Genomic DNA, 130,956 nt, shown 5'->3' on the forward strand with positions numbered 1-130,956 from the left:
AAAAAACAGCTACTTAAAACACCTCGTTTATCTATCTAGATGACAGAAATAGCAATGTGGAAAATAATTTCTTTTCCTGTAAAATGGAATCCTTGAGGGACAAGATTTCCCTCCAGCACAGACTCTTCATTTTAGTAATGCGCAGCCATCACAGGGGGACAGGAATACTTCAGAGTACAGTGTAAAACAGACCACCAATCTCATGCTGACCTAGTCTCTTCTTGTCCACTAAAGCATTAAAACATCCCCTCCTACTCTCTCTCTTTTTTTTTTTCCACAAAGAACATAGCTGAGCTGAGAGGACAATCCAGCCTTGTCAAAATGAAGAATTCTTAAATAATTTCTAGTCTCTCTGGAAAATCAGTAGAGGCATTGAAATAAAAATATTCCAAGAGAATTTAAACATACTTTCACCTTGACTTTTTTTTCTGTTTTTGCTTGATTATCTGTTGGTTCATTCTTTAGAGTTGTGAAGACATCTAACACTCATACACAGGTATCCAATGGAAATTAATGTCTATCCTTTGGTTTCAATATTTGGTCAAATGTTTAAGACTATTACATTTCATTTGAAACAGACATCGAGAGCATTTAGACTCCTGCTGCTCAGATCAAAAAATTGGTCCACTCCACAACACATTGGAAGTGGAGGCCTGCTGACTGCACTCCTCGAAAGGACACAGAAAAACATTTTAGTGAGATAAAAAAAGCTGTGCTTTATTCGAATGAATTTCCTTTTGCTAGTTATCTTATATCAGCAAACCTGGAGAGCTTTCCTGTGTCTTTGTGGCTCGAGTTTGGTCTACTCAGAGTTGGTTTCATCTCCCAAGTGGTATTTGCTCCATCTCTGCACCAGGATGAAGGAAGTCCACTAGCTTCCCTTAAAGCCTGTCCCAGAAATCCCTTAAAGCAGCCTAGTCTTAATCTCTGCATTTGTGGCACAGTTAATTCTCAACTGCTTATGCAATAATGAGTATAATATTTACTTTTATTATGCAAACAGTTATTTTGCTTTTTCTCTACCAGCATTACATTGGTGGCATCCAGATGGCAAGAGAGACCATTTCCTGGCACTTGCAGTAGAACTGAAGCGCCATCACTGTGGTCAGTCTGACCATCCTATCCCCATTCCTCAACAGCCCTCATCAGGATGAAAGTGTTGATGATAGAGCAACATGACAAAACAAAGAAAATCTTGGAGGGACTCAACAATCAAAAGTATAAGTGAGAAAAATACCCAGGACCTAGGTGCTGACTGACTCTGAATGTCCAAATTTAGATGTCAGTTTAAATGCCTGTACTCCTTCAAGAAAGTGCACCAGGAAGCATTTTTAAGCCAAACACATTCTTCACCTTTTGTTCTGACCGCCCTACGTTGCTGGACAGGGCGCAGGGCTGACCAAGACCCCAACTACCCCTATGGCATAGCCCTTCCCAGAGGGACTTGGGGGACGTTTTCTTGTTATTGGCTGGTAGACTCATCAAACTCCAGCTAGGTATCAAAGCAGACAGAAGCACACCTAAGGCTGTGCCAAGAGATGGCAGGATTCTAACCTTCTTCTCTTCTTTCTCATCCACTCTTCTCCAAAATCTTCTGGTGTCCACAACTGTGCATCTTGTGGTCAAGCTCAAGTTCAGACTCATGTTAAAATAGAATTACCTCTGAAAATCTGACTCTGTATACCTAGAAGTTGAGTATTCAAAATTGTGGCTTCTGGAAATGCTGATTATACTCTTCATCAGATTTAATATGTACTGGAGAATTTATGAAATAAAATGGTAAAAAGTTAACACTCTGAAAAGGACTAAAAAAAAAAAGGCTTCCTGGACCCAGTCTATAGATCATTTGTTTCATCACGTGCAAGTGGCACAATGAATCTTCTTTAATACAAATGGTGGAAGAAATGATTATCTGTTTCTAATTTGCAGGGGAGGTTCTTTTGTAATTTGCAAATACTGCATTGCTTGTGCTACTTGTGTCACAAGACTCCAGGCCTATTTGTAATAATCTCTTCAACGGACAACTGTGTTTGTTAAAATTTGTCTCTGCCTGCTCATAAAAGAGTAGAAGAGCTTGCCTATACTTCAAGAAAAAAGCACGTTGATCCTATGTATAATGGCCAGGCTAAAAAATCCAGGAAGTATTGCAAGTAAACTCAGTACCAGAGGGTTGAGATTATTAATTTTTACAATCTTTATTGTACTAAAGTCTTTTCAATATCCAAATATCAAAAGCAAGTTCATCCTCATTTGTGAGAAATGAGTGGCTTTGCACTTGCTGAACACAGGGTCTGGTTACCTCTCACATTTGCTTTCTTTGTCTCAGTCCCCAGTTAGCAGTGGATAATGTATATTTGCACTTAAATTAGTAACTCAGCTTGCTGTTCTGAGGAAAAGAAAAGGTCAAAAACTGCAATTCTGTCTCTTAATGGAAAAGGATTTTTACGTAACCTCAGTGCTGGCAATCTGAATACTAAACGTCATACATGAATTTGGCTCAGTGGGGGCAATTCCAGTTGCACAGAGATCAAGAGGGACCATGTTCCAGTGAACCTCAGTGTTTCCAAATCACATGGAAGATGGCTTGTGTCAAGTGAGGCTGATGCCTTCAGTACCCACACTGCAGCAGGGGAGCTCGTGGCACCCATTGCAGAGCTGCATGGAATTCCAGCCCTGTGTAGTGACTTCAGTGTGGCTGTGTCTTCAACTTTTTTCTTTCTTTATTCCTCAGCTCTGTCCCTGAGGAGAATGGAACCAGATCTCCAACTTCTAGAGCAGAGAGGAATAAATGGCACAAAACTGATTTGCACCATGAAACATGCTGTGATGAAAGCCTGGTCCATCAGATCCGAAGCGGCCCCTTGCCACTTGATCTAGACAAAATCACAAGTACTTCAAATGCAGAGGTTCATACTTAGCTCTCAGCCACCTGAGTTTAAGTAAGATCATTACACTAATCAATTATTTTTCTCTTTTAATTCCACTCTGTCTGCACGAAGTAGACAATAAAATAGGGGCAGAAAGAGCTGCAAGATGAGATAAGATAGAGGTTTGAACGTTTTTCGAACTAACCCAATTGCTTTATGTCATTTGAGAAGATAACATGCTTTTTCTTCTCGTTACTAATAAAACCAAGGCCTCAGAAATACCCAGAATGGGAAGGTGTGCTCAGTCCCTGTCCTTTTGCAATTGCCTGGGAAAAGCAGGGCCACCTAGATCTGTTAGTGGGGAGCCAGAGCAGCTATACTCATAAACAGACATATCTGTTTCCCGTGTCTAGCCACAGTGTAACATACTGACTGTCCTTTCTGACCACAAAGAAGCAATATAACCTCTAGCAACCAGATCAGAAAGGGTCTATCTAGCAGATTAAAGTTTGCCCATTCAGAGTTGCAAATCACTTTTTCATGCTTGCAAGGGGTTGTTGCTTGGGGACATTTCCTCCTGGTATGCTGCTGAGTGCTCTGAGAGTCCAGCCCCAGATGACAAACGACCCAGGTGGGTGCAGAAGGAAACATCCATGTTGTTTCTTTGCACTGTTCCACCCTACACTATGTCATAATACACAGACTGAGCACAGCTCCCTTACACTGGCAAATCAACAGCACCTCAGAATTAAGCTAATATTTTCAAGCTGTGGAAGTAATTAATCTTCCCTCATTTCAGATACTGTCACTGAAACCACTGCATGTCCAGCACCCACTGCCCTTCACTGTGTTGGCAGCGGTGGTGTTTAGTGGCACAACACATTGGACATACACATTCATGAACAAGACCTGATCATACCTGCTTGGGTCTACATTGCCATAAAAAAGCTCACACAGGCTAGATGGCAATGAGACAGCAGACAAAATATTTGCATAAAGCACAAGCAAAATCTCTGACTTATTTCCAGGTGAAGAGGATAAAGTCAAGAAACTAGACATGTGTAACATAAGCATGCATATGCATGTGCCTACCCACCTGCACACCCACATGCCTGTTATCTCACTCTTCTGACTGTTGCAACATCCCAGCCAAGTAGTGCCTTCTCCCAGGCTTTCTCTTTCGATCTCTTATTTACTCTGCAACTTCAACATTTTTTGTGCTTCTTTCTAAGTAAAGACAGCAGAGTAAAATCCCCTGTTTCCTGGGAGGGGAATTTATTCCTTGCCAAACCATCAATCCCAGGGAGTAGCAAGAACATTCCCTTTCACAGGCTTTCATATGCCAGAGTATTCTGGGTTCATCACTGGATTTAATCTGCAAGAAATGCAATAGGCTGGAATCCTCCTGCTGTGACAGAGCAGGTGAGAGTTTAATCTTTTACAATAATGGCTTGCATGGAATGAAGTCCTTTGTTACCAGCTAAAATTTTCTTGTTCACAGCTGGTCCAGAAGAATTTTAGCATCCCGAATTTGATACCTTGAGGAGGAGAGGTCCCAGCCAACTGGAAGCTGGTGAAATGTTGTCCTGACTTTCAAGAAGGACAAGAAGGAGGACCCCAGAAACTACAGGCCTATTAGTCTCACTTCAGTGCCTGGTAAGGTTGCAGAGGAGATTATTTTGTAAAGTACTGAAAAACACCTGAAATACAACACAATCATTGGCCACAACCAGCACAGCCTCATCAGAGGAAAGTCCTGCTTATCAAACCTGATTTCCTTCTATGACAAGGTAACTTTCCTGGTTGATCGGGGAAGCCAGTTGATGTAATCTTTCTGGACTCCAGTAAAGATTTTGATATGTCTCTCACAGGATCCTTCTGGATAAAATGTCCAGCTCACAGCTGGATAAACGTGGTGGATGAGCAATTGGCTCATGAGTTGAGCACAGAGGGTAATAGTGAATGAGGTGACATCAGACTGGTGACCTGTCACTTGTGGGGTTCCACAGGGCTCCATCTTGGGCCCTGTGCTCTTCAACATCTTCATAAATGACTTGGACACAGGACTGGAAGGGATACCAAGCAAGTTTGCAGATGATGCAAAACTGGGAGAAGCTGTTGACTTCCCCAAAGGCAGGGAGGCCCTGCAGAGGGACCTCAATAAATTAGAGGACTAGGCAATCACCAACCATACGAAGCTGAACAAGGGCAAGTGCTGGATTCTGCATGTGGGATGGGGCAACCCTGGATGTACGTAGGGACTGAGGAATGAGATGCTGGAAAGTAGTGCTGAAAGGGACCTGGGGGTCCTGCTCGATGTCAGCAGTGGCCAACCGTGTCCTGAGGGCATCAGGCAAATCATCACCAGCCAGTCGAGGGAGGGGATTTTCCTGCTCTGCTCTGCACTGGGGCGGCCTCACCTTGAATATTGTGTGCAGTTTTGGGCACCACATCACAGGAAAGATATTAAGCTGTTAGAGGGCATCCAAAGGAGAGCAACGAAGATGGTGAAGGGCCTTGAGGAGAAGCCATATGAGAAGTTGCTGAGGTCACTTGGTCTGTTCAGCCTGGAGATGAGGGGACTGAGGGGAGACCTCATTGCAGTCTACAACATCCTTGTGAGGGGAAGAGAATAGATAGACAGTGATCTCTTCTCTGTGGTAACCTGTGACAGGACCCAAGGGAATGGCCTGAAGTTGTGTCAAGGGAGGTTTAGTTTGGATATTAGGAAAAGGCTCTTCACCCAGAGGTTGGTTGGGCACTGAAGGAGGCTCCCCAGGGAAGTGGTTACAGGACCAAGCTAATGATCAGACCATCTTGGGTATTGCCAGTCAAATTCCCTACAGTTGCCAATATTCCATTTGGAGATTTTTTATTTGAAAGAATGTTCTACTTTGCTACAATCTCTCATGAAGTGGGATTTCACAGTGTTTTTTCTGTTCACCAGACTGGCTTATCTCAACTGGTCTGATTATCAGACAGTGCAGTTGACAATAATAACGAGATAGCAGTTAACCCAATACCTTGAGGCAGTCACAAGTGACAGGCTTCTCCTGGACAGGGAAGGCTTTAGGCAAGTTGTCCTTGTTCCGTTAAGATCTGCAGCTCCTTTTTTGAAGCCTGAATGGTCTGTCAAGAGGGCGGGATTCATAAAACATATTAAGTCATGAAAGGGGCAAAGATTCCTTTTCAAGTGAAAAAAACAACCCCTGATACTAACAGTGACATTTTTTCCTCCCTCTTATTTTACTTTTTTTTTCCAGCGGAGTATATAGTGCACTGCGTGGATGAAATGGAGCAAAATTTCACAGAAAGGATAAGCAGAGGGATCTTTAACTCCCAGAATGGGCTGCTCCTTTGGAGGTGCAACGTCAAATTCATGCTGCAGTTGTTGTTCAACTTGTAAAGATTATAATTAATGCCTTGGTAAGATACTTTCAGGAATATTATGGAGAGTGATTAATTCGCAGTCTTCTTTAACTATCATTCCCGTACACACCCTCCCAAAAATTGATCATCTACACTTCTTCCTTTTATTTTTACTTTTTAAGATTGCTATCACTATATTATTTTGACTCCAGCTTTTGACCAGAGAAAGAGCACAGCCATCATCCCATGTTCAGACGGATCTACCAGTTATGCAGGAATGTATCAGTGTGAGCAGAGCAGAGAAGACTAGAGTCAGGATGTGCTGTGCCATTAAAGTAGCTATCTACGCAGGACAAAAGCAAGCTTCACAGGCTTGCATTTCTTTCTTGTGCTCTCATTAGAACATGTGGTAGCAATAATGCTCACAACATGAGGAGCATTGTGGTTGCTTGCTACTTAAAAATAAGGAGGGTGTGGGGGTGTATGTACTTCTTTCCTTAGGGAAAGTCAAAGGCAAGCACACAAGTGACAGGCATAGTCTAAAGTGGATAACTCAGACCAATTCACAATGGCTTTTTACTTAGAAAACTACCTCAAAAGCTTTACATATGTGACCAAAACCTTTAGTGTGCCACCGCTCTGACACTGCTTGATAGTTTCAAAGGAGTAAAAGAAGGCTTTGGTGGCCTATCCAGGAGAGATCTGTACCTTGATTGGAAGAGCTGAGCACTACAGTAGTAGAGAAGGTTCTGGAACAAAGGACTTAAGCATATGATGGTACCACAAAAAGGTAGATTTCCAGGTATTTGGTAGGATGTAAATAGAGCCATAGAATCACAGAATTGTTTTGGTTGAAAAAGACCTTTGAGATCATCAAGTCAAACCATTAACTCAGCACTGTCAAGTCCACTACTTGACCAAGACTATAAGTGCCACATCTACACATCTTTTAAAAAGCTCCAGGGATATGACTCAGACACTTCCCTGAGCAACCTGGTTTTCCAATTAGACCCTCTTCTGGCCTAACTTGAGGCCATTTCCTCTTGTCCCATCACTTGTTACCTAGAAGAAGAGACAGACCCTCCACCTGGCTACAACCTCCTTTCAGATAGTTGTAGAGGTTAATAAGGTCTTCCCTGAGCCTCCTTTTCTCCAGATTAAACTCCCACAGCTCCTTCAGCCACTCCTCATCAGATTTGTGCTCCAGACCCTTCTCTGGACACGCCTCAGCACCTCAATGTCTTTTATGTGGTGAGAGGCCCAAAACTGAATGCAGGACACAAGGTGTGGCCTCATCAGTGCCAACTACAGAGGGACAGTCACTGCCCTGGTCCTGCCAGCCACACTATTGCTGATACAAGCCAGGATTCCACTGCCTTCTTGGTCGACTGGGATTCTTTGGGAAAACACCTAGAGAAAATACTTTCTCTAATTTTTAATGGGTGAATGACATTTGGGTTGCAGCTAATGCTTGTGTGTATCTTGAATACTTTCCAGAAGAATGCAGATTTGAATGTCCCCACAGAGTCTCACTAACCCTTCCTGTTGTAGGAGCCAAGCAGACCCCTTACTGGCTACCTGAAGGAGACCTAGGCCATGTCTACACAGCTTTGTTTGCCCTACAAATCGCTGCCTTGCTCTCCGCGGCTTGGAGGACACCTACAGCTGCCTCTTCACAAAACTCTTCTGTGCCAACGAGGTGATGTTTAGCAGAGGGCACATGCAACCTCATAATCTTTAGTGGGGCTGGAAGCTTGCCGGGCCACACTACATCCATGTGCATAGCAGGCCCATCAGGCTTTGGAGTAAAATCATCAGCACAAATATTACATTCCTTCCCTAGGGATATGGCACTTTCTCTACATGTAACAATAGAAAATAGACTCTTCTTTCAGTCAGTATTAACTTTAAATTTAGCCTTTTGTTTTGCACATCAATAAAAAACCACAGGGCCACATATTTGATTTACTCAAATCCATTCTTTCCCACTGGTATCAATGGAAATGTGTGGGTATAAATCAGCTTTACAGGACTGGCTAATAATCTCACTATATTTAGACTAAACATTTTCTTTTCATGCTGTTAATGTTTCAGTCTCAGAAAGGACTTTGGTAACTATTACTAGAGGTTTTCATGATTTATCTAGTTATAATGTTTTAGGATGTAAAATAAAAAAGCAACTTTACAATAATCTGAACAAAATATTCATTATCCTATTGATATATCTATCTAATACAATGTGTTGTTCTGTCCTCAGTCCAGCCAGGACATCTGTTTTCTTGGCTTTACGGTACTTAGCACAATGAATCGTTTGCCTCCAGTCATCTGCTGTCCTGGCGTGTTATACTGCCTAACTCTTAGGAAAATTCTACCCAGTCTCCCCCAAATAATCCAGCCGTGCTGCATTCCTTGCTCCCACAGCAACAGCAGTGGGATCTGTCTACCTCTTTCTTTGTCAGCACAAAACCTCCAAGATCTGTAGTTTATGAAGTCTCCTCTCTTGCCTGCACAAATTGCTCCATCCCAGATGCAGGCAGCCTGTTTTGAAATGACCTCACAGGGCTCTTCTAGTCCCTATACCTACATTGGTATTAAAAAAGGAAAATAATGAATAAATAAACACAATTAATAAATTGTGTCATTCTCTGGTCCCCATAGCACAGCTCACAAATGCCCATCTCCACAAAACAGAGATGTCCAATTTGAACTCACTTTTGGGAACAGCCTAGACTACCCCCTGCAGCATGTCCAGGGACTGCGCTCACTGTAGATGGGATACACAGGCATTTAAGGGGTGGGGAGCCTTTGCCTTCCTAGGTTTTCTAGTCCATGAAGAGTAGCATCTGATGGAATGTAGCCACTGCACATCTTGGCAGTTCCTGCTGCCTGTAGACAGGGTGGCTGGCTGAGGGTGCTGTCTGCAAGGCAGACAGCCCGGACCAGGACAAGGTGGGAGAGCCTGGCTAAAACACATCTGCATGCATGGCTTGCTTTCTGTTGCATATTAACTCCCATAAAAGATGTCTCTGTTTAAATTATCCAAAGATCTTCAACTGAGTTTCAGTGCATGATGAGGTCTGGAGAATGCCTATTTGCAGGCTTCATGGAGGGACGAGGGGGAACTGTGACTTCAGGTGCTGGGAAGAGCAGTGCTACGGAGCCAAAGAAGAAAAATCCTTCCAGCATGGGGACTGCCTTGTTTCCCCATGGGGCTTCCCAGGAGTTTTCTCTATATTCGTAAAGCGCAGGCAGGTGAGGTAGAAAGCAAAGGTAACCCAGGGAAGCCTGGGCCAAGAGCAGTGGGGATGGCACAAGGGTTTGCAGTTATTCAGGTACAGTCTCTACCAGCCCAGGCTCTACCTGGAGAAAAGCCTCCCTTTCCCTTCACATCTTCCCACATGGTTTTGGGAAAAGGCCAGGAAACCCCCAGCTGAGGGACACCTACGCAGTTCTCTACTATTAATGAGGGAGGGAGGTAAGAGAACCTAGTAAAAGCTAAGTTTGGAGCCCAAAGCCAGTTACATGCAAACCTATCGCTGCAATATTGTCTTGCTAGGTCTCCCTGCCCCAAATTTTCAGCACAAGCTACCTCAGCTATAACACTACCATCCTTTGGTTGTCAAATCATCTTAGAAAAATATCAGAGCAGGAGATACACATTTCAGAGGCAATGCCCTCCCAGGAGGGGACCACTGTGTCCCCTGAGCTAGGACTTGTCAAGAGGACCCCTTCCCAAAACAGCCGTAGAGGCTCCACGAACTCCTCTCCCGCTGACCGCAGAGGCAATAATTTAGGCTTTCTGTAGCAGAGGCTTCTAGAGATCTTAACTATAAGCTCCTGGGGAGTACCCAGCTGTATGTTAGGCTATCACAGGGCAAGATGCTATTTATAATCTAAAATACTAAGTACTAGTGAGGAACAAGAGCAAATGTTACAGGACTGTTTATGCAGCCTTCTCTTATCACCTCGTCTTGGGCAAATCTGGCAAAATCAGCCTTTGGTTCTCCATCGTGTATCCAAGGACCAGAAAATAAAGAGGGAATCTCTGAAACAATAGCTCTTTGACAGGGCTGCTGCTTCTTTCTGGCTGCATTTTCTTCCTTGCATATGCCAGGAACTTAAAACTCTGGTTTATAAGACAGAAAATACCAAATACTTGATGACAAAGGAGAACAGTAAGTCTAGCAGCTCTGAGGCTTTTCTCAAGATGTTTGAAGAGTTTAATTCCTTAAGTGATAAAAATAGATATCTCAATATCTAGAGCTTATGAAAGCGTGTAGTATCACCAATCAGAAGCTGGAGTGGAAAATAAATTCAACTTTTTCACAGTCTCACTCAAAACCAGCCTGAACTTCAGGTAAAAGTTCTATTCTGCTTTAGAAAAACCAGTTCTGCCATTGCTCAAAATCAAACTGGTGCATTTTGCATAATATATGCTTTAAACAATTAAGTAGCAATAGCTTATCTACGGTCAGTTACCCAGAGACCACTCTAATTTGATCTGTTGATTATGGAATGAAAAATGTTTCTTTGAGGGGTGAGATGAGAAAGAGTAGTCTGCATCTCTCGGGACAAATTCTGCTGTTTTCAATCTGTGCAGCCAAAGGATTGGAATATCTGACTGAAGAGACATATGACAATTTTAAAACTGCCCCAGATCTCCTGATAGCTGTTGCCTATTGGGAAAGTGTCTTTGGCTCCGAGGTAGTTGCATAAATACTGTGCACTCTATGAGAATATACTCTCTTATTTATTGAATAGACGAATAAACATCATATAAAACCTGTGTAAGTAGTCAGAGAAAAAAAAAAAAAGAGATATTTTTGCCTTTGGGCAGACCAGCCCTTACACATGTACCTCTGGTTTGACATCTGGAGATTTTTTTTGTCATTTCCCAGATATCCTTGCGGAGTTAAATCATGATGGGACTTTCTGCATTCATCTCTGGCAAGGCATTCATTTGTCCCTTTTCCCATTAAAGTTCACAGAAAACACATGTAATTCTTGCTTTCAAAAGCACTAATAATTCCTTGTTTGGTCAGTTCCTTTTCCTCAAGTAAAGTGTGTTCAGTGCTCAGCCACTGCCCCGCCCAAGGCTGTGGACATCAGGGAGATAATCTAATGAACTGTTTCCCATTTAAACCAGAATTTTCAGACAGTGTCCAGTTTTTCAAACACTATATTTCTACAGTGTTTTATGTAGGAGCAAAGACTTGGAAAAACCCTTCTGTACTGAAGAATATTGTCCACCAGAGACAATGGCACTATACAAGCTCTTTCATAAGGAGAATTTTCTCTCTCTATTCCTGCTGACAGGCTATTCCAGACCAGAGTAAATTGGAAGCTTGAGATTAAGGGGTATAAGAGAAGAGAAAAAATATTGTAGTATAGTATTGCTACTGCTTAAAGCAACCCAGCCAACTTCCCCTGGTCACCAATTTAATTCTCCCAGCTCAGTGGGATATTGCAAAGTGATTAGCCCAAATGCTTAACCTCAATTCTGGGTGCTGCAGATTGCTTCTAAAAGGAAGCAAAATTGATGTTTTAGTCAAGACTTTGTCTAGTACAGTCTGATTTTCTCTTTTAGGAAACATTGACAAATGTCCTACTTCCCCCAGAGCTGTGGGGCACTTCCTTGCTCATCTCTCTATGCCTTTTGCTAGCCAAAACTGCTCAAAAACTTCACTGTCCCTTGGCCTTTTCCTTCATCTGATAGTCCCTTGATTCTGTGGATAGTAACTTTCAGATCAATTGTCATTTAACTTGAGGAGAATTACACTCTTCTCTCATTTCATCCTTAGATATGGTATCTACCATCTTCAGTGGAGTATATAATTGCTCACATATGTAAGAAATAGTAAAGGAGTCAGCCCTTTTTCAGCATAAGTACATTAAATCTCCTAAACTCCAAGTATCCCCACCTCTCTGTGTCACCCCTCAGTTGAAATATTTTGCCGTAAGTAGTACCAGACCCTGGGATCTTTTCCCATTTTTTACCCAGATATTAAATGGCAAAAAAATTTGCCCTTTGTCCTGTGGTCAGTGATTTGTTTCCATGTATCCCTTTTTTGGGATCTTATCAAAACATTGCTGAGAAGCTGAGCAAACAGTGGTTCTTTTGATTGTCCCTCCTAGCAAACGCCATCAGCTTTCAAAGTGTTGGTTTGGTTGCGTGTATTTGGTTGCACAGATCATGATGTGAGGTAGGTTTTGGTAATTTCTCTGTAGATACACTATCTCAGTTTGCAGGGTTGCCTGCCATACCCCACTGCCTCAGTTTGCCCTCTCCTCAGAAGAAAGCCAAGCATCTATCTTCATATACCAGAACATAGCCCAAGAGGGTGCTGTCAGAAGAAAAGGGTTTAAAAATAATTTACAGTTGTTCTCAGGTCCTGTTACAAAGTAGGACAAGTTAATATGAGAATTCATGTCTTACTTTTATCCTATCATCTCTTTCATTTTAGGGTTGCCGAATGAGTAGTAATGTCTCTCCCAGTGGAAGCCTCCAGAGGAGATCTGCAAGATCTACCATCCAATGCGTTTTCCAAGTAGCTCTGGGACACATCAGCTTGTAACAGTTATCTGATCTCACGTAAAAGAGCTCTAAAAGATGTATTTCCATATTGTCTTCCGCAATTTACCATGATACAGCTCCCTTTTTTTTTTCTGCTACACTTTTTAAATGGTCATCTTGTCAAGGGGAACACAGTCCCTCTTACTCCTTAGAGACTGAAGTAATTCGTAGCTATTATTTATCCTAATAGCTCTAGCTCTCTAAAATTCGTATAATTTAACCTTCCAATTTCTTCTTCATGTCTAATGTGGCAACGTCTGCATCATTCCAAGGTAATTGTTGTGCTGGGATATGTGTTTGTTTGTACACATGAAGGAGATTTGGGGGGAAAATGGAGGTTCAAAACTTAATAAAACTTTGGGTTGCTGTTTGATCATGCAAATTTTGCCCAGACTATGCAGGGCAGCTGTGGAGACTCTGGAGCCCCTAGCGCAGAAAAGACATGGATCTGTTGGAGTGAGTCCAGAGAAGGGCCATTAAAATAATCAGACGACTGGATGAGAAATTTGGGGCTGTTTAGCCTGGAGAAGAGAAGGTTCCAGAAAAATCTCATAGCACCTTCCAGTACCTGAAGGGAGCCTATAAGGAGGCTGGAGAGGGACTTTTTAGGCAGGCATGTAGTGATAGGACAAGGTGGAATGGCTTCAAACTGAAAAAAGAGTTAGTTTAGATTAGATATTAGGAATAAATTCTTGACTGTGAGGGTGGTGAGGCACTGTAACAGGTTGCCCAGACATGATGTAGATTCCCCAACTCTGGAAGTGTTCAAAGCCAGGTTGTATGGGGCTTTTGAGCAGTCTGGTCTAGCAGAAGGTATCCCTGTCCACAAAGGGGGGCTGGAGCTAGATGATCTTTAAGGGCCCTTCCAAGCCAAACCATTCTCTGATTCTATGAGAAGAAAGCCATATACAGCCATATACAATGAAAGATGATGTCAGTATATCTCTCTGGTTTTCACTTGAAAAGTCAAGGTCCAGTTTGAGGAGGATGATGAGAAAGGCTGAGCTCTGGACAAGAGGAGGCATAAAAGGTAGGTGACTGATGTGCCTACATATTGCATGTTCTCATCCTCCCCATAGGAGAGAAAAGCAAATCAGAGAGGTACCTATTTGAGTATGTGATCCCCACATTCCCAGTATAGAGTGAGATGCTAGTGGAGTGCCAGACATAGGAGGGGGGGCTGGTGCAGAGACAGAAGCCTTGTATAAATTAGGGCAATTCAAAACCCACAAATCATCGTGACAACCAAAGGAATTAACCCTGATTATTAGTGGAGACTAGAAACCAAATGTCAAAGCCAAGGGCATACAGCCACATTCAGGGCTGGAGATTTTCCAGCTGGTTTTAAAAGCAAAGAAAATATGGTGCAATCCCAGGCCTCCAGATGGAGAATGGGGTTAATCCACTAGAAAAAGCGTACATAAGTATCCAAACTCAGGAAAAGAAGAAATCAGATTTTTCCTATCCAATCAGAATAGAGAATAAAAGTACAGAATTAAAATCTGAAGCCTCATTAGGCCTATTTCGGGTATATTGTATATGGAGCAATTTCGTTGCTGGCTTCCATCAACTTTAATATTCTAATCATTTAGTGAAATGGAGAGTCTATTAGAGTATCCTGTTACAAGGTGGCAGCTGCAGCACTAACTGCTACTGATCCTGTCCACCGGTGCTGAGGCCATATGCTACTTGAGATTTCTGTTTCTGGCAGTGTTCCTGTGCTTCTGCCTCCTCTTCCCATGGCCTCCTTGCTGCACGCAAGTTGCCGTGCAAGGCAATGTTTCTGCAGCACGAGAAACAGACTGCTGTCCACAGAAAGAGTTTGAAAATGGACATAGGGGCCTTTAGACCAACAGTAGCTGTTATTTGAGCTTGCACAACAGCTTGAGAGAGAAATCAAGATCAAATTAAAAATGTTTTATTTTTCACAAAATTCATAAGCAGGCAAGTGGGCTGATTCCTTGATAGTTCACCTGTGCATACCCTAACGTGCGCTCTCTCAGAGACATGCACAAACAGAGTTTCATGTGTGGTATAATTGAATGCCTCTGCCAGCGAGCTGGGAGTGCAAATTGCTCTGATGGCAAAACTACAGTTACATTAGGAAAAAAACCTAATAGAGAAAAGAAATAAGGCTATTGTCATAAAAGGTTGGCCTGTGCTATTACTTGAATAGAAGACCACCAAAACAAAAGCAAGTTGCTCCAGAAAATCATTTTAGTGATTTAGTATATAGTATTTTTCCAAGTTAATACTGAAATCCTACTCCAGCAGATGATTAGGAAGAGCTATGCTGTTAGAGCCTCTGTAGAAAACAGTGCTCCTTAAAAGGTCCCGTGACACCTTATGCAAGGGAAAGAGCCATCAATCAAACTGTCCAGAAGAAAATCCGTATCTTAACTGTTATATTCAGAAAATGCTTAGGGTTTTCTGCAGTGTGTCATCTTTATTTTCTTTCCTGAATTACTGGGTGCTGTTGCTGTGCTCTGTTCAGTACTTTCCCAGATTTCATAAAACAAATGGCTGCGTTCAATAGTGAAAGGAAGCACCTTAAAGCACCTTCCAAATACTCGCTAGTGACTTACCCAGATATTCCAAGTGTTACTTTCATTCCACAAGACTGTGGGCACTTGTACTAACTAGAAAAGCTACTTTTCCAAGCTTTGTCAAGTTTATGCAAAATGCTATTGAAATTCAATCTACATTCATTTTCTTACAAAGTTTTACCTCCTAACCCAGCAAAGCACTTCAAACAGGTTATGATTGCACTGATTTTAACCCACAAGTAAAATTAAGGTTGTATTTCGTTAGTTGGCTACATCAGCATTTTATTTGTCTGCGCTCTAACTAAACATGTTTCACAAAATTTTAAATTACTCTCTTTGTCTGTCTAAGTAAAGGCTGAAAACTGCATTTGTCCCATTTATTCATTAGAGACTTGCAAAAAATCCCAGCCTGAGCATGATCAGTGCATGATTTGCCTGTAGCAATGCCAGAATTTTGCTCCAGTGTTCAAGTTCCAGTGTGCCTGGGTCTTCCCTCTTAATTTGTAATACTGCCCATGTAATCACTTGCCATGCAGAGTTTGAAAAATAAAGGTTGCTGGGCACCCTCATGCAGATTCCTGTTTGTTAGATGCTGTTACCCATTGAAATAGTATACCGCCTATGAAAATAGTGTTTAAACAAACTTGTCTTTTTTGACCTGCATCATTATCTCAGGCTCTCTTTAATGTCACTTAGAGGGGTAAAACGGAACCCTGGGATATTCTGCAAGAGCTGGTGCCGGCAGCAGGAGGTTTGTACTAACTGTAAGGTTTTAAAATAGTTCCCATTGCATGATCCTGGGGGAGTGTTTTAGGAGGGAACGGTGTTTTAGCCTTCTTCCAAGGCTCTTTACCCCTTATTCAGCACAGATGCATTCACCTCTGTCTGCAGTGTCAGTGATGTTTGATTTAATTGTCTACCCTGCAAGGGTTTGAACAGGCCTTCCCATGCTTTGTCTCCTGCTGCACCAAATCTTGTCAGGATGACCCCACAAATAGAATGGCAGAAAGGTTTGCTTTGGAAAGGACGTTAAAGACCATCCAGTTCCAATGTCTGTCATGAGCAGGAAACCTTCCACTGCTCAAAGTTCCATCTAGACTCTCTGAACATTTCCAGGGATGGGGCAATATACCACCATATATTATAATATATATATGTATAGATATATATTAAAGCTCATTTATTTTCTTTTAAACCTTCACTGAAGCTTTCTTTTGAGATGCTAAAAAAAGAAACTGAGCTCTTCAGCCCCATTCTGCAGATCTTGCAGCTACACAGACTGGCTGTGCCACCTCGTCACTCCCATCAGGTCCTGCTGGTGTCTCTAGTTGTATTCTTCTGTGGGTCTGCTTTAACTGCAGCTTCTTTTGCGATTGGATAGCGTGTGGAGCATTGTAATCCTGTTCAGTGGCTGTGTTTGGGTGCTTGCATAGCATCTGTGCCTCTAATTGGGAAAGCGGGGCTGTCCTTGCTCCAAGCTGGTCAGCACTCGTGCCCTGGGAGAGTGCCCTCAGCCTACCCCTTGCAAGGAGAGGAGGCTGAGGAGGAAGGGTGCAGATCCCTCACACTTTGATGAGGAGGTCTTGCTTCCAAATTAAACCATAATCTGTATTCCTGGTGACATGCCACCTTGGTTTATGGCCAGAGTGTCACTAACATAGGGCTTCAAAAAGCCAAACCCAGGCAGTACCGGCCCCAGTTGCAAGAACATGAGTTGCTTGGATGGTTTCCAGACACCCACTGTGAGTGCAGTGGCTGAAAGGAATACCAGGCCAGTCATGCTGGCCGGCAGCAGCGTCCTGCACCTGCGCCCAGTGGACTTCCTGCAAATCCGGTACCATCAGCACCCCGTCCCCATTGCTGCTGGAGCCTGGAGGAGCCACAGGGAGGGTTGTTTCCTGCTACACTGCACTGGGGAAACAGCATTGCTTCCCACCCCTGCAGAAAATGGTCATTCTCCAGTGTGGAAAGCTGCCACATCCTCAACCTCCTTTCCATTCAGTGTGTCTCTGCAGCACAGGGGGATATGGAGTTTATGGGTAGAGCTGGCCCAAACCACAGGTGCAGTTGCCTTAGGGCAGGACACGGGGGTTGGCTGCTCTGTATCGGCATCCATGGCCCAGGACACGGTGGTATAGTGTTGATGGTGCCCCTACAGCTTTAATACAGTTTGAAAAAACTACAGGAGGGGGCTTCTTACTGCTCTAATCACCCCTCCTTTGTGCTAGAAATTGCTCAGCTGGGACTACCTAGGTGGTATGCATTCATCAGGGCTGCTTTATGTCAGACCAAGCAGAGGTTAAGCTCCTCAGAAGATCAAATAAAAGCACGGTTTATCTTCCCTTGTTGCTGTTAGCTTTCTGAATATTCTGAGTTGGATTCCCCTGCCCACTGCAACTACCCTGTTTTAAAATTTTGGAATTGCTAACACTTTTATTTTCTAAAGGAGAGGACTGCTACAAGCCTAAACCCCATCTGCAGCATAGCCTGACTTTTGCATAAAATACAGTCAAAAACTGAAAACCACTGGAATTGGTACAACAACCAGCATAGACATGGACACTTGGCTCTTGCTGACTGAAGTAATTGATCCCCTGCACAAATCAGCAGAATGATTGCCATAGAGAATTTCATTGTCAGAATACCAAATGGGACTGTGGAGAGCCAGGGGGCTGTGGGGTAGGACAAGAAGAGGCAGGGGTCTCAACCTCTTGTGCATGGCCCAGTTTCACCCATGCAAGGGTGGAAAACAGAGCTGGAAAACTGAGTGCCTGGCAGGGTACATCAGTTTTGGACACCTGATTTACATGGTGTGGCAGGACTATTCGGGCAAAAGTTTCTCCACTACTCAAAAGAGTCTTCCTCAAAATTTAACTTACCTCCTGCCTCATTACACTAATACTTAAATGCTTGTTGGGGGGTTACTGAGGCCAGGGACACATCAACCACTCCCTAATTTCTGATTCCATACTGGGACCATTTTACTGCCATTTTCACAGCTCCTTTTTTTTGCTGTTTTATTATGATTGTTATTGTTATTAATATTGTTGTTGTTAGGTGGGGTTTTTTGGTTTGGGGGGTTCTTTAAATTGGTGTGCAGTTAAAGTAAATTTAATGGAGACAGGTTGTCCAATAAGAAAGCTTTGTCCTGTATGTAGTCTGTCAGGCCACTGGTTGAATGAAGAGCTGCAGCAGTCAGGAGACACAGACCTCTTTGATGTCAAGGTGCAGGGAGCATCTGCTCAAGTGGCAAATTAGGATCAAAACAGCAAAAACAACAAAGTAAATTTCCAAACATGACATGCAGCTAATTCCCTTGTACTAATAGTTTCTTGTTAAGCCATCAAGCACAATAAATTAAATTCACATGAAATTTAACTGGGGAGCAATGGGTAATTGGGAAGACAGTGAAAAAGACTTCTTGGTGCTTTCAGAGGGCAACACTGCCCACGTTTTCCTTTTAGACAGAGATAAAGAAAGGGGGAAATTTCTTTAGGAAAATTTCTTTTTCCTAAAGAAAAAATATAACCCCCTGAAAACTGCATAAACTCAACATTGGTGCTCACATCCTGAGAGGTGGTTGGAAGGAGCTGCTTTGTGAAAGGGCTCTTCAGCTTTGGCTGGTTATCTGCTCCCCGGGCAGACTGAAAGGTGTCACATTTTGTACGAAGGCAAAGCTTGTGTTATCCCAGAACTTGAAGCACTTCCGAGTCTTATTTACTGTCAGACAGAGGTTAAACAAACTAAACCCCAAGGAAAGCCTGACAACCTGTGCAGAGGCAGCAGTAGTGGGATTTCAAAAGAAATCCCATGCCAGCCATGCCATTTCATCCCTGCTTATGCTACTAAAAACCATCCGACCTCACTCCCATGAGTTCACAGGTGCAGCTGTTTACACTAGTCACCACAGACCCGACTCTCTGACATGAAAAAGTAATTACATATGAATTTTCATTGATATTCGTGCCTTCAAAGTTAGACATCCCACGGGAATCTTTTCCTTCTCCATCCCCAAATGGTTTCTCAGTGAGTTTCAAACTACAGCCCCATCAGCAGCCATCATTGAAGGTGAATTTTGCAAGGAAGGGTGAGGTCTTTATTTTAAAGAAATTTAAAAACACTTGTATGTGAGCACCTGCCCAATCTGTCCGTGTTTGTTGGTGAAACTAGCCTAATGTTTCATACCAAAATTCCCTGACTCTCTGGCATGCTGGTTTATGTTTTACCCATTTTAATAGGTATTTATGATAGGATGTGTGCTTTGCTTAGGTGTGGAATAGCATAATATCGGTCACATGATATCGCAGTCCAAACTTCATAGACTGAGCTGGCTAATATATGACCTTTAGATATGATGCTATAAATTCAAATGCTCCTTCTGCATCAGTGACAAAAAAAGAAAAAAAAAGCATGACATAGTACAGCGGTACAAGTGCTAAAGACTGCACTCCAGAGGTAAACCATCTTTGCAATGAGAGAGGCATAAGGCTATAAAAGCAGCTTGCAATGTTTTTAGTCATATAGTCTTGTTCAATGTATGTAAAAGACCCATTTTGTTCCAAGGAGAGAGAGTCCCATTAGACTTGGACACTTCAAAGGGTTTCCACCAGGAAGCACAGCTCCCTGGAAATGTAATTTGAGCTATCAGCTCTGTGAGGGACACATTGCGGAATACAGGATCTAAGTTAAATCCATGTTTGTACATGCCACCACGGCAACCATAAGTCACATCATCACCCTCAAGGTATTGAGTACAAGTTCAGACCCTTAACGCATTCACACTGCCGTCTTGACATGAGCACCCACACTTCAACTAAAAAAAAATAGATAAAATGTTGGACCGAAAGTATGTTCTTCTCATGCTCGTAACTTAACACAGAGACTTTCCATCCAAAGATCTTTCATCAAAGAGCACTGTCATCTCCCCTAAAAAAAAAATGATGTAGTAAAATCCAAATCCATCCGAACTTTGCTAAACCTCGGGATTAGGAGTTTGATTTTTGTGGAAGTTACAAATCTCAGAAGCATGCTAGGATCTAATAGGAACAACTAGAGTTAGTCAGCTAAACACATTCTGCCAGGCCCTTAGCAAACCGTTCTGTGCCCTAATGCACGGAAAGTAGATTAGAGAATCAAAAGGGGTGTATTATAGTCTCAGAAGCTGGAGCTGGTTATAAGTTTATTAGCATAACAAAAAGGAATGTGGCAAGGCAAGACAGCTGCCAAGGGGAGTGCTGGTAATTGCAGTCTCAGGAAGAGCAAATAGAGCTCCTACAGGGTCTGGCAATGAGTGAGCACAGAGAAAGCCAGCAAGGGCTTCCAAGGGCTTTGGGGGAAGTGGAAAACTCTTATCCTTTCTGGTTTGATCCATCTTTTGCAGAAGGACAGAAGACCTCACTCATCATTGACCGGAGGCTGACAGATCCAAACGAAGGACCGTCTGTTTGGCCAGGGAGAAAAGGGTAAAGGAGCTGTCTAAATCTGTGTCTAGGAGCCACCAGTGGAGCAGCACATCCATGGATCTGTCAAAGAGCATTTTCCTATCCCAGCTGGCTCACAACAGAGTGCTCCTCCTGGCCAGCAGTTACATGCTTCCATGCCCCCTTGCAACCGGGGAGAACCTCTGAGCCAGGGGCTGAGCCAAGTGACTGCAGGATGGTGAGGGAGATGAGCTCTTGGAAGAACAGCACATTTATTCAGTTGATTAATTTTTGACAAGGAAAAAGAGCAAGCACGGGGGAAATTGTTCAGCTGGGAAGAGAGGAGAAAGCTGTGAGAACAGAACCAGAAAGGAAGGTGAAGAGCAGGAGAGCAGGGGAGAAGGCCTCTCTCGCAGCCCATACTCCTGAGGTGCTCTTTGGGCTGATCAGTAGTGATTTGCACTCCCAACAAATGTTTTCATTTATTTCAGGACAAAGAAAATGGTTTGTTCCACCGAACATATTTTTCATTCAAAATGGGAAAAGCTACTCCTGAGGGCCTGTTTTCCTTTTTTTTAATAAAGAATAAAAACCTTATACTTTCAAAAATCCTCTTTTCCCTACTCAGGATTAGTTATTTGAATAGAAGGATTTGCTGAACATGACCTGAATTTATCTAGTGTTTTATCCTACCTATAGCAGAATATTTCTGGAGAGATTATGACTGAAGGGCAGAAACAACGTCCTTGTTTAGCTTCTCTTTAGACTTGTGCAGAATATGGATACATCCATCTTGCACAACAGCACAGGTCCAGGTCCCATCCCTCCTGCCAGAGTAGCCAGTCATTGTGAGCTCTCAGTAGCTGAGGAAGACAGAAATGATTTGCAGCACCTCTGTGCAGGTCTGCACCTTATCCAGGGCCCTCACTCCTTGCGAGCACCTCCCAGAGGCACAGTATTCATGAAGGGCACCTGTGAAATTCTGCCCATGCAGAAGCTAAAATACATAGCCTTGTGCTAAATAGTATGCTTATAGATAGTGGCATATATTTGTCTGGATGTCTGTAGCAGGAATAGTGGAAAAACAAGAGAGAAGGTAACAAGCCTTCTTGATCTAACTGAAAGATGAGGGAGAAGTTTAGAGGTCAAGAACTGCTTGAAAAGTTGTGATCAAAAAGGATATCTCATGCTATTTCTTTCCAAACGAGCAGAGGGTGGCAGGATTGTGGTAAACAGCCTTTGGCTGACCATCTGGGTCATGCTGGAATAATGACATGACAGGATTCAATGTCTCATGATGTTATTTATTGGGCTAAACATGCCAAATAGTGCAGAGGCTTACACACTCAGGTCAGTGTGTTGTTATTGCTACATTTCCCACTTAAACAACTCCTTGTGCTTCTAAAGTTACCTGGTCCTGCCACATGACCTCCAAGTGAGCAAGCCAAGATTTTTAACAATATCTATTACCTCTGTTTCACAGGTCAGTGCTCTTTATAAACTGCTAGTGTTATCCTGAAAGTCTATTGTGAAAGACAGCGTAGAAAACATTGGTGCAAAACTAACAAGAAGCACATTGCTTCTGCTTAGGAGGGACTACCCACGTGATGTAGGTACAAAAAAATTTCCCTGTTTCAAAACACACATTTTATCTATGCAGGATCATAGTCACATATTTCTGTTCAGCACTTCAATGGCACTAACATAGAAAAAGGTTTGTTCGCTCACAGACCAAGAAGGACTGGGATGCTAACTTTACTGTTCCAGGAAATACTTTGCCAGTGCTAACTTGTGAACTGTTAGCAGCCAAAAACTCTTAAGATTTATTCAAGCCAAAGAACTACTATCTACCAGTTCCTGGTTATATTTCTTCTCCTATTCCTCTTTAAATTACGAGTTTCCACTGGGCCAAGTTGCTTTCATGTTTATTTTCTTTAACACAGCAAGCCTGCAGCTGGCAATAACTTTTTGGGTTGTCTGGTTGTGAACTTCACATTAGAAAACTTCAAACTGTGTTTCCCCCATCTCTTAGAGTAGAACTATTCTTATGCAGACCTCTACCAGTACATACAATGCTGCAATGATAGTAAAAACAAACAAACAAAAAACCAAAAAAAAACCACACACAAAAAAACCCAAACCCAAAACCAAAAAAAAACAAAAGGCAGAAAAAAAAAGAGCACCACTATAAATACTTTTATTGCTGGCATAGATTATTTACTGCCCATTTAGTTAATCCCTATAAAATAACACAGCTGAATGCCTTTAAGTTGCATGCATACAGATTACTAATTAAATACACAGTTAAATGGCTTGACCTGGCGCAATTCTGACCATTAAAATCATTAAAGAAATAGAGCTGTTGCAGTTGCCTCAAGGCAAAGTCTCCCAGTGAATAATTTGGGTATTGCAGTGGTTTGGGGCAGTTTGGGACAGACAGGGTAGTCCCAAGCTGGAAGGACTGGCTTGGGAACCAGCTCCTTGGGAACTGATTGTCTGACCCCATCTCTCAGCCCATGACTCCAGTTCATCTCTCTGTGCCATGGAGACAAGGGTAGCAGGACATAGGGGACACTGGGACTGGGGCAAAAGTTAAAAGAAATCAGCCAGAAGTACTAATTCATATTTTGATAAAGGTTTAGCTGAATTCAAGCCTTTTGTAATAACCCCTGTGTGCAATTGCAGTAGAAGATCAGCCAGCACTACAAATACACATCCTTCTGTTCCTGTCCCCTGTCCCTCAGTGGTCCCAGGGGGAGCTCAGGGCTAGGTTAAGGGGCTGGGGCATCACAGCTGACCACACAGAATGTCTTAGCAGCACTTCCTGGGCTGAAACTTCAGTCTAGCTTGGAGTATTTGAATAACAAGACAAGAAGGAGAATTCATCAAAGCAGGAGCTTCCTTGAAAGCATATTGGCCTGTGCTTTCATAAGAAAGCTTCCTCTGCAGTTTCCATCCTGAAGAGCCTGCCACCCACCCTCGTGTTCACTGTTGCTGTGTTCATGTGCACCAGGCTGGAGTAAGCATTTTCCTGTCCCTAAGTGCAGTTTAGCCTCAGAAATTACTATAATTCTACTTACTTAAACAGACCTAATTTTTCAATAGAAGTACTATTTCAACAGAAGCAATTAAAAAGTTCTACTGTCATGGCAAGGCACCTGCTTCTATCAAAACTTCATTTAGCTTATCATTCTGTTTGACTTTCTGGAGTAATTTTAGAACAGACGGGGTTTTTTTCTACTAAGAATGCTTCCCTTTGAGAAATAACAGTTTGTAAAACTGACCTACCATGAAATTTGTGATTTTTTTCTCAGAGGACAGCAAGGTGAAGCTCTCTCATTTTCATCCATTAATTACCAGGGGAAAGAAGTATGACATATGTAAAGATCTTCATGAAGTTATAGAAGAGATAGCAAACTATGACACGTCTGCAAAGGTGATAATGACATTTAGTAGAACCTAACCCAAGTGTCTTAACAAAACTATTGTAGATGTATTCTAATATAAAGCATGGGCACACAGGGGGAAACAAAGGCAAATGGAAGTCTTCTTTATGTTTACTGAACTCATCATTAACTGTTGTTCGTATTTCATGTGAAATTCACCCTTTTTACAAACAACCACACTAATAAATGAAGCATTGTCTCATTGGCTTCAGAGTTTCTTGCTTAGTTTCTTTTTAAATAGAAAACAGAGGTGTATATGAATTTATATTTTTCCTAAACATATTCATATTTATTCACCTGTCTACAGGGCTAAGGTGGTGATGCTGTGGGTGGATATGCTGGCCACCAACACCCATCCCATGTCTCATCTGCTGAGGAAGACACACAGTGTGAACATACCCCTGGTACTGCTCCATTGCAAGTAATAGCACTGACTCGTTCTCATGGGGATTTGGCATGTGCAACCTCTGAAATATACTTCACAAATCAGAACTTCCATAAATGTTGATACTTGGTAAACTTACCTGCTAAACCAATGCCAGGAAGCATTTTCTTCTGCTTTCCCATCACAGCATAAGCCACCTGTTTCTCTTCGATGGCAGGGTATTTACTGCAGCCACTCCAATAGCTGGGCCTAGCTTGGCCATGTAGACAAGAAACAAGAGAAGCCTTCTGAAATGCCTAGCAGTGCCACGTCAGGTGGGGACATCTGCAGCTTCTCTGCACATGGGCAGGGCAACGCCAGCTGCAGAGTCACCTGAGGCTGAAAGCATTGTCTGCTGCCAACCCCAAGCAGCATCTGGAGGGAGTTGACATCCAGTATAAAGTATGCGGTGCCTTTATACTTCTATGAGTCTGCCGCCTTCTTACAAGCATCCACTTATTCCTTTCAACAGAGAACTGCGTCCTTGATGTTCTCAGCATTACCCAGCTGAAACATCTATTCCTGTCAGCTTTTACTGCTGCTCTGAAAGCTGCAGAGTTTTTTTCCGAATGTGCTTCATCTTTTTTCGGAAGTATAAGAAGAGGTATTCCAGAGAAAATATTTACTTCTGAAACATACTGGAGACACACGAATAGCAGAAAAGCTGAGGATCAGGAGGAAAAACAAGGCTTTCACGAACCTCACTTGAGGCCACAGACTCACCTGAAGGCAATAGGTCGGAGCTGACACTAATCTTCTTCCAACTCACATTGATATTCTCCCAACAGAATGACTGATCCTCAGTTAATGAACAGGGATTAAGGGCTCCATGAGAGCCTTACACTGGGCTCAAGAAGGCCCTGGAGCAGAGCTGGGAAAGACTACAGTGTCTTCAGGTAGAATCTTTCCTCTGCAGCTTCCCAAACAAGATAAAGCCATTACTGACTGGCCAGGGAATAGGAACAGTATCTCCTTAGCTATATAGCCAACCATAGCTGCATATCATATCACAATAGCATGGCCCACTGAAGACCAGAGGCACTTGCGTGTAAAAACTTTTGATTCGCTGCTTGTTATCCAAACTTCCTTTCATGAGAATGGTTGAAAACATGTCAAAAAGCAAATCATATTCATGGGGACATTCACAAGGTGTTGATGAAGAGTGGTCAGTAAATGCTTGCAGGAGAATTTTCACAGGAAGTAGCCTTCTCTTTGTTGTCAGAATTGCAGATTAATTGAACATTTATGAATATTAGCTGATAATTAACTATTTTAAACAGAGTATACATGATTCTCATCATCTGGTCAGGAAGCTGATACAGTGCTGCAAAGATGGGATGAGAAGAAATTAATACCAAATATTACCATTATTTGAAGGTCTTTCCTGGTTATTTGCATGTATGGTCATAGGTGGTGAAACATGAAGAATCCCACAAAAATCTGACATCATTGTGGATAATTTGTAAACAGAAATTAGACTGCATTTTTTAAATAAGTTGTGTCTAGTTCTACTGTGAATAGTTGCCTGACTCTAATAATAACTGGCTAACAGAGATCAAGTAGCAAGTATCATGTTCAGTCATACATCCAGTCTAAAAATAATTCCCTTAGAGCCCTTTTGTGAGTAAACTCCAACATATTCAAAGTAATCATAATTGCCTCCTGGATAACATGAGAATTAAAAATGAGACAAAATATGCTGAATAAATTATTCACTGTGAATTGTCCCCTTGACTCTAACTTTTACAAGATGCTTTTCAGAAAAGTCCGTTTTCTAAAGAGATAATATAGAGCTACATATCAGAATATATTAAGAGTCTTTGAAGAGCTCTAAATTTTTTGCAGAGCCAAAGTTTGTTTAATGATTATTTCAAGGAATGAGGCCGAGAAAGCAGTACTGGAAAAAAAAATCACACAGTTTTGTTTCACTCCCTCTTTATTTACCTTTTAATCTCTCTCTTTTTCATTCTCACTTACCCACTGCAGGACCTCACCTCCACATTACTGGTTCCAGATTTGGCATAGTTCCAAGTCACAGTCTCTGACTGATGCTTTTTTTTATCCCTGTATGTGCAATTTTGCCCTCTCTATCAACTGCTTTGATCTTTTTGCAGAGTATTTTTATCTCCCAACATTCTTCCTAGCAGTTAAATTTTAGTTTGATCTCATGTATAGAATCATGAAGATCAAGAGGTGCCACAATTTATTACAGTACATTTAAGGTTATCATAATAAAGTTTTAATTCCATTTCAAAATTCAGAAATTAAACATGCAACCTGCTCTAGTGGAGGTGTTGGAACTAGATGGTCTTTAAGGTCCTTTACAACCCAGGCCATTCTATGATTCTGTAGCCAGGTTGAATATGGATTGGAAAATACAACACAGTAAAGAGCTGACACAGAGTTGCGCCTCCCTGACAAGTTTTCTTACAGCTGTGTATGTTTTTATGCCACTCACAAGGCTCTGTGGCCCACACAAGGGAAGCTGCAGTGAAGGGGGAACACAGTTACCTCAAGCGAGCAGTGAGGGGTATGGCATGTGCTCACTGCTGGAGTGCAAGGCATGTCACGCACCTGCTTTGTGACTGCAGCCTGCCCTGAGCTAGCACTGACATGGTCCATCTTGTGGCGTGCCACAGGATAAGGGAAGGCATGCAATACACCACAGCTGCAGCCACAACCACATCTGTGCCACCAGCCCGGGCCCCGAACCTCCTCACTTTCCAAACCCTGCCAGCTGCTGGCAAGCAGCAGGGTCAGATGGAAAGTTCAAGGGAGACGTTTTGCGATCTTTCATCAATTTGCCAATTATAACTTGAGGAAAAGGAAGATGGAAGACTTAATTTAGGCCACAGAACAATATTCTACATTATTAGTATGAGACGTGCTACTGATGATGCTGTAAGAGCTCAGTATTATATGGTGGCAAAGTAGCTACTTCAGCCTCCTTTGTCTGAACAGTGTGGTTGGTGGAAACCCCACAAAAGTCATGGTACGTATACAGGAACTGCTGCACTTCATCTTGCAATGAGGCAGTCTGGTATACACAGACCCAAGGCCCACATGTTTGGAGAAGGTGTAGAAAACTCTGTCACAAGACAAAACTATGTGAAAAGTCTGCTTGTTCATAAACATGTGGCCAGCTTCAGGAGGAAAGCAGCAGCAGAAGCACTCTTCAAATGGAACACGTAATGGCATTCCCACAGGAGTATCAGCTCATCTGCCTGCATCTTATAAAGGACAGGAAGCAGCTCATTTGTAATAAGCAATATTTATTTGTAGAGCATAATAGATAGAGAAGTTTCCTGCATTGATAGAGACCCCTATAAGTGCAAGGTACTGTGTCGGGAGAGCAGGATTGTGTGAGAAATTTCCTCTGCATTTTTTGTGGGCCTTGCCTTGACAAGGCCAGGCACAGACAGTAAAAAAAGCTGCGCAATCATCATGGCTTCAAGCTCTAAAGCTGAAACAAAGAAGGATCTGTGCCAAAATTGAGGTGGAGTCCCAAGAGTTAAACATATGTCCTCACCTTGTGTGGACACCTCCAATAATCCAATTAGAAGTGGTCAAAAGGGCATGTTTACATTGTGAACACTTTCACGTAACCAATAATAGAAGAGAAATCATGCGCTGGGGTGTAGTAAAAGTATATAAAGGGTATCTTTTTGTAGATAAAGCGGACATTTTGCAGATCACATTGGTCATTTGCAGTTTGTCCCGAGCCCCTCCGCCGACAGCGCTGCCTGATCTCATTCCCAAGTCTTCAGCAAGGCGAAGGCTGGTCCTGTCAGGGCTCAGTCTGGTGCCTGGTAGCCTCTCAGAGCTGCATCCTTGCTGAAGATGCATCCAAACCTGGTGTCAGAACTGTCATCATCTCAGCCTTTTCAAGTCCAACTTTTGCATCAAAACTCAGTAGATCCAGAACTGGAGGAGGGAAAAAAACCAAAACAAAACAGTTTTTGGTAGTGTTTTGGGTCTAGAAAAGCCACTGTGCATGAAGAGGGTTGTATGACTGATGGAGAGGTGCATACTGTGGGATTGTACATGTCTCGCCTGAGGGAGGGAAGGACTCACTCTGTAAATTACTGACCAACGGGATGGGGATCTGCTACTTCAGAAGTGGAGATCTCAACACATGGCAGGTCTTTAATACCTCTTGTTTCTTCTTTACTGCAAAACCAAGACTACTAGGGCAACCACTGGCAGAGCACAGGCTTCCCTGCACTGCAGTGAATAAAAAGCCCAACACCTTTTTCAGTATGAATCATTTAACACTTGTTTCAACCTTAATCATACTGAGACTCTTTTTCTGTATCTAGCAGGACACATCATCTAGTTAGCCAGAGCAGAAGAGCAGGATTTCATCTCCTGCTTGTGACTGTGCCATGAGAAGCTGTGGGAGGCAAGGAATGAACTTCAGTTTCTTTTACTACCACTGTGATCACTTTACCCCATTCCAGAGCCATGACTTTTCCCCCACACTGGTGACAGCAGGATCTTGCAGGTTTTCAATGCTCTTCTGTTGCTAGATCTTGCTATTCTGGTGTCTCAGCTAAATCCTCACCCAAGACAAGACTGCAGATCCTCCCTCTGAACAACACAGCTAAATTGGGAGCCATTTTTAATGCAGCGAAAGCAATAACTGCCATGATGTGGGAGGAAGCACTTATACATGTTGATTCGCCTAAAACAGACCAAAAGGACAAGCTGTTCAAGCCAATGCTGCTCTGATCTATAAAGACAGCAATTAAAGCCGAAGCTCCTTTGGTACTGACAGAATAGCAGCATATACAACCCTGCACCTTCTCACTTTGAGTTACCTGAGGGGGCACGACACAAGTGCCCATGGCCACCACTCTGCTTCACCCCTCTGGCGTCGTAGGGATAGGTACAATTTTGGAAGAATTTCTGACAGAAAAAGAGAACTCAATTTCGCTTAGGAGGACTGTAAAATGCCTCCTGAAATGGGTTAGATTTTTTTTTTCCTTCCTTCTGCATTTCAGAGAAAGTTGCAGGGAGAAGCTGTGAGCAAGCTATCTCCCTGATATGCAGAGAGATGACATATTTGCAGACATGTACAAGTCCTCCTTGGGCCAGAGTGGGTGGGCTAGGAGAGAGAGAAGATAGAAAAAGCCTTGAAGAAGGTGAGGCATTGCCTGTTTACCCTGAGGACCCCATGCATGCATCTTCCTTAAGAAATGGTCCTTGCATCTGACATAAACCTTTTTTTTAATTCTTCCACTACCTTGGCATTCGTGGGAAGAATACCCGCGTATGTTTTACCTTACAGGCACTCAGTCTGTCTGGCAGTGTGAACATGCTACTCTACCCTGGAAATCAAAATCCTGACCCCATCACATACAAAATTCAAAGGACCCTCCAAACAAAATTCAAAGGACCTGGGAGGGTGAGAAGCAAGGTCAGCAGAATACTGCCCAGTGGATGCTGCTGCCACTTGACAGGTGTGAAGTTTGCTACATGGCACCACTCCAACTTAATTTGGTGCCTTTCCTGTCTTTTCCACATCACTCTGGCTGGAGTATGCTTCCTCTGGCTCTGGCTACTGGTGCTGGCATCTCCCTGCAAACCCCACATCTCCCTCATCCTGGCCATGCCAGTGGCAGGACCAGCCATCACTTGTTAGATGATGCCACTTGTGCTTGCAACTTCTTGAAGCAAGGACAAGAGTGCTATATTTTTCGCCCTTCCTTTCCATGGTAGTATATATTTTTCGTCAAATGTAATTATTATTACTTTTAAAAGACCTCTGACTTGCCTGTGAGCCCACTGCTACTACACAAACATTGCTTTTCTTCACTGGGTTTTATAGTCATATTTTTCTGGATCACATTCTTTTTTTCTAAACTCAAAAGCAGAATCTCAGTGTTACTGCTTGAAATACAGCAAAACATAGTGTCTCGGCTGTTGGCAGCATGTGATGAGCAAGAGAAAGAGTGGAGAGAAGACAGAGGAATTTCGCTTGGAAAGCCAAGGAAATTGTCACACTGTCACTAACAGACCAAATAACCTGTATCTGTCAGCCACAGAGGGCCCCTAAAGAGGGGACTCAAGGGCATCCCATATACACCCTGTAGAACTGATGGCCTCCCTGCAACACCCCCATCTTCTGGACAGAAACAAATGTCTTGGAGATAAGGGAACCCCAAGGTCAGAATTGCAGCTAGTGGGTGATTTCCCAGTCCCAGGCATTGTGCTTACATTCCCAGGATCAGGAGGATGGAAAAAAGATGGAGTTCTTCCCCATATTTTCCCCACTGATGGGGGATCTCCTGGGCTGAGAAAGTGATGCTACATTTTGAAATCAATGGACTCTCACCCTCCTTGTCCTTCCACAGGCCGGATGTCCAGGGAGGTCATGTTGTGTCCCAGGGAAGAGCCGAGACATGTCTCATTGGTATTAAAAAATAAATAAAATAAATATGAGATTGAAATGACAAAATAACATCCTTGCAGTCTTCATCTCCTTTCTCTCTTCTCCTCCCACATATTACTCGTCTATTAGGTTTTCCAATAAATCAGTTATTTTTTGTCCCCTGCAGCTCTCATCTCCACACATAACATTCAGCATTTCTGATGATCTCATAGCAGTCTCCAGAGAAAACAATAATTGCCACAGAATTCATGAATTTTTGGTAGAGTCATTCAGCATCCAGAAAATCAAATCATTTTTCTGAAGCAACACAAGGACCACAGAGTTGCTCCTCCTTCAACTTTGTCAGAGAATGAGAGAATCGCAGAATATTCTGAGTTGGAAGCAGACCACCAAGATCACTGAGTCCTTTTCTTTAATACTGTATAGCCTATTCACTTCTTCCCATAGTTCCTTTACCTGGTGACACGGCTGTTCCCAGGATGTAGCTCCATTGTGAAAGGGAGGGGCCCACTTTCTCTCTTCATACCCATTCACAGCATCCAAACCTTCCTGGTCTTGTAATCTGCAAGCAAAGTTCTTTTTAATATTTTATTAATACAGAGCCAAGTCAGGAACCTGCTACCTTTGAACCCTACAGAAACGCTGGTATTAATCCAGGAGTTCTCATACCAGGAGGTATGACACCAGGATAAACGTGCCTGTCCCTCCTGACTGTCAGTCCTTGAGAGTAATGGATCTTCACAAAAAATAAAGAACTCACAACAAAGCTCTGTTGAAGATATCTCAGCTTCCAAAGATTTTATTTTCTGAGACAAGAGAGTGATATGTTGTTATGCTTGAAAACGCATCAATTTAGTTACCATTTTCACTAATTAGTAAAATTAATTTTATGTACCCCAAGATGTGCATTAGTCAATCAATGTCAAATAAGTCTGCCAGAGAAACTTTCAGTTCATAGACACATTAATTATACCTTTTCAAACTGCAACAATTTGAATTCAATTTTTTTTCAAAATTGAAAGTTCCTTCGAACTGAAAGTTCTGCCAGTTGTGTTCATCTGATATTCACTAGAATAACAGAAATCTTGAGTTAGATCCAAAGTGCTGGTGTCTTCTCTCTCTTCATCCACAGGCAATGAAGGATTGAATAAAGGAAGAAATAATGATTACAAGGAAATACTTGGGAAGATACACTGGGGAATAAGCCATCTCTTTAAGTATGTTAGAGTTTAAACAAGCGTACTGGATGGACCAGTTTTTTGGTTCTTTTGTAAAGAGAAGTAATTACATCTGGCTTGACCCAAAGTATATATTTTTTCCCACCAAAATTAACATTAAAAGAATTATTTCTCCCAGACAAAGCAATTACTGTGATAATGAATGTGCTGACATTTTTGTGGTTTACTTGGAGTTTTACAAGTCAACAGAAAGCGGAAATTGGTGTTTCTGTCCTGGAGGAGGAGGTTGGGGATGCTCTGTCCCTGGCTCTTCCCATCTCCGTCATACACACAACCACTACCTAGCTTCCCCAGTGTTCAAGAACATTAAGCAGAAACAAATGGAAACTGAACACCAGAAAAAGATATTCAGTTGAGATTATGGCAAGCCCTGGAGTTACAACACATTTTGCATAGCACAGGGAGTAGTTAGGCATTAGCAGAGTGATGCGATACAGTATGCACATGTTTGACATTTCATATCTCTGTAATGCTATGAAATCCTCTGCTGGAACAGTTTAATAAGCCAGAATTAATATAGTACTTTCCTATGAAAATGCAAGAGTATTTTCCTGCTGAAGTTGTCTGGAAGAAAAATGTTCTCCCGGAACAAATCACAGAGGATAGCACAAGTGGGAACTTTAGCCACAACATTGTCAAAGTATAAAAGTTAAATAACTTGAGGGGTTTTTTGCCATGTGTCAAAGATGTATGAGGCAATTCCTCGAAATAGCTTGCCTATACACTTTGTAACGCAGGTTGGAATTTCCCTTCTCCTCCACTCTCATTTTACCTCTAAATTCAAGCTCTGATGAGCACAATTTGTACAAGACCATGAAACTATAGTAACACTTTGGATAATTCTATTGTCTAGTTAAACACATATATGTTCAAAAAGATACTAAAATCAATGTGATAGATTTTCAAGTGGTCTTGTGGTTCATGTTGCCAACATCGTGTTATTGCATTTATAGTTTATTTTAGAGAAATATTTTTTACAATGGTGCAAAAGGATGAAGTCATTCTGCTCACAGCATTCACTTATTTGTTCAGTTACTACAAGGACCATTTTTAAAATCCTATATTCTGTTACTCAAACATTAGTTTCTTCAATCCACTGGGAACCAATGCCAGACAAACAACACTGCAAATGACATGTATGCCAGAAAACATCTCTGTGCATCTCTGTGACTAAAAGCTGATCTCATAGCTGACTTACAGCTTTTCACTTAATATTATTCATCTTTATAACCATTTGTATTTTATTCCTGAGTTCTAAATTTTCAGAAACTAGAACAAGTAATACAGTGTTATCCTGGATGTATTGTACAGCTGCAAACACCACCTATTAAATCTGAAGTAATTGTCCTCTGCTTTGTCTTTGCCTGAGGCCCTACTCTATTAATTCTAAGAGTAGCAGGCTTTAGGGGCTCCTTTGTCCAGACACTTTTTTATTTAATTCTTACTTAATAAATTGTTCCAGAGTCATGTGCTGTTAGCAGCCTCTGAATCAAAAAAGTGTCTGTTTCCCTGTAGATTTTGCCTGGAATATCAGTTTAATCACAAGTAGTTTTCAAGTAGTCTCAAGGTTTACCTGCTTTGCCAGACCTGCCTACATATACAAATGACTATCAGGTTTTGAAAGTTTGTGTCTTCCCTTAAATGTCACTGCCATCTGCACTTTTACTGCCCAGGTACATGACATTTTTTTTTTCTTTTCTTCCTTATAAATGTCATTGTCTCTTTTGATCAAGTTGTTCTTGCTCACCACTGGTGTGGCAGCAGAGCTGGGCACACCATCATGCTTCAGTCCTGGCCTGCTGTGGGTAAGGCCACTGAGATCCCCATAGCCCAGCCAGGAGGTACGAGCTTTTGGAACACAGCTATTGCTATCAACCCCCAAATTCTGGGCTGCCATCATGCCCAGCCCTCAAGCTATGCTGTGTACTTAAGAGATAAGGGCTAAGCAGTTCGATGTATTCCCACGGTCTTAGTCTCTCTGCTTGGACAAGTTGCAGTAAAGCCACCACTTATTGACGATATTGATTGACTGTTTCGATACTGATACCCACTTAAAACCTACTGCTGCATGAACATAAACTGTCACAAGGTACTGGGAAGAAATGTCAGTCTTCCACCAATTTGGGCTGTCTGGTAACCAGTAAAATAAATGTAGAAAATTGCGTGTCCTAACTACTCAGTGTGTGTGCTGCCTGGGTCTTCAAAACAGCACCTAAATCTGCTGAATTTGTAAAAATACACCATTTCACTTAGGCGTTTGACTGGGCAAGATGATTTGTGTGGTGATTTGCTCTAATTAATTTGAGCACTTCTTTAAAAAATCCCATGTAACTTTTAAATAGAAATTGAGAAGGTGAAAAGGGGAAAAGACAGTGAAAGCCCTGCAGCTTGCAGGCCCACCATGCCACTCTGCTGCTCTGAGGCCAGTAGTCATGTCAGAGGTCTGTTCTTCATCTTGCAGTCATCACATGTTGGATGTCCTAGAAGGTAATGAAGGAAAACAAGCACCACAAGCACCTCACTTCCTCGATTTAACAGAAGGTTTAACTGGTACATACAGATCAGAGGTGAATTTACATTGTCTTTCCAGGCTAACTGCCTGGCATAGATGGCTTCATGGATTCACTGTTATCATTGTTCAGCTCCTGAAAGAAAAAATTATTTTCAGTTATGTTGCTGGAGTCAGGTTTCTAAAAGTATTGAGTCATGAATCCATTCAGTCATGACTCCACATTCACTGGCTTGGAATTAATTGCAGTGAGAAAAGAAAGCCAAGAGTTTGTTGAGGGGTTTTTTTATATTCCCAGATGTAAGAAATCCTATTGACCATACCCTAAACTTTTGTTGCTAAAAAGAGTGTACTGGGAAACTTATCACAAATTCTAATGAGATTTCTTCCATCTCTCCATAAAATTTGGAGGGACACTGATTTTAAGCTACCTTTGATGAGGTTGCATTTTTAACAGAATATATTCCTTGACGTAAATAGTCATGTTCACAAAGGAAGACTGTTTTCACTATGGCTATTGGATCTCAGGATGCATCCTCTTAGTCAAAATAGGGGCTAGTGAGAAGTGGATGAAGCACTCAGCTAAAAGCTGATCTCTTTGAAGACACTTTACAGTGTATCTGGACCATACTGTTTCATATATTAGTCAGAATGTTACCCTCCACTCCAAATAAGCATAATCTTAACAGGTAAATAAACACTAACATTCCCACATAGGTCTGTTGTATGCAAGTGAAACCCGGATGTGTATCGGACTAAGTTATCTGAGTTTCGAAATGTTCCAGTCTAAATCTCAGTCAGATACTTTGCTATGTGTATTATATTCCTTACTGGTTTATTCACTTACAGTTCTTGTGCATTTAGATTATAATTTCAGAGGGTTTAGAAGCCATCCCTAACAAAACATCTGGTATTCCTGAAGATATTTTGTCCCGGTACCTTCAGTGTTAGCAGCCACATAGACATCACTAGTTTGCATTTGGTAGAAGCAACTGTGCAACCAAGTGAGTTGCTTAGAAATTCACAATAATACCAGGCAATAGTATTAAAACTGCTGTTGTATATAAAGTTTGTAAAAAGTTTAAAAGAAAAAGCTACTATATGAAAAAGCATTCTCATAACACTCAACTGGAACTGCAAACACAACTTACATGACACAAAGCTGTTGTCTATCAAAGCCTTCTCCCAGCAAAAAGCAAAACAAAATTACTAGCACTGTTGTCTTGAAAGAGCATTTTGTATTAGAGTTCAGAATTTATAAGAGTCTTAAATCCCCTGGTACAACAGAGTGATCTCACTTTCGTGACCTTCGCTGGCAGTGCCAGTTATCCAAGCTCACAAATCTTACAGCTTACCCATGAGAAGACCATGAATTCAGACCTCTGCTGCCTTTGTGAAAATGGATATTTCCTGGTTTGAAGACTTTATTACATGCTGCATAGAAAAAATATATGCATTTCATACTAAAATCAGCAGAAAATCTGTGCACCCTGCTGCACAAAGGAATGTATAATTTAACCCACTGTTCTCTTTGAGCTTGTCATGGTTTGAGAACCTCAAAAATCCAATTCCCTAATCTAAGCCCCCCTCCCACATCTCAACCCAGGGTGAGATGGATTTTCCAGACACCACACAAGACTCAAAATGGGGGAAAGGGAATATATATTACAATGACTGTACAAAATAAATACTACAATACATTATATACAATCTTAATTATCTCTACCATGACATAAAAGTATTTACAATGGATCAAATATCTTCTCCCCTCCAAATAGAAGTCCAGGAGGGAAGAAGGAAAGATCCTTTCCACTTTCAGAGTAGCATTCTCTTCAGAGTAGCAGTCTATCTCTCTCTCTTCCATGCAGCAGCTGTAGCTGGATCTCTGCCAGTACACACGAGGGGGTATCCAAGCCCCTCGGCTCATCATCTCCAAGCAAGGGTCTTCTCTTCCGTGGGCTGCATAGCAGGGACAAAACTCACTTCACCACGTCATATCACGGAGCGTAAGACCTCCATGAAGGTCCCTTCCTCAGGGGATTCACCTCTGAGTCAGAACATCTTGGGCAGCTTTCAGTTGAAGGCCTTTGCCTCAAGAGTTCTGTCAGAGCTTCTGTGCTCTAATCTCAGGCTGCTAGCTTAGCTTGGCAGCAGCAGCAAGGGGGGCCAAGGTCACCCCCTCCATATTCCTTTAATTGTCCCGGTCCAGCTTTCCAGGACGCCTGAGCTTTTCAGCTCCTCTCTGCACTGCTGCTGTATTTAGGACTTCCATTCAGCAGGCATCCATCCTCTCCACTTAGGAAAGGTCACAAAAGGAGTTTGGGGTTTTGTTTCAGTTCTTACCCAAACACTCTCTCTCTCTGCTGTTGGCTCTCTTTCCTTCAGGCAACTCTGTGTCTTCCTGCTCGGCTACATGCTTGTTTGCTGCTCCTTATCTCTTCTGGCTCTCTGCCACTTTCTCTGGCCAGTGTTGTTCTGCCGCTGCTTCTGCTGCTGCTCTATCTGCTCACTCACGGTGGAGAAAACTTCTTTAGCTTCCTAGCTACAGGTACTTAGCCCAGTTTTACACTGTTCCAAGTGCCTGCAGCCCCCCAGCTGGGGGCTGGGGGGGCCCAGCCCCCAGTGGGGCTGCTGCTGCTTCTCCTCGTGGGTCTACAACATGGCTACTTCTTCAACAACAACTACAACTACCTCTTCTCTTCCGATCTGCTTGTGATATGTTTATATTTTGCAAAAGTACTCATTGGGTAAAACCTCAAGGGTCACCACCCCCTGGGGTTTTACCATTTTATAACTTCAGGGGGAAAACTGTTTTACCATCACCACAGACCTGCATTAAATTCCAGTTTAGCTGTGTCCCCTTCAAGGGGACCCATGTGACCTTTGGCTGTAGCATTAGATTACCTTTCTGGCTACCTTGAAATTTTATCTTATCAGCCTTTTTCTGAACCAAGAAGAGTCTGAAGCAGTGAGGATGCTCCTTTCTCTCAAGCCTGTTTAGATCATATAGTGCTTGCTTGCACTTGCCATTTCACATTCTCTGCTTCTATTATTGCTGACTGCACTGAGTATCACTAGCCAGGAGGCTCTGTCTAGTTTAAGGAAGATGCTTTATGTTGCCATCACTAGACAAAGGAGCCTAAAGTTTTTTAAAAATCCACCTGAGCACCTCTTGAATCTCCTCTTGATCGTGTCGTACAGAATTAAACAAAACTCTGCAGAAGGAGAACTCCTTCCAATGATGCGGAAAGAATGATGCTCTTCACTGGCACATGTGTGGGGAGAAAGATGCAAATTCTCCAGCCTAATTTTTAATAACACATACAACTGAGGAGGAAAACTCCCAGCACTGTGATAGTAGATGCCAGATACACTAAACTGCACATACCTGTAAACAAACACAGCATCTCGATAACACTCTACAGAAAGGATGTGTGTATGATGGTACTTGGTAAAAGATTGGACTTGGTGGTCTTGCAGGTCTTTTCCAACCTTAATGATTCTATGAATCCATAACCTTTTCCATTCACCTGTCTTCTCCTGTGTGCTCAGGAGAAAAAATGGGGTTTGCAGGCTCTCTGAAGGCCTGGAGTCTGGAACATTAGTGAAGGAGTGAGCCTAAGGTCGGTGACAGAGTGCAGAGAGGTGCTTGCCAGCACTCCTTCTCTCTTGACTTGAGCTTGAGTCTTCAATTGTACAAACTGTGTATTTCTCTCACCCAGTCTACATGCTCCCTGTCTTTTCTAGGGTGCTGGAAGAGCTGGTGTGTTAAGAGGGAAGTCAGAGAGCTACTGAGGTACAGAGACAGAACTGTGAGTCTAAAGTGTTCCTGTGCCCATCAGTACAGTCATAGGAACATCCACGTAGGCCCAGAGCCTTAAATAACCTGTTCCCCTGGTCACTGAAAGGTTCATTCATGACCACGGGCCAGCTGGTGCATTTGCACTTCTCTGTGAGATTCACTGTGCACTAAGACACTTACATGCTGAGAAGTAGCCTCTCTGTCAGGATGATTTTTCTCTGAAGGGACTCTCTGTGCTTTGATGAGGGCTATTGTGAAAGGGACATCAAATTTGCAAAATGAAATCAAATTAAGACATGCAATGCTTTTAGTGCCATATAATTGAAAAGAAAAATATTCAGAAAAACATAACCAGATGTAGATGTTCCTGGTCAGGTTTGCAAAATCTGTGAAGCAATAACAGGCATTTAACCCAGTGCATGGATGAGATAGAGGGAGAATATTACAATGCGTTACATCTCTACCATGTGGCTGTGGTGATATTAATGCTTGCTTATACCTTTTTGGGTCCCGAGCTGCTATTACTGTGGGTTCTGAACCACATGGCTGTAGATGTCTGAATTTAACACAGAGCAGGGCTATCAAGGTCATGCGATGTTTGACAGCCTGCACAACTCACGTCAGAATTTTCTTTTTCTGTACAGTAGTTGCTAACAGGAACATAACAACCTCCTACTTTTTTTGTGAATGTTTACTCTCCGAACAGCACGAAGACATTGATGAATGATGAATAGAAGCTCCTTTCTATTGCTATGAAACTCCACCAGTGTATCTGTACTGTATGAGACAGCATTTTGTCTGGCTGATACCCAGCACTTGATGAATCTGCATATGGGATGCAACACAAATGGGAGAAGCTGGATAGGAGCTAGACATAAGCACTTCCCATGCTCTGACTTCATTAACAATGTCAAAAACATATAGAATTATTGTATGCTGATTTCTCCTCCCAGCCCCCCCCAAACTGTCAGTCAATGAAAAATGGGGGGACGGGGCAGTTTTCACCTACCTAGGGAGTCGTAAGTAGTAGAGAACCTGTGCAGTTATGATGCCAATGCAGGAATCACAAGGCCAACTACTACAACCCAATCCAGGACATAATGGCAAAGCACCTCTTCAGAAAAGATGGAAGATTTCTCTTGTTAGGAATGGGGCATCCAGAAATATTCAAATGATTGTGTGCATTCTCTTCTGGAAGGAAAACAAATGCACATACAAAGTTCTACAAGGTAAATCCAACTAGTTGCAATTGTCTGGTTTTGGATTAAATATCTGATTCATTTCATTTAGGGCTTGGGGTGTGGGCTTGTGGGGGCGTTTTGCTACCCAGAGCAATTTAGTTCAAATATTCAAATTAAAGAAATTCATTAAAAAGCACATGCTCTGAAATAAGCAAATACAGGGAAAGCAAAATTGTTATTTGTTGCCCTTTTTCCCACTAGAGAACATAACATAAACTACAGCTGGGTTTTTTTCAGTTTTAATAACATTGTGATATCAATTTGACGATAAAAGCTATAAGCTCCTGAAAAATAACAGTGTCTGAATCTCACCTGTGAGAGAAAAAAACCTGTAAAGTCTTTTTAGGAATACTCATAGTATTTGTGCAATAAAATTTGCCAAAATTTTATGAAATAAGATGACAATACGGGGTATGGGACCTTTGAAGTTCTTTGGTGACTATAATGAGTATTAACAGCAGATCAATATGTCTGAAGGCTGCTCTGAAGTTCCGTAAAATCTCTAGGAATGTAGTGTCTATAGGCCTTGGCAGTCCTGCTCACAGTGGTGCGGAACAAGGATGCAGAGCCAGAAGAGCCGGGCTGACAGAGATCCTTACACAAAACCTCTCATCTGTAGAGCTGAGGCTGAAAGGATTTCTTTCCATGTTGTTACAGGTTAGAAATCCAGGAGAATTTTTTCTTCCCCCTGCCCCCCCACTGCAGGAAAGACAGAGTTTGAGTGGAAAGGGGGAAAGGAGTCAATTAGCCTTACAAAAGAACTAGCTGGTCAGACCGCATTCCTAACGGATGGCCCATCAGAGGCTGGGGGGAGAGGGGAGGAGTTTTGGGAGGGGATGATTGGGCTCTTCTCGGAAGGGGAGAGGTCAGACGGCTGAGTTCTCTCTCTCAGATGGAAACAGGAGTCTGCGTGCAGGCATTTGGAGAGAAGGGCTGGAGGTCTGTCTTTCTGGCTTCTCGTCCTGGTCAGCCCTGACTGCTGGCCTTAACTTGCCCGGGAGCTGTCTTTTGTCTCCAGCCCGGACCTGCTGCGTTTTCATCAGAGAGTCTCTGTGCTCGCTGGGAGAAAAGGAGGAGCTTTGAAACACCGTCATCTGAGAACAACAGTGAGTCCTATGGGGGGTGGACTGCTTTTCCTTCTGCCCTTCTTCCATCGGGGGAAGGGTCTCCTTTTTCTTTTCAGCTTCTCCCGCGATCCAAGACCACCCCCCAGATCCGCTCCCCGTGTGGTGACCGCCAGAGCCCAACAGCGCCCCCTGCAGGCCAACACAGAGCACTGCAGGCCCTGCACCTCCAGCGATCCAACAGCGCCCCTGCCGGCCGTGATTAGAACTGCGCCAAAGGACAGAGAAGTATTCATTCAGACCTTTTTTTGCTGTTTTTTTTCCCTTTTGTTTGAAGGGGACTTTTTTGGGTACAGAGGTTTTTTTGTGTTCTGTTGCTGTTCTCGCCAATATACATATATTTCTTAATAAAGGGTTGTTATTTCTTCTGTTTTTTTCCACACTTCCTCGATTAAAGCCCCTTAATTTTGAATTCACAATTGCTAAGAGAGGAGTTTGGTTTGTCTCATAACTCATCCTCTTCAGCAAACTTTCCAGTCTCTTCAAACTGAAACACATGTTCAGGCCATAACTAAGCAGAGAAATGTGGTACTGTGTTACAACAGGGAGCAAAACAGGAGCAAAAATATTTTTTTTTGCTAGTAAAAATTCATTGATTTCCAGCGGTTGGGTAAAAATGAAAGGAAAATCAGGCAAACAAAGGCTCATCTCCTTTGTGTTACAGTGGTGGTTGGAAATTTGTGTTTTAAGCATTGAAACCTAAAGGGAGATCATCAAAATCCCCATTCTGGAAAAGAAAGATAAATGAAATTGCTGCATCTAATCATTTTTCCTCATCAGTCTTGTCTGTGACTGAGACGACATTTTGAGTATGACAGAAATACATTCTGCTCTTGTTGTAAGACTCTCTGCTATAACAGACTGATATAAATCTGTGCTATCATGCTTCCTTGTGCCATTAAAACTCATGACAACCTGGTTACAGCAACATAATTTGCAATTTTCTGAAGTCAATTGCAGATATTGCTGTACAGGGTTGTTTACTATTATTTTCATGTTTTCCCATATTATTGGGATCCAGTTTTTGAGAAAATGTGTTTTAGGATTTTTTTATGTTATTATATTATTCCCTTTCATTGTAGCCCTATTTTCCCTTATTTTCCCTCTACCTTTGAACCCTGCATTTCTATTGGCCAGTTGCTGCTGCATTGGAGTACCAACCCTATGTGGTCATTTCTTCCTTATATAGATATACTCCTCCCCTTGTTCTCCCCATATGGTCCTAGATTGCTCCTCCCCAGTTACTCCCCTTGTTCCAGCAAGTTCTGCTCCTGCCCTATAAAAGGTAGGAGCCGTGTTAATAAAGTGCTCCGTTTTGTACCTAACATCGAAGTGTCCAAACCCTCATTCCTATTGGGCTGTCGAGGACGCTGAGAGAGCCTGTTTCCCACACCATATTGCATACAAAATGTGATTCCGGTCTTTAGATATTTAACTTTAAAAAGTAGGTTTCCGTTTTAACCTAAATGATTGAACATTATTTAATTTTTCAAGTCCAATTCTTCCAAACAATTCCAATAGCTTAAACTATGATTTATAAAACTGTTGAGAGTGAATGGCATGAACAGCCTTACCCATGTCAGAATTTATGAAGCTCAGCCATTTGGATCTGGTTTATGCCACCTTTACGTGTGTCCCACATAAAAGCAATCTAATATGCAGCACAGCCTCTGCTCTCAGGATCAAAAAGAAGTGTCAGGGCTCCACCTCCATTCCCTTTACACTCCCTTCTGAAAATCAGGCTCTTCACAATATCTCCCACTTACGTGCGACTCGTTCGCTTACAAACCCTTAAGTCTTATTTGCTCTCTTTTACATCTTCTTTATACTTAGCCCAAATAAGATCAAAATGAAAAAAAAAAAGGAAACCTGAATAAGATCCAGGAGAAAGAAGAGGAAATAAATACATTTTTATCAATTTTGTAAACCTTTCCCTAAAATATTGTTGGACTGACAAATCTCTTATTTTAAATGCAACCTTTTAAGAATTCCAGGGTTTATTATGGATGGAAAAAAAATACGTGCTGCCAAACCCACTGTGCCTGAGGAGAGAAACAAGAGTTTAAACAAGCAGGGGGAATTCTTCTTTCATTATTCCTGCCTTTTTTCCTGGGGAGAAAATGAGGAAATATTTCTACTGCCTCTCTGTTTCCTCTTCTGTTTTTGTAACTGGCCACTTAAAAAAATGTGAGGAGCTGGGAGCAGAATTTCACATGAAAATAAGGCCTAGTTCTTCAAGGTGGACATCTTCTTGTGAAACATCTCATGCCCCAGACTTCAGCATTGGCAGGCTGCAGCACAGGTATGTGAAACAAGCTAGGGAAGAAGCACAGTCACCATGCATCATTTCTCAGCCCTCTGTGAGCCTAAGAGTATCTTTCTGAAATAAACCACTGGCCACCTGATTGAATGTTGCTGTGTTGGTTTCCATTATGAATGCTATCACAGTCCACTTTGATTGTCCCCCCCATTCTAGAGGACTCACTCATGCATTGATTTAGAGTATTTTTTTTTTTGCAATGGTTGCATGAGCAGTTTTTTCAAACATAGATGTGATAGATAAAACATGGCCACCCTTCAGAAATGCGTCTGCTATCTTATTCAGCTCACCTCAGGCATGGGTTTGGAGGCACCTGAAGCTTCATTCCATAGGGAGGTAGTGCATTCTTGTTTCAAATTCTCAGAGTACCAATCCAGTTCCTAATAGACCAAGCCTGTCTCCTGTTTCATTTTTCTCATCTGGCTATGACTTTCAATTAAGAGATTAACATAATGGTACAGGATTTCATCCAGGTGCAAGTGAGTTCCATAAACTTCCTAGTATGTGATAGTTCTGGGGAAGGGAAAAAAAGTCCCTTTTAAGCAAAACACAGAGAGGACAGAGTACAAATGAAATGCAGTGCTCGTCAGGGCACATGAAAGGCAGAATCCATGTTTTTAGAACCCATCAATTTGCAGACACACTGTGACCTCTAATCCATCATCTGCCTCTGTCAGTGCTCCGTAGCTCTGCTGTGCAAGGTAATACAATATGGAAGTGAATATCACCTTCTACTTGACCTGATCACCTTGCTCAGGATGAGATGCTTTGAAAGAGTTAGGATCTCCTAGATGCTTTCAGTACTTTGAGTCCATTTTCGGTGGCTGATCAACTCAAACACACAACAGTGCTGTAAACCTCCTTCATTTGCGGAGGAGATTAATGGAGGGCAAAATTTGAAAGTCCTGCTGCATTTCTTCATCTTTCAGCTGCAGAATAGAGGCTCTTGAGCAAAAGGGTGTCTCCAGCTGGCTGCAGCCTTGTAGGGACCAGCACCACCCAAACTTTCTTTCATTGTCAAAGTGCCCCACAAAAACACAAGGTAGGCAGTGAGAACTAGAGAAGAATTGGCACAACTATGCTAGTTTAAAATATGCTGCAAATATTTCACTAGATGTCCAAAGTGAGATTTATGCTCACCATTCATTCCAAAGTATGTATAACCATTTATCCAGCGTCATACACTAGAAACTAGCACTTTTTTTGAAGCAAACTGTTCTGCATTCAGTCAAAACATGTGCCTGCTTACAATCACATAGGATCTCATAAACAACTCATTCCAGCGTGAGTCCTGTATGTTGAAAATATGCATTAAATCTAATTCACAGTCTTTTGTGATAGAGAAGACAGAGTATTTTGGTGATTTTTCTTGCTGATTTTTCATATTAATGGGTTTGAGTCTGCAAAGGCACGTATTAATGTAGAGTACATATATATATACAACCATTTGAGGGCCTAAATGTTTTTCAAAATGTTTACTAAAGACCCAAAAGCTTAACCATTCATATTCAAATCTACATAATTTTCTTTATTATTTAAAGGTCATGTTCTAGTTCTAGTTCAATCATAATAATAATCAATCAACATAAGCTCCAGATAAGGACTGTCTGACAGATGGATATTAGAAGAAAGATCTTCTTCATGCATGTTTTAAAAATTTCACCATTAATCTTGCCATGGAATCTCAGTTAAATAATTGTGGAATATGACGTCAAAGTTATTCGGCGATCAGCAATGTGACTTATTTTCTGACAAGTACAACATTGTCATTTTTATCTGATGGTCACCACATCTTCACACAAAAATAGCTCTCTTATTTTTCTTCTCTCCCCTTTCTTCCCCCGCCACCTTGACTACAGTGCAGATTTGTATTCTTGGCACTCTCATCCATGTTTGATGAGTTTTAGGAAAGTCCAACTGTCATTTTGTCCCCAGAAGCAAAGCAAACGCTGCCTTAAACTGTTAACAACACAATTTAGCTGCCCTGTAAACAGTAATTTTAACTCCATGATATGTGGCTGCTGGTTCAATATTCAAGCAATGGAAATGACATCATTATCAGGCAACTTTAGATGATGAAAAGTGGCCTACATTAGGGAATACTGTGAACAAAAAAATCCTCAGTTATCAGTCATCACCATTGTAAGGTACTTGCCTCCATCTGCAAATTTGGACCTACAATGAGGCTGAACTTGTAAGGGAAAGAAACACACTTTCCAAAGGATATTTGTATAATTAAGCAGAAACACCTCTGCACTTCTAAGGAGGATCATTGTGCAGAGGCCAACAAAAGCCTAAAGGTTAAGACATTTCAACCATGACAGAAGTGTAAGGATCTCCAAGGAAAATGGTCTTAGAGACACTGCGGCTGTCAAAAGTAGAAATTTTGGGTGATTCTTTTTCAGAATTAAATTCACTATTTTGTATCCAAATTCTTCTGCAGGTTTTCTGTGTACTGTAAGGACACTGTAAGTTTGCAGAGATGCTGTGCTGCAGAAGCATGTTCGCTATGGTAGCTGTCATTCCAAAGGTAACACCAAAGCCCTGAGAAGTATGAGCTCTCATAGAACCAGAACTCTAAAGGAGAGTGCTCCCAAAGGCAAAGGCTGTGGCGGTGCTTGCATGAGTCATTCTGAGATTGCACAACAGGGGCCAACTCTCCAAGAGCTACCATACAGTGGGGAAGAGTGTTAAGCAAGGAACGGGATTTCAAACTGAACCTAAGAGCCAGCTAATCAGGAGATGCTGCAACTTTTTGGGGGAGAGAGGGGTGATTTCTGCAAGCTTGTAGCTCCCCATCTGTGACTAGGTGGGACAGAGGAACATTAAGGAGCAAAGGGAAGGTTGTCCTCAGAGCATGTCTCTGTCTAATAGAGGGAGCCCTGGAAAGATAGCCTGTCCTTAGGAGTTTTAATTTAGTATCTCCACATTGGTAAGGATGAACTGAGACTTTGGGAAATACTGAGTAGCTCAAGCTTCCTTGTATATTACAGAAATATTTTAATTACTGAGTGGTTTAGGGCCCAACATAGCAAAGGATCTGGGTATCTGCTCAAGCAGTAATGGGCTGTCCTTTGTCCTGTCCCTCACTGAATGGTTTCATTTTACATCCGTCTGTCCTGTTTCAGCTCTCCTTGCTCTATTATTTGCATGGGAATGGGATTAAGTCTCCAAAGCGTACCCTTCTACAAGATTTAGCCTCCTACACAGATGAGGGATATTTGAACACATTTGTCCTGTAGGTGCAAAACTTTAAGCTCTGCAGTGTCTGCAAGATGTACCTCAGGTAAAAATAAGGAAGTCTTCCTAGGTTGCTCTGGGACTGTGAAGCTGAAGAGTGAAAACTGGATAATGAAATCCCAGGTCTCCTGGGAGATCACTATTAAAGGAACTCTGCACACCATTTTTCAAGCTGGAAGGGTCCTTGAGTCCAAATACCACCTTTCAAAAAGAAGAAGGGAGAGAGACCCTTTTTCCTCTTTACAAAGCTTAAGTGAAATATTTTGTGAATATTTTCTGCCATATAAACATAAAGACACCACTGGCCTTCTTAACAACTTGTTTACGTGCCAGAATAAAAGGTTTTCACCCTTAGAAACGTGCCAGTAATATCTTCTTTAAAAAGTGAAATCATGGAAATGTCAAAGCAAGTTAGTTTCAACTGTTTTCTTACAGAAACAATATAGAAATTTCAAAATATTTCTTCCTTCTCTGTTCCTAATAGCTTGAATGGGACTACTGTATACTCACAAAGTCCAGCAAAATATCATTGCTCTGCCATCTCCATCTTCCAGAATCTTAGCACATATTCCAATTGTATATTCTTAGACTTTCTCTACACAAGGCAGGAAATTACAGGAGAACTACAGCTGTCATTTGTGTTTTGCTTTGTTTAGTCTTTTTAAGAACATTTCAAGAATGATTTTTATCCCCGTGTTTATTAAAAAAAGCTTGAAAATGTGACTCACAGAGGCTCAGAAGCCGGCAACTGATTAAAAGGAAATACAGATTTACAGCTCTGTAATTCCAAAGCCAGTGCTACACATGGTGAAATGGGACAAGAGAAAGTTGACACATGGGTTTTGCAGGCAGAGGCTCTACCTGGGGCTCCACTTCACAGTCCAGGGAAGCAGCCAAGTATGTCCTGAGATCTTTGCCTAGTGCCAGCCTCAGGGCTTGGGCTTGTAAAGCTGAGAGGTACCACAGTAGAGTCATACATTTCCAAAAAATCCCTTCGTATTTCTTTCTCCGTATTGCATTTTTCAGTACCATAAACAAGCAGAAAATTCTGGTTTTCGCTCAGAAGAGCAAACATTTATTCCTGAACGTCAAGCTTTAAAATTGATTTTCTCTGCTTATCATTACCACTGCACTTAACAGTCCTGTAACCTCCCCACTGGAGAGTGAAGACACCTCAGAGAGGAAACCTCTGAGAAGTGTGTCTGGGGAGGTGTAACTCAGGGCTGCTGAGTCTTACTTGCTTCTATCCTCTGGCTGCAGAGGGGACCTCTAGGAAAGGCCAACTTGCTTCTCTGCTTAAAATTTTGAGCTCCTAGTTGTGACACTGCTTGAGAGAAAGATTAAAAATATGGCTCCTTGCAAGCCCAGGGACACCTTTTCCAGGGACTTGGATGAGACTCAGCACTAGGGCAGAAGGAGCAACTCTTTAGGTGGGGGAGGTAGAGAAATTCTCTGATTGTTATGTTTTTTGACAAGATGAGTAAATGAGAGAAACATGGTCTGTCACATATACTAGCGTTCAGGAGCAAGGAGATACAGTGCAGTGAGGGCAAGCAAGAAGAACTGTAGGTTTAGCAAAAATAATGATACAATAGCAAACAGTCAGAAAAGGATTCATTGAGGTTGGTAGAGAGGGAGGGAAACCTCTTCAGCTGCAGGGATTTAAATGGTAGCTGCAATTATTTTATTGATCTATTACGTGCTTTGACATTACCTTTGGAAATCTATCACTAGGAAACTTTTTAATGGGTAAAGATCTTAAAAAATGTTGCTTCCTGAAGGGAAGAACTCTTTCTGGCAGTGCCTTTGGTGTGCCTGACCTTGTCCTTCTCCCAAGAAAGCTGACTCAGTCCCTGACAAACTAGAGATGAGTTTGGGCTGAGGGGTACAATCAGAACAACAACAACCCCCAGGCTGCTGCTCATTTCTCAATCTGATATTGAACAGATTTAGAAATTTCACCAAGACACATCTAGCTAATTCACCAGCTTCACTTTACGGCACCATGATGGGGGAGCTACTGGCCATGCAGAAAGGCCATTGATAGCATCTCCTAATGCCTACAGGGGGAATTGATGCTCCAGGCCACTCACTGGCCTCCACCTCTCCTTCAGAGCCCCAGGCAGCTCACATGCCCCACGCTTCTGGGACTGAGGGCAGATGTGTGTGTTAGAGCTGTCTGACTGTTAACAAGGGAAAAGGCTTCCCTGTTGCCTCCCCTTTGCATCCGGTGCAGCTCATCTGAAGTCTTTCAGCAGTCTCCCCTTTTAATTTTTCCTCCATGCTGCTGAAGTTCCTGAGGAGGTATCAAAAGAAAGGACCCACAGGCTCTAAGTGCTTTACAGATACCCAAATGCTCCACTTTTAAGGGCACTTCAAAATGGCAGGATGTATCCACGCATATCCAGAGGTTTGGGCCAAAACACTTCTAAACCCGATATTCCCCTGTCCTCTAAGAACTGATATCAGTAAGGTGTTGCCAGCCAAACTCTCCTGCATCTCATTCACCAGAAGGAGAAGAGTTTGAAATGTTTCTCAGAGTTATAATCTATATGTTATTAACAAGAATGAAAGATGGAATACATTTAGGTATGCATAGAGTTAAACCATGTTTAAATAGATTAAATAGTTTAGAGTTAAATGCTGGGCTTTAATGCGCTTCAGCAAGGAAACTATTGAAGAAGAGAGGATATTAATCTCTACTGGTATGTACATACTCATGAAGCTGATGGAAATTCCTGTGAACAGAAATATGAAAACCATTGACCACTGACCACAATGGGGTTATGACAGAATCCACTAAATAAAGATGACCCACAACTCTGTATTAAAGAGACCACAATTTCCTTCTCTGATTTATCCTCAGACCTTCTATTCCTAATAGCAATGATAATTTCTGTCCACAAAAATAACACCAACTAATAGATTTTGTGGCTGGTCTCTTCTGAAAGACAGGAAGAATGACAATATCTTGAATTTTCCTCATCCTATCAATATTCAGAGGGAGCAAGGATCCCTTCACTATTACAGCTATGCCATATGCAAATGACGGAAATTTTAAAAAAAAAGTGTAGATTTCTGCAGCGACAGGCAAAGATTCAAATCATAAAACTCTTTGCACAGTCTCTAAATTAGTCGCAGGTAACCAAAATAACCAAGAAATCATATGAAAGATTTTTCAAGTTAAAAAAGAATACCAAATTCACCTGTAGGAATCAGTCCCAGGGAAATTATTCCAGAAAAGAATTTGTTCACTATACATACAGCATTGTATGTCACATGGTCTAATTATAGGAATGAAAGCAACATAGGTATTAGATGGTCTTTTTAAGACTGTAAGGAGTGTGAACAAAGCATATAACTGCACATCAAGCCTGTTGATTAACCAGTTACTAGCTAAAGCAGATTTAGACTTTAAATTAATTTGGTTCTGAATTCTGGGGATTTTTGGGCTAAGATAAACAGCGTTTGAAGATTAATTTTCCTTGTCTAAGATGAAGGAACTCATTTCAATTTTGTTAGCGTGTCAAAAAACTCTGGCTGTTGCATGGGAGAGGATAAATTGCAAATCTCAGCAGTATTGAACTGACTGATTAAAGTGAATTCTGAGATTCCTAATAACTCTAATCCTCACAGAGAGTGGCAATATTACACATGACATTGTGACAGCACAAATTAATATTTAAATGAAAAACAGACAAACATTTACCTAGAGGAGAAACTGCACTCTCTCCAAAGGACCAAAGGAAGTCCAGCCAAGCACTTACAAAGTCAACAGTGAGGGAGCACAGGAGCACAGCTCTGCATCCACCTTTACCCAAAGAATAATAAGTAGAAAGTAAAGGTGCTGTGTTGTAGCAGCTTCCATTCATTCTGCCACACCATCCTGACTGAATTGTGTGGAAGTGCTAATATGACATTTTACTTCTCTGTCAGTAGTCCAGCTATAGCCCTGGGCAAGCATTTGGTAAAGGGAAGACTTCAAAATTCAATAGCTGTCCTGGAGCATGAATAGATTTTCTCAGCAATTTGCCTAGTGAGGTACTCAGCTGCCTAATGTCCCCTGCCATATACAGGAACACATACATCGTGGTGTTGTTGAATGTCCTGTGCCAGCACAGCTGCTGCTGCACCAGAGCTTCCTGTCCCACATTGGGCTTCTCCATCAAACATCCCCAACCTGCTTTTATCAGGAGTCATGCTTTGGCTTCATGCTGGGAGTGTGCTGGAAGAGAAGGACAAAAGCTTGCTACTAGCTTGCTACTTCCACAGCAAGAAGTCCCTAAACCCTAACTTAAACCCTAGTTTTAAGAGTAGGCTGGTGAATCTAGTCAACAAAGGATACCTTCTGGAAAGCCAAAAGCACAAAAAGTACAGCTGTACCACTGCCTGCTGAGCACCCACTCCTCACCTAAACAAAGCATTTGTTTCACTAGACTTTGGTGAAGTGCAGTAAGACCTTTCCTTTTGGCCGCATTTCTTAGGCAGCATGTTTTCACTGAAGTTGGTATAAGGCATTTTTGTTTGCAAAAACAAGCAGAAGGGACAAACTCTATTTTTGTAATGCAGGAGCCCGGAAGAGGTCTGGACCTCCTTGTGTCAAGTGCTGCAACAGCATGGAGGAAGACAACCTCTACTTCACATGCAAAATAGATGCAAGGGTGCAGAAAATGATGCAATAAATGAAGGACTGCAGATTGCCTAGAGAAGATGGCAAGTCCAAGTTTCCAGAGTCCAGAGAGGCAAAGCAGATCTAGCAGAACCTATGACTTCAGAGACCAGTGCCAAAAAAAAAGTTGCTAGCTGCTACCACTGAACAATGTCCCCTTACATCTCTCTGCTCTCAGGTCTGGTTGAGCCTGACTTGTGTGTTTCCTTTCTCGGGCCAACAAGTAATATGAGGCATCCGGAGCTTCACGGAGGAGTGAGCTGCAAGCCGCAGCCAGCATCACGGTAGGTGAAATGTCTGGCCTCAAAAGAAGTTCACTGTCCCATTCATCCCATTTTCTGAATTAACTGGGTTGTGGGACAATGACAATTACTAGTGACAACTACTGACAACTACTCTATTCGTAAAACACTCAGTGTGGATGGTCCACACCTTTACCCTAAACAAACCATGAGATACCTATGAGTGTTCAGTTCCTTCCCCTCAAAATTATTTCCTTGAAATGTCTGGTGCTTGAAAAAACTGGTGCTTCAACCAAATCCCATCAAGCATGGGATCCTCTCCTGTGAACCTACACTGGGTATTGATAAATTCAGAGTCATGTATTTATTCCCATTAAGGTTTATTTGGTTTTATATATTACTATTTTATTACTTCAACTTAAGCCTGACTTGGAGTCCAGTCTTGGAGTAAACCTCATTTTGCTAGGTGTTGGACAAAGACATGGCTATAATGTTCCTTGCTTATTGCAACTGGTGGCCCTGATTTACTGATGGAGGGCAATGTACTGGCTTATCCCCCACTTCCAGACACCATAGGCAAGTGTCTTTTGGTCATGCAGATGTAGCACACATATGTTATAAGCTTCAGGTGAAAGATAAATTAAGCTGCAGCATGGCAGAGAAGAGATTTAAGACCATATTCAAAAATAGGATTCTCGGCAATTGCTGCTGCATGCACCCCTCCCATGTCTGATGGATTCTTAGCACAGAGACTTGAGGGACAGTACACATCTCTTACATACAGACATTACTTACAACCAGGGAATTTTAAAGAAAACAAAACCCAAGGATCCAAACCCTTGGATTCTCAACATTGACCTAAGCAAATACCCTTATGCAAATAATTTTTGGAAGTAGAGGAGCCAGTCAGCCAAAGGTAGGAAAGATTCATCTCTTGTGTTTCAAGAAGCTGGTCTGCAAGCTGCAGAACCCACAAACCTGCGTTTCCCATGAACAAACATCCTGTTGCAAAGCATCGGCTGCTTCTTTTCTTTCGGATTTTAAATCCCTTTCAAAATATCATCCACTGCTTTCAATCTCTGCCAGTGCCCCATCTCCAGCTGGGCTGGTAGAAACCCACTCTGTGGCTGGATCTGAAGAAGAGACGCATGGCCAGTAGCTGTACACTCACTTCTTACAGGAAGGACAAAGAAAAGGGATAACCACGGCAGGAGGATCAAAATATGGTGGGGCAGGGGGAATGAGGGGGCCGTCCCATACTCCCCGCCTTCCCTGATGAGCCATGGGCTGGTGGGCTTACTGCAGCTGGAGCTGCGGGGAAGCCAGGTTCACTTGTAGTTCCAGCAGATCCTCACTGAGTCAGGGCTTGAAGCTTGGGCAGGTTTGCACAGAAAAGGTGGAATTCCCTGTGCTGATTGTATGCACTCCCATTCCAGAGGGCACAACACAAAAGCATATTTTGGCTTTTCCTCTTTACCTTAGATACCTGTTTGCGTACTTAAATACCTATTCACCTTGTCCCATCTTACATGAACTCAGCAACCAGGATTACACTGGCTAAGGAGGCACTGCATGGTTTAAGACCATGGCAGCCAGTACCCAGCCACACTGTGAAACTGCCCCGTGTCAGCAATCCTGGAACCATGCAGGAACTAACATAGCTGGCACTGCCAGCCACATAGGACTAATTTTGGTAAGAGCTGAAGTCTACAACATATCTACAACTACAAACTTAGTGCAATGGGTGGTACCTCTCCTAATCAGTGCAGAGAGAGTCAGGCCGTAACTAAAATGTGTTTGTGCAGTACGAACCAGCCCAGGATGACCACAATCTTTGAGTATCCAGTGGTACTGCTGGCCTATTTACCTACAAACATCCCTTACGTTTGTAGCTGCTGCTACCACTCCAGCTAAAACAGCGCCACCAGATAGACCTGACCAGCCATCTTCTTTCCCAGAAGTGTTCTCCTGTTCAGTCATGTAGTGCTTGTATCCTGATAACCTGCAGTTGGTAGTGAGTCCATTGCTTTGTGCACCTAATTAGTCTCAACAGCTACATTACATGGTACAGATTGAAGCATCTCACCTGGTGGAGAAGTGCTATGGGTTTATGAAAGTGCCAAGGGAATTTTCAATGGCATTGGTACAGTACAATGAGGAAGGTTGCCTCCTGTTATTTGGTGGAGGGTAATCTCTGTTGGGCTAGCAGATGATGGAAAATAATGTATTCTGGGTGCAGTATAGTGGTAGTGCGGTGAACTGCCTTGCCTGGGTATGTTAACTCAGGAAAAGCAACACAGCAGCATTCCTGGCAGCTCTGATTCCAGTGCTTGCTTTGAGCTACCTGCTGTCTTCCTGTGCCACTGGTGCAGCAATGTGCTGTGTGGCCCCACTCTTGTGGCAGTACTGCTTGGAGGAGACCTCAGTCTTGCCATCCTGCTTTTCTACCTGAACAGTTACTACCTTTAGCACTTCTCATTTTTGCCTCTCAAGACTGCCCATTCACTAAATCTCTCATCTCCACTTTGAGGGGTAGTAAGACCTGTGGGCCATATAATCCTGTTTTAAAAGTACAGCAAGATCTACTTAGGAAAAAGAACTGGTCTACATAGAAGTGTTCAATAGGATGAGAAATTACAAGATCCATGACCAGTGAAGCCTGTCCCTAATTGAGCAAGGAGCTGAGTTAAAAAGCATTTGAGTGAGGTATTCCAATTCTGAGGGGCAGGAGAGAGAGAGAGCTCATGAGCCCCCTGATTCTGACCCTGTCCCATAGTATCTGAACAATAGATATCTATGACATTAAATTTAGAAGGCATTACAAACGATATTGCTTTTCACACTGAATAGAGGGCCTGTAGTCTTCATGAATGCAGACATTCAATGTAAAGGACATGTGAATGGATTTTTAAAAAACATTGGCCTATTTAATCATCACTGGCTTTATCTAGTGCTAAGATAATCCAGGGCTGGATTTCATTCTGTAGAGTTGCAACTGATTACCTCTGGGGTACCTGTGGGACCTCTGTTGGAGAACTGCACCACTGGTTGAGCGTATCTAATTTTTTTTCTTCTTCTGAGTCTTTATAATATCTCCAGAGGTGTGAGGCCAGAGTAAATGGGATAACATTGGAATGGGAAAGCTAGAAGTCAGATCCAAAAGGGAATTTACACGTCAAGATCTTCCTTATTTGTATATCCAATATGACATTGAACTCAGAAGGAAGTCAGTACCTAAATGTCTGGATAGGTCAGATCCTGTTAGCTAATGTAGCAGCTGTGAAATGTGCGTACTCTACACAACTGAGACAGGAAGGAAAGTGATTCCTGTTATCTTTGCTCACAGGGAACTCAAAACACCCTCTGCTATAATTTTAAAGGCACCTTAAGAATTGCTTCCAGTTGCTCCCAGCGTAATGCTCCTGCAGCTGAAATATCTACTGTCTTTTGTTAGTTGTGCCCAAGCACAATTCTGCTGCACCATGTGGCTTATACCAATCGTGTCACTGCTGCCTGGAGAGCTGGGAAGCTGGAGGTTCGAATTTAGGCCATCTTACCCTGTGCTTGTGTTTCCTCCCTCTGGACCTCTTAACTCTCCGGATGGACTTTAGAGCAAGTCAGTTGGAAAATAACAGATGACAGAGGTATCCTCTTAGAAAGGTGGAGAGTTGCTAAAGTGCAGGAGTGGGCTGTTCCCTGCCTCTCCGCACACCTGCTGTGATGTGGATGGCGGCAAGGCTGTGACCTCAGTCATGCTTTGTATGGAGATCCTTCTTCCTTTTCAACTCCAGGGAGCCCATCTTGCTCCGGTGCACTGCCTAAACATAACTTGCTGCAACAGCAGCACTGCAACCCTCCTGCCTTCCTTCCATTCCCAGAGACCAAAGCCCCTCAGAGGTCAACCTAAGAGAGGTTTGGAAGTTCTGTGTCATTGCATGCAGAATCTCTGTAAATTCAGCAAGCTACAATGTGTCTCTCTCTCTGTGACTGTCCCAATGGCTTGCAGTTTCCTGCTGAGGCAAAATTGATTCACACGTGAATGTTCTGTGCACCCAGCGCCCCTGCAGAGGGGCTGCCTGTTGGATGACTGCCTATTTCTTATTGCAGGTCACTGAAATAGTAGCTTCTGGCTGCCAGTGGAGCTACCTGAAAACAGTGCAGACCTGGGTATACCTGGGCATAGCTGAGCATAGGCCTGGCCTCTCACTCCTTTGCTGTTTTGCAGCTTGACTCACCTGCCCCCAGCTTTGCAGAAAAAAATAAATCTCAGCTGCGACTCCAGGCGGTAGTGTTGAGGGCAGCGCTGAGCAGATCACAGCCTCCTGAGACACCACGTCCTGATCAGGCAGGATTCAGCAACAGAAGCAGCTCAGGATGCCTTTCGGCACCCCTTTAATTTCGTAAAGCAGAACCTATCCCCAATGCTCTCACAATCTACCTTCTCATTTTGCATTTCTGGTGGGTGCTTAGAGGAGTTGAATGTACCCAAGCCACAGTACACTGCAGCACAGGCAGCTGCAGGTGAAGAAGGTGTGTCAACCCTGGTGTACAACAGCTAGGAGAAACATACGTCTCTAGGTCCCTGGAACAGACTGGAGCCTCTGAGGACATGGAGACTCTCAGCAGCATGTCAGTGATCAAATAAATACTCTGGATGGCTTCAGCTGAGAGAAAGCTGTGCATCTCAGCACTGCTATGTGCTGGAGAGGATTCTGGCTGCGAGAGGTGGGTGGCTACAGCAGCCAGTTCCTCAGTGTCACAGGGGTACCCAGACCTCCCATGCAAAACCATTACTTGTGACAAGGTGCCCTGACACCCCATTGGGACACCCACCACCTGCCCATTCCCCATCAGGTCTTGTACTGCCAGTCCTGTGAAACGTGAGATTCAAAGGCTGAAATGAGTAATTTATAACCTCAGACAGAACTGGTGGCATCTCCTTTTAAAAAGTCTGCACAATATTTTCCATTGTAAGAGTCTGTTTCTAATTGCTTCTCTTCTTGTTAAGCATATCAGCCTCAAGCTTCCGTTTTATCTAAATTTGCCTTAAGTTTAAATTATTTAAACAATGTGACCGTTGCTAAAAGTGAGTGGCAAATACTTTTTAAAAAACGGATATGTATACATATAGGTATAAAATCTGAAAATTTTGTGCCATATTGGCACAATAATTATACATTTCCCATTCACCCCTAGAGCTTTTTGCTAGAGCTAGATAATTAAGCTCTCCTTCTGGCTATGTTCTTTTAATGAAATGGTGCATGTAACACAGCTTGGTATTTATTAATGATAATGAGTTTTTAAAACAATTTGACACAGCAACTCACCTTTCACTTGTGTAGTTGTGGTGCATGTCCAACATCATTTCCAATTTATGATGCCATGCATCTTGGGCCAGTCTCCTTTAGAAGGCAGTCTCCACCTGCAGTCAGACCATGCTGAATGAAAAGCAGGTCCAGTGTTGAACTAACTGGAGCAGATGCCAGCTTTCCCCTCCCTTTGAGGTGCTGTTGGTATTTTATTAATTTTTAGAACAAGGTCACAAGTTTATTTGCCTGCTGAATGTAAGTTAGGGTCCTCGCATCTCATAGGCAAGTAAACACAAGCCTTCAGTATCTGACACTCCCAATATTTCTTAACACAGGGAAGCAAAAATGTAAACCTCAAATTTACAAGAGCCAGTCCAAGTTACATATTAATACCTCAGTTGCTTGAGATGAGATGGTTTGATAAGCACAGATCAGCTCTCTGTCACAGAGACCATGGCAGTCAAAACCGTGTTGATGGCTGCCTGCTCTATTAAAGGGCTGTCATGCATGAGCTACTTCAATGGTCATTTTTTAAAGATTATGGTTTTCACTGCAAACTCCCTTAAAGCGACTCTGATGCACAGGATACATTCTTGAGAATATCACTATGACTTGATGCAAGGGGCTGCAATACAGTTCTCTTTTCCTGGGAGACAAGTTCTGGCTCAGAGATCCCTGTTTTGGCTGGGATGGGACTGAAATGACTCTGGTTCCTGATCCCACCCCAGGAACTGAATGCACAGCCCTGATTAGGACTAGTTCTGGAGAACCAGAGGTATTTTGAAGGCATGTGAGGTCCAACTCTAATGACATGACAATAGTGAGATGAAGGCACAATGAATGGGTATACCCTGCTACGTTATGGCTGCAGGGTGATGCGGCTGCACAGGTAGCCAAAGACACATCCTACCATCCATGAGCTGCTGCCATCCCATCCAATGCCAGGAACTATAGGGGCTTTCCCCTAGCTGCAGACTCAGACTCCTGGCTTTATCCTGCCTCCAAGGAACAGAGTCAGCCAGTAGCAGCAACTTCTGCCCTCATCCGCAAAAGCATGTATGAAGGGTGCAAGACCACATCTCCAGAGGCAGCTACATGCCTGGGAATCATTGTGATCTCCTTATTGCAAACCATGAAGGTCAAGGGGACAGTGAGACTCTTCAGAACATCCCACCACTTTGTGAGTGGCTGGAGTTGGGGCAGGTGTGGGACCCCAGCAGTCTTGCTCATCGATGCCCTGCTTGGAAATAGGGCCTGCAGCAGCTCCCAGCATTCTGGTCTCTGATCCCACTGGCTCATGCACCACAGGACCACTGAGCAGCAGGAGTGGAGATGGTTATTAATAAAAGAGAGGAAAACTAACTGTGATGGTTTATAAACTGCACAGGCCCAAATCTGGCTCACCCAGGGGAGTAGCTCCAAACTCTACCAAGAACTGAGGTTTTGCACCAGCTGAAGAAAAACTGAGCTTTGCACAAACACTGCTTAACTTTTACATGAGACATCAGTGAGTCTAATAATTCCCTGCATAGGGGATTTACTGTAATATATATGCTTCATGCCTCACCTGCATAAACATCCATGCTAATGTTAAAAATTACAGTGTTCATATTAACATATCACAGGCACCTCAACCAAGGTGAAACACTTAATGGTTTTCAGTAAGCAACTGGATTGCAAGAAAGGGCGGAATGAGAGAGAAGCTTCTCTAGTAACTGAGACAGACTGCATAAGTGCTATAAGCCTTACAAAGTCATTCTTAAAAAACAAAAAGAAAAAAATCTAAACCCACAAAGTTTTGCATACTGAAGTATTAGTGCTAGACTTCAAGGCTTCCTAATGGAAATTGGCTCTGATTTGTGAGATATGCATTACATCATAGTCTTCTTTTAGGACATTATGTCACTCCTGCTGAGACGCATTATCTCAGCTTGGCCCAGCATTAGCGATTTTTGTGGGCCTACTGCAGTGTTTCCAAAGCACTGCTGGGAACCACAGATTGAAATCTGAAACATTTATCTTTTACAAAGCTGAAAAAAAAAGAAAGATGTTAACATCAGGCAGCACTGACTTCCTTAACCCTCTCTTGACTCTGCTTCTTACTGGAGTTTGGTTGTGATGTCTTTGGACACGCTGCACAAACGAGGTAACCCTTAAAAGCTCATGTTGGAAATGCTTCTTCCCACTCTCTGAGAATTGCCCTTGCAGCTGTCTGAATAACACGTCCCCGATCTTTACAAGAAGTCAGATGAATCAGACTGTACCTACATACACTGACAACCTATATTCCACAGACATGTCTAGAGCATATATTAATAAAAGGGGAAGGCAGCGAAAAGCTTTATGTGATTCATCTCTTATTAAAATTTTATATAGTATCAAGCAACCCCACTATTCTCTTTTTCAGCCTGTTCAGGGATAATCCACACCCATATGGGTCTTCACATCCTGATCCTTTTGAGGAAACAAAAGCAGAATTCCAGGAGGCTTATGTTACACAGCAATTTTTACACAGGGAACTGAGCAGATATTATCTCTTCTGACTTCAACTCTGAAATTAGAAGCCCATTTCCTCTCACTGCATCCACGGCAGGATTAGAGGCTGTGTCATGGAGGGAGCAGACAAGTGCTTTCAGGATAAAGCAAGGATATTCCCAAAACTTTGGAGAATTCCGACTCTTCTTTCCACAAAAGCACAGTTGTAAAAAAGGAGCTGTGAATGCTAAGAGAAAATAGGAAACATTCAACCATGACTAAATTACAGATTTGTTTCTTGTTATAAACTAATTGTATTCAGTGGAGGGCTTTAATTTCTCTGCTCCGTTCTTCACTTGTATGGTGTGTTTAGTGTTTGGTGCTTAAGGCTCTCTGCTACAGCTGGAGCACATTTTCTAGAAAGATTGCAACAGCAAATCTGTCACAAAGGCCTGTCACAAAGGCATGATTAGAGGTATAACCAGAACTCGGGAGTCAGGACATCATTTAATCCTTCCAGAAATCTCTTTCCTATTTGGATTGAAAGCTTTTTCTTTCGTTCTTTTCTTTTTGGATTGCAAAGTTGGAATAAGACAGTATTAGGAAGAAGAAAAAGTCCTTGCTTGCACTTGACACCTGCTGTCCCTATCTCTATATTTGCCAAGTGAATTTTCTGACCCAAGCAGTCTACTTGCATAGGGAGTTTTATGGTTGGTGGTCCAAGCACTTTTAATATTTAATGTTCCCAAAGAGATCCACGTGGCAAGTCCCCCTTCTGCTACTTTGACATTGTGACAAGGTAACACCTCATTAGCTGCAAAACGGCTACCCACAGGAGGGAAAATTCACCTTGTTTTGTTAAAGAACCATTCATGAGAGCAGGAAAAATGGGTTTCCAGATATTTTCACCAAATAAACACACTAATGGGCTTTTTGGCAGTGATTCCTTTCTCCAAGAAAAGGTGATGATGTGCAGTAATACCTCACCAAAGGAAAACATGAATGTCATGACAAGACAGTAAGTTACCCCCCAGCTGACATGTCAGCAAGGCAGCCCACAGACAGGTGGGATTACTGGCTGCTCAGTCCTTTGGAAGGTCAGGACTAATGTTGTATATAACATGGTGAGAGCTGCTAGATTCACTGAGGTGAAATGCTATTACAGACTGGCAATTCAAGAGTCCTGCACATCTTAGGTCATTAGGTCACAATTCACTGGCAGAGTAGAATATATTGATCTAAGAGATCTACACATCTGAAAGATGCTTTAGTTAAGGTAGCACAGAAAAATGCACTTAAAATTCAGACCAAGTAAATACAAATATTTTGTTCTGTCTCTCAAGAACTGGTAAAACTGCAGTCACGGTGCTACAAAACAACAAGATCAAACTCTGTTCCTGATTAGCAGAGCATAAATCTGCATTATTGGTGAGATTCTAGTGGAGCTACTTCAATTTTATGCAAGTTTAAAAAAGAGCATAATTTGGCCAATGGTGCCAAGCGATGGATTAATAACAGAGTGAACTCCTTAGGCAGGACTTGTGCAGGTTTCACGCATTCTCCAGGCTGCACAAAGAAAGCCCCCTCCAGCAGAAGCTGCTGAATGAAGGCTGGTGCCACAGCAGGAAAATAACACCTGTGTGCTGGGGGGACACAGGAAGGATTGCTTTAACCTGCAGCTTCCCCGCAGAGTGGTTCCCCCATCCCCCAACCTGCCACTCCTCTTCCCAGCAGTTCCATCTGCCCCTACATGCCCTCCCTGCTGGGGGATCCTTTCCAGCAGCAGGTGTTGGTAAGGTCTCACATCCCATGGACCCCTCATGCCTTTCCATCTCCCGCTGCCTGTGCCGATGTGGACAGCAATCCGCAGCATGTTCTGCCTTCTGTGCCTCTACACTCCTGAAGCACCTGAGAGGCCAGCTTGGGACTTCTGCCTTGTCAGCAGCCTGTCAAACACTGTGGGCAGCAAGGAACAGCCAGTAGACCTCTGTAGCACCCAGCCCAAGGCAATGAACAAACTGAGCTTGAAGTGCCCGAGGTCAGGGTACAAGGGCTCCAGATCCTGCATCTCAGGATCAGACCCTGAGTGACTAAGTTTCCTTAGCTGCAAGAAAAACAGTGAGGTCAAAGCCATAACAGCTTCTACCAGAGCTGGTTCAGTTCCCTACCTTAAATATTCCTTTGCCATCTGTCCTTTTCACTCCAACATCCTCAGACACAATTTACAGAGGGATTCTTTTGATTTTACTTAACTTTAAGGTCCTTCTTTTTTTTCCCCAATGGTGTGAAATTAGAGCCCATTGCATGGCTCTGGTTTTAGAGCTGTGTAGCTCAACCAATTTTGTGCTCCCCTGAGTTATGAGGCTCACTGTGACTTTATGTCAGGGTAAGACACCAGCCAGCTACAGCTCCAGTCAGAGAGCCTTAACTTGTGAGGCTGCAGCTCACAGGCTGTAACTCTTAGTAAAGGGGAAGGAGTCTTTTTGTCAACAAGAGAAACACTTAAATATGTATTTTTGAAAGAATTGTGTCAAACTTTGTAAGTTAACAAGAGAAAGAAAAATGGCACAATTATATCAAAGCTCAAGATTTTTGTGGGTTTTAACATTTAAGAATTTGCTTTAGAAATGCTGCACCATTTACAAATGACTCCAAGTTGAGTGGTGCAGCTGACACACCTGAAGGACAGGATGCCACCCAGTGGGCCCATGGGAGTTTCATGAGGTTTAACAAGACCAAATGCAAGGTGCTGCACTTTGGTTGGGGCAACCCCTGTTATCAATCCAGGCTGGGGGATGAAGAGATGAAGAGCAGCCCTGCCAAAAAGGACTCGGGGGTGCTGGTGGATGAGAGGCTGGACATGACCCAGCAATGTGCACTCACAGCCCAGAAAGCCAATTGTATCCTGGGCTGCATCAAAAGCAGTGTGGGCAGCAGGTCAAGGGAGGGGATTCCACCCCTCTGCTCTACTCTGGTGAGACCCCACCTGGAGCACTGCATCCAGCTCTGGGGTCCTCAGTCCTCAGCACAGGAAGGAAATGGACCTGTTGAAGCAAGTCCAAAGGAGCACCACCAAGTTGATTAGAGGAATGGAGCACCTCTCCTATGAGGAAAGGCTGAGAGAATTTGGATTGTTCAGCCTGGAGAAAAGAAGACTTTGGGGTGAACTTATTCCAGGCTTCCAGTACTTAAAAGGAGCCCATCAGAAAGACTAAGAGGACTTTTTATGCGTAGTGACAGGAAAAGGGTGAATGGCTTCAAACTGAAAGAAGGTTTTGAGGATATATTAGGAAAAAATTTTTTAGTGCGAGGGTATTGAGGCACTGGGACAGGTTGGCTGAGGATGTCGTGGATGACCCATCCCTGGAAGTGTTTGGGGTCAGGTTGAATGGAACTCTCAGCAACATGGTCTAGTGAAAGGTGTCCCTGCCCTTGGCAGGGCAATTGGAACTAGATGATCTTTAAGGTCCCATCCAACCTAGGCCATTCTATGATTCTATGATTTTCATTTGACATTGAAGAACAAAACTTTTCTACTCCTTATTTTGAAATACTTTTCTCTACTTAAAAACTGATCCAGGTATCCTCTTCTCTAAAATGGGAAAAAATGTTTTTGAGAACATTAAGCAATGTCAAAATGAAACTGAAACATCTTTTACAGGTCAGCTAGCACTTGGGCATTAATTCAATTAAATTATCAAATTTTCTTGTATTTTGTCTAGTGGTTTTCCTGCAGTTTTGGGGTTTTATTAGCCACACAATTACAAGGCCTGTTTTTCACTCAGCTGTACTGCACAAGTCACAGCCCAGTAGACATTGGTTCAGCAAACCCACTCTGGGCTATAAACAGTGAGACATGACAAAAGCCCAAGCCCTTATAGCAGACACCTCAACTTGCCTTTCACACCAAAGTGGGCACAGAATTCCCTTTTTGGTGTACCCACAGCTTTTGGTTTCTCCTGCAGCTTCCTGAACATGCCCTGCCCTGGATCCTGAGGATCCTGCATGTTCATTAATCCTCTACCTAGTCTTGTAGGTAATCAAGCAAAATTTTTTCCAACTGCTGAGCTGTTTGGTCTACTGAACATATATGTATTTAGCTAATTCTTTAAATTTTTGCTACGTCCCCTGTTGCAGTCTAGTTCTTATGTCCACTGACCTACAGGCTATCCTTTTTACCCATTAATACATTTTCAAAGAGTTCTGTTATAGAAGTTCTGTTTATAGAAGAAATTCAACCTCTGATTGTATAGAGGACCTGTGCAAAGTCACTCGTGTCTTATTCAGGTGAGAATCAGTACAGATCTGACTTAAAGCCCACTGCTGCCTTCGTGCAGGACTCAGCCAGCAGGCTCTCACGTGTCCTGCTGAAGCATTACTGGAGACAGGAGTTTTGGGAGAAAACTCCTTTTTAGTAAGGTTTAAGCGATTTTTGAAATTGGCTGTATGTGAGCAAAATAGAATTCTTTTTTAACTGTATCTGTAATGGACTATATTTATTCCTCTATTTTATAAACTTGTATCTTAAAAAACTTTTAACTTTCATAGTCTTGAGGAAAATTCACTCCAACTTGGTGCTAATGCCATCCAGTGGTCCAGTCTGAGATTTCAAAGCCAGTGCAAAGCTCTGAGTGGCACAACGCAAGTGTCTGGGCAAGGGTGTGCAAGTATTTCTGTGGCCATCCTGGAGACAAATATTGACACAATATCATATTTCACTGTAGTACTTACTGTTAAGCAGACATGTGCTCCTTGTTGCATCAGCTTGCCATTGGCACAGGGTGGGCAGCCAGGGCTGCAGGAGGAGGTAAATTTGAGTGATATCCAGAGGGACAGCATCTCAGAGATAGGTATGCAAGGCCTGTTCATTGGGAGCCTTGCTATTCATTAGAAACTCATTAACACGCAATCAGAAAGAGCTGTCTGTGGCCAGCAGCAAAATATGGGAAATATTTTCCACTCTTCCCTATCTGGATTACAGGGACTTGCAAAGGAATGCTGGGTCATACCACATAGAGGTGCAAAAAGGGACAGGCTCACGCCTGAGAGGTAGAAGGGTTCAGGGCGTCCTCATGATGCGCAGAAATAGCTACCAAAAGCATTCTGTTGTTGCCAGTAAAGCTGTAAAGTTGGAGGGCAGCCAGTGTTTCATATGCAGTCTTCTTGGGGCTGTGATGAGGATGAGTGGGAGCAGAAGGAGCCCCCAGCTAGACTCAATCCCAAAAAGAGTGACATATTTGAAGTAGGTGCTGAGGATTTGGGGTGATAATTCAGCTTTCAAAGTACTGCTTGGGACTGCTTTGTCCTGGTATCTGGGTCCACACTGCTGGCCCAGGTGCTTGCTGTGTTGCCCCAAGGCTCCAGGCATTCAGGAATTGTTCTCTTGTTCTCCCTAGGAACACTGAGAGATGAATTTCAAATATGGTGAAGGAGCCAAAATAACATATTGAGGATCTTGCCCCCACTTACTGACTGAATTATCTTCTCCCTCCAGTCCATGTTGCAAAGGCTGAGAGGTGCTTTTTCCTTGTCTATAGAGTCAACAGCTTGTTCATCCTTGCTCTGGCACCTCCTCAAAAAGGAGAGGCTTTAGGATTATATCTGGACAACAGAGAGAGAGGAGAGTTTTCTGGATGCAATATTACAGGGACATGGCTTGTGGAAAAGAATAACATCCCTCAGCTATCAAACAAGTGATGGTTGTAGCCTGGTTTCTGTAAGTCAACGAAAACAAGAACTACATTTGGACTACATAGCACTTGTTGGAGATTTGAACTTCTTCCCTGAGCATGAGCAGCAGGTGTTAAAGGTGGATCAAGAAAACGGGTTTTCCTTCATTTCCTTAATTTTGCCCTCTATCTGTGTGCTTGGTGGCCATAGCACATATCCCTAGCAGAGCAGAAGGCTAGCTGTATGGAGCAGAGTGAGCTCAGCTCACTGTTTTAAAAATGAACTCAGTGAGGTGAAAAGATCATCTTTCTCTCCTGACATTTTCAACTACTTAGTTGCTTAATTATCTGTTACCAGAATATCTCCTATAAGCACCAGCAATTTTGCCCATTAGCAATTAGTGAGAACAGTTATTCTACTGAACTTTGTGCAGTTGAATAATAGATTAATATGCATCCCTTTGAGTATAATTACATGGGGAAGATTCCCTGATGGAGCAGGCTGACTTAGCATTATTACATCAACATTTTACTTCCATGTTTAAAAAACAGTTTTAAAAGGATATATCTTTTATTTCTTTTTCAAGAAGAATTACTTTATCTCCCCTTATTGGTTATTCTAGCAATCACATGCACTTTTTTATGCAAATAATTTCAGTTGTGATCCAGTAAACTGATAAATTTCTGCCTTGCCCATAATTTGATTATTGATATAGTAATTTTTAGAAACAGCAGCCAATAGAAATTCCGTCAGAGGTGCAGGGTTAGAGTGAGTTTTAATGAAACTTCCTTTACATTAAATCTTCCAGCTCCACCATATCGCAAAGATTTAAAAAACCCCATACTTCTAATGGAGTTATATCATAAGAAATAACTACACTAGATCATTAAAATATGGAATGGAAAATTTATACCACAAGCGTGATACTGCAATCAGATCCATTCCGTCATCTACAGAAAAAACAGCCGTCTCCCTCCAGAAACTAAGCAATCAAGTCCTGTCTTTCAAGAACTTTGCAACACAGCAGATTTGGTATTTGTAGTTTAGGAGTTCCTGTATAAAGAACAGACTAAAATAGGGCTCAAATATACTGTGAGAGAAAAGAATAGTCTTTAGAAAAGTCTACAGAAAAAAAATAAAATTAAAGAAATCGCTTTTTCTGGGGTTTCCACCGTGGTTTTGATGACGCATTTATTATTACATTCCCAAGAACTGATCAGCGCTATTTTAAAACGGTTTCAACTTTGTGCAAGCATGCCTGGTTTCTGTCACCTATTCGCTAGGTTTCCTTTTCTAAGAACTGTTACAGGAACATCACCCCTGCTTTTATTTATTTAAAAAGAAAAAAAAAAAAAGCACATCCTTAGGGCTGCAGAGAGCTACATGTGATTTTGATTAAAATTAGGAGCTAGAGTGGTCAGCCTCCTCTGTGTTTATGTCTGTGATAACAGAGCAGCTCCTTTGTGCTGCTGGCCATCCGGCAGCACGGGTGAGACCAAAGCTGGTATGCACTTGCACAGTTTCAGCAGAGAAACATGAGAAGGCCGATCAGATATCTCACAGCCCGAGGTGCAAGCCAGCCCAAGAGACTCCTGCTGTTGGCTGACCCTGTTCGTCATGCCCAGGTGATTGAGGGTGGCTGCCGGGTGCCTGACACCTGTAAGACGTTCAGGGGCAGGAGGTCACCTGCTGCCCCTGCCCCACGCACACACACCCGGCTGCCCCACCATGGACCCCATAGGGCTCCTGGGAGTCTGGATAGCCGTCTCCACCCTGGGCCATCTCACAGGGCTGTCTGGCTGTGCCATCCAGGCAGCCAGCAGAGACACTGAAGGCAAATGGAGATGTTACAGTTAACTTGGGCAGATACAGAAGCTGACCCGATATTCTCCGCCACACCCTCCACGAGATGCTTAACGGGCAATACATGCCCACCCTGCTGCCTTTGGGGCAAGAGGTGAAGGAGCTCAGCCTCCACCCAAGGACAGCTTCTTCTTAGATTATAGAGGAAACAAAGTCAAGGGAGGCCATGGGCACATGAAAAGAATAAATTCAATACCTGGTAAGGGAAGTGGTAAGTGTGGGTCCATAAGCTGGTCTCCTCAAGAAGCCACCAGAGAAAGTTCCAGGAGGATAGACATGCCCAGCTGGCTCCCAGCCCCAGAGATCCTGGCATGTACAAAGGGACCCACACTATGCAGGGTCCTCCTCTCCGTGTGGTTCAGTTGCCTCTAAACATTCGCACTATTAATAGCTATTCACTGAAGGGTATTTATTTACAAGCAGCCCATATAATTTTAACCCTTAGTGCTGGGAGTATCTCTGTGTGTGCTCTGCCTCTCCTCAGCGTCACAACCAAAATGGGTGTAACACAAAAGCAAACTATGCTTTTCCACAGATGAAAGCTTTTAATAGAAAGCCCCAGTGCTTCTGCTCAGCAGCAAAGCATGGCATGTGTGCATGGTGGCCTTCTGTATTTCTAAGGAAAGTCACCATTTCCAAGGAAAGTCACCTTTTCCAGAGGGCTATGCAAGGCTATGTACAGAACTCTAAAAAGCAGCTCCTGTGAGAAGCGGCTGACTGCAGAAACAGGTCTGCTGTGGCCGGGAGGGAGGGAGGGAGGGAGAAGAGTGTCTGCTCTCATTGAAGCCAGGAAGGGATTGGAGAGACAGCATGTGTTTATCTGGGAATTTGGCCTTCTACGGACCAGGCAGCTTGGGGATGGTACACTTTGCCTCTTTCCCTGCCTGCTCTCTCACTTTAGAGACACCCACAGGACACATTCCAAAAGTGGAAGCGATCCCCACCTTCCCAATGCTGTCAGGCACACACCTTTTTGAGGAGCAACCACACAAACAACATCCCACAGAGCAGGTCACAGCAGTAGCTGAAGGAAGGGACACCCGCATGGCAGCCAGAGGTCTTATCACACTGGCTCTCTAGCGAGCATCATAATTTCTCCTCACCCCATAACTGAGCATGGCAGCGCAGTGCACTAGGTTTTGTCCTAACAGCTTTAACAGCTTTCCTCTGTCAGCTTGTTCAGTACATGCTGACAAGTCCTGGTTTCCCTTGCTAGTTTTTTTAATAGCTTTTCCTAGTTGTGCCCGTGCTTTCTACCACCATTAAAGTTTTTGGCTGTTGTGGGAGAAGGTCTCTATTGAGAAAGAAAGGACACAGCTGTGCCACCCTGCCCATGTGGCACTAACCCCAGCTCCTCCACTCCTCTGGCTATGAGGGTGGACAAGAGGCTACGGCTCTCCTTCAACTATTTCTGCCATGTGTCCTTCTCACTAAACATTTCTCTGGTCCTTTTCCCTGTTCAAATTGAAATGCCTCCCCACAGAGCTGATGAGACGACATTTCTGGAAGTGTTGTGTTTCAGCAGCTCTAAACTTTATGCATGAATAAGGCATGAACCATATGTTCAGAATATATTTAGGAAAATTTGGGGAAAACCTGTCCCTGTGGGAGTGTTCCTTCCCTTGCTATAAACACTGCAGCATGCCCAAAGTTGGTTTGAATGCCTTGAAGCTGAGTGTGTCCTCCTGTGCACCAGTAAAGGTCACTGTGGTGTCCTCAGGCAGGCACCAAGAGGTGTGCATGGTTCTTGTTCCCAGTATGTCACCAGGACACAGTGACCCCAGCCAGAGATTGTCTGTGATCCTGCCCAACCCTCATTGATCCACAAGACTAAGGAATCCCTGTGCAGAGGAGGGACCTGCAGACCAGCTAGAGATGACAACTCTAGCATGTACAAAAGAGCAGCATCTGACTTTGCTGAGCTTTGGGTGGCAGAATTAAAGAAGAATAACTGAGATCAGAGTCACTCACAGCTTCTCAGCCATATCCCTGACAATCACTGCAACAATGATCAGGAGCAATCTGCTGTGCTCTTTGAAGGCCAAGGGAACCTGGGGCAGCTGCATTTGGGTTTGGTGCTTTCCAACACGCATTCCAGTGGAAGATCAGAAGAGTAAAGTGAAGGGGCAAATGGAGCCTTCAATATGAAAAGCTCACAGTGGTGAAGCGATGGGGGTAAAGTGAGCACACAGGCAAACAAAACACACGTGTTACTGAGCATGATTTTGTTAGCCATTCTGCACCGGAGACTGCAGACACCTGCAGGCATGTCCATAAAATAATCCTTGGATACATTGGACAATGTTATTAGAGTTTATTTTTGCAGATAGAAAAGGGGGATACTCTTATATTATTTGGTAGCAGCATTTTCAACATTCCTCCCATTTAATGCATAAGAAATACTGTTCATGTCTTATAATTGTTGAAAGAATCTTAGATGATGCAGGACATATACTGCATCAGGCCTGCTTGCACAATCCGGCCTGCGTGCCGGACGGCAGGGACCTGTGTTCTCCAGCAGCAGATCTGTGTCCTTGAGCAGCAGATATCAGAAAGCTGCATAGAGGAAAACAAGGAAGGAGGATGCTATCCAGAGTGTGAGAAAACAGAAGATGGGGGGGCCTGAAAATGTGCCTTGGCTAGTAGAGCCAATGAAGTTATAGATATAGTGTGTGAAAGTGAATGTAACCAATAGAAAGTTAGAATAGAGCGTGTGAACCCTGTAGGACCCTTGATAATGTGTGTATTTTTGGAATAAAGTTAGAGCATTGCCTGTACCTCTATGAGGATGTGTCTCTGACTCTCGAGCTCGTTTTTTGCATCTTCTCATTTTATATAATCATATCTTTTTAGTTCTTACCTCTTAAAGGTTACCATGCCCTTACAGGAACATGAGTTCCTTTTCCTTAGCTTGTGCTTTTAGCTACTGAAGTTATTACGGAGTCTAAATTTACCTTCAATTCTCTTCCACTATTTAAAACTGTTCTGCCTTGTTGTTGTGCCATTAATACAATCACTCTTGCTCACAGTGTAATCCTCTCCACCTCTGCCATCCTCATTCCTAAAAATACACTGAAAACTTGCAGATTTTGGAGGTAGAGTCCATATAAATTGTTTCAGAACTGGAAGAAAAGCAGCCCAGGGAAAGGCTCAGGAGTTTGATTTGCACACTCAGCAAAGCAAAGTGCTTTGCTCTGTCTCCTTTAGACAGTGAGGACGCTGATTCCTGCAGTCCCTTTTAAGCTCAAGATAAAGGCACAGGTAAAACTAGTAGATGGACATTTAAGATGGAAATGCAGCTAAGGAACAGATCACCATTTTTAAGCAGTGTCAGTGGCAACTTTTAGACAAGCTACTGAGGAAAACTATAACTTCTTCTGATCAAGAGCAAGAAAATCTTCAGAAATCTTCAGCAGAGTTAGAAAACCATGCTGATAGCATGCAATGTCCTTCAGCGTAGAGAAAATGAAAGAATCTGGAGGAAATAGCTTTTTCTTGCTTTAGCCTGTTTGGCACATGTGAAAAGCAAGTTCGGAGCTTCCCATGCTCACTGCAAAGCACTGGGAAAATTCATCTGGTAATGCCTCTGTATGTACTGAAAATCATCAGGTTTTGCACCAGAAATGAAGGCAGATGATTTTGTAAAGGTCAAATATTCATATCTGAATGCCACAGTCAGCCTCATCTGCTCATCTTATTTATTATAAGAAATTAATAAAACCATTACCTCATCAAACCTATTCCAGATTATCTTGCTAAATAGATGGCTTAACACAGTAGATCAGCTTCATGCTGAGGCAGGAGTCCAGAACACTTTTGATCTGTTATCTATAAGCTGCTGCAGCCACTTTCTCTCCCTTCTAAGAACAGCAGGGCTTTTCTGTTCAGGCAGGTAGTGATGTAAAAGATTGGCCAACAGAAGCAGGCACTTGGTTTGTGATTAACAAAGACATTAGCTACTTTTGCAGCAAAAAATAGTAGCTACCAGAAAAATATGTGATTTAGGGTTCCCAGGATGAGATGCTCTTTTTTTCTTTAGTTGTATAGTATTTTAATGATCATGGGCAAATAAAGTTGCAACTATTTTCTGATGCTGCATCTCAGAACTATTTTTTGTAGCCTATATAATTCTTCTCCAAATCCTGATTTTTTGGCAATGCAAAGCAGTAGCTAGGCCAGGAGTTAATGATTATGAGCTAAGCATTTCTCTCACTCTGTGCCATGTTGGCTTGTTCTACTTTCAAATATTATTTGCTCTTATGCATGCCGTTCTCCTGCCAAAGCTGAAGACAAATTGCTATTTTTCCAAGAAAGAAAGCACTGTGTCTCAATTCCAATTAACAGTGTGGGTTTTAACTGTAATCTTTGTATTTCTCCCTTTCTTTATTTTTTTACTCCTATATTTCACTATTGAGTACATGTCATCTGTTACTCTCTACCCTTCCAACTCATTTCTCATGTCTGAAGATATACTTGATATGGAGACAAAAAGTAGACACAAAAAGTGAATTTTTAAGCTCTTGTCTGAAAAGACAGTGGCCCCAGAGGTTGTATAATTTTTCTAGCATGCTTATACACTTTCGGGAACTGTACCACCTACAAACCCTTACTAAGTAACTTTCTCCTGCTTTGGGCCGTAGATTCACTTTGAATTTGTCCTTACCTTTCATTTTCCATTCTGCATGATGGAGCCTCAGGCTACTGTCAGAATAGACCTGTTTATTGGACTAATATCAACCCAAGCGTTGCTATTTCCTGTGCAATTGAAGATGGCAACAGTGTTTAGGACTACAAAAACAAACAAAACACACACACATACACAAAAAGAACATCCTCTATTCATGTTATCCTTTATCTAGGGATTGTCTTCTCAATATAAGTGAATTGATCCAAAGATCAAAATGGAAGGTATTTTTGTCTATGGAACATGTTCCACTTCAAGAGGATATTTCTCTCTGAAGTAAGAATTTGGCCACAGAGCCTCTGTCATATGTAAGTTGTTACACAGAGGAACAACAAACAGGCAGTATATTTTATAATCCACTTGTGTTTATTATTTAATATTTGACTGAAAACTGGAGTTTTCGTAAAACACAGAAGTTATTTAAATTACTCAGTCCTTTAGGATACTGAATATGTAGTGAGAAATGCAGAATACAGGAAGGTACTACCCACTGTGAAGATACTAGATCCAGTAAAAATTTAAGCCAGTTGGAGCATTGAGGGGAAGCAGCCTGAGGAGCAGATGAGGGCACTTGGTCTGTTCAGCCTGGAGAAGAGGAGACTGAGGGGAAACCTCATTGCAGTCTGCAACCTCCTCATGAGGTGAAGAGGAGGGGCAGGCACTGATCTCTTCTCTGTGGTGACCAGTGACAGGACCAGAGGGAATGGCCTGAAGTTGTGTCAGGGAAGGTTTAGTCTGGATATAGAAAAAGGTTCTTCACCCAGTTGGACACTAGAACAGGCTCCTCAGGTAAGTGGTCACAGCACCAAGCCTGACAAAGTTAAAGAAGCGTTTGGATGATACTCTCAGGCACATGGTGTGACTATTGGGGATGGTCCTGTGGACTTGATGATCCTTGTGGGTCCCTTCCAATTCAGCATATTCTGTGACTCTGTGATCCTCATGTTCTGACATTCCTGATCACTGTCTTCAGAAGCAAGGTCTACCTCTGCTTAGTTTTCATGATTAGAGGGCCCTTAGTCCATATTCTTCTCTTGTTTCATTGACCTATTGTTTCTATAAGATTAATTCTGGGTTCTAGTATGCTTTTTGTTTTGTCATACTTTTCTACTGGCCCCCAAAAAAGATTTTTAAAATTAAAAAATAAATTTTGCTATAATTAAATTTTTATTCATACTTCTTTATTTCAACATATTTTACAGACATTAACTAACTGGTATTCCTGTAAGATGAGTACATATATCCTTGATATTTAGCATTTTCTAAAATCTAAACTGAAAAGTGGTTTATGGTTTTGGGTTTTCAGTAACTAACAGGTTTTATCTAGACTCAGTCCACCAGCCTCAAACAAATACCGTCTAAAACTTCCTTGTCAATTTGTTTCTTTGGCCATGAGGTGACATGAAACATCAGGAAAAGTCTGCTAGTGACTTCATTCATTATGTATTCATCAAACAGCAGAACCTACAAACATATTGAAATTAAGTAGTTATATTAAGTATTGGGATTCATAAAAGGGTATTACTCAAAAAATTAAGCAGATGTTTAGCTTCATATGTGAATTTGTGTATCCATGAATTTTCAAAACTGGACTAGAAATAGGATGTGTTTTGACTTTTTTAATGAGAGGGATTCAGAATGAAAAATAAATTGTAATATTTCTAGCAATGAATGCCAAATATCAGAAACCACAGCAGACAAGACCATTTTACTACAATAGGCTATCTGCTAAATTATAGGCCCTAAAAGTATTTTTTTCCTTTTTGATTTCCTCTGACAGACAAAAGTAGGACCAAAGAAATAAAGTAAAGTTCATTCCACAATTGATAAAAAATCTGCTTTAGCCAGTTTTCTACCTTTAGGTGTATAATCAAGACTAAAAAATACATCATAAAATCTCAGCAAGAATATCAGGAATAAGCACATCTCGCTGCTTTTTATATCTGCTTTTTCAATGCCTCTTGTTCGTATGGTGTGATAACATCTAAAAGAAAAGAAAATCCATTGGCTAGAAATGTTTCAAGTTTTTCCTACTCTTTAGGATTAAATGAAACCTTCTGAGCAGCCAGCATCCTGTCAAGCATGCCTGGAGCCACAGAGGTGTGCACTGCCTTCCTTTTATTAAATAAACTTCATGATAAGTCAAGACATTGAAGGCTTCCATGCACCCCAGCAAAGGGATAGCTTTAGGAGAGGTGATAGGAAAATTACCTGTAATGAAAAAGCACATTTCACCCAAACCTACAGCAATGCCTTCAGCTGTGAGTGTACCTATGTGTTGAGGCACTCGTCTCCTTGCTGGTCTGCCTGCATGCACTTAAATGCTGGTCTGCAAAAAAATGTTTTAACTAATAAAGCAGCACCAAAATCACCTAACCTACCATGCCTTCAACTTTAAAGTGCTTAAGAGAGCAGAACCGAGTAGTAAATACCTATGCTCTGTGGACCAAACAAGTCATGGCTTCTGAAAGCCTCCAGCAGTATCCTGTCTGAAAAGTGTGGAGTCCTGCCTCTGCCCACTCGGTAGGCAGGGACCACAGACACCTCAGTAATACTGCTTCCCAAGGGGCCTAAAATCTGAGTATAGGTCAGGTGCCAAACCAGACATCTGAGTTATGCTGGCCAGCTCTAAGCCCAAGAAGTTAGCAGCATGATACATCCATCCTTCCCAAGAGTATAGGACCCCTAGGCACACCTTGCTCCCCAAGGCTTCCATACTGGCGGCTGCAGGCACCACACCCCACACACAAGTGCTGAGCTCAGGATGCCTTTTCCAAAGGCTGCTGGGTGCAATGCAGCATGGCCCCTTCACACCAGGGAGTGTTTCTTTAAAAGTACTGGGGAGATGGGGAGACTTCAAGCCCATTCAAAACTGTGTGACAAGGACTGAGGAGCACAGAGTCACTTCATGTTTGTGCATCCTAGCCATCTGAGACTTAAGCGAAGGTGTATTAGTGTATCAGTGATGGTATAGTAATGGTATGCAGAGCATTATATTCTGCTCCAATTTGGCTCTAATGCTTCTCTGATACATATATGCGCTGACGAGCTTTCTAGGTAGACACTCTTGCCATTCTCTTTTTAAAAAAGCTCTGTGTAATGTCATATGATCCTTGCAGTTTCTCTAGAGACAACTGACTCCGCTCCATGAGGCAGGCTCTGCTACATCTGTCAGTAGCTTGAAAGCTGGCATGGACACGGCAGACAGTGACATCATCCTCAGATCTAGTACAATGCCAGCTACTGGAGTTCTGCATCTTCTCCCTGAAAGTTCCTTTCCCTCTGCACAGCACGTCTCTGTGGTAGCCACAGCCTGAGGTAGGAGACAACAATTGCACTGACAGCACAGGACAGAGCATGTGGCCATCACTGCTACATTTCAGCCAGCTTGGAATCACCACAGAATTCAGGCCTGAGGACAGCAACGCTTCTTTGTGCTTGAAGCTGCACAGGGCATGCAGGAGGACATGGGAGTAGGACCAATACTGTTAGTGCAGCCATCTGTTAATAGACTTTCTACTTTCATGAAATGTGCTGGAACTTCCTTCTTGACCTACTACAAATTTGATTTAAATTGACAAACTAGTTCAAAAGTCATCAGAGTGACGAACAGAAGCAAAGTCCGCATAAGGAATGAGCATGGGAACGAGGAATGAGACACAGAGAGAGAGAGAGGAGAAAGGTTTTTCTAGGACATTATAGGTTAAATACATGTAGTGTCTAGGAACCATCCAGCTAAGCAACATGGGTAAACATCAGTCATCTGGCAGTAAAAGGATTCTGACTTCTATGATACAGAAAAAATAGCGTTTAAGTAATCCTGCAAGTCTAAAGAATGAAATCAAGAAAACAATACTGTCGTACACAGCAAAGAAATAGAATGGCAAACATATTTCTGTTTCTAAAATAAATCTGGGCCACTCCTGAAGTCTCTTTCTGTTTCCCAGATCCAGAAATGAACAGGAGAAAAAATATGCAATCTCCAAGGGCACATTTATTTTAAAAAATACCTGGCTATTTGCTGGAACATCAGAGAGCTGAATAGCCAAATCCTGTGTACCAACCAAAAAAAAAGGAAATTACAAATAAGCCAAAGTTATTCTAGGGGGCAACTATGTGTATAAACAACAATAAAAACAAAGATCTTTAATATCAAAAATAGAGTGTTTTGTGTTTTGACTTCTGACTCAATCAGGAAAGTGATTCTGTTTCCTAACTGTTTGGTTAGTGCCACCTGCCACATAAGTAGGTGACAGATCAAGCCACAACCACTATACCATTGTCCAGGAAAGATTATTGTTACTATGTTCTGCAGAAAAAAATATGATAAAAGAAATACTGAGGAGTGGTGATGAGGTTTTCAAAAATAAGCATAATTATTTTCTATGTTCCTTGTCAGCAATCAGATACTTTCCTGTGCAGTGGAACAGCTTCCCTAAGCACATACAAGCCAAACCCACTTGCCTTCTGGATTCCCTCTGCACTTTTTCCCCTCCACCTTTTTCAAGATACGGTTGAGGTTGCTCACAATGAAGACAGAATATGATCAGCTTAATTTTCCATGTACCGTGGAGTGAAGACATGGTTCTATCTGGCCAGTTCATGACCCCATTTCACAACTTTTGGTTTGAAACTCTCTCTGATGGTCACAGAAGAAATATTGCACTCATATCTCGCTCCAGCACAGTGTCTGAGCCTTCTCCATCTGGTGCCAATGGTCTCTGTCTAACTTGTCCTCCCACCTTCTTCTGTTTTTCTTCCAGACAATATGAAAACCTGGCAATAATATGGTGTGAAGTCCCAAGAGCACAGTGGTTCACATTGGTGTACACATCCTATTCTGTGTGCAGGTAATGCACTCTGCATAAAGTGTTTCAGTATGTCCTTTTGTCTCAGTTTGAAGAGACTGGAATGTTTGCTAAAGAGGATGAGTTATGAGACAAACCAAACTCCTCTCTCTCAGCAATTGTAAATTCAAAATTAAAGGGGCTTTAATCGAGTAAGTGCGGAAAAAACAGAAGAAATAACAACCTTTTATTAAAAGATATATGTACGTTGGCAAGAACAGTAACAGAACACAAAAAAAATAACTAGACAATAGTTCTGTACCCAAAAGTCCCCTTCAAACAAAAGAAAAACTCTGATACTTCTCTGTCTCTAGCGCAGTTCTAATCACGGCCGGCAGGGGGCGCTGTTGGATCGCCGGAGGAGCAGAGCTGCCGTGCTCTGTGTTGGCCTGCAGGGGGCGCTGTCGGGCTCTGGCGGTCACCACACGGAAAGGGGGTCGGGGGGGTGGTCTCGGATCGCGGGAGAAGCTGAAAAGAAAACGGAGACCCTTCCCCCAGTGGAAGAAGGGGAGAAGGAAAAAAAACAGTCCACCCCCACAGGACTCACTGTTGTTCTCAGAAGACGGTGTTTCAGGGCTCCTCCTTTTCTCCCAGCGAGCACACAACTCTCCGATGAAAAAAAACCAGTAGGTCCCAGCTGGAGTCACGAGGCAGCGTGCAAGCTGATTGAGACTGGTGGTCAGGCCTCACCAGGACAAAAAGCCAGAAAGACCAGCTTCCAGGCCTTTTCTCCAAAAATGCCCAGACACAGACCCTGTCCCTGTCCCAGAGAGAGAATTCCGCAGTCTCCTCTCTCCCCTCTGAGAAGAACCAGCCACCTCCTCCCAAAACTCCTCCCCTCTCCCCCCAGCCTCTGGTGGGCCATCGGTTAGGAATGCGGTCTGGCCAGCTAGGTTCTTTTGTAAGGCCCCTTTCCCCCCACTCACTCCGTTTTCTTACAGTGGAGCAGGGGAAGAAAAATTCCCCTATTGGATTTATAACCTAAAACACCTTTAGGAAGATGTTTCAGAATTAATTTTCTTTCTATTTTTTTTTCTTAGAAAAAACAAACATAAATCATCAGCTGCAAGGGTACTATCACCTGGGGTTTTCTTCAGCTTCACCTTTTTATGCCTGCCATAGATCATTACTCGTGGTAATGAGGTTAAAAACATTTCAGTTTCTGAGCCAATACTGCATCTGACTTCTCATCTCCCAGAGGTTAGGCCAAATGGTAAGAACATCATTACTGTGGTGGGAAGAGCAAGAAGTTATGAGGTAGGAAAATCATCAGTGACTAATTGTCCTAGTTTCAGCCAGGACTTTGATGTTATTCAGTACCACCTCACGTGCCAGAGGCAGGGGAAAGGGACCCTCTCTGGCTTCCAAGAAGAAAGGGTGTGACTTCTGGTCAAAAAAATGCGGGGGAAGGAGGAAAGCCATCCACCAGTTCTCATTGTCACAGAGTCTGCGGTCCTCTATGAGCATTGTTGCTTGTGAATCACTCTCTATTTTGTATACTTTTCTTATTGCTGCTGTTACTCTTTTTTTTCCTCATCTCATTGCTATTTCCAGTAAATTGTTCTTTTCTGTTCTTATCATGATCTTCACCTTTTGTGGCTCCAATTCTCAACTCCATTCCATCGAAGCGGGAAGGAGGAGGGGAAGGAGGAGCAAGAGAGAGGCATCTGGTTTGGGAGAGTCTCAGTGAGGCCACTGAACTGGGGAATACCATTCCTGAACCACAACACTAACAAAAAGAGACACAATGGAGGGAGGTCTACTTAGTGATGAGGCTAGTAGAATGAAACAAAGCTAGGTCAGATGTGGAGGCCCACACAGCTCCACATTGTATGGTCGCTGCAGTCAAGGCTGCCCTCAAACTTCACATCCTCAACTAGTCCTTTGTCAGTATAAGGTCCAGCCGCACATCTGTCCTCATTGGCTCCTCCACCACCTGTGCCAAAATGTTATCATCAGTGCTCTGCAGGAACCTCTGGTATTGTGTGTGCCTAGCTGTTGTTCTCTTTGAGGAGATGGGTAGTTGAAGTCCTTCATGATATAAAGGGTTTGTGACTGTGAGGCTGCTTCCAGCAGTCTCTAGAAGGCCTCATTGACTTTCTCCTCCTGATCAGACAGTCTGTAGCAAACATTCACAGCAGTGTCACTCATGTTAGCCTACCTCTTAATTCTTACCTATAAGCTCTTGACTCAGTCTTTATCCACCTCTTGGCAGAGCTCAATACTTTTCAGTTGCTCTCTCACATAAAGAGCAGCTCCACCATCTTGCCTTGCTAGCCTACCTTTCCTAAAATGTATGTAGCCATCCCTGACAGCAATCCAGTAATGCAAGTTATGCTACCGTGTCTCTGTAATTGCAACGAGATCATGGCAGTGAAAGCAACGAGAGCAAATTTCCAGCAATTTTTTTACATTTCCAAAATTGTTCTCCAGCATGCTTGGAATCACCCCTAATGCCCAGAGCTGGTCACTAGTGCCTAAACAACCACTAACACTCATTTTGTACACTGGTGTTTAATTAAATGAGTGTATTTCAATGTATTGTATTTACAACCGTACTTTTGCTGCCACCACCTAGCTTTCTTAGCACCAATCATGAAATAAGGAACCCTCACAGGTGATAACAGGTTTGGGATGAACAAATTCCTAACATGTTAGGATTACTGTGCTGATCATTGTAGCCTTTAGGGTTTTTTATACATTTATGCCAAAATAATCCTTGATTATTTGACATTTATCTAGAACTTGGCCACTTAATATCTGTGTCGCTAGAAAAAGACCAAGAGGTACTGCCTTATTACTTTATCTTTTTTGTTACCTCCTCAAAATCAATATAAACTGCCATTTCCCACCAGAAGAAATCACATTTGCAAAGGTTATCGTCACAGTTTAAAGCAGAACTTATAACTATGTGGTGTTCACATAAGTATTCTAGGCAAGATAAGAAGGACTATGAGGTATGTCTTTGCATAAATGTACCTTCTATTCTATGCCACTGCCTCTGTATGTGAATTGAAACAGAACCGTGCCACTGTGCAGGGGATCACAACTAGACAGTGTAAAGCGTAAGCACAAGGTCAGGTTCTCAGCTGACATAAACCACCACAATTCTGTCGTCTTCCATGTTTTTCCATCATCCCTATCCTATTCACCTTAAGTCCAGAGGAGAAAATCTAGAAAGAATCTATCCATTGCAGAAGCCCCGGATTTCCTTTCTCATTGATGCCCTTTCCATAGGAATTCCCATTCCTTCCTACCCACGATAACCGTTTTGACCACAGACAGAAGTCTTTGTTTCAGGCTGAGATGGAATTAAAGGAAAAGAGAGAGCTGCCTGCATGCATCTAATTAATAGAAACCACCTAAAAGAAGGTCTGGTAGTTTGCTGCACTCCACAATATACAGTTAGCACTAACAACAAAGTCAAAATTAAGTGAAGGACAAGACTTATTCAGACTAACTGATTACCTGGTGGAATGAGAACTTTAACATTTTTTGTTTAAGATAAGATGGACTTTTTTAACAGTAAGGTTGATCGCCTATGGAACAATTTATCAAAAACTGCTTTAGATTCTTTATCAGTTGAGGCCTTTAAAACTGGATATTCTTCTCAGTCATGCTAGAGCCCAGCATAAACTGCATCATGCAAAAAGCACTTTGCAGTGGTCTGCGTCACATTATCTGTGAGAGCTCTGACCTGAAGGTTGGCCATGGTCCCATTCAGATGCAGGTCAAGATGGGAGAATCAGGTAGAATGCCCCAAACTGGATTCAGTGCCATTAAAGATTTAGAGCAACAGACATTGGCCCAGAGAGTGAGTGCAGTATATTCAAGCTCAAGATGCAATTAAGATGTGTGGAAAGACTCTTTTCGATGTCTGTAAGTTTTGGATTACGTCCTTAGAGGGTGGGTGCGGTGCAGACAGTATATAGTGATCAGGCATATCACTTCTAGCAAGTGTTAGGTGACACTGCCCTCAGATGGTCAAGATGAAGTAGGTAAACACTTCCTCATTCTTAAAATAAACTTAAAGGCAGGACTTAACAACTGGCTAAATGCATTTCAAGCAATGCACTGCGAATAAATTTCTCCATCACAATGGACTCTTGAGGAAAAAGGGTATTTCTTTGTCCACAGCCATTTGGAGTGGGAATATTCCATCTTAGAAAAAGTGCAGACCTGCAATAGGAGTCAAGGTGAAGACAGAAGGCCTCATCGCTCTTTCAGTTTCTTGCTATTTTTGCTGAATTTAGCCTAGCAAGGACAATAATGTGCACTACAGAATCAGACCTTCAGCTGAAAAGAGACGACAGGAAGGAAATTATAAGAAAAAATCCTACTCCACATAAAACCTTTGAACCATAGCTAAATTTGTCTAGAAAGTTAGCATTAGGGAAATGAAATGGGCATTGCAAAAGTCCTCCATTAGCTGAAAGAATCTGATATTAACATCAGATATAGAATATAATTACGTTTTTATGGTTCCTTTTATGCGTAAGATATGAAAGTGTTTCACACAGTGTGATACTGGGGATGCAGTAATAAGTTATACCAGAGCTCCACAAGAATAAGGGGCACTGGGGAAGCAGTTTAGACAGGGCTACAGGAGAAGATTCAGGTTCCTTCTTCAGATTAAGTATTCACAGGTTTTCTGCGGAATCTATGTTGTCATATCATCCCAAGGACAGTAATATAGTCCCTCTGAGGTGCAGCAGCACAGGTGTCTATTCTCTGGCTGTCTTGGCAGCCACAGATGCAGGGTCAGGCTACTGCTACCACCCTGAGGAGGGCTGGCAGCACTGGTTGCAGGTGAAAGAAGGGTTCTCACCACCGCAGTTCAGCCACTGGCTGTATTGTCAGGATGGCAGCACCTGGCCACAGGATCCTTTTCCAGCTCCCAACAGGTAAACTTGCCATTCTCTTTGTCCCCAGACCCCTGCTCTCACCAGAGGGGATGGTCAGATCTCTTTCCTCGCTATCAGTGGGCTGAAATGGTGTACTGGGCTGTGAGGCTGGAGATAGACGCTGGGTCCAGGTCCCCAGGGACATCAGGCTTGTGAACACTCTCAGAGGACTTATGTGGTGTGACACCAACATTTGGACCAAACATCCCAAACATCTGAAGTGACCAGTGTGGTCTAAGCAGAGACTCGGGCAGCAATTCATCCGAGGTAATCTATGCTTATGCTTCAAGACAGGATGAGTCACATTCCTGGAGGTCCCACTCACCTCCTCTGGTCATGAGTGAGCCATGAGTGAACCACATAGACAGAAGCATCTGCGTGAGGATGTCAAAGTTTGGTAAACTGTAGACGGCTAAGTTGCTAACTCTCTTGACTCAATTTAGGACAATCTGAATTAGGAAGACAATTCATGTTGCCTAAGATAGGGGCCAGAAACTCCTTCATACAGGTGAAAATGCAAAGGGACTCTCCTGAAAACCTGGCATGATTAATATGGAGTGGGAGAAGTCAGAAACAAGCTCAGAGGGCACATTTTGCTGTAGTAAGAAACCACCATTTTCCCTTCCTTATTGGTAAATTTTTCCTTGCTACCTTCCTGCTTGTTCAGGCTAAGCCAAAAAGATGTTTCTGTCCAATACTCTAAATTTCTATGGAAGGTTTTACTACAAACTCAAGGAGAACCAAGTTCTAAAATCCTTTTCATGTATCTTCTGAGAAAACAAGTAAATAAAACCTCATCTTCTGGTTAAGCAGATCAATGATGGAAAACATGACTGACGGTTGGAAAAACATGCCTCTGTCAAATTGTCTGTTTAAGGTCATTCCCATAATCAAAAGAAAACTAATCCTTTTTCACTAGATAACAGGCTTAACTAGCCAGAGATTTTACTCAGACAAAGGTTTTCTAAATTCAAAGATAAAAAGTACCAGAGATTTCAAAATGCTTGAAGAGTATTGAGCAGAAAGTACTTAGGGTGGAAAAAAATACAACAGCTTTCTCTCTCTCTCTCTTTTTTTTTCTTTTTCCAAAGAAAGAAAGTAAAGAGGAACACTTTCCCACCCAGGCCTCCTTTATGACCTGTAGTACACTGTTCTGGCAGCTGGGGATTGAACAGGTTGACAGGCTGTAGTTCCCCAGATCCTCCTTCTGACCCTTCTTGTGAATGGGCATCACATTGGCCAACCTCCAGTTATCTGGGACCTCCCTGGTTAGCCAGGACTGATGACAAATGATGGAGAGTAGCTTGGTGAGACCTTCTGCCACCTGCCTCAGTACTCTTGGATGAATACCAACCAGCACCATACATTTAAATGACTCAGCAGGTCCCTATCTACTTCCTCCTGGATTTCAGGGGGTCTGTTCTGCTCCTCGTCCCTGTCTAGCAGCTCAAGGGACTGGTTAAAGACTGTTAAAGACTGAGGCAGAGAAGGCATTAAACACCTCAGTCTTTTCCTCATCCTTGGTGACAGTGATCCTCTCCATGTCCAATAAAAGATGAAGATTTTCCTTGAACCTCCTTTTGTTGTCAATGTACTTATAAAAACAACTTTTATTATCTTTCACAGCAGGGGACAGATTGAGTTCTCTCTGACATTTCACCTTTCTAATTTTCTCTCTACCTGACCTAATGACATCCTTGTACCCTTCCTGTTTTGCCTGCCCCTTCTTCCAAAGGTCATAAATTCCCTGAATTTCTGCAAAACCTCCCTGCTTAGCCAGGCCAGTCTTCCTCAATGGCTAGTCTTCTGGTACATAGGGGTGACTTGCTCCCATGCCTTTAAGATTTCCTCCTTAAAGTATGTCCAGCCTTCCTGGACCCCTTTCTTATTAAGGACTGTTTCCCAGGGGATTCTCTGAACCAGTGTCCTGAACAGGCCAAAGTCTGTTCACTTATCACTGTAAGTACAACTTTCTATACTGGCCATATGTTGATTTTCACTAGTTCTTCAGCTATCATTATAGTGTCACTATGAAATGGGGAGGCAGATTGTAGATGATTCCTGCCCAGTGACTCTGATTCACTGACATTTATGCAACCAAGAGACAACACTAATACCGACACTGTATCAGATCCATGGTCATGAAGATCAAAGCAGAATCTAGCCTTTGTTAAATGTTTCTTTAAAAACGTATCATTCCCAAAATTATACTGACTTCAGTTAATTCATTCCAGCTCTAACAAAGGATCAATGTCTAGGACTCCTTTCTTGCAAACTCTTCCAATTCTATTCAGAAAGCTATTATCCAATGTGTTACTATTTTTTTTGTTATATTTTCTTACACTGATGAGAAATTAGAATGTTTTCTCACTCTCTTATTTTTTAAAAGTTAACAGCCTGAAATACGGTTTTGTATGGATAGAACACCCAATATATAGGCAGTAAATTATTCTTAAGCGAATGTTAAAATGATGAAAGCTAGTGAAATATATCATGGTTTAGTTCGTAAATTAATTGAAGCTCTTTTATTTAACCTGTGACAAAATTCACACTTTATTGGACTGTTATTAAAGTATGCTTCTACAGGCAGCAGGCTGATGGATGAGAAGGAGGAACCTGACTCCAAAATCTTGAAATGCAAACATCATCAGTGGGGAAGGAATTGTATTTTCCAGTAGATCCATTCATTTCTATAAATTATCCTTCTACCTTATGCTAGTAGAGATTTTTTATTTTCTTTGTCTTCTCTTTTTCCACTCAACTAAGAGGTAACATTGATTGGGAAGGAAAATGTCTTGCATTTTGAAAAGGGGTCAACTGGCAATTACAATAACAGATCCTGATAAAGATTTATTGAACAAGCTCTTTAAAACAAACCTGCACCAGTGCAATCTTGCCAGCTAGCAGGCGGGCTGGTATTGAATTTATGATTAATGATAGGTGTAGAATGGGTAGATGAACAAACATATGAGGAAAGAATGAGGGAAGAAAATAAAATAGCAGGTTGTGGCTTGGCTAACACCAAACTGCTCACTACCAAAAGTGATCAAATCACAGGTTGCACCTGTCTGCTCAAGCCCTAAACAAGCAGATATCTTCACAGTGGCTCCTACAAAAATGCACCTTAGTATGTCAAGGTCTCCTGAGAGCAATCTGTAGATTCTTAAATGTAGGGTGCTAACCACGTCTGCTACAGGTAATACTCAAGAGCTCCCTTGGTGACTCCAATCTTGCTTTTACATGGCTGTTTTGTCCTGCTATTGACGCAGTTTTAAAGCAATTTCCTATATGTTTCTACCGGATACCACAATCAACAGTATACAGAAAGCAGTAGCTGGCGTACATACTTACCACCACAGTCTCTGTGCCAGATCACGTAAACCACGTACTCCTGTTTGAGAAGCCTTGCTCCGAAGTAAAGTCTTAAGTTTTAATCAACACTTTTAATTTTTCATTATATTCACAGTGAAGGCTGCTGTCAAAGTAGCTGCTCTCCCTAAGGCTGTGCTGGGACATCTGATCCATTGATTCTCACTGAACATAAGAAGGACTGACAGAGAAAGACAGCCCTAATCCAGGATCTGTGAGCTGCTTCATGCTACCTCAGCTGGATCTTTCATGAAGATTTTAGCCCTTGAAAAATATAGTATCTCGGCAAGGGCAAGACAAGATGTCTTGGCTGTTCACATGAGGAGGCTGCCCAGTGAGGGCTCAAGTTTTGCATTCTTCTCTAATTAGAGAAGGGGAGCAGAGAAATCATTGAAATGGCCTGCTCAACCCCTTACCTTCCTGCATCACTCAGAAAGGTCTTTTCCACATGAAAGTATAGCCTAGAGCCTGCCCTATGGCAACCAAGGTTTCCCCTACACCTCAAAGCCTAAAAGAACCTGTCTGGCTATGCTCAGCTGGGCTTTAAGCTAGCACCTACTATTCTTGTAATTACCTTCTTTTAGTGTCCTTTACTCTAGGGGGTTTAGTTACGCTTGTTAGAAATTTGCCCCAAGTGTCCAGATAACTGTTACATGTTATGGAGCCATATTCCTGAATGCACTGCAGTGACATGTGCTTTCTCTGACCTAAGGACCTTGCAGGTTAGGGATTTTTTTTAAGGGAAGGAATGGGGGCTTTTTCTGAATAGCCATCCTTATTTTTTTTCATTCCGTGACCGGCTTTTCTTCAGATTTTCAGGCACCACTGGAGCCCTAATACCTGAGCAAACTGAGCAGTACTTCAGCAGACATTTACCTAAAGTGAGAATATTAGTGTTTGCAGTTTTCAAAGGAAACTTTCCTATTTCAAATACACAAGCTAGAATACACAGAGCACATGCTTGTAGTCTGATCTTTGCCTCCAAGCAGAAAACCACTAGCTCTCACTGGTTTGCAATACGTGACAGCACACTGATGAGCAATATAATATATATGAAAATGAGGGAACAAAATATATAGAAGGCTTCAGTGGTGGTGCAAAGGGCTGGAAAATACCTTGTATAGTACATAATTTACTGGACTTTTTGATTTTCAGGACATTGGTTCTAATATTACTGCAGTCATAACGTTTAATGTCTCCATAATGGAATTCCAACATTTAAAAAAAAACATCTATGGCATCTAAAGAGAAAAGCATACCTCACTGCTTTTGACCATGCTGACTGCTTTAGGACCCGCACCTACCTGTGCCAGGGATAGACTATCCAGGCTCTGGCGTGGCACGTACCTGGTAAGAAAACCTATCATAAACTAGAGTCTTCTCCATACAAATTCACACCTAGGAAGGATGTTACTGATAACAAAAATACTCTTAAGTGACAGCCCATATTGTCTTAAAATTTTGCCTCTCTCCCTTCCTCTTTTTGTATTTGGCAACTGTCAAGTTGTGATGTCTGTGATGTTTTTTTATGAGAGGCAGACCTCTTGGTACCTCCATTCTTCTTATCTGGCCAGAATTAATTGATGCTGCTTTGTAGGGCTGAGTCTGGTACTATATATCTTCCAAATTAAATTAAATTAAAATTTGATAGGAGGATGCTTAGAAGAGATTCGAATGACACACTCATTTCCACCATTGTAAATGGCCTCCCTTTGGAAAACCAGGCACCATTATCTACTCCAGGAAGGACACCATCCACACAGATACTTTTTAGACACTACAGACCATTACAAAGGTTTTGTGAGCCTGATGGGATGAAGCAGTACAAAACTGAAAGGTAGAAATAATTCTTCCTGAGGATTCCTGTGGATGTGTGTCCCCTCTCCTCATGAATGAATCAGGAGACAGGTAGGAAATGCATGGATGGGCATTTCAGCTCCACTAGTAAACAGCTGGATTGGCAAAATGCAATGTTTTTCTAAAAGTTCCAGTGCCCCCACGTGCTTACCTCAGACCTGTTGCTATGTATCAGCAGTTTATCCCAAGGCCAGGGTTGATTCCTGCCCAGAAGATGACTAGCAGAGCTACAGAGCTACTGCCAGATTCCTAGAGAAGCTCACGCCTACTCTGACAAGCAGGTTGGCAGGACAGCATCTCTGAGAATTCTCGCCCAGTTTTCCTCTCTCTGAACATGGGAACTGCCTTCATACAAATAAAATGATCCTGTTCAAAAGATAGAACAAGCTTAGCTTTGCTCTGCCTTGTGCTGCCAGACAACAGATGCTGAGGAAATGAAGCAGCAAGTCAGGGTATGGTAGAGGTGCCTCTTGGCAACTCCTAGTTGTTCCTCTTTGCTGGGGACAGCCTTTACTATGTGGTAAATTTACTAGAGGAACAAAGCTGACTGTGGTACCACTGCCACTACATAGCAGGCAGTATAGGCTCTGAAACACTGTCAGACTGCTGGGCAGACTCACCCCAAAAACCCTGCAGAAAAGACATCTGCATCCTTCCCAGCCTCTATCCACCTGCCAGCTCTTGTGCTAACAAAACCTTTGTGTGCTTGCTCAAGTTTTTAAGCCATCTTCCTGTGCTAGTTTTGAAAGGTCACATTTGACATAAGCAGTTTCTATTTTTGTCATTGCATGTAAAATCCTTTTGTATAACTTGAGCCTGATCAGGGACACCTCCTAAGAGAAAGTGCTCATACCAAAATCAGTATAAAAAGTTCTTCCCTCCACTTTTGGAAGTTCTAAAATACAGAGAACAGTCTTACCTGTCCAAAAATCTACACCACTTGGACTAAAACGCTCCTTTCTCTGTTGGACTGAAGAAACAATGTCAAAAGATGCTACAAATATTCATATACCAAAATATCCAAGGGAATGGCCTGTGTCATGCTTTTGCAATATGCGTTAAGCCATTTAACAGAACAAAGACTTTGACGCAAAATATCTCTGTGTCTTGGCAGTATCACTATTTATCATATTCAGCTTGAATTCACCTACACTTAAAACAGAGAAAGCCAGGCAGCTACAGAAAGGAAAGCACTTAGGATCAGAGGCATTTCATGTTAGTGGACATCAAGCATCTAAGTATCTTTGGTCTGAGCCTCAAAATGTCAATATCAATTTTTGAAAGAAAAAGAATATCAACCATCCTGCTGGACAGGTAAAGGGAGGACTCAGAGACTTACTCTGAGATGAATGACAGGTCTTTGGGACCCTGCACATAGCTTGAGCATGGCCCACGCAGCCCCAGAACCACAATAGGCTGCAGGAGGAAACCTCTGCAAAGCACCAGCTCCTCAGACACAGGAGCCAATCTGTGGCTTTCTTATCCCAAGGTCACTATTGTACTTATTATCACCAAATAACAAGATGCATGGATCTGTACAGGAAAGGAGCTATGCAGACTTTTAGCCAATTAATTTCAGAATTGATTCTCTCTTCTGCCGGTATCATCTACCACCAGCAGGGCTCTTCGCTGTGATCTAGTGCAATGCACACACCTTTGAAAAATTATGCTTTCAAACTTGCCGTGTGGTGCAGTAAACTGGAAAGTGCTCTTAATAATAATAAGGATCAACATTGACTTAATGGTCTTGAAACCCTTCACATAATTTCATTAGCCACGCAACACAGATGCAGGCAGGGGTGATGTCATACTTTTTACTTTGCTCTGAAACCTGAGTCAGGCACCAGAGATAGAAACCAGTTTTATTGTTTGTAATCAGATTAAAGTTTCTAGCGGCTGATGATCGATAAGTGATTGCCAGACTAATCCAGAAATATAGAAGGTTCTTGGGAACATACAGCTCAGACTGGGGCAAGCATCTTGCAGATCACATCCAATGCAGAGCTGTGGATGCCATCGGATACCTGTCAGCATTCTGAATCAGCCTGAGCAATTTGTCATTTAATAACATTCCTGTCAATGCAAACACCAGAAGACAGTGCAGTTTCACAGCATGGAGCAACCTGTGTTTTCACACTGGTTGTGACTCCCAGAACTCCCATTTCAATTGCAAAGCCCACTGGCATAAACACCTCATGCAGGTACCATATCACTTCACACGTGTGTGGAGTGCAAGTGCCTGTGTGTGCAAGTTCTCTCCTGAGTCAGACTCCTGATGTCTTCCTCTGCCTGACACGGTGAGCACTACTGAAGGTCCAAGTTTGTCAGTACCTTATCACAGACTGATATTTTTCCCAAGAACAGGGAACAATAGTGGTAACCTTGTGATATCTGTGGACACAGAGCAATGTTATGAACCTCTACCTCACCTTCCAGGACTTAGATGCAATGGATAAAAAAAAAAAAAAAAAAAAAAAAAAAACAACAAAAAAGAAAAATCAGAACAGCAACCAAATAGAAATGAGGAAGCTGGACAAATCCATGACAGCTGACTGCTTTAACAAGTCTTTTTCAATAAGCTGATAAAATGCAATTACCTCATCATCTGATTATTGCAGAAGTAAAATCAATTGTGCTTAAGGAGTCTGATAATCAGTTACGCACTCTCTCAATATTTGTGACAGTCAAGGCAATTCTGTGTAAAACATTGACTGCATTAAAGCACCACAATACTAGTGCCTTAATGGGTATTGAGAAAATGAACTTATTCCAACTATGGAATTATTACAAAATCAGACCCCTGAATCTTCACTTTTAGCTGGATAAAGTTTTTTTCTTTTTTTTCTGGGTGAGAGTTCTTCAGTGATGTCATCAGTGTCAGGTAAGAGGCATTCACTCAAACCCAGTACATACCACCCTCCAGGTGGACTTGTGGTATAGTAACATCATAGCATCATTATCTAAAGCATAATGCTAGACAATCTGATTTTAGCTTTACCTTGATGTACCTGATCAGTAAATAGACCTGCAGACATGTAACAAATAAAAATCAAGGTCACAAATGCACAAATGACCATCTAAGTCCCTAATATATTTTGATTGTTAAAAGAGGCAGGCATCTAGCTGCCTTTCAGCATCTCTGATTTATGTACAATACAGATGTCAAGCATGTGAACAGATTGCCATGAAAGGGTGTAGAATCTCCGTCATTCAAGATTTCTTCAGAGCAGATTAGACAAACATCTGTCAGGAATAACCTGTGCATCATTGCTCCTGTGTTCTAGCCAAGAAATGGGCTGCACAACTTCTTGAGGCCCTCCAGCTCTACAACTCTTAAAAAGACCCTGATACTCATTTCATAGTTTTCTGATTGTATAGGAAGTCTGTCTGGGCTTTTATCAGATATTTAGATAGTAAATCAATATTAACTTAGTCATAACAATCATACCTAGAATAATATGGATCAATATTATTTCTGGCATGATGTGACTTCCCTGGAACTATATAATGAATTAATTTAGTTCAGCATTTGGATAATTAATAATCTATCAATGTGTTACATTAATGTGCCTACTGAGTTATTCTACTATCATTTAAAACAGTAGCGTCACTAATGAGACTATTAACTGTAGAGATCATCAAGTCACACTGGATTCATGTTTTCATTATTTCCATCTAAGGCTAGTTTTAAGCTCAGCCAGTTAATAAATGCCAGGATGATGCTGGCACAGGAAACATACATCTCTTAATTTTCATTAAGACAAAGCTAGTAAAGACAGATATGACTGTTTTGTATCACAGGGTCCTGCTAGACAGAGAAAGCTTGAAGGTGTATTCTCATTTATAACATGGTACGCAGCTGCTTTTTGCTTATTAGTTCTAAAATTATTTGAGCTGTATCATGTTCAGAAGCTACTTAGGATCTAGTTCTGGAAGACTCATCAGCTCCTGCTGAACTTCAAATAATCAAGTAGCTTCACTGAAAACAACAGCTAAACGTAAGCTCACACCTGAGCATTTCCAGGACAGATTGCCATGGCATCTCAAGTGTGATTACAAACACAAACCTTTTCCTATCTCGCCGACAAATTAACAGAGCTATACAGCGTTTTCAACTTTAATTGGGTTGTGAGCGAGTCTGAGGTTAGAAAAGGAGTTCCACTGGAAGCTTGATTTCAGACTAGTCAAACAACAGATCAGACCATTCAAACATTTGACCTCTTAAAACTTGAACTTTAAGACTGACAATGTGAGCTGGAATGTAGGAAAAAAAAATGTACAATTTACTGAGGCAAGAGCCTCAGGTAAAGCAGAACTTTCAGGACAAGTTTTAGAATTATATCATTTGGGGATGTTTTTGCTATTATGTCTCTAGCAAAAATGAAGTAGACTTTGAAAGATGAAAACAACACCTCATATCATATTATGTGCCAGACTGGCAACATACAGTCAGATTATAACTAACTGGGCACCAGGCCTATCCTTCACTGACATTCATAAAGAATAAATATTAAGAGATCAAGAAAACAGGAGCAGTCAAAATGAAGAACAATTAGATCCCTGATGCACAGGGTGATTCCTTAAGTATTCAGAATATACCCCGGCAGTGATATCAGCCACACAAAATGGAGTATTCTCTTGGGTCCACCAAAGAAAGAAAAAAATTACCACAGCTAAAAACATATCCCAAAATAACAGGTGCAGCAGTGGCTACAGGTGTACAGGTCATTGGTAGCCATGCATAAGTTCAGACTCAGACTCCATCAAGTGGTTTGCACCAGTTGCAGCCATGTTTTAGGCCTGGACTTGTCTCTAGTTCATGCTCATGCTCATTCCACACTATCCCTGGTTCTTTGCCTTCCTACTGCTTTACTCTGCACTAGGAAGGCCACCTAGCCAGCACACCAGCTCCCACATTTCCTTGCCCTACACAATCCTGTGTGTTCTCATGGAGGATGAGAAATGCTAGGGAAGACACTGAACTGATCTATGTCTGTTCTTAAGAGCAGCAGTTCCAATATCAATCAACGCGTACCAGTGCAGAAAAAAAAAAAAAGATGGAATTTCTTGTTTTTCCGTTCTCATCCCCTTTAAATGACCTCCACTGCTAATGAATCAGCATGAGCTCTTACTAACTGACACCAGGCACATAAGTAGAGACTCTGGAAAGAATCACAGTTTCTTCTTTTCTTTGCCCTGTCATAACGTCTTAGAGCAAGGCACATATTGTTTGTTTCCCGCAAGCCCCATCCCCAGAGACGTTTCTCGCTGACATGAAGTGGCAGCAGGAAATCCACCAAAGACCATGGAAATTCCTAGTTATTCCTTCTGCATGCTGCATCATAAGTCTACACAGAGCTTCACAGATCAGTAAAACAAGAGATAAACTGACTTCTTCTAATATTTTCCATATGGTTTCACAGATGCAGTAGAAGTTGTACACAGGGGAGGTGACATAGACAACCACACACTCCCACAGCTCTGCTCCCACCAACAGTACACAATGATCCAGGGTAAGGAGCCCCTCTTCAGTGCTCCTGAAATAGGAAGAAACCCTATATAACCCAGGTCAGAAGTGGGTGAGCTGTACCCTCACCCCATGATTCCCCTTCACTGGTAGCACTGCAGGAACAGAAATTGGGTGTGCAATGCCTATTTCCATTGTTGCCCTTGGTTAAATATTTTCAGTTGGGAACAGCCCTCTTGCAAGCCAGGACAGAGTCCCACTAGGATTTCCAGCTTTACATTGTACTCTGTTATATGCTCCTAAACAAATAGAAACTAAGCTTCTTTCAGGGAACCCTCTACAGGCTAAGTTCTTCTATTTAGCATTACAAGCTGAAATAAATGAGGCCATACATGAAACCCCAGTATTTTCAGATGCCACTGAAATTATAATTCTGTAGGTCCTGACTTGGCATGGCTTTAAATCTTGTTAAGAGTGTAATAACACAAAAGCAGGGAGAGGGAGGAGACAAATTTATATGCAACAGATCATTCTTGTGTTTTGTTATTAAGAGACTTTGCTGCTGTAAAATACACTTCAGGTTTTCATGGGATACTGATTAATAATTTTCAGGCCTAATTTAAGGGCGCAGGTAGCAACTGTGTTATTAGTTACACTGTTTTCACAGCAAGTAAAGTAGTTCAAGTGCCAGCATCTTGTATACAATTAATTGACTCATTAACATCAAGCAAGGTTAAATATTAGGACTTAGGTGCATACACTTTCCTTCTTTGCTCCTACAGAAAAGTCACTCTTGTTGACATTGGGAGAGTTTAAAAAAAAAAAAAAAGAAAAGAGACATGATCAAAGAAAAATATCAATATGTAAAGCCAAGTGAGAAAACATGAAAAAGCACAATGACAATGTCAGGGATGGCACATTGATTCCCTGACTGTGCTGGTGGGGATGATGAGGGCCCTCCAAATATCAGGCTGTGTTATTCTAAAGAAGGTGCAGATAAGCCCTAGAAAATCCTCCCAGCGAAATTCCTCAGCCTGGTGAAATCACAACAATTTGTTATCTCTCATGGTGCCTGGATCTCACCTTCAAACCATAGGATACTTTTTAGAGCCTGTAAGAGCTCGAGATCCCTTTTCTTGTGTGGGGAGTTAATAGATAGTCAAGCTGAAAAGCTACAGCAGAAGTATGAAGTCACTCTTCATTCTTTGTGGCTTTAAGAATTAGGCGGTAGGTACATCCAGATATATCTTTTATGCCAGGATCTTCCCCACATATAACACAAAAATTATTATGAAATCTGTCAGCAGATAGGTGATCCCATTGTCTATGAAGTTCCTGGGTTCATCTCCTGGTCTCATTAATAGGGAAGAAGCAATTGGCTTTTACCGTCAGTGTAAGCAATTTCAACTGTGGAACAAAGATGCATTTAAAAATTAAGTCTTTAAATAAGGAATCACTGTAATGAGGTAATTTGTATGTTGATGACGCTCAAACTTCATCCTGGTGGTTGTAAGTGCACATAAGGTACCCTGACTCTGCTTTCAGCACACTCTTTGTAACTGCTGATTTCTCCTGGGTGTGGATTACATTGTGACATATCCCACCATATGCAGGAAAAGATAAGGCAAAAGAAAAAAAAGCCTGTATTGGAATTCCTGGGCAAACTGGAATTCAAAATGCCAATAGCTGATCCTCAATAGTAAGAGTAAGGTCCAACAGGGAATGATAACTAGACCATAAATAGCAGTTTTGGACAGGATTAGCAGCTGTGTGTTCAGATAACGGATAAGAGGACAAGTGCGGGCTTGTGTGGGCTGCTAGTTGGGCAGCAGTATAAAGAAGGTCCACACTTAGCATCATTACAGCAGCCCAGACAGGTTCATAGTTGGTCATTTTCATGCACGCAAGTAAAAGAGAGGCTCTGTGCTGAAAGGGCTTTCTATTTCTGACATTCCACAGCATGTGCCATCAGATAGCTCCAGGCGTAGAGTGGGAAGTTTATTAGCAGTGACTGGAAGAGTTTAGACAGCTGTTGCTTTCCATTGCCTTTCTGATAGCCTTGAAGACCCACACTGGTAGAGAATGTTAACTCCAAAGCACTGATCAAAAATGTGTCTGTAGGGAATTGAACTTCTAATACACCAAAGGTTACAGCAGAGAAAACAAACTGGCTGTCCTCATGCCCATGATGGAACAGGCCAGACTGAGCGGGCATACTGCAGTAAGCTAGCTGGATACAGGTTGGACAGAGTGAGAAGCAATCAAGGAGTGAGCATAGTGAAGTCCTGGAACAACTCACTGCAAACAGTGCCTGCAAAGCCTTGTATGGAGGGATGATAACAAAAATAACCCATCTTATCACAGTGGAAGGAGACAGCCATGGTGAGCTTTTGAGAGTCTTTCCACACTTTCAAGTTTTCAGATGTTTCACAGGCAGTAAAACCCTGTAGATATTAGAATTATACCATGTAAATAGTTACACACATCTTCTTTAAGTTAAATCAGAAACAGAAAGTTAATTTCAGAGAAGTTTGCCAGAATGTGCTTGCTTGTCTTCCACATACCTCAAATGGCTGCATACTTGGAAGGATTGTGCTGTATTTCTACCTGTTCACAATGTGGTGAAATAATCCTTTTCCTTAGTCTCTGTGGAGTTACCAGTTCTCCCTGGAGTTACCAGTGCTCTACTTTGTCCACAAAGGCATCAGCTAGCTTACATCTCCAGGGAAAGTAACTTCAAGCCTTTGGCAGGTATTGAAGATAACTGGCGAATGTTTGCCTGGACTCTGTACTCCTCTACAATTTAACAGAGACAATTTAACTAACATCTCTTCTTGGTGAGAAATTTTCATCTTTTGATGAAGAGTCATTATCAAAGTAGATCAAGTGGCAAGTTTTTGGAAAGTACATGGTAAAAATCATTTTGCACTGGAACATACTTTTTGAGTTTAAAAGCAGTCAAGATCAAGCAAAGAGTCTGAAGGGAATGCTGTTCCCTACCATAAGCAGGAGAAAATGAGCAATTTAAAGCAAAAAGAACTTCCAGGGAAAGACCAGAGACACTGCTGATAGGAATTCACAAAGGTGTCAGGACCAGCACATGAAGCCTTGTTGAGTTTATTCCATGTATTTCTTTTTCCTTGAAAAGTTGAAATGATCCTTGACCAGATTTTTTTTTAAAGAAAGTGTTTTTAATTGAGGCACTTTTCATTAGCACTTTTTTCCAGTGCTAACGAAACCCCCTTCATGATTAATTCAATATCCTGATATTTGAAGAGCACTGCTGTTGTGGTATTATATAGCCATCACAGAAAATTACCACTTCAGGACAGATCATGCAGTGGTGTTGACGAGTAACAATTAAACCCAATCATTAAGGGCTCTTGTGATCACTGAAATTGCCCACTGAAGACATGTATATGAAAAATCGGTATGACTTTTTTTCTGCTAGCAGTATCTTCACAGAGCTTCTAGAGGGCCCTTTTTATCTTTAGAAGACTTAATTAAAGGGGCTGTATTTTAATTATGACTTTTGATTCTCTTTCCAAAGTATTAAATGATTTTGGAAAAAGTTTCCTGTCTTAACCTAGAGTTAAAAAGTACTTTTAATCATCAAAGACTGTTCCATTATATCTGTCTCAGTTTGAAGAGACTGGAAAGTTTGCTGAAGAGGATGAGTTATGAGACAAACCAAACTCCTCTCTCTCAGCAATTGTGAATTCAAAATTAAGGGGCTTTAATCAAGGAAGTGTGGGAAAAAAAACCAGAAGAAATAACAACTCTTTATTAAAAGATATATGTATGTTGGCAAGAACAGTAACAGAACACAAAAAAACTAGGCAGTAGTCCTGTACCCAAAAAGTCCCCTTCAAACAAAAGGGAAAAAAAAAAAAAGCAAGCTAAATGAATACTTCTCTGTCCTTTAGCGCAGTCCTAACCGTGGCCGCAGGGGGCGCTGTTGGATCGCCGGAGGTGCAGGGCCTGCAGTGCCCTGTGTTGCCCTGCAGGGGGCGCTGTTGGACCACTGGCGGTCACCGCGGGGGAGGGGTCTGGGGGGTGTCTCGGATCGCGGGAGAAGCCGAAAAGGAAAAGGGGGGACCCTTCCCCCAATGGAAGAAAGGGGAAAAGGAAAGTAGTCCACCCCCAACGGAACTCACTGTCGTTCCCAGATGACGGTGTCTCAAGGCTCCTCTTCTCTCTCCCTCAGTGGGCACAGAGCTCTCCGATGAAAACACAGTAGGCTCTGGCTGGAGTCACGAGGCAGTGTGCAAAGCCAGCCGAGACCAGTGATCGGTTTCACCAGGATGAGAAGCCAGAAAACCTGGCTTCCAGGTTTTTTCTCTAAAAATGCCCGCACACAGACCCTGTCTCTGTTCCAGAGAGAGAGCACCCAGCAAAAACTGATCTGTCCTGTGTGAGGGTGGCCAGCAACTTCCCCCGTGAGCCTGGGCTAGCTACCAAAATCTCAAAAACTCCTCCCCCCCCACTCCAGCCTTCGATGGGCCATTAGCTAGGAATTCGGCTTTGCTGGCTAGGTTCTTTTGTAAGGCTAATTGACTCCCTTCCCCCTTCCGTTCAAACTCCATCTTTCCTACAGTGGGGGCAGGGGAAAGAAAATTCCGCTCTTGGATTTATAACCTATAACATTATCTCACTGTTAAATTTCTAACTTTGAATAACCAGATTAACCAGGTCTTTAAAACTTTGTATCCTAGGAACTCCACAAAGTCACATGGAAAAGTGTCCCAACTCCATCTTCGAAAGGTACAAATGTATAGCTATTTCAGTACAATACAGGTTTTGGGTAATCTATGAAGAAAGGTGACTAGCATGGATGGTTTAACGAACAAGGTTATTTAGTATTTTCTCAATAGAAGAAAGGAAGGATGATTGAAAAGTCACATTAAACCGATGACAGGAATTTGATATACAGTAAGATCCATCAGATTCTGAGACTGATTCGATGACAAGTACCTCCTTACCAAGAGGAAGCTAGCTGGTAATAAGTCTGACCTTAGACTGGTTGAAATGGTTGCATGCACGATGCAAGATTTCATTTACCTTCTGTAACACACTTCTCAGGTTCTACCCTCAAACCACATATGGACAATCAACAGACCATCCTATTTTCAGTCTGTAGTAGAATTCCCCCCATGTGCTGGATGTACTGCCTGTCTGTGGTTCTCTGAGAGAAAGGCCTCCTAGGGTCAGGGAGCACAGAAGACAGTGTATGGCTGTGGGCAAACAGCAGGATTATGAAGCCTGGAAAGAACAGCTTTAGAAACAGATCCATTAAAGCGGCAGCTTCCCGGGAACGAGTGAAGCAGAAAAACAACAACTACTTGCGTTTTTTATTGTACGGGTTCTCCCTGAGTTGTGTAATTTCCCCGACCCACGCGGCCCCATTCAGAACCATGTTGTCTCCCCTTCCCGATCACAGACTCTGCCTCTGAATAAGCAGGATAGGCTGCCTCACCCGCCTCTCCCCAGTCCCTGGTTCTGTTACTGGAACGTGGCCCTCCTGTATCCCTCATTGGTCAGCAGAGCCCTCAAGCCACTCCCTTTCCCCTGGACCTTGGCCCAATAACATTCCTTCTTCTTGGCCTCCCCCCAAGCCCATATAAACTGTGGGAGTTTCAAAATAAAGGTCTTTTCGCCTTGGAATCCAGAGAAGAAACTTGGCCACTCCCTCCCCCTGCCAAAGGAGGACCACGCGGCTAAGTGTCTCTCCGGGAAACCTCCAGCGGGGAGTCCACACTCAAGCTCTGTTACATGGCCAGGGTATTGGGTCCCTTGCTGTGCAAAAAGCACAAATTACACTGGGGGCAATGGTGGAGCTGAAAAAAACCCTTAGAGGGTCATAGTCATAAAATCATAGAATGATTTGGATTGGAAAGGATATTTAAGAGTCATTGGCCGGTGGAGTCACACCCTTTCACCCCCAAAAGAAGTCCAGCAGGAGATGGTGAAGCCCTGCTCGTCCTGCCATCAGGCAGTTGGAGCAAACCAAGTAGATGGGGGGGAATGGAAACAGGTCCCTGACCGGAGAGGTAAAAGAATCCCCTCCCAACCCCCACCATCTCCCTGGGTGCCCTTAAAGAACAGATATGAGGCCCTGGACCCAGAATATCAGGTAGAGGACTGTCAAGAGGAAGATCTGTCTGGAGGGTCTCCCAGTTGCACCCCATCTATCAGATGGATTACAACTACAGCTACAAAGAAAAAAAGAAGGGTAGTTGTAGTTGGTGACTCCCTTCTGAGGGGAACTGAGGGCCCTATATGTAGACCGGACCCATCCCACAGGGAGGTCTGCTGCCTTCTCGGGGCCCAGGTGAGGGATATTAGTAGGAGACTCTCTGAGCTAATTCGGCCCTCAGATTATTATCCACTGTTGGTAGTCCAGGCTGGCAGCAATGACATGAATGGCAGAAGTACCAGGGAGATTAAAAAGGACTTCAAGGCACTGGGTCAATTAGTTGATGGGACAGGAGCACAGGTAGTGTTCACCTCAGTTCCTGCAGTAGCAGGAATGAATGAGGAGAGGAGTAGGAAAACCCATTTTATCAATAGGTGGCTAAAGGGTTGGTGCCACCGGCAGAATTTTGGTTTTTTTGACCATGGGGCAAATTCCGTGGCAGCTAGTCTTTTCAAATCAGATGGGTTTCATCTATCTAGGAAGGGCAAAAGGACTCTAGCCCAAAAATTGGCGGGGCTGATAAGGAGGGATTTAAACTAGGTTTGAAGGGGAAAGGGATTGAAACTGGGCTCTCCAGAAAGGAGCCTAAGGGTGGAATGCCCGAGTTAAGAGTAAAATCAGCAGCCCAGCTGAAGTGCATGTACACCAATGCACGCAGCATGGGTAACAAACAAGAGGAGCTGGAAGCCATCGTGCAGCAGGAAAGCTATGATGTAGTCACTATCACAGAAACGTGGTGGGATGACTCGCATGACTGGAGTGCTGCCATGGGTGGCTACAGGCTCTTCAGAAGAGACAGGCAAGGTAGGAGAGGTGGAGGGGTGGCTCTATATGTTAGAGAGTCTCTTGACTCTGTGGAACTTGGAGTCAGTAACAATAAGATGGAGTGCCTGTGGATCAGACTCGGTGAAGGCCAGCAAGGCTGACATCCTGGTGGGAGTCTGCTACAGACCACCCAACCAGGATGATGAAGGTGAAGAATTATTCTACAAGCAGCTGGTAGATGTCTCAAAATCACCAGCCCTTGTTCTTGTGGGTGACTTTAACCTGCCAGATGTCTGCTGGGAACTCCACACAGTGGAGAAGAGGCAGTCTAGGAGATTCCCAGAGTGTATGGAGGATAATTTCCTGCTCCAGCTGGTAAATGAGCCTACCAGGAATGGGGCCCCACTAGACCTTCTGTTCACAAACAGAGAGGGGCTGGTGGGAGATGTGGTGGTCAGAGGCCATCTGGGGCACAGTGACCATGAAATAATAGAGTTTTCAATACTCAGGGATGCAAGGAGGGCCATCAATAAAACCTCTACGCTGGACTTCTGCAGGGCAGATTTTGGCCTACTCAGAAGACTGGTTCAGAGGGTACCTGGGAAACAACCCTTGAAAACAAAGGGGTCCAGGAGGGATGGACATGCTTCAAGAAACAAGTCTTGAATGCACAGGAGCAGGCTGTCCCAGTCTGCCGAAAGGCGAGCTGCCGGGGAAGACGACCGCTCTGGCTGAACAGGGAGATTTTGAAGGAAATTAGGGTAAAGAAGAGAGCCTACTGATTATGGGAAAAAGGGCTGGTTACTCAGGAAGAGTTTAGGAATATAGTTAGGTCATGTAGAAAGAAAATTAGAGAGATGAAGACACAACTTGGACATAACCTCGCCACTTCTGTGAAGGATAACAAAAAGTCCTTCTACAGATACAACAGTGGTAAAAGGAGGGGCAAAGAAAACCTCCACTCTTTATCGGACATGGGTGGAAGTCTAGTTATCAAAGATGAGGAAAAGGCTGAGGTAGTTAACACCTTCTTTACCTCAGTTTTCAACAGTAAGACAGGTTGTCCTGAGGACAGCTGGCTTCTGGAGCTTGTAGAAAGAGATAAGAATCTGAATAGCCCTCCTGTAATCCAGGAGGAAACAGGTAGTGACCTGCTGAGCCACTTGGATCCCCACAAGTCTGTGGGACCAGATGGGATCCACCCAAGGGTGATGAGGGAGCTGGCAGAAGAGCTCGCCAAGCCTCTCTCCATCATCTACCAACAGTCCTGGCTCACTGGGGAGGTCCCAGATGATTGGAAGCTGGCGAATGTCACGCCCATCCACAAAAAGGGCTGCAAGGAGGACCCGGGAAACTACAGGCCTGTCAGCCTGACCTCAGTGCCTGGCAAGGTTATGGAGCAGATCATCCTCAGTGCAGTCACACAGCACCTACGGGATGGACAAGGGATCAGACCCAGCCAACACGGGTTTAGGAGGGGCAGGTCCTGTCTGACCAACCTGATCTCCTTTTATGATCAGGTGACCCGCCTGGTGGATGAGGGGAAGGCTGTGGATGTGGTCTGTCTGGACTTCAGCAAAGCCTTTGTCACTGTCTCCCACAGCATGCTCCTGAAAAAGCTGTCAGCCCACGGCTTGGACAGGGGCACTCTGTGCTGGGTTAGGAACTGGCTGGAGGGCCGGGCCCAGAGAGTGGTGGTGAACGGGGCTGCATCCAGGTGGCAGCCGGTCACTAGTAGTGTCCCCCAGGGATCAGTGTTGGGCCCAGTTCTATTTAATATCTTTATTGATGATTTAGATGAGGAGATTGAGTCCATCATCAGCAAATTCGCAGATGACAAGTTGGGGGGGAGTGTCGATCAGCTGGAAGGCTGATCAGGAGGGCTCTGCAGAGGGACCTGGACAGACTGGAGAGTTGGGCTGATTCCAACGGGATGAGGTTCAACAAGGCCAAGTGCCGGGTCCTGCACTTTGGCCACAACAACCCCATGCAGCACTACAGGCTGGGGACAGAGTGACTGGAGAGCAGCCAGACAGAGAGGGACCTGGGAATTTGGATTGACAAGAAGCTGAACATGAGCCAGCAGTGTGCCCAGGTGGCCAAGAAGGCCAATGGATCCTGGCCTGTATCAGGAACGGTGTGGCCAGCAGGTCCAGGGAAGTGATTCTGCCCCTGTACTCAGCGCTGGTGAGACCACACCTGGAGTACTGTGTCCAGTTCTGGGCCCCTCAGTTCAGAAAGGATATTGAGGTGCTGGAGCAGGTCCAGAGAAGAGCAACGAGGCTGGCAAAGGGACTGGAGCACAAGTCCTCTGAGGAGAGGCTGAGGGAGCTGGGGTTGTTCAGCTTGAAAAAGAGGAGGCTCAGGGGAGACCTCATCACTCTACAACTCCCTGAAAGGAGGTTGTAGCCAGGTGGGGGTTGATCTATTCTCCCGGGCAACTATCAGTAAGACAAGAGGGCATGGTCTTAAGCTGTCCTGGGGGAGGTTTAGGTTAGATATTAGGAAGAAATTCTTTACAGAAAGGGTAATCAGGCATTGGAATGGGCTGCCCAGGGAAGCGGTGGATTCTCCGTCCCTGGAGGTTTTTAAGATGAGACTGGATGTGGCACTTGGTGCCATGGTCTAGTAACCACGGCGGTAGTGGATCAAGGGTTGGACTTGATGATCGAGGAGGTCCCTTCCAACCCAGCTGATTCTATGATTCTGTGATCCTATGATGTAGTCCAATCCCCCTGCAGTGAGCAGGAACACCTCCACTAGACTAGGTCGACCAAGTCCCATCCAACCTGATCTTGAATGTTTCCAGAGATGGTGCATCCACCACCACTCCAAGCAACTGGACACTGGTGTTCCAGCGTTTCACCAGCCTCAGCATAAAAAAGCTTCTTCCTTATATCTAGTCTGAATCTACTCTCTTTTTGTTTAAAACCATTACCCCTTGTGCTATCATAACAGGCCCTGCTAAATAGTCTGTCCTCATCTTTCTTCTAGGCCTCTGATGCCTCAGAGCCCCCAGACCCAATTCCCAAAGGGGTGTGTCAGGAGGCAGAACGAGGCAGAACCGGGGGTGGACAAATCTGGGATTGGATGGACCTTATTATAAAATCATAGAGCCACTGTTTGAGTGGGCGCGCGTGGTGTGTATTTCTCTAGGCCTATGGACTCATTAAAGGACCTGCTCTCTTTATCTTATACACTAAATTGGCCTGTAGTCTTTTTCTCTGCGGTCTTTTAGGCAACACCCCCTTTAAGTACCAGAATGTTCCATAAGGTCTCCTTGAAGCCTTCTCTTCTCCATGCTGAACAAGTCCAACTCTTTCAACTAGTCCTCATAGTAGAGATATTTCATCTCTCTCATCATTTTTGTGTCCCTATTTGGACTCCCTGTACCAGGTCCATGTCCCTCCTGTGCTGGGGACCCCAGAGCTGGATGCTGCACTCCAGGTGGCCTCTCACCAGAGTGGAGTGGAAGGACTGAATCACCTCTCTGGCCACACTGTTTTTGAGGCAGCCCAGGATTCTGGGCTGCAAGCACACATTGTTGGGTCATGTCCAGCCTCCCATCTACCGCAACCATGTGTACTTTTCTGCATGACTGCTATCAATCTCTTCATTCCCCTGCTCGGATTGATACTGGGGGTTGTCCCAGCCTCATATTTGGCCTTACTGAACCTCCTGAATGGGCACACTTCCTGAGCTTGGCCAGGTCCCTCTGGATGTCATCCTGTCCCTCAGATGTGTCAAACTGACAGTTCATCTTGGTGTTATCTGCAAACTTTCTGAGGTGCATTGATTCCACTGCCCATTCCCTTCACCAAGATCTACAGCAAGCCAGCCAGCTGGGGGATGCAGCCAAGGCAGTGATCTCAGCCTTTATATCCCAAAAATATACACAGAGAAAGAAATCACTGAATTTGGTTGCAGTAGTAGGCTTAAGTCCAATATATGGGCTGAGCAATGAGGCCTTTGGAGACACAATCTTCAAACAAGACACAGCCAGGAGTCCCCTGGCAAGCCAAACACAGCAGTGTAGTGGCAGTATGCTAAACAGATATGCTTAAACAAATCTGCATTGCATGGGGCCTGGAGGGAAGAGCAGAGTCTTGAGGTCTTAAGAGATGATGGTGGTAAGACCAGGTTCAACTGCAAGCTTTCTGCAAGTAGGCCCCTTAATGAAAGAGGAAAATTAAAACTCAGGGGTTTCTCTGTGCCATGAGTGCTGGGAATGACACAAAACACTGCTGAAGGAAGACATATGAGTACAAAGCTGAATGAAAAATCCATTCAGATATTTACAGAGATAGAGCAGAATGGCAATTGCTTCAGCAATTATAGTGACCGTTTATCCCTAATTTTCTGCTGAAAGCCTACAGCATACAACAGCGTCATGCTAACCCCTTGCTCTCTTCTTCCTAAATAAAAGAATGTAGGATACAGAGAGAATAGAAAGTACATGTTAAATATCTGACTTGTGCTTAGCTACTATCCTCCTTCTTCCTACATAATAACCTTCTCTATTTATATTCACATCTATATTTAATGCTCACTGAAGACTACAGACTTGTGTTTGATGTTCAGCTGAAGACATGATTCATCACAATCCTCATTTTTAGTTATGGAAAAAGGCCATGGTAGAAAAAAACCAGATGAGTGCTTTTCATCTTGGTAGCCATGTAATCTTTCTGTGAACTTGGAAAGTCATACAAGGAATGGCAGTCTTAGCCTATTGTGGATGATTCACAAAGTCTCCTGAATGCTGCATGATCTCTCCTAGCAGTATCTGATGTCTCCTTCTTCAAAAAACGCTCATTAAAAATAGACAGCAAATCACCCATTCCTTGACCTACCATGTCTGTTGTTGTTTTTAACATGAGATGTAAAAAACATTATTTTATTATAAAGAGCTTTTGAAAAAAGAGATGTTATCATTTCTATGTCTGTAGTCCCAAGAATGAAAAACAAGGACCACACATCAATTATTAACTTGTTTTTTGTGGTCTACTCTGCAGCCAGGGCATCAGTGTTGACTCCCAACCAGGTGGTCAGAGAAGAGCATGGCACTCCTTTCCCAGTTATCAACACAAACCCTTTGAGAGCAACCTACTCCAGGGTCATTGAACACAAACAACTGAAGAACTTCAGATATCAACTTGCCACAAAAATAAACTACTGCTTTTTCTCACCAGAATAACTGAAGCATCAAACTGTTTTTTGTCATGGAACGTATATGCTCAGTTTCCTATACATCCTCACTTGGAGAATGTAAATGTACTCGGGGTAAAAATATTCCTACACACAGAGCTAGTTGTCCGCTATTATTCAGCCACAACATTATAAATCTCTTTGAACAAAAAATAGATATACCTCCCTCTTTTCCAAACTAGCTAATTTCCCCTAAAATAACTAACATCAGTCTATTAGAGATCAGACATAGTTGGGTTAGATAATACTATAATTTAAGAATATAATTTAATGTGAACTTCTAATTCCAATGTGAAAGACTGAAATTCCAATGGCATATGTAAATTATTAAACTGAAGTTATTTTCATTCATCTGAATATGTTCTTTACAGAAATAAGAAAACTACCTCCAATTTCACAGTTGCTGATAGGAATATTGTAGTTTTGTTTGAATTAAAAACTCTTTTAATTTCTGGAAACGAAAAAGCATGAAACTTCATCCCTCTCAAAGGGGAAACTCCTTTGGGGAAACTCCTCCCAAAGGAGCTTCAGTTAAAGGGGTGAGCGAGAAACCCAAAGGCTTGGCTGAAACTGCACCTGCATGAGGGTGAAGCCAAATCAGAAGATGTGGTTTGGATGTCTGAAGCACTGCCCCTGAAAGAGGCAGGTGACTGAAACAGGTCCCTCTGATAATCTCTAATCACACTCCAGCACTTTTTACTTGCTCAAAATCACTCCTCTGGTCCAAAACATCCTAGAGCTGCCAAGGAACTGACACCAAGCTTTCAAATGCAGCTCCTCCTGGTAGAGAAATGGAGTAGAGCCTCAGCCCTGAATGCCTGACATGGTGATGGGCAGGGCAGGAAGTACACACACTTTCTGCCCAGAAAGGGCACATGACCCTGCTGCTGGAAAGCGGCTGTGCCCAGGAGCAGAGACCTGAGCACCTAACCTTCCTTCCACCTTCACCACCTGGGAGTGTTTCGAAAAGTGTGCCCACACAGCCCAGACCTCAGACCATGCCATGTGTCCCCCTCTTCATATCAATTCCCAATTTTGCAACATCTGTGGATGTTCAAGTCTCCCAGAAAGCCAGTCTGTGACCTCCATCTGATCCAGGCATCACTCCCTCCAATCTGTCTTCCAGTCACAGTGAGCAGTAAAAGTCATTTCTGCCTAACATGTTAGCTGCAGCTCCCAGTGTTAGTGTTAGTCCTGGCCCCTCTTTTCTCCTTCCTCCCTCTTGTTCCTTCCACCAGGGGTCCCATTCCTAACACAGCCCCTCAGCTGCAACAAGCCAGATGGTTGGGATGCGTACAATAGATTATGGGACCCAAGCGAAGCTGGTTTGTTCTGCTGGGCTGGGTTCAGGGAGCTGCTTTTGTGACTTCTTGCTGGTCAATGGATCCAGAACAAGGAGAGCAGGAGGTCAGTGCTGCTGCCTCTGGCTCCACTGCCGAAAGAAAGCAGTGTCCTAAATAGTTAGGCCATTTAGTTAATGGCCAAGTCTAGCCATTAACTGAGATGTCTGGAACTGGGCATCTCATGCAATAGTTTAACCTTCTCTGTCACTTTACACAGATCTTTATGCAACACAGCAGAGGGTAGCAGGCATGGTGTCCCATTTGCATGCATTCTCTGTACATCTGGACTTCTTTCCAAAGAGCATGCCATTTTTTACATACTTTCTCCTTCTTCCAACAGCCTTACTTACTTCTTCCCTTTCTCTTGCCATCACTGCCTGCTTGCCTGACTTGGGCAGAGGACCTGGTACTCACGTACAAAAGCTCAGGAGGGGATCCAGGTGATGCAGGACAACACCGGAATGGCTATGCCAGAAATCAAGGAGGTCACAGGCTCTCCCTTCCGTGAGCATGGTAGGACAGCACTGCATAAGGGAAAGTCTAGCCCATGCAAACTAGAAAATCTTACCCCAGATGCATGAGGAGACTAAAATCAGAAGGGCAGATCAGGTGCAGCTCTGTTTTCCTGCTATCCCCAAGCTTCCTCACATCCCTATTTAAAATCAGTGATTGAAACACATTTTCCTCCTTGTTATTCTTGCATTATAATTGTTTGTAAATGTAATTTTTTCTTTAATTACCCCTTCCTACACATGAGAATGATAGGATAAAGAACAATACAATATTGCAATTGAATTACAAAAGCATTGCACACAGCTGTCCTATTAACTTCATAGCAGTGATGTCTTATAAAATGCAAAGTGAAGAAAAGAGAGTAGCAATTGGTTTATAAATATCTTAGTTAGGTGGAGCAAATGCCATATTGCCTGAGAAAAGAAAACCACTGATTGCAACGCGTGCCTTCCAACACAGATTTCATAGGACAAAACGTAGTTAATAAAACTACCTTCATGATTTTTATTATAGCCTTTTAGCATAAATAGCTAATAACCAATTTGCATTAATGGTATTGGCACAAATGTAAATTAGTGTCTTTTTGCTTGTATTGCTGAAGTGTAATTCTATTGCCAGACAATTGTATTTGGCCATCTCATTATCTGGAGAGATCTAAGAAACAGATACAGTCCCAGGGCCTGCTCAAGGAATATTAATTCAGAAAATAAATTGCACCACACACCTCCTTACCAGCTGGGGCCTCACAAAGAGCACATGTGCTTTCTGCACCCAAGCCTGTTCCTCCATCATGTGTGTTAGCATAGAGAGACCAGACCTGAAGCAGGCTACTGCTGCCTCAAATCAGGTTTAGAAACAAGGCTTTCAGCCTCATGCAGCATTTCAAGAATTCATCTGCTTTCCTGTTCTAAGTAACAAACACCAAGGTCTTGGGGAACTGGTTGCCACCGACCCTAAAAAAAGACCCCTGTGGTCTGGTGTCATTCACTTACGAGGAGGGATTTGTGCTTGCAGAGGAAGCACAGGAGCTCCACTGGGTATGAGGCCAGTCAACACTCAGAAGCAAGGCTGCATGCCCCCAACAGGGTTCAGATCTTCTATGCTAGCAAACACTCTCCCACTCCTGACTATTTAGGACAACCTTCTCCTCTCCATGGTGAAATGATTCTCCTGCAGCTGAGAGATGCATCTCATATTTTCTTTAGCATAGCAAATAACGTGAAAACTTGCACGAGATTTACACCACCACTTCTCCCCTTTTCCCAGGTGGTGGGTTTCCAGCTTGACACCTAGAAAAAGGGATGGTTGTAACATAACAACTTTTATTGGTGTAAATGGTAGGTTGAGAAAGGGGCCTTTACAACCTACTATATCAGTGCTTCTGCATTCAAAGATCAAATGTAAATGTTGGCAAACTCTCGCAAGGCACCTGAAAGCCACACAATCCCGTTTGCAGCAGAAATAGATTTACATCATCAAAGTGACAAACAGATCACAGTAACATGTGAGGAGTCAGTGGAGCTGTGATTTAACTATGACCCAAGGGCTGAGGAACTGGAGGAGTTTCACTCAAGCTCCCCTGGGACTAATGGTACTGCAGTCCTGTTAACACAGCGTGTTGCAGCATTGCTGTACCTCTCTACTCCACAGCCTAGGGAACTCAGTTCTTTCCCTAAACCAGTTTCATTTCAGCTTTATTTTTGCCTTTCTCTGTACGTTCTTGGTCTTTTTTTCTTAGTCAGCTTGTTCCAAACTACCCATTTGTGGTGGGGGAAAAAAGTTTTCCCCCTAGAGTTAAAAAAAATGGTAACCCCCGAGGGGGTGGTGTCACTTGACGTGGACCCAATGAGCGCTCCTGCAAAATATAAATGTATCAGAAGCAGACCAGAAAAGAAGGGTGTTGTAGTAGCTGTGGCAGAGAGTAGCCACGTTCTGAAGCCACGAGGAGAAGGGGCAGGAGCCCCGTTGGGGGCTAGGCCCTCCCCCAGCCCCGGCTGGGGGGCTACAAGAACTTGGAACAGTGTTAAACTGGGCCAGGTTCTGTAGCTGAGAGCTGAAGGAGTTTCTCCACTGTAAGCAGCAGCAGGAGATACTGAAAAGCGGTGGCAGAGCAGCAGTGGACAGAGAACAGTGGCAGAGAGCCAGAAGGAGATAAGGAGCAACAGAAACAAGCATGCAGCCAAGCAGGAAGACACAGAGATCTCTAACACAGAGAGACAGAGCAGGACTAAGCTCTACAGAGAGAGAGAGTTTGGGGTAAGAACTGAAACAAACTCCCCAAACCCTTCTGAGACCTCCTAGAGAGGAGGGGGAGATGGACTCCTATTTGAGAGGAGTCTTGGAGTGCAGCATGCACCAGAGAGAGGAGCTAAGAAGCTCAAGATGTCCTGGAGCTGGACTGGGAAGGACAGATGGGATGCAGAGGGGGTGACCTTGGCCCCCCCACACTGCTGCTGCCAAGCTGGCAACAAACAGCCTGAGACCGAGCACAGGAGCTCTGATAGAACTCTTGAGGCAAAGGTTTTCAACTGAAAGCTGCTCGAGAAGTTTTGACTCAGGGGTGAATCCTCTGAGGAAGGGACCTTCATGGGGTCTTACACCCCATGATATGATGTGGTGAAGCGAGTTTTGTCCCTGCTACGCAGCCCATGGAAGAGAGGGGTGAAAGGAGACCCCTCTTGTGTGTAATGGAAGAGATCCAGCTACAACAGTCCAGCTACAGTTGCTGCATGGAAGGAGAGACACTGCTGCCCTGAGAGTGGAAAGGATCTTTCCTTTTCCCTTCTGGACTTTTATTAGAGGGAGAAGAGATTGATCCATTGTAAATACTGATTTATCATAGGAGAGATAGTTAAGATTATGTATATGATGTATTGTAATATTTATTTGTACATATTTCCCCCCATATTGAGTCTTGTGTAGTGTCTGGAAAACCCATCTCACACTGGGTTGAGATGTGGGAGGGGGGCTTGGACTCGGGAATTGGATTTTGGGGCTCTCAAACACACCATTGGTCTCTGTGGCCAAGAATTATTGTTGCCGTGGGATTTAAGTGCTGAAAAAATCTCCAGAGCAGTTAATTAGGGGTGAGATAAGAAAGGGTTTATTTTGCCAAGGCTAAAGATGTTACAAGACACACGCATCCCGTGCCTGAGATGTTACATTTTATAATACCATCCATCCAATCCCAGATGTGCCCACCCTGTGGCCTTTACTCTGGACCGCCCCGGGTCCACCCCCCGGGAATTGAGTCGGGGGGCTTTTTGGGACCACCTATTCATCCATCTTCATCTTCATCAGAGCACAAAGGATACATAATTACCTAATTCTTGACCGTATTCTGTGGTTTAGGCCCTGATATGCTGTTCTGCCAACAATCTAGGCCTTGCATTGACAAAAGACTAAACATTTCTACTGGATTCAGGAGTAGGATTGATATAGGGAGCATAGAATGGGGTAAGAGGGTTAAGGAATGTGTAAACAAGGGTGCTACAGAGAAAGGGAAAGGGACAAGGGACAAAGGAGGGAGGGTTGCTGCTTTTAAAATCTGCTTATAAAACTTATAAGGCTTACCAACAAAAGAAAAATAAAAAAAAAAAACATTAGGGGCTTAAGGCATCATTATCACTGAAATAACCACAAAAGAACAAGGGAGAAGATATTCAAAAGCACAGATGATCACAAGAGTCTTGTTTGTATTGTTGAAAATTCCTCTTGTTAGTATTACAAGCATATCTTGAGCCTGATAGTAGTTGCCCATATGGTGAAAAATTAACAAAAGCCAGCGCAGGCGCATCATTTCACTACTTCGCAGGTGTTAAGTGCATTCCCGCAGGCACTCTCAGCTCGTACACTTTTGCTGTATGCCAGACCCTTACTCAGCACCTTCTTCAAGGAAGAAAGTCTGGTGAGACACCCAGGATCAGTGTTGTAACACAGCACCCCCCTTGCAGTGCCTCCAAATCCACCTGGCAAAGGCAATATTCTTTTTGCTTATTCATTCTGGTTTCTACTTGTTCCATGAAACTAAAATCTCATCTCTACACATGCTTTGCTCTATAATTCACTTTCTGATCTCTGTTTAAACCACACCAGAATCCAGCTATACATGCGTCAAAGATCCTGAGAACTTCTGCAAAGCACAATGCAAATTTGAAAGGTTCAAGTCTGGTGCTAATGCAATAAAAAAGGCAAATATGATTTCAGATATACTGTTGGTGTAATGCCTTTAGGAAGCGCTCCATCAGTTTGATTTAGAAAATGATTGCATTATGTTAAAACAACTAAATTGGATAAGAGGGAGAGGCATTTGTTGACATAAATCTTGTCTCCGGGTTTCAAACCCCTCCAAGTAAATGCAAATAAGAAAATATACACAGAGAAACGTGTCAATTTCCCCTGAGAAGATATGTTTTGCAGGAAGTAAAAGTCCGTACTGGAAATCAATCCAGTTGTTTATAAAGAAAGAAACCTCTATTGGAAGTTAGCAGGAAGGAACATTGGAAGCAAACCATCAAATAGCAGAGAGCAAAGTGAAAAAATACCCAAACTATATATCACAAACTTACTGTTTTCAATAATGATCTGATTCTGACCTCATCTGCAATAAATTAGGAATAACTTGGCATGTATCAGCTGAACACCACCAGCTCAAAGGAAACAAAACACAATGTAAGAAAATTCAGGAACAGTTTTAGTAGAGGCTGCTGTGAGTAACCAGTACGGGGAAGAAACAAGGCAGGAACAACCTTAGGCAGCAGAAATTCTTTGAACATCTTGCACATACCTGACTTGGTGTGCTGGTGGTAATCCTCAGTCTAGCAACTGACAAAGAAATCTATTCACTTTAATACCTCTGCCAGAAGAGTCCTGCCAAACAGTATCACTCTAGTGGGAACAGGAAGCATGGGCACAGGCCAGGGTAGGAGATGAAGGATTTGCCTCCCTTCTGCTTTACCCTGTCCCTACAGTTTCACAAGATTGGGAGGAAGAGAAACAGGGAGCGGAGTCTGATGGAGGCACCTTTCCACAGTCAGTTGTGATTTTACCAATCAATTCTTCCGCAGTCTTGTTTGCCCACAATCTCCTGTTCAAATAGGTAATTGAATATTGCTTGGCTGAATTAAATAGATCTGGAAAATAAGTGCAACTTTCTGGTGTAGAAATGATGGGCAAAATTATCCATACATACATCTGTGTAAAGCTACACAGCTGTCAAGAAGTGAAAAGAAACAAATCTGAAATGACACTATTATGCATCCCCATAAAAAATTCATTCCCTGTGACCATTACTGCTCCTTTATCTGTTACACCGGCTGGGTCTAGATTTGCTAGGTGGTGAATTAACTCATTAGGATTGTTCAAAGCTTTGCTGAGCAATGGCCAAAGGCTGGTTGGTTACTGTCCCTGTGCCCTTAGTAGAGGAATGGGTTTATGTACAGAAGAGAAAGTAAGCTTCCTGCCTTTCCTTGGACTTCTCAGTCCAGGAGAGGACTCAAGTTTTCTCACAGACAGGGTTGCAGGAATGAAAGCAACCAGAGATTAAAAAAAATTACCTTCCGTTCAGACAAAATTTTACTAAATTACTCTTCTTTTCTCCTTGAGAGCCAGTTCTCACTGATGCTCATAGATACTCTTTCATTGTCAGCTCATATTTTTTTGATCCTTCCCAGGGGGCTGAAAGAACCTTATTAGCTTTACATAATTTAGTCTTCTATTAACCTGTTTAAATTGTGGCCATTGCACAGAACGAGGGGAACAGGTGCAAACTGTAAATGCAAAGGAACCACTTAACTCACTGGAGGTCTCATTTGGTGTCTCACAGAAAGCCCTGTGGGGAGACATCATCTCACTGCAAAGGCCCATCATTCAAGCCACAGTAATTAATCTTTCTTTACAGGAGAGGGAGTTGGTTGAGATGGCATCATCACAAATCAATTTTCACCTCAAGATGATCTTAGCCTCTACCAGTGCTTGTCCTCAAACTTTATCCCACCCCGTCCAGTACCATTCTGATGCAACCGTCAGCTTCCAATCCTGCAATGTCCAGGGTCAGAAATGTCGTGGACGTGTCTCTGAGATGTAAAATTTCTTCTCTTTGCCCCTGGAAACCCATAGGTCATAGGTACTTTGCTATGACACCCTTGTAAGGGAAAAATACTTCTATCCAAAATCCTTACATTCTGGAATGAGGGATTTCCAACTAAACTGTTTCCTTTGCTTTCCATAAGAATTACTGTGGCCTTGCACATGGCCAGCTTTCACCCCTGATTGTGATTTCTTTTCCAAAAGTCAGCTGCAGGAAAATCAAAAATAGGCATAAGACATCCCAACTCCAAAACTTACACTTCAATCATAATGCCATTGCCTCCCTTTTCTACCTTTGCCAGTTTTACACAGTCCTACTTGCAACAAAATTCGTGCTCTTCAGCATCTCTCTCCTCCAAATCAATAGAAGTCACTGTTGGTTTAAAAAATGATGGAAACAATATTTTTAGTAACGCTAACAATTGCTCAGAAAGAAAGAAAAGCACTCCAGACACCTACCCCTCATCAGGTTTCTAGTAACTGCTGTATTGGAACTGGTCCCCTCCCCCTTACCAATTCCACTATGAAAAAACAAATTCAGATATCATATTTTACTCAATAGCATATCAAGATCTACCATTCTATACCAACCTTGAGAAAATACAGAGGAGAAGTAAAATGGCTATAACAACTAGTTCCATGTATCAACCTGACCTTTATAATATAATGGCCAGTCTTCGCGAGCGAAGATTTGGGAAAGGTCATTAACCCTTCCAGCCTGCGCAGTGGATTTTTTTTAGGTGAGACACAGCGTGCGCTGAACTGAGCCCACCCTTTAGTCCTGAGGTTCATCTGCCGGGGCCGAGCAAAGCTTGGACAGTGGCAGTGAGGTCCCCTGCTGGATAAATATACCATATAAAAATCCCTGGGAGAAAAGTAAATACAGTGTATTAGGGAAGAGGTTCAAACATACTGAAACTTGAAACCATGACACCGTTAAAAGCTTAACAAAAACCAGTATTTATTACCAAGAGGTGGACAACAAAACAAACAAACACAAAAAGGAGGAAGAAGGAGAGAAATAAGCCCCAAGCACAACCTTCCCAGTTACCCAGCTGTTGCCTATAAAGTTATCTTACCGACCTAGCATGCCTATAATCACCCATAGCAGAAGCTGCATCCTTGGAGAGTCAGTAAGTTCACAAACTGGCAGGCGTCCCTGCCAAAAGGTAATGTTGTCCTTGGTGTGAAGTTAGCTGCCTTCCAAGAAAGCACTATCTACTTTTATACAATTAACCGAGTGACCACAACCTCCCAGGTATGGCCAGCACCGCCCAGCCCAAGGCCCTCAGCCCCACCTCCCAGTTATGTAAGTGCATCTCTTCTGCACATGCATGAGAACTTCAGAAATCCCCTCACGCACGCGCAGTATGCTTTGGGGGTCCTTTCTAATTGAGTTGGGGTCGAGCCTTCCTCCCCTCCTCATCACTTTCTCCTTCAAGCGACCTTGGAGGACAATTAGCCAATCACAGAACACCAATTAAAACAGTTTATACAGAAGTTCTCCCTCCAAGGACAAATTCACTGTTTTATCAGTGAACTTGGCAGGGAGAATATAAACTACTGCAGGTGGCCGGGGCCAAACACAGACCAAAAGTATCAGCATAAATTCACCCTGGTACATACAGTAACTCTGGTATGCTATCAAATTAACTGAAAAGAAACTAAATAAACAGTGATTTCTCTTTGACAACCTGTCCTATTTCCTCCTTGAACAGTGTAGTACTGAAAATAAGAAACCAAAAAGCCTATCTTTAGATACATCAAGTTCTTGCCAGTGCCCCAGTCCTGCATTTTGGGCAGCTGCCATCCACCAAAAGCTGGGGAAGGAGAGCGTTACAGCAGCCAGGAGGGCTGCCAGTCTGCATACCTGCAGCACCCTGCACAGCACCACTGTCACAGCACCAGGACCTCCTGCTGGGGCTTCGGAGACCAGAGGTGCAAGGCAAGGGCCAAGTCTGCTAGGAATTAATAGCAAGACTTCTACTGAATTCAGTGTGTCATCCAGAGACTTGCAGCAGACACTCACATTCCTGACTTCATTTACTGAAACAGCCAATTAAACACATTTCAACTAATCCTCACTCCAATGGCATATCACGTTGCCCTGCCTGGCACCCCAGGTGAACCAGGTAGGGAGATTCACTCTGGCAGCCTGGGATGGAGGAGTCCATACTGAAGTAGCACCCACCTGTCTGCGTGAGACAGGACCAGAAGTCCACACTAAAGATAATTCAATTCTCCTTTGAAAAAACATAATCCCTGTTAAAAACACTCAAGTAAATAAAATTCACACTTTTTTTTTTTTCTGTAAGTCTAGTACCAGGGTATGCATAATGATGTAAATTAGAAAAACCTCTTATTTGGGAAATTACCCATGCAAACTCAAAAAATCTCCTTCACATTAAAGACAGGTTTCTCTTATAAAACTGAAAAAAAATCCTCTGAAATGTTCTCTTTTGTATGCATCTCAGTCATCATATTATTTGCAACAAGTTGGGCATGACAGAAATTTTCAAGGGAAACTCTCACGGGTATTTTAAGGGTTGTTTTTTTCCTTTATTTTCTTTTCAGTTTTCTATGTACAAAACCTAAAGGGTTGCTTTTCTCCTTCGTCAGAGAGAAAAAATTATCCTGATTCAAAGCAGCACTGAAATACAAGGCTCTGCCAGATGTTATATAAATGATGATGTAATGCTGAAGTATTTCATTACACATGCAGCTCTGTACTTCAGCCCAGCAGTGATTTATTACATTTTGTCAATCTCATTTTATGTACCCACATCATTTTTACATTATTTTTCTTCATAACATTGTTACATTCTCACAGAAGCACATGGAGATAACATCATAACAGTGCAGCCAATGAAGTTAGCATTTTACAAATAATGTTACTAATAAATAAGTATAACGGAGGGGGAAATGGTCTTTGTGAGAGAGTAAAAAGCAAATTTACCTTTGAATAATCTGATGGGGGGAAGAGGCCATAGTTCCAATATGAAAACTGAGTTTGTATCCTCTCGGAGCACCTTCTGTCTTCATGCAGAACAGTGAGGAAATGCGATTCTTGTCTCTTCTCAGTTTAATCACACATTCTCTTTGTTTTCCTAATGTGTTCTGTGTGCTGCCAGCTAGATCTTATACACCAGCTGCTTGGTCAAAAAGATGCATCAGGAAGTGAAAGATCAACAAGTAAAATCTGTTTTGACCCTGAAATTATCAAGCCATTGAACATATCAGCTTTTTTTCCTGATCATCCATCAAGGTTTGATAGAAAAAGCACACCCAGCAACGTTGCTTTTTATCAGGAGAAAAAGAATTCCAGAAACTATAACCTTGAAAGGTATGAAGGTTGTGTCAAAATAATACAGCGGGATACTTAAAGATGCACTCCTACAGCAATATTATTAAAGAAAATAATCCTTCTAACAAGCAGGTTGCCAAAAATCCCATTAGACTACTGAAACAGAGAAGTCCTCTTTCTTAGCAGTTAGCCATTAACCTGCATCAAACAAAATGTTTGCAGTGAGAAGCTGCAGTTGAAAATAATTTAACATTTCCTTCCTCCAAGGGCCAGACTTTTCTTTAGCTATGTCATTAGGAAATCAAAGAAATACTCAATTTTAAATGGTATGTCCCCCTTGGGCATATAAAAGGATTTTTTGTAGGTGACTCCATTCTGAGGGGAACTGAGGTGCCTATGTGCCAACTGGACCCATCCCACAAAGAAGTCCGATGCCTCCATGGGGCCTGAGTAGAAGATTTTACTAGAAAGCTCCCTGAATTGATTCAGCACTCTGATTATTATTCACTGCTGTTGTCCAGGTTGGCAGTGACAACGCTGAAGGGAGAAGTTCTAGGGAAATCACAAAGGACTTTGGGGCACTGAGATGACTGGTTGTAAGGACAGGAGCACATGCGTTGCTTTCCTCAATTCGGGGAAGAATGCCGAAAGGACAGGAGAACCCACATGATCAATATGTGGCTCAAAGACCAGTGCCATTGGTGGAATTTTGGCTTTTTTGATCATTGGGTTGTTTATACGGCACGAAGCCTGCTGAAGACAGATGGGGCTCGTCTGTCTAAAAGTGGGGGAAAAGATTCCAGCCTCTGAGTTGGCAGGGCCGATTGAGAGGGCTTTAAACTAGATCTGAAGTGGGAAGGTGATAAGACCATGCTTAGCAGAGATGAGTCTAGGGTAGCCATGCCAGTGTTGGGGGTGAAATCAATAGCCCAGCTGAAGTGCATTTACACCAATGCACGCAGCATAGGTAACAAACAGGAGGAAGCCATTGTGCTGCAGAAAAGCCATGACGTAGTTGCCATCACAGAAACATGCTGGGATGACTCTCATGAGTGGAGTGCTGCAATGATGGTTACAAGCTCTTCGGGAGGAACGGGAAAGGAAGGAGAGGTGGTGGGATGGCTCTGTGCATTAGGGAGTGTTTTGAACTGTACAGAGCTCCAGGACAGTGATGATAAGGTTGAGTGCCTATGGGTAAGAATCAGAGTGAAGGCTGGCAAGGCAGACCTCCTGGTGGGCATCTGTTATAGGCCACCCAACCAGGATGAGGAGGCAGATGGAGTATTCTATGAGTGGCTGACTGATGTTTCATGATTATTAGCTCTTGTTCTTGTGGGAGACTTTAACTTGCCAGATGTCCAACAGGAAACTCTACATAGCAGGGAAGAGGCAGTCCAGGAAGTTCCTGGAGCATGGGAAAGATAACTTCCTGACACAGATGGTAAGTGAGCCTACTACGGGAAGTGCCCTAATAGACCTGCACTTTACAAACAAAGAAGGCCCAGTGGCATATATGATGGTCAGAGGACACCTTGGGCACAGTGATCATGAAATTACGGAGTTTTCAATTCTTGGTGAAGTAAGGAAGGGGGTTAACAAATCATCTATCTTGGAATTCCAGAGGACGGACTTTGACCTGTTCAGGACACTGGCTCAGAGAGTCCCCTTGTAAACAGTCGTTAATAACAAAGGGGCCCAGGAAGGACACACTTCAAGAAGGAAATCTTAAAGACACAAGAGCAGGTCATCCCTTTGTACCAGAAGAAAAGGCATCGGAGAAGAAGACTAGTCTGGTTGAACAGGGAGCTTTTGTAAGAACTTAGGGAGAAAAAAGAGAGAAAAAGAGACCTTTGGAAGAAAGGGCAGGTAAATCAGGAAGGGTACAAGGAAGTTGTTAGGTCATATAGAGAGAAAATTAGTAAGGTGAAAGCTCAGAGGCAGAACTCAATCTAGCTACTGCTGTGAAAGATAATAGAAGTTTCTTTTATAAGTACATTAATAACAGAAGTAAGTCTGAGGAAAATCTTCATCCTTTATTGGACATGAGGGAAACATTGTCACCAAGGATGAGGAAAAGGCTGAGGTACTTCATGCCTTCTTTGCCTCAGTCTTTAACAAAAAGACCAAATATCCTCAGGACAACTAGTCCCTTGAGCTGGTAGGCAGGGATGGGGAGCAGAACAGACCTGAAATCCAGGAGGAGGTAGTTAGTGATCCACTGAGTCATTGAGACACTCACAAGCCTATGGCACCAGATGGGATTCATCTAAGGGTACTGAGAGAGCTTGCAGAAGAGCTTGCCAAGCCACTCTCCTGGTTAACCAGGGAGGTCCCAGATAGCTGGAGGATGGCCAATGTGACACCCATCCACAGGGAGGGTCAGAAGGAGGATCTGGGGAAGTATAGGCCTTTTGACCTGACCGTGGTGCCAAGGAAGGTTATGGAACAGACCATCTGGAGTGGTATCACATGGCACATACAGGACAACCAAGGGAACAGGTCCAGCCAGCATGGGTTTGTGAAAGACAGGTCCTGCCTGACCAACCTGATTTCCATTTATGACCACATGACCAACCTGGTAGATGAGGGAAAGGCTGTGGATGTAGTCTACCTGGACTTCAGTAAAGCCTTTGATACTGTCTGCCACAGCATTCTCCTGGAAAAGATGACAGCTTTGGTGAGTGCTTTTATATTCTCATCAGAATTTAAAAAAGAAAAGGAGTTTATTATACAGCTTGCCATGACATTTAAACTGGGCAAATTGGAGTTTGATTTATTTTCAGATAAAAGAGATGTTACAGATAAGAATTTTATCTTGCATGGAGGTATGACGAAGTATGAGACAGAATCCTTCTTGATTACAATCTTCCATCATTTTGATTTTATAATTACTGAATGGAATCAATCAGCTTTCAATTGTTACCTTGGCAAAAGATTAAAACATCATTACTTGTCATACATATTTCACACTTTAGCAAATTTTAATAAACCAAACACATGAGAATTGTTCATTTTATCTTTCCTGGTATCGGGATGCTAATGACATTTCTATTGATTTTAATTCACATTTGTTGGTCAGAATAACTCAGACTCAGGCAAGGCATGGACTTCCATAATCAACACTAACAAATGAAGACTGTTGAGCACTGAAATGGCTAAAATGGAATCATTAATCAGAACTATCATAAAATAATTGGCAATGAGCTAGGGAGGTCTTATCTTCCAAATGATCATCCTTTTTGGTCTATCGATCCATTTATAAGGGTTACATGTTGGTGATCTCTCCATGGCAGCACTAGGGAGGAGGTAAAGTACAGTACCACAAAGTAGGCAATACAAGACAAGCAGGGGAAGCTATCGCAGACACAGCTGCCCACGAGCCATAAGAGCCTTTTTCACCACTGTACTTTGGTAGGAAGACTGATGTCTCCTTGGGAGTTTGGCCTTTGCTTGCTGTGACAGAGATCTTTTCTTCATGGTGCTCATCACCCAGGCCAGTCAAGATACACCCTTTGGACTCACCGTCAGCATGCCTGCCAAACCACAGCTGGTTCCAGCACTAGGCTCAACGGTTGTGATAAGCAATCCCACCACACCGTGTATATGCCAGGTCTCGTTCCTGTTGTTCCAACCTGGTCCCTGCAAGGTAGAAAAGCCTCTTTCATGAATAAAGGGATGGAGAGCAGGTTTGGGAGGGTTTTGTGGGGGTTCTGTATACAATAAATACAAATTGCAGGACATTCTGCTTCTCTTACCACATATACTGTGAGTAAACCAAGCCTCCAAGTTACATATTTAACCTAAATAATCCCATCTATTAAGACAAGCAGAGATATTTACTACTCAATATTCCTGAAAGTTTTAGAAATCTAGTGCAACTGGCATCTTTTGCTGAATCATATTTTGTTGTTTGAACCTACATTGGTGCTTTCTCTTCTACTTCTAAGCACAACTTAATAGCAAGATGATGTAATTAGATCTTGAATTAATCAGACTTCATTACTATTATGATTACATTACACAACAATTACTAATATGCTCTGAAATGTTATAAATAATTAAACTTAAATACATTTGTTGAATTAATACTGCACATTTTGGGATACTGTTTTTTTTCTTCTAGGATGCTATTAGCCTACAGACCTGCAAGCTTTTAAAATCAACTCATCTCTAAGCCCTTGAGGAGTGCCATTAACAGCAACAAAGGTAAACAACCTTAAAGCTGAGCACAAGTGTTTGCAAGACCAAGATTTAACTTTCCTGTCTTCTACTGATCTTAGCTCCCATGTCAGTCAGTAAAGGAAGTAGATTTACCATCCTACAGGGCAACCCAATAATACTGTTTATTGTTTTAATGATTGCACTGACAGATATATGTGATTCACTCATTTACAGCAGAATTTTGTCAGTCACAGAGCACAATAGCAAAACTGCAACTTACCTGAATTACCAGCTAATGTCTACAATTACCAGCAGAAAACCTAATTGTCCCTCTCACTCTTTATCACCAAACATAAACATGGGTGGATAGGAGTACTATATGTCAGTGTTTTAGTATGTATAATGCAAAACAGTACATTTATTACTGCACTCACTCTAGTGCTGCTGTGTTCTTTGTTTCAGAAGTGTCCAACACAAAAGTATGGATGTAGTGTTGTATCTCCATATTATTATTTGAGACCCAGCTTTACTAGGAGTAGAGAATGCCTACCCACTGTGGTAACCCTTGTAAACCATGACTCATCCTGTTATACAGTGTATGCACACACATAACTGTTCAACAGTCCCTTCTCCATGAATTGCTAACTCATTTGCAATGCATGAACCAATAGTTGATAAAGTGGATTATACATCTTATTCACTGCAAATAATTTAACTCCATAAAGAAAGTGAGACACAGGTACTTAGAAAGCAAAAGGCAGTGTATTTCTTGGTATATTCCTGCTGGAAACAAAGGACAAATTATCTTCATTCCCTCTGTTGTAGAAATTATCAGTTACCCAACGAATCTGGATCCCCCAAAGGTTGTGTTGTGAACACAGGCAAGCCAGGATTTGAGGCTTATATCTACACTGTAAATATACTGAACGAAATCTAAAGATTTCAGGGGGGATTGAGAGGACCTTTTCAGATTTCGGCATGGCTGAGTAGATATTTATGGAATAAATACTGGAACACAAGAAAGAGCTGCACAAAAGTGCATTGGCTGAGATTTTGACTTCTAAGTGTTTTAAAAATGTATCAGGGGGTGACTGTATGTCACTGAGTCATGTTACAGGCTTGGGCACCACATTTCAAGACTGCTCAAATCAAGTTTTCCCAATACTATCCCTCTTTAATTGGACAGAACTGCTGTTCTAACTAAAGCATTTGCATAAGCAGGAGAAACATTGCAAAAGTCCATGCTATTAACATCTACATTAACATTTTAACATCTAACTCTGCTAAAGGTAAAATACAAATATAGATGGCAGGAAAACTGAACTGAGCTTGGAGCCATAGTGAAGGGAATCACTGATGCAGTCAGTGCTCTGGACCAGCAACACCAAAAAACAGAGTTTTAAATCATATTTTAGGATCATAGGATCATAGAATCATAGAATATCCTGATTTGGAAGGGACCCACAAAGGTCATCAAGTCCAACTCCAGCCCCACACAGGACACCCCCCAAGAGTGAGATCACATGCCTAACAGTGTTTTCCAAATGCTTCTTGAACTCTGGCAGGCCTTGCCTCTCCCCACTTCCCTGGGGAGCCTGTTCCAATGTCTAACCACCCTCTGGGTGAAGTACCTTTTCCTAAAATATTCAGCCTAAAGCTCCCCTGACACAGCTTCATGCCAATCACTCAGGTCCTATCTCCCACAATAAAACATGGTTCCCTAGCCCCCTGCATCTCTTCAGAGCGAGAGATATGATAATGCCTGAAGGCTTTTGCAAACCACACACTGTGTTCGGGTTCTTGTGTTTCTTCATGCTTAAAAACCAGTGTTCTGAGCAAAGCCACTCGTGCACTTGCCTTCAGTTCAAGGCCCCAGGCAAGCTCTCCCAAAAAACTACTTGCTCACATCCACAAAATCAAGAAATTCCAGTCTCCAAATTTCCTTGGCAATGAGTGAGCAGCCAGCAAAACATCCTCTGATATCAGCCCACAGCACTTCACATGCTCACCAGGAAAATGTGGTACCAGGAAAACAAAACTGCACTAACTCATAAAGAAATCATCAGCATTTTTTTTCTGATTATATTGGCTCGGGAACAATCAGGCACTATCCTTCATGTTTAAAGGCACAAAAAGAGACACTAAGTTTTATCTTGTTGATGACTTGCTGATTGATGGCTTCCAAACAGTTGAGGTCATTTACTGCATATCCAACATGACCAATGCAACCTGCTGTCATAATAACCTCAAATCAGAGGAACACCAAAAATGAACCTCGAGGACAGAGTTCTTCCTTTCCCATTCCCACATAAGGGCCATTTATAAAGCTACAACAAACCTCAAAGTACACCTTGGAACACCACATTTAAATACAGGAGGCTGACTTGCAAAATGAAATAAATGTAGAAAATTTTACTCACTATATGTTTTAGCTTTAGAGGCCTCTTATGGTATCACTGTTAAAAGAAAAAATCGATAAAATTATGGCAGTGACACAAAACCAGTAAAGCAGATAAATTTGGAATTGAGGAATCACTGTTATATTGCATCACTCCCTAAGAGAACAAAATGCATCGCTAAACTACAGCCTCATTAAGACATCATGTACTCTTCCTGTTTTCCTTTCCATGGTCACTGATTACCAGGATTTCTCTCTTCTATTCCGTTCCTTTTTAATATATGTTATCACATATATTGGCTCTAGACCATGTGTGCAATTTTTCTATTTACCTCAGGGGGGCCAGGACCTCACACCTGGATTTTATTGTGCCAGTGGCTTGGCATAACCCTGCCAAGCCCTACACCTGTGCCCACTACTTGCCCTTCCCAACTCTTTGTCCACCAGATAGCCCCACAGCTCTATCAGCAGCAAGAAATTCCTACCTCTCACTGAGCACATGGCTCATAATATATACATGTATGGAAATGGATACAGATACATATACATACATATACATGTATGTATATCGATGATTCCAAGGAGAGAAAGATGAAGTATATACACCTAAACCAAAGATTTCAAATATGTACATGTCCCAGTGCCATGTCAGGTCACACAGTTATCCTTTCCAAGGATCCAACTGCACAGCCCAGGCTATATTGGAGTATCAGTACACTGGAGAGATGTCATCTCCTCATCTCCTAGTTTTCTCTCCCCTCTGGTCTAAGTTAGATGGGACTTGGACTGCGGTTCCTGCAGGTCTGACATGCAGTCAGGGTCATGGGGATGTTCCTGTCCTGTCCCTGACCCCAGGGTCATGGCTCTCCTGGGACTCTGATTTCAAATAATCCTCTGCTTGTCTGGTTGTGAACTGACTGGGTGAATCACCACCACGGGGAATAGAGAGACTTTGGTTTTAGGGCTGGGGAAAGGCTGCAGATGATGGGGACTCCCTTTTGTAACCTGTTGATTTTGCCCTTCTCTGTTAAAATATAATAAGCTTTTAACATCTTTATAGATGTTTGTGGAAGTGTCAATTCTGTTGTTGTTATATATTGCTAAAGAAACTATAAATGCCTTATGACTCAGGGATCTCCAGACAGAAGAGAAGAGCTTAAAAACGTAACAATATTGCTATCCGTAATTTAAATGGGCAGCTCTCCCATTGAAAAATGCTTTTCAATTTAAATTCTATTAAGAGGAAATTAGGAGATATTCCATCACAGCATTTTTGTTTATTTTAAAATGAAACTAAGGACATAAAATCGTGATTAGCGCAAATGTTTCATAGACCCAGAAATAAATTAAACTATTTTACTACATTTTTTTACCCCCACTGTTTATTTATGGTCACCAGCAATTTAAATTTAATAGACAAAACTATTAGGAAGATGGTGTAAATTGAAATTTTGAGCCAACTCCTCATTGTTCTGGAATCAATGACAGAACTGCCACTGATCTCCATACGATCAGCATTCAGAATAGGATGTCTGTATTAACAGTACACATACCGCAAACAGAGGCTGGACCTCGGCTCTTCACATGCCTAATCTTCCACTGGTGTCAAGAGGAGAACACAGCGATCACCATGTGTAACGCAAAAGTTTCATACTTGCTGTCTGGATTCACTTGTAAAGAATATATCTATATATAGATGTAATGCATACGTGTTTTAGGGATAAATGCACATGTACATTTGTGTGTAGCTGTGGGTGCGGCTGAAGGTCAATACGTGTCATACGTGGCTGTATGTCAATCAGTGTAAGCATGGCACAGCACTGCCACAAAGGAAAAGAGGCTGTCATATAAATGGCAAGCTGGCTCTGGGAACTTAGTCCCTGTTAAATAGTTACATGTGCAATGTATGGTTCAGCAAAACAGGTAACGCAATATTCCAGCATACAGAGTCCTACACTTTTATTTGCAGAGCAACCAGTAGTCTGAGGCACAGTTTTCAAGTGTCCCAAACTACCCAATCTAGAAAAATGAAAATATGACATGCCTTCTCTTCCAGGAAAGATTCTGAAAATACCTCATTTCAGCCTGGCCAGAAATACAGTGACACCAACCTTTCTCATAACACATGGCTTCTTGTGTGGTAATGTCTAAAACCAAGAAGCATAAGGAAATACAGAAAAGGAGAACAAAAAGGCTAGCTAGAATTTTGCAAAACTCAGGGAAAAAACGAAGTGTACTTGCACTTACTATTAAAACGTTTCAAATCACTGCATAACAAGCCAAGAAAGCTCCTGGCTTTCTTTAGTTGAGTATTTTTTATATTCCTATGAACTGTATTGGCTCAGTCATTCCTTGATCTAGTTTTCATCAAACTTTGTTTTTCCATACTGTGTTTTTAGCAAAGAATTTCCACGTTTACAGTAAAGAAATGTGATTTCTTGCAGTACGAGGCTGCTTGTCTTTCTCAAAGAGCACTAATAAAACCTGATAACAACTAACAGTGTCAAAACTACAGAACAATGCCCTTCTGTGAGCTACGCTTTATGGGTGCACCCCTAAAGAAAGTAGAATAGGGCGAGCTCTTCCATGCCTTCAGCAGCAAAACCTGCTCCATCCCCCAGATTCACTCCTTATCCTCTCCCTGGTGGAGCATCTCAAAGTCCCTCTCACAGCACATCTCTGGCATGGCAATTTTTGTGGGGAAAAGGGGTTAAAAGGATGGGTCTTGGCTATAATTGGTAACAACGCCAAAGTTCCTGACAAGAATACGTATAGGGGAAGGCATGTTGCTGTCTTTGTGCTGCAGAGGATATGAAGCTAAACCACGTATAAGTCGTTCCAGATACATTCCCAGGGTTTTCCTCAGATCCTCATCCAACAATGTGGCTGCCATCAGAGCTGAAATATCTCTATCCTGGCAGTTCAGATATCCGTGCTGCTCTGAGCCCTGACACTCTCTTAATCCCCTTTGCCGCTTCAGGTTTCTCCAGAGCTGCATCTTCAGAGTCTATAGCATCAACATATCTCCCCAGTGAGGCTGCATGACTCCTCTAATGTCCCCACCTCCATGGCGGAATCTGCAGCAGCTGGCCAGGCTGAAGCCAGTTTCATACCAGTTTGTTCCAGACACATTAGACATCTAACAGGGTAGATCAAAGGGAGGAACAGGCCTGCTTTGCCTCCTTGGCAGGACATGGGCTATGCCATCTTGGGAAGTGTGTGGCCACCTTGGCTTGATGCTGAGCTGAATAATGATCCTTCTACACGCTTGCAGCATGCACTCACTCTGGCTGAGCCTCTGACCACAGCATGCTTAGGCTGAGCTGCTTGGTGTTCAACCAGCTCAAAGCACAGGCAGAGCTAGCACCACCCCTCCAGCGTACCCCATGGCTGTGTTTTAACAGTTATGAGACTCAAGCTCTCTGTGTCACGGCACATTTTAAGTGCTTCCAGCTGCTCCAGACATGAGCAAAATGAACCTTCATAATATGCTGCACTAGAGGGACTGGACATGACATTTCCCTCAGCTCATATTCTCAGTTATTGTTTACCAGGAGACAGAGAGCAGCTTGATCACCTCCAGTATGGACTAACAATTTAGCCCAGTGCTTTTTCCTGAGTTCTAGTAATCTCCTTCATTCACATCCCAACTGTCTCTACACTCACTACCAAATTGACACAACAGGCCACTCTTCTGGTTTCAGTGGACCCACACTTGCAGATGCCAGGGTCAAATCTTGCTCTTCGTTATCCATGGTCCTACAGTGCCATCCACCATCTGCTGTTCTCTGAGTGCACACAAAGCAACTGTTCATGCAGGAGCATCCACTGCAGGTGAGCTCACTGATTGTGGGTTGTTCCAATAATCTTGACTAAAATCCTTTCTCCTTTGCTTTGCTAAATCCATTTACTGAAAGAAAGGCCACTCCAAAGGGAGACTCTTGCCCTGCCTGACATCATGGCATGCTGAGATAATTCAGAATAGTTATGACAAATGTTCTGACTACTGGCATCTAGAAACAATGGGCTCACAGAAACATAAGATTAAACATGTTTCCACAATTATCTGGGGAATTGTCTTGCTGACCATATCCTTTTCTTGCTGGTTTTTACTGCCTGAAACAAAGAGAGTGTTGTGTGAAATATAGCTGCAGTGCTTTGGACTCCCCCAAAAGGCAAGGAAGCTCTGTTAGAGGATTGTCACTTGTCAGGTAAGAAAAAGGACACGTTTGCAGCCTCTGCACCATAGGTTCCTCTAGGTCCATTTGGGAGAGAAGCAGGGCTGCTTGCAAGGGCTAATTCTTGCTGCTGGGAGGGTAATGCTGCATCATTAGCTGGGTGAAGGGAGGCTATGCTCAGTCAGGAAAGAACAACCCTGGGTGGTAAAAGCCAGGAGGATTTATAGTGAGAGGAAGCACAGCCCGCCAAGCCAGAATGCAAAGCAAGTCTTGATCCCAGCCACCAGCTATGCCAAAGAGCCTGGCGCTCTGTAGCACAGCAATGAAAACACTCAGTCGTGCCAAACAGCAAGTGGGAGCAGATGGAGCAAGCTGGAGAGTACAAAAACATGAGTTGAGAGCTGTAGGCAGGATCAGATTACAAAAGAAAAAGAAGTAGCTCATCAGAGCACTTCCATTTTAATTCAACCATTCATTTCCTTGAGATACCCCCCGCTGCATTTCTTCTGTTGGTTTCCATTTTCATTGTTTCTTCAACAAGGACTTATCCCTCAGGTTCCCTTCCTTCCACAACACTATGAGAAGATACCTCGTTTGGTCTCCAGCAACTCCAAACAGCTCCCTTCCTAAGTCAGCCAACTACTCTCCATTGAACCAACCCATGAGATCTCACAGAGTAAATTAGCTGTGAGCAATCATGTTGACGAGTTCCCTGAGGCAAGAACGAAGAACCAAACTCATACCCCAAGACAGTCTTGCTACATGTGCCAGAAGCCAGTCTAACTATTTCACAGTTTAATTTCCTAGTTTGGTTCAGTGTTGCTGGATGTGTGCTTTCCTACTATTCTGCTCTCCTAAGCATTGCCTACAGGTAACTTAATTGGCTTTCCTGTCACCTCCTCCTATGATATTTTGACTTGTTGGCCAGCCTTCACTACTGACAGAGCAACAGAGGTCCTACAGACATTCAGTTCCCAAAGTTTTGTGAATATATGCAGCCAGGTGGAGGAGAGAGATCTAGACTGGTATCCCACTGGGAAGAAGTTTTCAGTAGAAGTTTCACACAACTACCAGACAAAAAAGAATCCACACATATTAAGACCATTCTAAATGCCTCAGTAGCAGGCAAAGTTTCATTCAGGCTTAAGTGATGATTCAGTGATTAGAAAGTTATTCCAGGTAATCTACTTATCATAAATAGCTATGGTTTTGGGAAGAAAAATGTTCCTTTGTTCACAGTGCCATTTTTCCATTTCTCTTCCCTACTCTCCTCACATTACCTGCTGTCATAAGGATTTCTTTTTAAAATAAAATAATTTTTAAAGGTCTTTTATACAGCCCTATGTTTCAATATGGGCAAAAATGCATCCTAAGCACAAGTCTCCAGGGACCAGGTCCTATTATATATCTTGCCAAAAGAAGACCTGAGGATGTTAACCGTTAGCAGTATGGGGAAAAAAAGATGATATATCCCAGAACAACAGAAAAAAAAAAACCTGCCTGTTCCAGCAGTACATATACATAGACACAAGAGTTCAGCAATGGTCAGAAACCTTCTGCTCTCCATCCTGATGAAGTAGTCCAGCTGTCCCTCTAGGGCCTGCAGAAGCAGAGATGAATGTGTAATGTGAATTCTGCCTTCAATTTATGGCTTAATTTTAAAATAAGTGGAAATAAAACATGAAGAGGAATATCACCGACAGAGAGCAGTCTGAGCCCTGCTTTCTATCACTTTCCTACAGCTTCCATTTATCTCCATCAGCATGGAGAGCTTTCTGAATATTCCTGTACTATGAGTTATGAATATCCAGGCTTATCTCCAAGGTAGGGCTTGCCCACCACCTATTTCAAGCCCACACATCGGTAGTCCTCCACAGGCAGGAACCTGATGTCTAAGCAGTTACTCGTGGACCATACATGGCTGACACCGGAACAAAGCCAGATATATTGAGCACAGTCTACCAGCCCATATATAGCCCTATAAAAATAGCATATTTTATTCTATTTTCTTTTTTTATCGCATGCCCAATGGCTTATTTTTTAAGTCCCTGGCTACTTTCTGGGAGAAGGCAGGAGGGCAGTGAAGCAAGTCACAAGCTTGGGACTATTTATTGCCTTGGATTCACCAACTCTCTTCCATTTTCTACTCTTTCTAGAAAACATAAGTAAGCTGGTGTAGACTGATCATTAATGTCTTTGCATCATCCTGGAGACTGAAGAGGCCAATGTTTCATTGCTAATGTTCACGTGATTGTGACCCCGTAATTGCTGCCTTCAGTCATGCTGGGGAATGGGGAAATTTGAGGCAAAGCACTATTGAAGGAGGTTTGTGGGTTTGAGCTTTTCAGCAGCGCATGTTCCCTATTACTCAGGACTGGCATAGGGGAGGGAAGACAATTCAAAATAAGAGCTAACTGAAGCTGCTGGTTTTGGACAGAAAGTTAGCATCATGCATTTGTCTGTACTTACACCAGCCATACTTCATGACTTCCCTAAAGCAGAATTCACTCCATCAGCAAAACAGAACATGTGTTAATTTACATGTTTTGGAAGGAAGGCAGTGAATCATTTCTAATGGCTCAGTTGCTCTACTCATAGCACCTAATTAATTCTGACCAGAACGTTGCAAAAAATTATCTAACAAAATTCAAGTATTTATTTTAGCTTTAGTATTAGATAAGTTCAAATTAATGAGGAATTGACCTAGTAGCTAAATCACCAGCCTATGATTGAGGTCCAGTCATCAACTCAGCTCCTTAGGAAACCACACCACCTTGTTGGCCTTTGCTGTATGGGTTCCCTCCACTGAACATTTATCAAACCACACATGACCCCGGTAGATGCTCAGCTCTCTGCATACATCACCACCAGCAAAGGTCCATGAGGGGAGGAACATGTAAGGGAAAACTGATCTCTGGGGGCTCTTGCTTTTCACAGGGAAAATCCAGGTCAGACTACAGACTAGCTCTGAGCAGAGCCATGCACCTGAGCACAGAGTTATGTGGAGGGGGCTGACTGCCCTCCAAGCCAGCAGTGTTGGAGCCAGCCAGATCCCCACCAGCAGCCCCATCTGTGCTGAGCATGGCAGAGCCTGAACTGCACTGGGAAGACAGCGTCAGAGCCACAGCATTGCAGGCAGAGGAGGGAAAACCACTGCCAGAGACCCATGCCAATCAGTTCAAGTAAAAAAAAAGCTGCTTATATCTAATTACAAGCTTTCTGATAATGCAAATTGAAACTGATAAGAAGCAGCAAATATGGTAGAATACAGTCTAACATACATTTTAGCATTTGTTTTATGTAAATTTGAACAGACACCATCCTCTTGAATGGTTCAATAAAGAACACAACTCTCATTCTAGCACAGAAACCCTGTGTCTGTTTCCTCAAATTTTATTTCCTGCTACATTGACCTCAGCTACAAATTTCCCAACAAAAACACAATAGGTGGTTTATGTCACATTACGGGAAATCACAAAAGCCTCCCAAGTGACCCTGATTTGCAGGCACTTCTGATTTTCTATCATCCCTTTTTTCCCTTCTCATGCCTGCTATGTAATTAATATTGGAGCTTTATAACAGGAAAATATCACTTTTAAGACACAATATGGTTTTCTTGCTTGTCATTTATTTTCTCTAAATCGTTACACCAGAGGCTTTTTTTTTTGCTTTCTCTTCTACCAAGAGAAATACAAATAATCAAGAAATTACACAAACAAGTGTAATTTCACTTGTTTGCATAGTGATGTGTATATACAACAGCAGCAGCACAAGAGATGGAGATTCACAGCAATCCAACTCACAACGTTATTTCATAGACAGTTGCCTCCTTTCCTCGCTTCCTCAGCCACCAATTGGGAAATTTTCTGCAAATTGACATATGTCAGGTTAGCATTATGACTGAACCGAGGTCCGTGAACCATGGATATCTGTACACTTCCCAGTAGTGCCTGTCTTCACTTAGTTGTTCTTTGCTAGCTGAAAAATTAAAGATCACAGCTTGCATTAGAATCAGAAGGAAGAAAATTCTCAGCAAAGTCACTGTCCTCCCATGCCAAGTCAGAAAGAAAAGACATTTTCTGCCATTCCAATTACTTAGTTAATCCCAGTGAGCTTTTCCTGGAACAGATATTTGTGTCACCATTACTCAATAAACACAAAGCTATTAAGGTATTTTCTAAACAAAACTCTTCATGAAAACACAGCTTGAAATAAATGTTCAATGGCAGCACAGCTCTGCCCGAGCTCCCTCATCAGGACATTAGTCACTGTACTGAGTGTGCTTCCCCATAGACCAAGTCCAGAGCCAGCTCCAGATAACTGTTCCTGCCCTCAGTGGCACCCACAGACACTGCTTTCTTCAATGCAGAAACAAAACTTGAAACAACTGCAGCTCTGCACTGAGCACAAGTTTAAGTACTTTTGCTTTCACAGGGAAGGAAATCTTTTGGGGTTTTCCCCCTTAATCTACCATAGTTAACTGTAATCCTGAAATAACAAAGAGAAGTACATAACTTAGAAAGTGGCACGGGTTCTTTTTTTGCTTAAACTGCCCCAAGATCTCATTTAGTGGAGAAAGTGCAGTAATTTATCCTCCCAAATTTCTCTGAGTCTTTTCCTTCTGAGATTCCTTTGGTCTCACTAGGCTGTTGTAACAATCAGGTTTCCTGTTTCATAAGGACATTTCTTAGGCCTATGTTCTCATCCTTACCACATCACATTTTCATCGAGGAGTAACACAGACACTCCAGGACCACTGCTAACACTCCAACTACACCTTTCCCCCAAGCTTCTAACCTTTTAGATACTCCAATATCACATTTCAAGTCCTTAGGAGCATGCAACATTCAAATAAACAGAAACCCCAGTTTAAAACACATTTAGAACTAGAAGAAACAATAGATGGTTATATATTATGTCTTTTTCTGCACATTTT

General features: G+C 42.7%; 2 long non-coding RNA genes across 2 annotated transcripts; one reads left to right on the forward strand and one right to left on the reverse strand.

Moving 5' to 3' along the window:
- Positions 1-3,606: 3,606 nt before the first annotated feature.
- Positions 3,607-4,481, forward strand: LOC113985944. Its single transcript, XR_005564703.1, has 3 exons — positions 3,607-3,642; positions 4,199-4,289; positions 4,369-4,481. It is a non-coding gene; the product is annotated as an uncharacterized LOC113985944 (long non-coding RNA).
- A 23,420-nt stretch (positions 4,482-27,901) lies between these two features.
- On the reverse strand, positions 27,902-115,190 carry LOC120323823. The gene is made up of 3 exons (XR_005564697.1): positions 114,936-115,190; positions 31,497-31,602; positions 27,902-28,570 (listed from the first exon to the last, which is right to left on the reverse strand). It is a non-coding gene; the product is annotated as an uncharacterized LOC120323823 (long non-coding RNA).
- Positions 115,191-130,956: the final 15,766 nt, after the last annotated feature.

Source organism: Pipra filicauda, unplaced genomic scaffold, assembly GCF_003945595.2.
Source record: "Pipra filicauda isolate LSUMZ 115617 unplaced genomic scaffold, ASM394559v2 scaffold34_size3990699_pilon, whole genome shotgun sequence".
In the NCBI taxonomy this organism is placed as follows: Eukaryota; Metazoa; Chordata; class Aves; order Passeriformes; family Pipridae; genus Pipra; species Pipra filicauda.